Source organism: Balearica regulorum, chromosome 2 (genome assembly GCF_011004875.1).
Source record: "Balearica regulorum gibbericeps isolate bBalReg1 chromosome 2, bBalReg1.pri, whole genome shotgun sequence".
Lineage (NCBI taxonomy): Eukaryota > Metazoa > Chordata > Aves > Gruiformes > Gruidae > Balearica > Balearica regulorum.
In genome coordinates this window covers 116,807,881-116,952,059 of record NC_046185.1, presented here as the reverse complement: position 1 = coordinate 116,952,059, position 144,179 = coordinate 116,807,881, and the positions used below count along the sequence as shown (strand labels likewise).

The 144,179-nt window shown below is 40.9% G+C and overlaps 1 protein-coding gene and 2 long non-coding RNA genes across 6 annotated transcripts; 1 reads left to right on the top strand and 2 right to left on the bottom strand.

Moving 5' to 3' along the window:
- The first annotated feature begins 33,417 nt into the window (after positions 1–33,417).
- On the top strand, positions 33,418–108,754 carry STAC (SH3 and cysteine rich domain). 3 transcript variants are annotated; one of them, XM_075745487.1, is made up of 11 exons: positions 33,418–33,926; positions 57,852–58,128; positions 79,274–79,374; positions 81,595–81,676; positions 83,410–83,525; positions 87,863–87,944; positions 92,149–92,213; positions 93,103–93,191; positions 96,924–96,975; positions 97,105–97,242; positions 99,091–101,249. In XM_075745487.1, exons 1-11 carry the CDS (start codon positions 33,810–33,812, stop codon positions 99,196–99,198), a joined length of 1,227 nt encoding a protein of 408 aa, XP_075601602.1. In that variant the 5' UTR covers positions 33,418–33,809; the 3' UTR covers positions 99,199–101,249. The 3 variants fall into 3 exon arrangements, with proteins under 3 accessions (XP_075601602.1, XP_075601603.1, XP_010297535.1); XM_075745488.1 differs by lacking the exon at positions 99,091–101,249 and adding an exon at positions 102,572–106,173 and having other exon boundaries at positions 33,419–33,926; XM_010299233.2 differs by lacking the exon at positions 99,091–101,249 and adding an exon at positions 106,185–108,754 and having other exon boundaries at positions 33,420–33,926.
- Positions 108,755–114,091: 5,337 nt separating this feature from the next.
- On the bottom strand, positions 114,092–131,483 carry LOC142600510 (uncharacterized). Of its 2 annotated transcripts, none has more exons than XR_012834032.1 (3): positions 131,290–131,483; positions 127,552–127,643; positions 114,092–115,718 (listed from the first exon to the last, which is right to left on the bottom strand). It is a non-coding gene; the product is annotated as an uncharacterized LOC142600510 (long non-coding RNA). The 2 variants fall into 2 exon arrangements; XR_012834033.1 differs by lacking the exon at positions 114,092–115,718 and adding an exon at positions 126,577–127,067.
- Positions 131,484–131,525: 42 nt separating this feature from the next.
- LOC142600509 (uncharacterized) lies at positions 131,526–140,806 on the bottom strand. The gene is made up of 5 exons (XR_012834031.1): positions 140,698–140,806; positions 139,813–139,941; positions 133,005–133,286; positions 132,613–132,811; positions 131,526–131,594 (listed from the first exon to the last, which is right to left on the bottom strand). It is a non-coding gene; the product is annotated as an uncharacterized LOC142600509 (long non-coding RNA).
- Between the last annotated feature and the right edge of the window lie 3,373 nt (positions 140,807–144,179).

Sequence of the window (144,179 nt, the reverse complement as noted above, 5' to 3'; positions counted from 1 at the left end):
TATGGCTTATTCTAGATTGATGGAATGAGCCTGAAATATTTTTGCTTTTCTATAATTGTATGGCATTATTTAAGTAATCTCTGCAGTCTGACTTGTATTTCAGTGTGACAGCTTAATTATCTGATGCATAATAGATGTTTAAATCTATAGACATGTTTAAATATTGAAATCGGTCTCCAGATACTTTTCCCTTTTTCTTTAGTTTCTCGCCACCACTCCCCCTCCCCCTCCTTTTTTTTTTTTTTTTAAATTATTTGAGCCTGTTTCTGTGGCATGACTGAAATCTCCTCTGTCAACAAAACCAAAAGCAACAGAAGAACTGCTGAAAGTGCTGTGAATCTCTATTTGGCTGGAGACTGACCTTGCCACAGAATAGGCCAACTTGCCGACTTCAATACTTCTCTAAAACTGTCCAAAATTTGCATTAAAAACATTTGATGGGGATGGGTCCAGTCTTCCCACCACACCCATCTGTTCATGCTCAACATATTCCAAGTCCAGACATACAGTAAATCAATCCCAAAGGACCTATGCAATCAAACCAGCAAACCGTGGGAGTACCAGGATGACTATTCTGATAATGCCTTGTTCAGACACTGCTTTATGAATACTTTACTTTTTGATTTGTTAGGTTTGGGGTTTTTTTGCATTTTTGGCCACACTTCTTTTTTTCAGCTTGAACTCTAAGATACATTTTAAATGACTAGCCACAATTGCTATGTTTGGGTCATGTATTGGTTTACTCATTAAGAGAAATTACATTTCTTGATTATTTATTAAATAATGTTAATTAAAGTATATTTTCTTGCAGGTGCTAGAATCCACGCTCTTAACCCTTTTCCATTAAATATATCAGTTTCTGCTAGCTTTTTAAGCCACTTTTTCAGTGAGAGATCACAACTTGATGGCAAGCATTGCATGCTGTTCTTTCCTTTACTGAAGCCAATGGAAGGGGCAGTCCCATAGCTGAATGCATAGTCTAGAAATCAGACACAAACTCCACTTTCCAGAAACTGTCTTTGAGATTTTGGACAAGTTGCCTGATGTCATCTTGCTTTTTTCTTACCCCAAGGTTAAAAAAAAAAAAAAAAAAAAGCTAGTGAGGGCTTTAGTTACCTACTTTCATTTTTCTGAAGTGCAATTTTAAGGCATGGGTATTTATAAGGAGCGATATTTCTGATGACTTGGGTGCCTAGCTGGAGACCGTTGGGTTTGGAAAAGCTGAATGATCAAGCTCTTTATAAGTGTTGCAGATTAAGCATGTAAAATGGCTCATTTTTTTCCCAACATATATTGAGGTAGTTCTGTGGAGGCTATGAAAGAGTAATTGCAAAGTATTGTTATTTACATACTTAGGCTGGCTTTGTACAGACAATTTGTATTATATCCATGCTCATATATGGCTTATATTACCTTTAATAAAAGGACACATCCTTAGGATGTAGAAATGGAAACCCATATATTATGCTTAATACACATATTTTAGAGTCATTATGTTATATAATGAAATTGCATAGCATAAAAGACCACATGCAGGGAAGTGATTTCTCAAGAGTATTTTCGCAAAACAGCATTGGTTTAATGTGGGGTATGGAGGAGATATGATACCATACACTAGAAACTCTCTGTACAGTGTTTTACTTAGTCCCCTAGCAATTCTAGCTTTGGAATCCTGTCTCCTAAATGCCCTATCTTAATTAGATTGTACTTTTGGTAATTAGTTTTCCTAATGCAATATAGTCAGTCCTCTCTGAAATTTTCTTTTGATGCCTAGGGACACATTATGTCAAAACCTGATGAATGGTATAAGCTTATGTATGTAAAAAATTATTCGTAGTCAAGCTTACTCCTCTATACCAACATAATGAAGAAAGGAAGGACCAGAACTATAATTTTTTGACATCCCCAGCAGGAAACCCAACTTGCTGTTCTTCCATTATAAGATTAATGTCTTGCGATACTATGAACCATAGGCACTTGCCCACAGCCACTGAGTGTGGCAAGTGTTTTCCATTTCCATCTTTCATTTATTCTGGTGGATCATCAATATCTATGTTCAGGAAGTAAACATCAGACATGAGCAGTGATCACCAAATAGCAGCTGGAGTAGAAAATAGCATCAAATTTTAAAGATTTTTTTTTTTTTTACACCCAAAAATTGTAGCTTTGACCTAATTAATTTTTCAAATGTGTTTCTTTTCCTGAACTGCTTAGAAAAGCAAAAGGGGATTAGAATATTTTTGTTTGATGCTTCTTTCAGTGAAACAATCAGCTTTCTTTGATGAAACCTCGGGTTTGTTTTTTTTTAATTTCTTTGCACACTAGGGAACTTTCTGTACCCCCTAAAAGTCTGGAGAAGTCTACCTAAAGCAGAACTGAAGTGCTAAGTCCATCCCTATGTTAAATTGCTTTGTTAAATTATTTCAGTTGCAGCTTCTTTTACTATACTCCTTGAGTATTTATCTAACTTGAAAGCACTACACATTTACAAATGTTTCAGCAGTTCCAATTAAAATTCTCAAAGTTTGATTCCTTTGACATTACACAATACTTTGAGGTAGCTTATTACAGTATATTTTCTCATGACCATGAATTAAAAAAAAAAAATTTAGAAATTCATGTTCTTCTGGATCTCCATCCAGACAGAGCATCCATCCCATGAGAGGCATCTCCCATAGTACTGCCGTCCCTTGAGTTAGATGGATGGCTGCAAGGGGCATTACACAGGGACAGTCTGAGGGTTGGTGCACTTGGCGTCAAAGGCAGACAGAGATGCTGTGGTCCTCAGCTGCTTTTTCCACTCACCTGTGCTGATGCAGATTTTGGAGGCCACAATGTAAACCGGATTAAAAATAGGTTTCCAGTACAGTTGTTGTCATATTCTCGATCAGCCCAGTGATCCAGATTAGAGCATGATCTCCTGGAAGATGGCACGGGAGGCGAAGGACAGGAACAGGCAGGTGCTGGAGCGTCATATCATTTTTGCTATAGAAGGAAGAGTACTGTATAACCTTACCCTGAAAAAAATACAGTTCTAGGGAATGTTCTAGGGAATGCAATACATGGGGAAAAAAAAATCAGACCCTGAACTAAGTTTTCTGAAGTCTATGCTGTGATATGAAGGACATTATATTGAAATGTTTTATCAAACTGATATGTGGTTAATGCTTTTGGATGAACTGGATAAATGGAGATATTCTGGGTTGAACAGACACAAACTACAATAGCTCCTATTCTTCATGCAAAATCAGTTTTTTGTCGTTGGAAAACTTTTGATCCTCCCAACCCCCCCAAAAATCTACCCTTTCCATCAAGAAGTTGTTCCAATTGAAAATTCCCCACTGGTTCTAATTAAGTAATCTAAATATAAAATATAATGGACACATTAAATGAAGTGTTTAATGTTTGTGGAGCCTTTGCCAGATCCAGAAAGCGTGCTCCATTTTAAGTGCAGAGATAGTACTACAACTCCTAATACCCCTAAAATGGGAATGAACTAAAATGAACTCATTACAACATTGTTTATGGAAGGCAGAAAAGAACAAACCGCAAGTATGTTAGTCAAAATGTTTTGTCTTGTTAATTTAAAGCACACCAAAGGGTTAGAAGACAGAAAATGGTCATCTGGTAACCTAGAGTTAAAATGCCACCAGGTTGAACTTTCAGCTCTGGGAAGTGACTCCCACAGCTTATCTGCACGTTTCCAGCCTCAGCTTGTCTCCTATGCAAACCCAGGGCAAACACTTCCCTTGGCATCCTCTCCATGCTGTATGTGGATGTACGCTGAGGATTTTAAGGCCGTCTTCCTCATCTTCATAGCGTGCAACACAGTTGCTCAAGGCAGTAAACACTGTCCATGCGGGTATTTTAAGAGGGCATTTTTATCATGGGTGATGTTCTTCCGTGTATTTTTCATTCATTATCTCCTGTTTAGGGATGTTTTCTCTTACAGATTTCAAAGGCAAGGAAGCCTGGGAATGGGATGTTTAGTCTGTGAAGCTGACAAGAGGACTAACTAACTGCATTCAAGTAGCCAATACAGTTATTAAGCACAATTCTACTGTGTTCTACTGTGTTTAAAGATTGTTACACAACATGCAACAAACCCCCTGCTATACTTTTCACCTTCATTCTGTAGGAGAAAATATGGATTTGGCAGAGCTCCATTGCAACTTGAGTCCAGCTGATCCTTTTTGCTGTTTGTACTGTTAACAAAGGGGTGACCATTCTGCATTGCAAGAATTCTCCTCTCTCGCATCAAGACCAAACTTCAGTTTAGGAGCTCTCTACCTGCGTACAAAAATGAGGAGGTTTCCTTGGGGAACCTTTAGATTCCTTAAGCAACAAATAAGTGCTAAAAGAACCCAAACTGAGCTCCATACCAAAGATAAAGCCCACTATTTTCACTTTAACCCTTGACTGGAAATATTGATGGTTAACAGAACTAATATTGATTGTTAACAGAACTAATCAAATCTTTGGCATTTATGCCATTTTAGGCTTGGGGGAAGAAAGAGCCTTTCTCTTATTTCCTAGGTCTTTCAGATTTGCTCAAAAACTCAGAAAAAATGATGATCGGCTTAGCCTCTTAAATTAATAGAGGCTCTGAGAGGAACACTTTGATGTAAAGCAATTCAGCCCTCTTTCTACCAACACTGTGATCTCTTTAATTACAGCCACAGTATGTTTTATAAATATTTGTTTACAGCTTCCTGCATGAAAGCACAGGGAAAATATGGAAAGAAATTTATATAATTACAGTTTAATGATCTGCATTTTAATTGAGATTTTACCAAATAATTTTATAGGAAGTCAGGAATGCTCCAATAATGCTGATGTATGGTTAGGCACTTGGGGTTTGAATTCTCCTTCTTTGTTATATTAGCACCTATAAGGGCATGAAGACAGTGGCATTAAAATACTTTGATAGGATTATTTTTTCTCACTCATATTCGCCATGTTCTAGAAAAAACATGTCTTATGTCTGGCTGCTTCTGATCAAAGTGCATTACACAGTGTTTTGAAGAAGGACTTTAATTAGACTTGATAATGAGGTCTTATACATACTTGCAAAACACTTAGCTGTGCTGCTGCTACTTTCTGAGATGCCCTCTAATTCTTCTCTGAAGACAAAACCACACTTTCGTTGTTTTGCATTTGCCCAGTCCTCCCGTTTCTGCCCTGTTTTCCCAACTAATTCTTACTTGACAGATATTGTCATTTACCCGAATAGGGATTTAAGAGTGAGGTAGTAGAGGTTGCTGCCAGAACTGCTTCTAGGATATCTTTTTGCATAATTTATGATAGCATGAACAGTTGCCATGTTGGCTAAGCGAGCAGGAATTGAACCAAGATCTCTAATGGCCTGTGATACTACTATTTCATCCTTATTTGGAGCTGTAACAGACTCCTCTCCCCTGTCACTTTGGTCCAGAGGACAAATGTACCCTCAATAATGCTGAAGTTAATGCTTTCCCCATTAAATAGTGTCAGAGACCAATTTTCCAGAGCATTTTGCTGCATTCATTTCCTAGGACAACAAAGTGTTGATGATCGTAAAGTCTGGCTACCAATCTCCTCCCCTTCACTTATCCCTGGTAACTTTGATACCATTAACAAATCTTAACCAAACTTGCCAGAAGCATGGAACTTCTGTGTGTGACAACAAGCTGGGTAGGAGAGGGAGGCCCAAGCTTGCGTCACTCTGGGAGAGGTGGTGACTTTGCTCTATGTTAGCCACACTTATGGAGGTTACCACAGTTCAGATGGAAGTTAGGTGAGGTTTTGACCACACCAGTCCGTGTTCTGCTGCTTTTATTATAACTCTTTTTTGTATGTGTCCATATACCACATCAAACACCGAGAAAAATACCACATGAATGCAGCTCACTGTTTTCAAAGTGGTCCTCTGTAGTAATTTTTGTTTCCCTACTGCTGTGTTCATGGGGCCATGGTTATCGACTTAAACATACTTCTTTGTGATTTTTTTTGGTGCCAAATGCTAAGGCCCACTTAACAATTGCTAAAAACACGTTTTGTGATTTCTCAATTACTACAGGTGCTGGGTTTTGTTTTTTGGGGTTTTTTTTTTTAGTATAATAACAGTAAATCAGAATTTTCTTGGCAAGTGTACCAAATAAAAATGCAGCTCTTTCCACCTTCAAGGATAAAACCATTTGAATATATCCCTCTGGATATGGTCTTTTTTCCAGATGTGCAGAGGGTTTGCTACCCTTTTGGATTTAAAAGATCACAACTGGGCACAAGACCCACTGGGAACAGATTGAAAATTGTGTTTGAATTTGGTTCTTGTAGAGATAAGATTGTAATGTTGTAACTTTTTATGTGCCACTTTTAGTTTTCCTGGAAAACTTTTCCTCTAAAGTATCTCGCTTCCACTGTCCAGCCTTGTCTTTTGTGAGCTCTCATCCATTTAAAACAGTAATCTCAGCCTACAGAGCCATAAACAGGAAATTAGAGTATTTTCCTTTCTGAGCATTGAGATTTGCAATGTGTGAATACCAGAGCTCTACCAAACCTCTCCCAAATCACAGAAGACTCTTTATTTGAGTGGAGACTTAAGTTGCCAGCATGTGCCTTTCCCATTAAATATTAGACTTGGAAGAATCACCTGTGTCACATAAAGTATATGATGAGCAGAAAGCTTATGCTCATTTCTCTGCAGGTATTTTTGTAGCTGTGTGTGTATGTAAAAATAGGTTATGTACATAAATTATGCATAGAAGTGATTCCATAAATAACCTTCTCACTTGGTTAAGAAAGATTCTTCACGCAATACACACATCTCTTTCTTTTGGATCCATATTTTGGATATTATCCTATACCTGATTTTACTGGGTATCTTTCAGGTTAAATATATTTTTTGGTTCGTTATCTTTCGTTGTGCTTTACCTTTTTTGTAAGATTAGTTTTGTCTCCCAAGCACAATGTATAGCTATCTTGAGGTAGATTGTAGGTGAGGGTCTCTGGCTTTCACTTCTTGTGATTACCTTTTTTTTCCTGTCTTCAGATAATGTCATCTGTGCTTTATTATATGTTAAGCAGCCAGCCTGATGAAAAACATACAATCACCACATAAACTGGTACTTAAAAACAGGAAATCAATGTTGTACCTAATTATCTGTACTCTCATTTAACCCTATCTAATATTCTGTTAGGTTTTGATCCAAGCTTCCAGCAAGTGTGTATGCACTCCAGGAAACAATTAGAAGAGAGTAATACTGCATTCTTTTCCACAATGAAAATATAATCTCATCACTGCAAAATAGTATTGCTTCCTATTGGTATTCCATCTTGGCTGATAAAAAGAATGCTCAGTTGTATTAGATAAAATTGAATATGTCATGAAGGGTCTAAAGTTCACTACCATAGAAAGACATTTTGCAAAGAACAGGCTAGTCTATAATATATATTTTTTGCCTTTCTTTATATCAGCCTACTGGTAGGAAAAAAGATAATGGAGTAGAAGCAATGTCACCGTGGTATCCTAAAGATAATTCATATCATATCAAATTTAGATATAACAATTTGACCTGTTCTTCCTGTACTGAAATCAGCAGCAAAGTTTCCAATGGGAAAGCTGAGTCAATTACTACAAGCCATAATTCTTAGGAAAAAAAGAGAGCTCAGACTATGACATTGTCCCATGACTAAATATAGGGGAAAACTAAGCCTTTCTGTCTTATTTGTACTATTGCAGAGTTGTGAAATCCTTAGAGGATGAAAGGACAGATCTGAGTGTGAAAGCGCGTGATGTTTTCTGAGCGAAGGATGTTAGTTTTATGAATCTAAATATAGAGGGTGGACAGACTGCATAACAGTCACAAACTCCTAAACTCAGTGTGAGAGAATTATAATTACTAGGAGTGTAAAACTGCTGTTTATGTGATGTCAAGAGAGTCCTGACCCATACCAGAAAGAAAGGAACTAGCATATTCAGAGTCTTGGTATTCACGGATGGGAGCTCCTAACGTAGGCAGAAGGATGAATTGTGAGAATGGATTTCTTGCATAGAAAGGCAGATATGCATAGAAAATGAGATGATGAGAATACACAACTTTTTGAGGACTCAGGATTCAAAGGATTAGCTGCAGAAACTGAATGTCAACAAACACCACTCCACTCCAAGATTGTCTTCATGCAGAAAACCAAATGGTATTCCAGAGCCTGTTAGACTTTTTCTCTGACTTTTCTCCTTGACGCACATTTCCTGATACCAGGAAGCATACAGTAAATTCATCTTATTCTTCTCTTCCTGTTCTTCAGAGCAAGAATTCATCTTCATGAAGTTTTGTTCTTTTAAGCTGCCTCGTTCATCTCCTTGGATATTACTGGCTTCACACTGAATGTTAAAGTAAAGCTCAGCCTGGTTGCTTGAGAGAGTTTTGTGGGGAGGCATTGACCTTTTGATTGTGAAGATTGCACAGCAGCCAGTGAAGAAGCTAGATGTACTGTAACTTTGCACAACTTCTTGCCCAGGGAAAACTACACAGATAGCCATAAAATCAGAAGTGTGAGAAACTCCCTTTTGGTCTAGGGGGAGGGCACTTCCTTCACATGCTAGTGATCTTCCCTTTTGTGCTGCCAACTGCTATTTCTCTTCTATTGACAAGAGAGAGAAACCAGGACTTCTCCTACACTTATTGTTGCCCCCATTCATTTGTTCACACTGTGGGGAATTGGGTGGGAAGCTCTTGTTCCTCCGATGGAGTGTAGAATTTGTCTGCCTGGGGCTGAATGCGGTGATGTTGCATTGAACATACCCCACTGCACTGATCCATTGCATTCAGGGAGGGCTGTTGAATCATATGCCTTTGATATAAAAGTTTTATTCCCTCTCTACTGCTAGGGGGGTTTTTCCAGCTCCAACAGCGTGGATTGCTAGTGGGTTTGGTGTGAATTGCTAGTTAGGGAACAGTTAGAATTATTTACCTAGAGGGAAACTCATTTAAAAATCCTTCCAAACCAAAAAGCTTTGTTTGTCTGTTCTCTAGCCCTTTTTTTTTTTTTTTTTTTTTTTTTTTTTTTGTCATAAAATACAAAAATAATGATGAAAAGCTAAAGGGGAAATGTTGAGTTGGTGAAGAAAATAATTTGATGGCCATAGTGAGTCATAGTACTGCTTTGCTTACCATCTTTTCCAGTTTCTTATTGGACATACACACAAGAATGTTTTCTCAGACAGGCTTACAGCAGAGCTGCAGGTTCGCCTGCTTATGATCCCTCAGCCTGTTATCTCCTCTGCCTTTGTATAGCGTCCTCAGGACGCTATTGCAAAGGTTGGATGTTTTGGCCGTCTCCAAAAATAATCCCTTTTGAATGTCCCTGAGATCTTAAATGAATCATTTCAGTATCTGAATCACCGAGATGTGCTACCGGGGAAAACAATAGCCCGAATCAGTCTTAGTTAAATTTATGACTAAAAAGCTATAAACCCAAGGCTTGAAGAAACAGGAATCTAATTTGGTGAAATACTCCTAAACCCAAGATGGAGAGTTAGGACATCTGCTTCTGAGCGGCTTCTTGTCAGCTGCATAAGCCGTTGTCTGTGGTGGTGAACTGCAAAGCTGTTCTGTGCTGCTCTTAGCTGATGCAAGACTTCAGCCTTCTCTTCCACCCGCTGTTTAGCAGGGCAAAGATGGGACACTCGTATCTCCTGGGAAGCATTCGGATCTTGTTGAATTCCCACCAGATGCAAGCAGTAGCAACACTGATGGCCATGACTTGGATGTGTATTGCAGGCATGGTCTAACGTGGCATCACCTGCTAGCATTGTCTGGTATAGCTGCAGCATATACTTTGCCCTAATTAAGACAAATGAGAAATTGCATCTCCAAAAGAAGATTCTTTTGCACTAGCTCCATGAGTTGATAACATCAGCCAGAACCTAGGAGTGTGAGTTTTAATGAGATTGTCGATATCTTCAAATGGACAAATACAATAAAATAGCTCTCTTGGCTACAGAAATTGCTACGATTTATGCCAAAGCAGCTCAACAGGCCCCAGGGACATGACAGACCATTTGAATTTCTGCTACACACTACTGTTCTTCAGCTTCATCAGTGAATTGCAGGTAAAGACAGGGAATTGTCATCCGTATTAATTATCAGTTTGTATGTGTTTTTCTCAGGAGAAACATGTTATGGTGTACTTGCAATATAGCACAGAGCCAGGTTATAAAGGGTTTTATATTCCTTTTTATCCCCGCTTCTTTAGATCACAAAAAATTATGCTTACACATTAGTTGTCCATTTTATCTTCCTAATGCTTTTTTATCTTCTCCTAGCCATAGTGGGACTATCTACCCTGTTCCAAACTCTTTTATTAGCCAACTACATTTTTGTACATTGTTACATACAGGTTGTTTTGCAGTCTTTTCCAGCATTGTAATTCTGTAGGAGTGGATTTTTTTCTGTCCCAGTATTCTGCAGATGTTCTTAAAATGCATGTCAGATTTGCCCCTAAATGTCACTTCCACATTTTTTAAAGTGCACAGAATGTTGAGTGTGGGCATTTGTCTGTAAGCATGTTTTATAAATACATTACAATGTGTGGAGAAATGTTTTTTTTTTCTTCTATAATTGCACATTTTTCATATATGGTATGATATTCTAGCCTGAGGACCTGAGGGTCCAGTGTATTAATGCCTGTTAGCGGGTGCTAGTAAACTCTTGGGAATGTGCAATCAGAAAAGACCAAGCTTTTAATACACTTCATATAAATATGTGGTTACTGAAATACATATGATTTAGTTGAATGTGCAATTACTACTTGATTGAATGACATATCTGATGGTATTCTTTAAGTAAATGCTAAGAAATCTGGAAAATAAACCTATGAAATGAGGGTAGGATAGCTGAACTAGTTTTGATGAAATTGGATGTAATGTCAGATGTAGGCAAAAGTTTTCAGCCACATTGTTTATTAGCTGAAAAATCAATTTCTGCATGACCTAAACAATCTCCCAGTGGGGAACTAAGTTCAGAAGAAAATTTCCTTTGGGAAAGTTGAGGACCTTATCGTAACATTCCCTTTTCTATTTCATGCAGCATTTTCAAAGTGAAAACATTTTCTCTTTTCAAATCCACATTTTAGATTATGATAAACAAAATTAAAATTTAGGAAAGAGATAACCCATGCCAACAGAAAAGTGCAGCTTTAAATTCTAAAAAAGTGTTTTTGCTTTTTTTAATCTAGTGAGAAGTTTGAGGACGAAATATTACAGTTCAGAGAACTTCATCCAAATTGGGTTTTGTTTGTTGCTGGCTGGTTTACGGTCTCAGTCACTAACCCCAAATAATCAATTATTTCTGCAGTTACATCTTTCCAAGTGCTATGCTGAAAAATAGCTTAAAAGTTTTGAGACTTTCATTAATTATTCCTACAGCTATGGACTTTTGTCTTCATACAGAACTTGTAAAATAGCAGAAGAAAAGCTGACTGTCTTGCTTTTATGTCTGGGACTAGAAGGATGAGTCTAAGAAACACATGACGTGACCTATTTTACTAGCCACAGAGAACTTGTCAAAGTTGGTCAAAAAAAAAAAAAAAAAAAAGCTGCAAGACCTTCAGAGAAGTATTCAAATGGCCTCATCCTGCTATAACTGATTCCTGAGCTTCCCACGTTTTGAGAGCCTGCTAACTTTTGATGAACTTACTTCATTTAAGCAAAAATAACCTCTTCCCCTCCACCTCTCCCAAAAGGAATCAACCATAGGGAAGAATATAAACTGTTAGCATTTATTTTTTTGTTCAGGAGTTCAAATTAATTCTTCCATGTGCTTTATCGCATTCCTCATGAAAAGAAATGCCATTTTAGAAAAGTGTTCTTGATTCTGAAGTGATATAGAATTTTTTGTAGTAGCAAGTCTGTTTCTGTAATCTTCTTTTTGTGCTTTTGTCCTAGTAAATACACTGTTTGGGCTACCTTAATAAAGAGTAAGAAAAAAAAATTGATAACAAGAATTCATTGTACAATTTCCTTGTCAATCTAGCTAGCTTAAAAAAAAAAAAGAATAAAAAACCCAACATGCATTCATGCTAGCACAGAACCATTAGAAGAGCTTATCTGAGATCTTGCTGTTTATCCTTCTGGCTGTGAATCTGTAGAAGTGAAAAGCATTTTGACATTTCATGGTAGTGGCTATGTTTACATAGTCCTGTAAAGACATCCCCAGCAGCAAATTCATGGCCAAATGTCTCAACTCTTTTCCTGCTGTGAAATTCTGGCAACTGTCATGCAAACACATCACCTGACATGCTGGGAGTCCACAGAGGATCTTCTAAGTGCACCTTGCCCCTGTTGTGCTGACAATAGAGGCTGGAATGAACAGGATGGCTGATTCTTGCTCAGAAAGGCCACTACTCCTCCTTCCCAGGGCTGAGCAGTCCTGGAGCGCTGTACTGACCATGCCCCTTGAGAAACCTTGGGCCTCACCACCCTTTGCTTTACTGGGCAACCCACAGGGCTGTGGCAACACCAGGCTTTCTGCTAGAGCTATGCCTTTTGCAGGTGCCTTTCCTACAGCCCTACCACAGGAGAAACATGTCCCATCCACATGTGTCACCTGAACTTGCCTTGCAGGTATTGTCCATGGGTGGTGACCTACCCTAAAAACCTCACCACTTGCAAAGGCAACTGGCACACCTCTGAAGGCCTTTTTTTTTCTACGCAGGTTGCCTTTGCACAGAGGCCAAGTTTGCTTGGGGATCAAAATCTCAGTATACGATCCCAGGCTGGCATTGGCCATCCCCCTGTGCCTTTTTGCAGATGTGCTTGTGCACTTTATATTATCTTGGGCCTATTCAGCTTCTTTGCAGGGCCATGACTGCTGCCATCTCAGCCTTGCCTCTCTCTCTTCTCATCCTCATGAGCAGATACCAATCCAGACAGTCTTATTAGTTTCAACTGGGTACCAGTTTTGCTTCTGACAAAGAGCTATACAAAGGTTTTGTGCTTTTTTGTCTTATGGTCTTCCCTGACACACACTGGTTCCTCTTTCCCTAAACCTGCCCATGCTCATCTGCTCCACTTCTCTGAGCTGCTACCAGCTTCTGCTGGCAAACTTACAGCTTTGTCACCTTCCTCATAAACACAGTTTCAGGAAAATCTCCTTCTACCTAATGGAGGTTGAAGTCAAGTGAGGGGATTGAATCATACCTATAGACACTCTCAAGAAGCAGGGAAACAGACATTTGTTAGAAATCCAGTTTTCTACCCCAACTTTTTTTTGTTTGTCCTATTTTTGATTTAATGAAATATTAATTAGTTTTAAAAGTGCCTGTATCTCTTGCCTGTTCTAGTCAGTGGTTCTTAGACCATTTGTCTTTGGGAATCTACTCTGAGCAAAATTTAGGTGGCTTTCACATTCTGGGACAGATTTTCCAAACTGATTTAACTCACAGTAAGCATTTAAGCACCAAGCTAAGAGGCCAGATTTTCAGAAGAGCTCAGGAAGTTGGATTGTGTAGATGCTTAAAATTCCACCACGACTGCTACAGCAGGAAAATGTTGAGAGTTGTATAGTTTTCAAAACAAGCACACAAACAAAAAATAAGTTATTTGTCTTAGTAAGAGAAGAGATAATCTGAAAAATCCTCCTATATTTGCAGACACTAATTCCTGGAAATGGTACTGTAAATACTCTTGGACTGATTGTCCAATATACTTGATGAAAACCCAGTTCTTCCTATTGCTAATAGAGAATCACAAGAGTCCTGTGTATTCTGGTGGCAGAGAATGTTTATATGACTTTATTGCCAAGTTTTCTATATTTTATTTTCCAGAATTTAAATCTAACTTGTTTTGCAATCCAAAACAATCTTCAGGTCAGTTCATTTTCACTTCTAGTTTAATTGGAGGGCAGTGTATCTGGCTTGTTTTGTTTGTTTGATGAGGTTTTCAATTCCTTGAAGTTACAGTGATTTGTGATGTCTTTTACTTGGAAGTACTTAAAGGCACAGTCAGCATGGAAGCTTTTTCTCAGGCCTTGTTATTCTTGTGTGAAGCTATCGTGTTCATAAAGGAGTCAGTGCCTATTATAATGAGCAACAATCAATACTGTTGTGTAGCAAAATCACCTTCTTCCTCTTCCTGTCTTTTTATTTTGTCTTCAAAGTACCCTTCTCTCTCCAAATATTCTGCTTGAGCTGAACAGTTGCTGGTGCTCAGTGAACACAAAAATAGTGAGGTTGGCCTACAAGGTAGGCTGGATCTCTAATTCGTCACTGGGAGGGCAAAGCTTTAGCGTATGCCATCCCCAAGGTAAGAGATTAGATTTGCACTTGGGACCACAGGCCAGAAGGGTTCTGTCAGTGGGCTACAAGGTTAAGGAAAGGCTGTGCAAGTGTTCATGCTGGATGGAAATGATGACTCACTTCTTTCCAAGCATGATGCACCACAGTCTAATGTTGTTGTGGAGGGTTTTCTGTGAGTCCCCTTGATCTTGGATTTCCTTTATAGACTCAACTCACCTACTGCACATGCATCATTACATGGGCATGATGCCAGCCCTAAAATAAAAATTAACAGAGTGGCTTTTCAACTCCAGTTACAGAAAAGGAAGGTTGCAGTTTTGTTTGAGGAAATGGATTGTTTCCATAAAGTGGGTAGCATTAAGAAAAAGTCTCCATTGAGCCCCTAAAATGTCCCGTATGCAGCTGGGAAGGAATGAGGGCTGGGGAAAGAGGGAATGGGGAGGAAGTGTAGAAAATTGACCCAGAAGATTATAAGACCATAACTGAGTACCGTTTTAGTCCCTTTTTGATAATTTAAAGAGAGAATTTTGAAATCCCTCACTCCTTTCCCTTTCTGCCTTTCCCTCTTTCCCCTTAACAAGAATCAGTTCTCACGTGCCCTGTTAGAGACTTTGTTCTGTTTCTTTGTAGTCTCTGGCACATTCAGGATCCTTGCCTTCAGTTCTTATAGCTGGTATTAACAGCCATTTTTCAGGAAACTTTCTGTACAGACATCCTCACAGAAATGCTCTAAGTCGTCTGCTATTCAGGAGAGAATTATCAAGCAGTGAGAACAGCACAGCAGGCAAGCATTTCAAAATGGAGTCAAAGCTGTAGTGAAACATTTGCCTCAAGCTAAAATAAGCCAGGTAGACTAGAACTAAAGCAATCGCATGGTGCAGACACATGCTGAGTAGATGTAGCATTGCTATTTTATCATAAAATCTTCCACAGTTCATTGTGTAACATAAAAAAGGCATCAGCTACTCAGCACTATCATTCTTTACTCTCATGGCAGATTAGCACCGTGTTCTGGCCCAGGGCTCCCCAGGTATCATCCATGTACACATACATCTAAAGTCACTCAGAGTGAACCCAATGCATGCTGGATTTATCAGACATACTGTCCATATGGAAGTTGATTCTACAGTGAATCGATCTGTGTTTCTATCTGGGACTGTAATTTAGTCTATTAGATGGACTATTAGTCTATTTACAGTTGTGGTGGGGCAAGTCTGTCCCACCCAGAGTGTCCAGGCTCTGTAGATGTGTGACATACACGTGGCTGATGCCTGTAGAAGGGCTGTCCAGAGCTCTGGATTTTGGGTAGTCCACTCAGACTTCATGCTCCAAGGGAAAGTCTGTGTATGTTGAAATCCCAGAGGAGTAGCTAAACGCCTTATCTCTTCCTGAACAAAATGTTTGAGGGACAAGAAGTTATGCCAGAAAAATTCAAACTCATGGTAACTTTATCATGGGAGAAATTGATTCATCATTTAATATACCCATATTCTTTATATTCACTATCTTTCTGATTTCAGAAGGATTTTAAAAGTTGGGTGGGTTTTTTATTTTTAAATTCTGTTGCCTTCATTATCTCCCCTATATAGTTTTTTTTTAACCAAAACTATTACTATAGGAATTTTGGCCAGCAGGGCAGTGCGGGTGAGAGATGCTGAGCTTTGGCTGAAATAAATAAGAGGACTTTCCATAGTGGCAGGGATCCTGGCATGCTTGTGCAGCTCCACTTAGGAGCCTGTGAGCTGGATGGTGGCTTTTAAGCCAGAGTCCTGGTGTCTAGCTCCTTGCAGGCAGTGGGAGTGCAATCTATTTCTCTCTGTTATAACTGTTCTCCTTGTCCTGTGTGGGTGGTGGAAAGGGAAGAAAGCCCTGTCACCTCTTCAGACTTCCTTAAGCATCCTGCTTCCCTCTCATGAGAGCAAGAGTGAATGAATAGTTTCTGAATGACCTAAAAAATAAGGATTGCTCTTGTTGGCTGACCCCCTCACCTGGCTGCTTGCAGGGAGGAAAAGTCTGCAACTGAGAGATGTCAGATGGGTAGCTAAGGTTGTTTTTCTCTTTTTAGTTGGCAGTGTAGAGACATAATAGTACTTGAGCATATATGTTTCTGGATGGTCTTTAAAACCATCATCACCAGATCACCAGTTAGCCCTAGAGAGAAAGACTTGTACCCTTATACTGTACTGTACACATACATCCCTTAATTGTGCAGCAAAGGAGGAACAAGTATGTATAAATACTTACTTTTACCACCTTTAACACTCCTGACCATGTATAAGGAGATGTTAGCATTTGAGAGCAACTGAACTTGTTCTGGTCATACTCTAAATAGATGAGAGTAGTAGTTTTTTCTGAGATTCCCATTCTTAAATGTTACAGGAGTACTTGAAATGACTCAAAGTTCAGTGTAAGTGTTATGTGCTGGCTGCCCTATGTTGATATTACTGTGGCATATTTTCCAAAGTAAATAATTAGCACATGGGAAGAGGTTATTTTGTTAATAAACAGCATACAGTGCCAGTTCATCCAATATAAACCTATTGTATCTGTCTAGACAGCACATATACTACATAGGGCCACGGCCTCATAAATTCTAGTAATCTGGCCAGGGTAAGGGTGGTTGCTAAGTGGCTGGAAACCTGGAACCGTGCAGGAAGAGATGATTCAATAGTTGTGCTACTCCCTCAAATTCGCCAGTGATCCAAAGTAGCTGTAGGGGATACTCTGCCTCTGGATATGCTGCCAGATTAATAACATTTAAAACAAAGGCCCTGATGAACAACAGGCATAACATAGTCTTATATACTTTGCCATGAGAGCAGACTTTTCTGTCCATCCTAGTGAGGCTAATTGTATTAATGTCCATCTCAAGTTCTCCTTCCAGGAAAACTGAACATGATGCAGTATAACTGCCTGTGTAAATTGGAGCAGACCTACTGTTGTCACGCAGGAAAGGGCAGTTTAATTCAATAGAGAATGCAGCGCAGCATCCTTAGAGAAAGTTTTCTAGCAAACTCTGTAGTACAGGTGGACTTGGCTGAACTGTGGATCTCTAACCCTCCACTGACCTCCCTGAGAGGAGGTAAAGATCTGGCTTTTCATACAGGTGTCATTGAGAGGAGGAGCTGGAGACTGGAGCCCACCTGCCTGGCGTGCCACCAGGTAAGTTCACTCTGTGAGCGCAAGGAGGGAGACCTGATTATCGAGAGTAGGGTGATGAGTCCTTTTAAATCAATTCACAGGCAACATTAACAGACATGTTTCAGCCCCTGAACTTCTCACGACTTAATGATGACAGGAACAAAAGTGCCAGCAAATTTGGAGAGCGCCCAGAGACACGCGTTTTGAGTTGGCTTTTGCTCAAACGTGAGACATGAGGAGGGAGGGAGTAATGGCAGTGAGGTTCAAAAGAAATACATAAATTAAGATGGCTCCTTTCCTAATAGGACCAGTGGGGGTCAGTTTCATTTTTCTTGAAGACACAGCTTTCTAAAATCTGTGACACTCTCTTAGGCTGTGGCTTACTTAGGGCTGTTTCTTTTTCCTTCCATCCGTCATGCAGTCATCAGATGAAAGCATAGTTGCTGCAAGCTTGAAAGTGAAGCTTCCCTTACCTTAAAAGTACTATTTCTCACTCCCCGTTGTCGTGTTTTGAATCACTGTGACAAGCAAAGCTGCTAACCTTAGCTCTCCTCCTCCTAATTAGGCAACAGTATTAAAACTTTTTATTAATGCCACCCCTCCTGGGTGGTTGCAGATACATGTACTTTCAGAGAGTAATTGCTTTCTGGCCCTCATTTTAATTGGAGTCAGCGGGGCGTCTGTGGAATTCCACTGCCTTCATCTCCCACCGGCTTATTGTGCCTGTGACACAAATTTAGAAACAGGAAACTACTTTCAGATCTGCATCTGAAAGAATGTGTAAGGGGATAAAACCCACAACATTGCTAAGATGCAAGAGGAAGGTCTTTCACTTTGGTTCCTTCTTTCACTGGGAGGAGGGAAAAAAAAGGGGGGGGGGAAAGCTTTCCAGCATTTGTGTTTTCTGGCTTTTGTCTAATGTGGTGTAGCTTACAACTAGGTTAACTAGAAGGAGGTTAAAGACTGTTTGAGTCTAAGCTTAAATGTTAGTTAAGGTTATGGCTATTTTTCAGAAACAACCCTCGATTTTCTGGGTCCTTGGTGTCTCAAAGTGTGTAGGGAGAGATAACATGGCACAAGGGAAATGCAATACACAATGCAGTGTATTATTATGTATTAATATGTATATATTAATTGAATATTAAAGGAACTGCTCCTCCCAATTCAGATTTTGTCTTCAGAAAAATGTTTTAATTTTATTGAACATGCATATTTTATTGGAAATGGACCGTTTTGAGGAGCAGAAAGAAACCCTTTGCCAGAAGAAAACATTTCTGTCAAAAGAAACTCCAACAAACCAACAGGTTTGAAGGACAATATCTGTCACAAAATAGAGTTGGGGTTTTTATGCTTAGATAGAATATAAGTTTTTAAGATATGTGCTTTAGCTAGATATTTCAAATGAAATGAGTAGTAGTGAAATGGTAACAGTGTTGTTATTATCAGTCTTCAGAGTTAATATATGCTAAGGTGGATGAAGTAATTCATATCCATCCAAGCTATTGTTTCAGACAGTGCAGACACTTCTACTCTGTATAGTGCTCCAATTAATGTTTTCTAATTTATAGTCATAATCATAAGGACTAGAAACTATAATTATTCAAAAAAGTGTGCAGATATGACAGCATAAAAAGCAATTCTGTCTCATTTCAACATTTTAAAATAAGTTTTGTTCAATTTTTTTTTTATATTAAAGCAGAAATAACTTCATAAAACTGCAGGAATATAATTACCTTCTTTGGAGGTTTTTTTTTTTTTCTTCCCAACATCTCACAGTTTTGACAGTTTTCAGTTAATTCTGCTAGAACTTATATCCATTCTTCATTCTACTTTTTTCTTCTTTCTCAGTAAGCCTAGCTACTGGAGCACAGTTTCATGACAACCTAAAAATTCCACAGTGCCACAGATACACCAGGGTCTGCACCTGAGTGTCATTCAGTGGTAATTGCAGTGCTAACGTTTTGCTTCTTGTCTCTGATAAAAGGCTGATTACTGTTGCCAGCTCTATGCACAGTTGGGTGTTTCTAGAGAGGACAGTAGTTCCTCATCATGTCTGTCTAATTAGGCTGATGATTGGTTCACAGCACTGAGCCAACCTGATTGAGAGGTGTGCTTGGCTCAGTGTCCTTATTTCTAACTGCTTTTGCCTTGTGTTAAATGAACCTTTGCTGAAGCTCTTTGTGAGCTGTTCTTCCAGCTAGAAGCAAACATGCATGGCCAATGTAATGCTGAAGAAGTAAAACCTGTCCTGCTGGTGTGCTGTGAGTAAGCTGTGCCATGAATACATTGAGGTCTTAGTTTTAAGTTGTGGTTGTGTTGAAAGAAAAAATGGCTGGGGGGGTTGCAGATTAAGGATTTGGAAGGACCTTCACAGAACAGTGATCTATATGTGGAGATTAGTGCAGGTTGATTAATCTGGTTTTCCATTTCAAGGTAGCTTGGCCATCCCAGACTGAAAGCAATCTGCATTATAGAAGGTATAAGCAAAAGACCTGAGAGGACTGTGCTTGTTTCAGAGGCTGTGAGGCTATAGCAGATGTAGTTTTGGGCCCCATTTCTTGCAGCCCTTTCATAATTCAGTGATCCCATTCAATACTTCTCTAGGGACTGAGATGTTTGCTTAGGACCATTGACCTCAGAAATGCAGGTGCCAGTGTTGCATGAGAAACACATTTTGTAGTAGCAGCAGCATGAAAACGTATGAGGAGGGTATGCTTGGTAAGTTACACTGGACCTAGGGTTGTGCCTGGAACAAGCTGTCTGACTTCTGGGCTAAAAATTCAAGAGGGAGCAGGGGAGAGAAGGAGGCTGCGTGGTGTGAAGCAGAATTGAGATGTTTGTTGCTTAAATCTCAAACTTTGAGAGGTTTAGATTCGTGAGATTTATAGTGGTGGCCCAGGAGCTAATTATCTGCTGGCTGTAATTCTTGTAATCAAAACAATTATTGCAGCACACCATGCCCATAAAAGCATTTGCAGCATTCATATATATATATATATAAAAAAAATTGGATTTTGAACTCTCTCCTAAATGAGGGATTGCCCTACTTGCAAAGAAAATGTTTCTCTTGCATTACAGCCTTTAAAATACCCATTGGCTTTGACAAGCCATCACAGGAATGCTGTGATAACATTGAATTTAATATGGGCAAATGTTCTTTTTTTTGTTGACCCTCAAAAGGAAAATGGCTGCAAGCGTCTGGAAACCTAAAACTATCAGATGCTGTACTGGGTTAAAGTTCTGTTACAGTTAAGTCACAGTTAACGTCAAGTGCATCAAAATTCGCAGAAATCACGTTCCTATAAAACAGATGAACCACCTGACAGATTTACATCAAAATCACAGAGACATTTTTCAGTTTCATTTGATTGCATGTGAGAGTGTTTCATAATCTGATATTCTGCTGTGCAAATTTAGAGTGCTGCCATTAGCTTTTGAAAGCACTGCAGTGAATTCTACCATCTGTGTATTTGACCCAGGAAAACTAAACCCCAACACCACATTTCTTGTCAAGATCTGAGTTCTTAATATTCTGCTTTTTTACCTTTATTTATTCTTAAAGGATTAAAAAAAAAAATCACATTGTTCCATTTTGGAAGACAAGGAAGCTGATACAGCTGCAGCACTGTGCAACATTTGATCCATTTTCCATTTCAAATATGCATCATTATGTACAGCTGACATCCAAGAAGGATTTTGCATTCAGAATTAAAAGCTCATTTGAGCACAGTATACCCAGTACATTCCCTCCTTTTATAGAAAGACCATTGGTTATGAGCAGTTGCCTAGGAAAAGGCTTACTTCAGACACACAGCAGATAAGAAAGCAAACCGTTTCCACAAGCATACTCCTTCCTCATTTCATGAGCTCACATGGCTTGATGAAGCTCTAATGACTCACAGATTTGAAAGGCTTTGTCCATGACATAAATGATAAACACTGGAGAGATTTGTCTGAAGAGACAAGATAAATTATGCACAATTATTTCAATCAAAGGCCAAGGTAGAACGTGGGTGGGAGAGAGTAGTTTGCACTGGTCTAAGAGTGAGGGAATTAGGAGATACGTTTGATGGTTCAATAAGTAGATATAGGTATTAGCCTTCAGAGTGTATTACCTAATGTCTTCATGCCAACATGACTAAGGCATTACAACTGAAAAGTTTGGCTTAGGAGAGGCTCAACAGTCATTGATAGGATACTTTACGTTGTTGATTTAGAATTTTAAGGAGTAAAAAAAACACTTATTCCTCTTCAGTTTGAATTACAGACCTTCATGCTAGCATCAAGCCAAAATGGCCAATGAGTCTACGGTGGATAGGCATTCATTTCTAATAAATAGGAAGCAGTTATTCCTCTCACCTCCATCTAAGGAGGCAGCTAATCATGATCAAACCCTAGCTTTCTCCTAAACGTGTTCTGAAACCTGCTGCAGTCTGTTCCAGTGTGAACATGGACACACAGGTTTTGTGTAGACAAATCACTATGTGCTCTTTACTTCCCCACTCAGGGAAGAAGGGAAGGTCCTCTGGCCACAGCTCAAAAGGGCTTGCTCACACGCACTCAGAACCTGTCCTCCAAGAAGCTTTACTGTTGATGAGTCTCTGCCAGGCTTGCGATGAGTATTTAATAAAGGCCAAAACACCAGCAGTGCTCTCACTGAGCAGCAATTTGCCTCCTCCACATTGGGGAAACCTAACCAGCTCGTTACAACACTGCCTAAGCTGACAACCGTGCTTATCTACATCTGCCAATAAATCCCAATAGAGATTATAGTGACATGATATTCGCTGAGTAAAAAAATAGTGGGTTCAATTTGTTGGACAGCCCTGACAAACTATTAGATAAGGCCCCCAATATCAAAGCTAGCCTTATGGGGAATATATAAATCATTTACATGTCCAGGACTGATAGTGGAATATGAGTTGATAACTAAGGTGACTAATTAAAGCAGAAAATTCTTGTTTCCTGAATTAACATGTAATACTTGAAGGGAATTAATAGGAATCCCTGAGGCTGAAATAGGGACATGGCTTTTAAACTGTGCTGAAATGCATTGGAATAGTTACACTTCTTTGTGAGACAGACCATACAGAAAAATATAGAAAATAGGAATGTGTGTGCTAAAAACAGGGACTGTCCTTTCTGAGGAGGAATGTCTGACAGCTAAGACAAATTGGTTCAGCTTTGTCGTTTAAAATAGTAACTGATATTTTGTCAAGTTGCTCCCTCATGGGTAGACTCTTACAAAATGAGAGTGATAATTCCATTAATTTGTGTCACTTCTCTGGTCCCAGGTGATGTAGTTAATATAGTTTCTGTAATGTCAAGTTAATACTTATTCCTCCTTTTGGTGCATTCTTCTATAAATTTGCCCTCAGCTTACATTATACCCTCTGGTAGTAGAGAAGTTGAAAGTTGAGAATGGAGACTTTAGGCTTGATCTAAAATAAATTATAAGAGCTATCAAAACGAAACTTCCACATGTGTCTTCAGATGCAACTTAGGTTCTGGCTCACTTGCTTTTCAATGCTACTTCATGATTCTAAAACCATTTGTGTAAATTAATACAGCTCCCTAAATTCAGTTGAGCTATGGCAGTTTAACCTAGCTGAGTACCAACCAACATCAGGCCAACCCAACACCTGGACGTTTCACAGAATTTTCACCCTCCTTCCCTCCTTCCCTCCTTCCTTTTTAAAGAAAAAAAGTGTGAAAAGCGCAGTCCCATAGCATCTTGCCTCGTGACAATGGCAAAGTATTTCAGCAGGAAACCGTGTGGGACAAAGTTGCCAAATGCAAACCTGTTCTTGACTTGGATAATGCTTCCCAAGAGGCCTTGAGAAATAGTCAGTCCTCAGTCCAGGGAACCTCTAAACGGAAGATGGAAAGGAGCCTAGTAATACTGGTCATCAGAAGATCTCTTAACTCAGCTGTTTCATTTCTTGAGTTAGGTGAAACAAGCCAAACATCTATGCAGGGAAAACTTAGGTTTTCAGGAAGGAATTTCACCTAAACTCTAATTTCTGTTATATATATCAATCACAATTGATGAGGTCAAATAGTTAACAGAGCAGTTATTAATATTCTTCATGGCTCTAGGAATTTCTGAGTGGTCTTCTCAGAATGAATACTGATGTAAACATATTTCACAAAGTAATTTTGTATGTTTCCAGGGATGTTTCTGTCATAGTGACTACAAGAAAAAAATAACCAGGGTAAATTGGTACAGTCAGATGGTATAAGAAGCACTGGAAAGAGTTCAGCATTTGGAAGTAATATACCCCAAGATTTTTTTTTTTCTTTTTTTTTGTGCCACTTTGAAGAGGAAAAAAAGTCACAGTTAAAACATAGTCTAAACTGATGCTGATCTCTCAGGCTCACATTGTCATGAGTGAAAACTTCAGGGAAGTTTGGCTGTGTTTTTTTTTTTTTTTCAGTTCTGTGCTCTTTTAGGAATTTTAATTTTTTCTTGGATAATTAGATCTCTGACATTAGACGCATATAATTAACAGGGAAAATGGTTTGCATGCTGACTATAATAGCACTGTCTGATCTGTTTGCCAGATAACTGTTAGGGCCTGTTTTTTCAAAATCATTTTATTCCCAGAGATAGCAGCAGATATGCCTAACTGGAACCACCTGGATTTGTTTGCTGGGATCAAATCCTGGGACCTTTTACTGATTTCAGTGATCCCGGGATTTTGCATGCATCCCTAAAATTTTCCTTTAAGATAATCCTCTTTCAAAATATTTATTCTTTTGATAGTTGAATGTGAATGACTCCCCCTTGTCAATAGAATAATAGGACTGAAACTTCATGTGCAAAACTATTGCTCAGGGAAGATGTTTTTTAGAACTGGAACAGAAGCTTTTACTGTAATTTTCAAAATGTGCCTCTCTAGGTGGGAGGGAGATGTGTTCTCTTTAAACTAAAAATTAGCTTTATCTCTGTCTTTTGTTAACCAAAGTTCAGGACTCTGGGGTCATTCATGTCTTTTGGAAAATTGTCCCCAAGTCTTTTTTAATAGACTATTTACCAGCTGCTAAGCAAACAACACCTAACAATAAAGGACTCGAAAAAAATTGGTTGCTGCTGCTTGTTATCATGCATTTTATGCTACTTACAATTTTTTCCATTTAGATCAGATCAAGTTTTTGTTCAGCAGAATAAAGCTTTCAATCCTGACTTTTTAAGGAGTAAAAATATGGACATGAGCTGAGTGAAGCCAGCACCAGATTACTTTTGTTTCTGAGCATGGGGTCAAGGAGTAATTCTTAGGTACCTAATAATAAAATAATAATAATAATAATAAGAAGAAGAAGAAGAAGAAGAAGAAAAATAGACCTAAAGTGTTTTTGAGCAAAGTGGTGTTAGGATTTTCAGGAAAGTGCTCAACTATGGTCCAACTTTTCTGTCCAGGTCAAAGGAAGGCAGCTTTTACATCTGTGGAAGAAGAGAAAGGTCCATGAAGCATTTTTGAGAAATACCATGCTGATTTGAGCACGGTGTATTTCAGTTCATGAAGAACTGCCTTTTAAGACATTGCAAACATCCTTATAACTCCACTGGGTGCAATGGGATTTAAAAAATATCCCAAAGAAGTCAAAACCTTTACCAACTTTCTCCAGTTAAAGCATATCGTTCACAGCTCTGCATATTCTTTGCTTTTCTATATGGAAGGTAAAAATAGATTTCCTTCACAAAGCTCTCATTAGAGAATCACACAAATAAACAGCAGAAATCTTTTTCTAAATCAGATCATTCTTTACACTACTTCTTTTGATCTATGGGGTTCTTACTGCAGTGATCTTTCCCCTATCTTTCCTGAGCATTACTGCCTATTATTGTCTATCATTCATCATGGCTACAATATATGAAGCCATTACTGTGCTAAATATACAGTGTATATTTATATATGTGTGCATATATATATAACATGTATATATAACGTGTAGAAGAAACATCTTCTACTTTTTTACTTCCATGTTTGTTTAAGCTTTCAGTCCTGAAAATACCATTGTGGGTTTTCTTAATTTTTAAAAATGCTTTTATACTACTTCCTCCAGTTTCTAATAATCAGTGCAGAAAAGCAGAGCTTTGTTTATCATAACAGAATGGGAAGAGGGGTAGCAGAGGGGAAATTTTGGTGATAAAATCTTTGAACACAGCCAAACACAGCAGTAGATTTACAGTGCTGCTGCGATTGAGTAGATGCATATCCAGTTTTTAAGATGATTATTTGTCTGTTTTACTATAGTACCTAAGACCAGACAGAAAGCAAAACTAGCTTCTAGATGCTGTACAAACTCAAAATAAAAGGACAATACCTAGCCTGAAGAGCTCACAATTTATATCTAAACTTTCTGTGTTTGCAGGAGTTCATATCTGAGGGCTGGTCACATCCCTTTGGGAAGACAATCTCATCTGTTGCATTCCAGCTTGATTACCAGTACTTTCCTTTTCATATTTTCTGATGAATCAAAGGGGGTTTTTCTGACTGAAGCTATATCTTCCTAATGTCTGCGTATCTTGAATGTACTGATCAGGTGAACTACCAAGTCTGCTGGATTTCCCTGTGTCTGGGATCCCAGAAGAATGCCCCAGTTTGAAACAATCCATGACATTATGAGATGATGACTATCCCTTCTGCCATAAACCGCTGCTTTTTTCAGTTGTTGGTCTGCTGAATTTACGTATGTCCAACCACCTGTGCTCAGGTCTGTTAGTTCTGCTTTTTGGCTAAATTTAAACATCCCAAATATTTGCACTCCCTAGGAATTTGTAGTAACTTGCTTTTCCTCCAGATTTCACCCATCCTGATGCCCAGTGCTCAGTAGTCTTTTTTTTCCTTATGGTCTAGTAAAAGAGACTAATAAGACACAGAAGTAATATGGACTACAAAATGAAAATGGGATTTTAAAATCATACAGAGATATATTAGCTAAATCATCATTCATGTAACTTTAAATGTCTCAGTTATCAAAATCAGCTTGACCAATTATATGGATAAATCTACGACATACTTCAGAACCCTGATTACTCAAAGTCTGAAACCATAGAGCTCGGTTACTAGGCACTTGAATTTGAGATAACCCATTCCATGGAAACAGCAGGAGAGGTCCAGCTCTTACTGGGTCCAGAGTGTAATCCTTTTCTGCCTGAGCACTTCAGGTACTCTGAGGCATCAGAATGACACTTATAGAGTGCTATTACTGCAGGTGGTATGACTAACAAACATAAGGAAAACTTAAGTGATTTTTTTTTCTGAAATCCAATGAAGAAGCGAAATGGTTATGAACGTGGAAGGTAAAGACACTCAGAATATGGACAATTTTACCCTCATTTTTCTTTTCTTTCTTTTCTTTTCTGACGTTTGCACTTCTAAAAATCTTGACTATCCTTGCTAGGGAAATCGTTTGCTCTTGCAGCTGAGCTTGACCCCTTTGAATAATAAGAGGCAGTGATACATACTTATCAAAAGAAGCAGTGACTCCAGAATGCTCTGTGTTGAGATTTCAAATGGAAGTGATCATATTCTTTCCTACTGCTTTAAGCAACAAAATATAACAATTGTATGCACTGGAGTACTTTAAAAAATGGATGTTATTTCTATGGAGAAGTCTGGTTGGAAAGGTTCTCACCTACAATGCTTAGTGGTTTTCTTGTAGACGTAATAGTGAGATCTGATTTTTTTCTACGTAAATTGACCTGAATCCTTTTAAAAAGGTATTAATTATATTTGATAGGCTCATAGGACAGTGATAGTCTTGTCTTTACCAAGAAGTCAAACTTACCTTCCTATTATCATTTTGCACTGGACTCTAAGACTTTTTATTGCTTTAAATAAAATAACACAAATCATTATAGATAACCTCTTGCAGTGTTTTTAAGGTTTACCTTTATTTTTTGCTGAATTCAAATTTTACTTCTCATTTTTATTTTGAACTGGTAATTATGTAGAGAGATAACAACCCAACTACCATCAATATATTTCAAATTTTGCATCTTACCAAGATTCAAGGAACAAACCCAATATATTTGAGCTGCAAGATACTCACTTTCCCATCAGATTTATAACAAGCTGAACATTTATTTTCTTTATTCTTGTTTGAGAGCTGTAACAGATCATTAGAATAAGTTACATAATTGTGGGCAACCCTCATCATACACACTTCTATTCCAGTTGACACATGCACTAATCTGATAGAGTGGAATGTTAATCTTGATAATTTCTGATATTTCTACAAAGTTTTTCATCCTATAGGGTCTGAAGGCATTTAAAAGCTTTGCTATGCATAACTGAGTTCTACCACACCCTGTAGAAAAGCTCTGCTTTCCTGACAAAGGTCATTAGCACACTGAGAAATCTTTTTTTTTTTTTCTTCCAAAGCAAAATATGATAGCACAACTGTCGCAGGTTTGCACTTGACAGTGAGGTTCATTTTGCATTCAGTGTGCATGTTTGTGCCTAAATATTACAGTGACAGGCCACTGTAACTACCTAAGACAGGAAACACTGTGCATGCACAGCCTTTTAAAAATTGGTGCATAGCCATAAGATATCTGTATGAAAAAAAATGCATATACATATCCTTGTGTTCTCCACCAGCTATGCTGGGAATGTTTGCCAGATCTTATTTTGGATTCTATTTACAGTCTAAGCAAAATGTTGCTCTCAATGCGTTTTCACTGACATTAGTTAAGAAATAGCTCATGATGACGGTATTCAATACCAGAGTGAATGGAGAAAACAGGAACCTGAGACAAATCCAGTAAAGCCCTGCAAGCTGTAATACCCAGCTCATGCCTGGAAAGGCTAACAACTGGACAAAGGAATTTAAGAGACAATTCAGGTCAAGGAAGGTCTAGGAAAGAAAGAGGTGATTGAAAGCTCTTTCCTACCAAAAGCCTTTTAAAAAAAAAAAAAAAGAGCCCAAGATCCATAGTGGTGACCCTGTGGGGGATTCCTCCTACCCCATGCTGGAAAAGGTTGAGGAAAGAGGTAAACAGAGCTGGCTGAGATGGTATGATTATATGAGACCCTTCTGAGTGATACCGAGAGCCATCAGGAAGAGTCTTAATGACTATCTAAGGAAACAGAAGTGAGGTTAAAGCAGAGTCCAAAAAGAGTCAAGAGATTATGTTAATTATCATATCTTTGTTATCTCTTTAAATATTTGGAACATAGATACCCTGAAAGGATTTAGTACGTGGCTAAATGACCATTGCAGCAACTGTTTGAACTGGTTTGGGGCATTCCTGCTACAGTCATATTGGACCAGTCAGTAAATGGCAGGAATTTCTAGGAGCATCTGTGAGTTGCAGGAAATGGTGCTACTGATTCCATGGGCCTCTTCTTTTTATATCCCATTCCTATAAAAAGTGAGAAGGAATCATATTGCCAGCAGAGATGTAAAATCAGGTCGGGACTGTCGCTGGTTATTTAAAGGTATTGCGATGCTTTTTGTAAGGCTGAACATATTACATGCTGTATCTTGGCTAAATTCCATCTTTTATAATTACATCCTCTTCTCCCCTTCTCAAACATTTCTTGCTGTCACAAGAGGATGCAGCATTCTTCTTTCTCCTGGTCTAGATGTCTGGGTAGCAGTGTTTCAATCTCATCATGATCTCTCTGAAAGACAGATTCAAGTTGCCCAAGATGCAGCATGATCTTTGCATCACTCCCTGTGGCATTGCTGTGGATGGACAGAAAGAGGGGTTTGATATTAATACTCAGGCAGAAGTTCCATTTTTCTCCCTGCTTAAGTACAAGCACAAATCTGTTGGTTTGGCTTCCGCCACCATTACGCGTTTGCTACAGTATAATCACTCTCTGGAGCAGTGGGAGGCTTAATACTTTAAGTCTAAAAAGTACTTTGAGATCATTTTAGTCAAGATGAAAATGCCCGTATCCTGTTAGTACTGGGAATGCTTTTAGAGTGCTGACCAGCTTGTGCTTCCAGCTTGATGAGCTGGTGATTGTAGCCCTTAGATGGCATTTTGTTAAGCAGAATCCACAGGGGGGTTGTGACTATGTTAGCTGCTCAGTGAACTGCCAAGATCATACTGAAAGCAAACAAGGGGTGTGTCACTATAAACAAAAAAACCCAGCCACCTGATAGTATTTTAATATTGTTTTCTCTGTGGGTACAATGTTTGCTGTCAAGAAGTCCCCACAAGCCTGTTACTTGGAAACCCAGGCAGATACTTTGCTAGAGCAATGGTCTGGTCTTTGCAGTCTACTACAGCTGTGGGCAATAGTGGATATTTGAGAGGAGAGCCTAGTGAAGATGTCCACCAGTACATCTGGCCAAAGGCACTATGCCAAAAGTAAAATTCCCATTACAAATGGCACTAGAGGGGTATCCCGTTGCCAGTTTCCACAAAGACAAAATTCAATTGACTAAGAAATGAAACTACTGTTTCTCACCTGGAACACTCGCAAATTGGACTGAGAGATTTGGGGAGAGGCTGATCAAGTTTCACTGCAAGTGCCAGAACTACAAGCTTTTTTATGTGTCAAATGGTTTTCTGTGGTGCTCAGTCTGCATGCTCTTGGAAGTTGGACTCTCAGTAGACTGAATTCCTCTTTCCTTTCAGGGCTCTCCTTTGGTGGCAACTGGCCTGATTCCTCACTGCTTCATACATTTCAAGAGAGAGGCGTATGTAGTGATTTAAACAAGTGCCATTTATCAGTAGTGTTGTCTCTATATGCTCCCTTATATTCTCTTTGCTCAGGACTATGAGACTGTCTATGCACCAGACAGTGAATAATGACACCTATAGCTCCCTGTCTTCTTTTTACTTCTTGTTTTTCTCTAGTAAATACATGAGGGTCTAAACAAGAATAGCATCTTTTGATAAGTACTGATTTCATATCTTTCCTTTGGTGAAATCCAGCTCTACTCATGTACCTCTTTTGCAGAAAGGTGCTCAAATATTTCAGAGGAATGTCTGTAGCAGAAAAAGAAGGCAAAAGTACATGGCATGGGCCAAACCCCCTACATCAGCTTAATCTTGCCACCGTGGATCTCTACAGCAGGTAGAACTTGGCAGTACAGCAGTGCGTATGTGTTCCTGATGTCAGGAGCCTCTGGGATGCTCTTATTGTGCCGGCTGCAGCCAGACCTTAGGAAGAACTGCTGGAGCCCTGGCGCAGAGGAGTGCTCTGTATCGCACCGTTACCTTTGTGCGGCCAGAGAGCAGGAGGGAGGGTGGGAGGATGGAGGAGGTGTAGCGCCCATGCAGTCAGCTTCCAACTACCTAGCAGGGGAATGTTTGGTGGTGACTCCAGGCAATGTTAAAGCGCCTTTACACAGTGCAACAACTTCAGCTGGGGGCTGAGAATCAGCTCTCATGTTTTATTCATCCAAATTGCCTTTCCCCACTCCAGAAATCGACACTCATCTCTTCACTAAAGAATCTGTTCAATTTCCTCTTGTTTAGCACTGTGCTGCAGTGCTCACATTTCCACCGAGTACCTTCACTTAGAGACTGATCGGGAGTAATCACAAGTCCAACTTCTCAGGAGTGAAGCGTGGGAGAGAGAGGGAGGTGTAGGTTCATCTAATTTGATCAGTCTGTTTTGTTATACAGAATATTTGATTTTCAATAGCCAGCTTCTGTGGAAGGAAATAAAAATACAAGAAATCCAGCTTCTTTTCCTTTTTGCCTTTTTGGTAAGATTTTAGGTTTGACTCATCTTTCCCAGGCTAATTGTCAAGAATCTGACAGATCAGTCGTGGTTGACAAGTGAGTAATTGGGAGAAGAGAGGGAGTGCAGCAGGTGTCAGTACTAATTTGGTAAAACAAAAAAAAAAAAAAAAAGAGTAGAATGTGGTATGATAGTCACTTACACAGTCATGACGTTACAAGCTTTTCATACAAAATGTGTGCAGGATTTTACAACACTTAGAGCATTAACTATTAACCAGCCACTCCTGGTCCATTTCAAAGGTGGCCTACAAATTCACCAGAAGATGTTTTTGAGCCTCTTAACAGGAAAGACTGGTTCACAACACTGCTGGGGAATTGGACAAAAATTAGTTTCACGATTCTCACCTGTCACATTGCTGGGCACATGGAACAGTCTTTGCAGGGGGCAGACTCCATGTGCTGGCCCTGGCATGGCTGTGCTAGGCTGGACCATCAGGGAAGGATACCACTACCAACCACTGTTGCCCTGCCAAGATCTCCATTGCCCACAGCTGCCCTAATTCTCCCAAACTGTGACTCTGCACAGTTCCCATTCATTGCTAAGAGGCTGATTTTACAGCAAAGCCACAATCTCGCTTGCTGAGTGGAAGAAATGAGCTTTGCACCTGGAGAATTCCTCCGGCTCTGAAGAGAACAGTCTAAGACACTGCTGTATTTTAGAAATCAAACCCTTGGAAATATATTCTTTTACTTACCTGCCAAATCTGCCCCTCTGAGCTCTGTATTTCCTTGCTTCAATCTCAGTTGTCACTGATGCTGCCTCAACAGCAACCAGTGTTCTCTTTTTGATCTCTGTAATGGTGTTAGCAACTACAGGCCAAATAATAGGTTCTACTGACAGACTCCAAAGATGCATTTTTGCTCTGAAGTAGCTGTACAAATAGCATTGCAGCATTTCATGTTTATTGTCTGCTAAAGATTTCTGTATCTTATATGTTCTATTTCAAAGAAATAAAGCTTTTTTCTCCATTTAACTGCCAGTTCTGAAAATTCACTGTGGATTCAAAGAAAAGCTGATTATTTTTTTCCTGGTTTCTGCATAGTTATTAAGAATACAGAGGCTGCAGGGCAATTTCTGCTCTGGCTTTCATCTGTATATCCCTTACTATCTTGGAAAGTTGCCTTCACTTTCATGCATGGACTATTTGAGGTGGAGGGGGCCTGCAAGGTAGCTCCAGGTAGCAGTTGTGTTTCTAAGGGATGGGGCTGGAAGGGAATCTGGTACCTCATCTCAGAGCTATGAGGTAGTGAAGCTCCTCTCTGGCTCAGACCTTCGAAAATCACCTCCAAACACCTCTACCTCCAGTATAGATCAACTAAGCGCCAATTTTCTTCTTCTCACTTTCCAGGATGTAAGTGTTGCTTATTGGAAACATGTTTGGGTTGCTTTTTTCTGTTTTCTTTAAGTGAAAGAGGCATCTCCACCAGCCATATGGAGCGGCTTCCTCTCTGCAAAGCATCTATCTGACGGGGAGTGCATCCATTCAACCTTTCACAATACAGACCTTAATTCAACAGGGAAGAGAGCTGACAGGAACCTTTGCAGCAGATTTAAATCAGAGGCAAATAGTCGAGCAATATAAAGCAATCTGAGCCAGCCAGCAAAGTCATGCTGACCTTCTGCTGGTATTACTGCAGCCCGAAGCGTGACTTCGGGTGCCGCATCCTCGGGAATGACAGCACTGCGCTGGGGGAAGGCACAGGGCCCTTCCCAACAGCTCTGTTGCTGCCGGATGGAGTGGTATCACTATGACAACCTACAGGTATAGGATGTGAGCGGTAGCGGGAGCTTCCAGCTGACCCTGATTGCGTGTGCATGACTCAGAGCTGGGCTTCCCTGCCCGGGAGGGGAGCAGAGAACACGTGGATCCACAGGTGACTCTCCCCAACTCTGTCCTGTCACTTGCTAGCAAGTTTGGGATATAAGGCAAGGTGGGAGCTTTAGAGACATTGGGTAGCTAGGATTTAAAATAATCTTTTCTGGGACAAGGTAAGGGAAGAGTCATTTTTCTCCTCTGTTTCTAGAGTCCTCCTCCAGGAAAAGACTTGAAGAATATAAAGCTGCCCTTCAAACTCTGCCTTCTGCAGCCTGTTAAAAGGTAAAAAACTTCCAAACTGCATACGCGCTGCCTGCCTCTCTGTGTGCATGTGTGTGTGTGCGTGCATGCGCGCGTTACTTTCTTTCACTACTATGACAGCACATGCTCCTCCAAAGCTATTCACAGCATTAGAAATACAACTCCTCCCTCCAGTGCCCCGTGTGTGTGTGCGTGGCTCGGGCTTTCTGCTTCGGCTCACTCCCCTCTGATCACGGGGCTGATGGTCACGACTCTGCTCCACATCTCCGGGCTTCACACAGAGGGGAGGAGGATCAGGGAAAACATAGAAGCAGGCACACAACTGACCTACAGAGCCATCGATAACTTACTCCCCTCGCAGCAGAATTGCATAGCGGAGGGGAGGGAGGAAGGAGGGAGAGGAGAAAGAGGAGGCGGAGGAGGAGAAGGAAAAAAAGAAAATCCAGAGAATTCTAGTCTTGCAAATGTAGTGAAACTGAGTGGTCGGAGTTCATTTGCTCTAGGAGAGCAGAGAAGAAAAAGAACAGTAAATGAAAAAAAGCAAGAAAGGTCTGTAGCTTTTTTCCTGATAGTAGCGGTGTTTTAGAGGTAAAATGATTCCTCCGAGCAGCACGACTGAAGTCAGCGTGGATAGTGTGGAGAAAGAGAATGAAGTGGAGAGCACAGAGCAGCCCCCCTCTCCAGCATCAACTACCAGCCAGGAATCAAAGGTACTCAGAGAATGAGATTTTTTTTTTTTTTTTTTTTTACTGTTTCTTTGTTTTGAAGAGAGATGTGTTGCTTTGATTTTTATTTGGAGCCCTGTGCCAGGATCAGCGGTAGAGTGCTATGAGCCACCTCTGATTGCCATGCCTGCTCTGTCACTCCTACTTCTGAATTCTCCCTGTCACCTGGGCAGCTGAGGAGTGTGAATTGGGAAAATACCTGCCTTTTGACATGTTTGGGTCTGGGGATTTTTGCTTGTGTTTTCCCCTCCTTATTACAGTAAGGGCCTGGGGGAGTAGTGGGGTTCAGGGAGGGGATCGATGTTGATAGGTGGTGTTAGCTATTTTCACACCAAGCGTCAGATCATTTAAAGGGTTTTGTTCACGGTTGGAAAGATCGATTTTTCTCCCAGGTTCAGAGAAGAGAAATTTGCCTGAGGGCTTGGGGTGTTTCACCTGCCTCACCTTCTCTGGCAGACCCATCAGTGAACTTCCACTGTTTAACAAGCCAGCAGTTGAAACAGGATGTAAGTGAAGGTTTTGGCACAATAATCCTTATGTACACCATCCAGAAAAGGATTTTTTCCCCACAGCCTTTTATTTATTTATTTATTTAAAAATGTGGTTCGATTTACCTTACTGAAAACCAACTTCCAGCTCAAATGGCATGCCCTCTGAATTTTTAATTGACTTGCATATGAAAAGTTTTTCTGCCTGCCAGTATGTTACTTGGAAGATAGAGAGGTAAAGGGAGAAAAGTAGTAACCTTACATAATGAATGTTCTTTGCAGCTTACCTGAATAATGTGTTTTTACTGATCCTCTGTTACTTATGATTGATATCATGATCTTCCTGTGAACTTCACAGTGATGCTATGTGCTGTGTAAACATGTAAAAATAGGGAGGTCCTTGTCGCTAGGAGCTTACAGCTGGGTAGAGCCTTAGGAGGTACTGTATGAGCAAAACAGCTACTTGACAGGGAAGGTTTGTGCTGCCCTGAGTTTAATGGCAGTGGCTGCCTGGGTCTAATGTAGGAAGATTGTTACGTTATTCCGCAGTTATAGCTAGGTTTCTGGGGAGTGAGTCGAAATTATCTGTCTGTGTGGGTAGAGTTCTGACGTGGGCTTTGAGGATTTTTTATTTTATTAGATGCTATACTCCAAGGAGGAGAGCTAAGGTATTCCCGATGTAAAACAGCCTCTTTAAAGGAGAAGAGCTCTCCCAGCAGCAATAGCATACACTATTCACTATACACATTCAGCACTACTGGGACACTGCTGCAGTCTTCCTGGTTAATGGGAAATGAAAAGTAAACGGGTTATTGGTTTAACCCCAAGCTCTAAAAGGATCCGGTTGATCAGTACCTAAATCCCCTCCTGAAGACCACTTCTCTGGAATTGCTGAATTGTTATTTGGCCAGTGGGAAGCTTAGCCCCTCAGTGAAGTCCCAAAAGCAACTGGAGACTTCACTGCACTGCCAGCACCAGCTCCTCATGCATGCTGGGCTGTGTGCAGCGCCTGGTGGACTGTGTGCTGCCGGCTATGGTCCTCACTCAGTGCCGAGCAAGTGGTTATGGAGCTTGAGGTGCTGCTCACATGGTTAGGCACTTCATTACGATGGTGCTTGAGGGACTTTCCCGTGGGGTCACACAGCGCTGTGCCCAAGACAAACTGACCAGCGTGAACCCGAAACTGAGAGAAAGTGAAGTGCTGCATGTGGGGTTCCTTCTTGCTGTTTGTGCATCCATGCACTTGCAAGAATGACAACTGGAATTAGGCACATCTGGCCGGAGAACAAATAGGCTACAAATTGCTTTATAATCAAATGTTATTATCATCAATTTTTCCAGTCTTGTGAGCATTTGAAGTGATACATTGGAATAGGCAAAAGCTATGACTGTGCAGTTGATGCCATTACTTGCATACAGATATTTTTAGTAAACATATGATCTGCCGATTTACATTTTAGAACTGCAAATACAATCAGAAAGCATGCTGTATTGTCATTTCAGTAGATGGAGTCAAAAGACCCTTCTGATCACTGGACTAATGAGATAAACTTTCTTTTTTTGGTCCTAGCAAATGGCAGGATGGAAAAATTCTCAGTGATTTCATGAAGATGTTGTTTGTGCTTGTTTGGTTGGGTTTTTCTCTCTTTCTAAGAGAATTGATGTACTTCAAAAGCTAAAGACTTTTGACACAGGCATATGTCAGTGTGTGCCAAGGGCCTGTGTGCAAGGTTTTATCCCACGGTGTCCCCTGCTGAGGGAGCTATCCTGTCTTTCACAGAGGGCTAAGCTTTCTTCAGGTACTCTCTGTTGCATAGGTTAACACGTTCATGTCTGCTGCAGTTACTGCAGAACAGTTTGTGCAGTATCTAATTACTCCACAATGACTTGTTTCTGTGGCAAAACGCTATTATGACTCCAAATATAGGAACAGAAACAACATGGATAATAGCAGCCTTCAAAATGCATTTGAAAACATTTCAGTGGAAAAACAATTTTGAAAAACTAACGTAGAACTAATGTAGCAAGCTTCCAGTCCTGTGTAATCGTAGACAACTGTGGCATAAAGTCCCTTGTAGTACCAAAGTCCAGAAAAAGAGTTTTATCTAGCACGCTCCAGACTGTACTCAGAAGGTGACACGGAGGAGATATTGCAATTCCTAAGTAGTGTGAGTGTGAGAGGCAGAACTTCAAGCTGCTACCAAGTAGCTGAAATTTGGAAGAATGACTCCGATGTCAGTCACACGCCCCTGTTACAGGAAGGCAGCTCACTCTTTAGCAAATGCTGAAGCCTCCCACCACCTTTTCCTATGGATTAGGAGCATATTTACAGGTAAACACACCCAGATACTGAAAGCTGAAAGACTAGACCCTCATGCATACCCTCCTCATCATGAGCACCTTAATACTCGGACTTCAGTACAACTGCTCAGAATGAGGAAATTCAAATTCACTTTTAATTCACCACATTTCCTGGGCTCTGAGTGCAAACTCCCATTTACATGTTCCAAGTATGTGTTTTCCTTACGGCATAGTGTGTATATATATATTCCTATATAACATGACTGTCTTCTGGATTATGTGTCCTCAAGTACTTTACACATAATACCTCCAGTGTACTGTCTCATTAATATAACTTCAAATAGGTGTCCGAAGGCTAAGCAAACACACTGTAACTGAGCCATCCAGTAGCGCTATATATACTGCTACTATGCTAAAAACCCTAGAGCTTGAATGGTTAAGAATGTTGCTAAACTAATAATTAATTTATTAAATTAATTTAATAGCTCTTGAAAACATTTACTTCACACCTAAGTATGACTTGAGTGGATACTTAAAGTTTACTAGGAGAATAACTTTATGAGGGTACCATACAAATACATGTAATTGCTAATTTTATTACATTCATATGTTTGTAGTTATGGCTCCCACCTGTTTGGGTCCTTCACAGCTGGCTTCCAAGAAGGCAAATTATCAGTTTGTGAAAGACTTTTGTAGATTTACAGCTCAGTGATAGAGGAAGTCATTAGCTAATGAATCCTAAGGGAAAATTTCCTCCTGGTGGTAACAACTAAAGACACACTACACACTTACACAGGCACTAACTTAGCAATATAAGCAGAAATCTAGTGGCAGCAATCAGAGATCATATTTCTGATGTCTCTTATGTAAAGGTACCTTGGAATTTAGTAAAGAAAACTAAAATTTGAAGGAATATGTGTCTAAAGAAAAGATTCCTACACCTGACAATATTTCCTTATGTTTTGCATAGTTGGCACATAACTCTGTTAGCTTTATCCTTCTTATATTTAACTGACATTTCTATATGAAGAGATAAGAGCCCATCTGCTAATTTCTTTAGGTGTGAGTCAAGTCATTATCACTGTATTGTGAATAATGGCTGGGGGTATTCACAGACAATAGAGTATATCTCAGAAAATTCTCTTACCATTTTTAAGTTTTAGAGGGGTACTTGATCATCTGTGTTTGAGCTAATGCAGCAGGGTAGCTCAGCACTGCTGATCTTCAAGCTGTTAGTGTTTCATTTCAAGTATGTTAAAGATCTTTCACGCTCTCTCATACACCCCAGAAGGAGTATCAAGCCCTGCCCCTGCCATTGCAGGCAATCTGTCATGTAAAAGTTACTTATTTGTAGATATCAATGGATATCTGTGAAGACCAAATGTTTTTTTCACAGCTTCGCCTATTTCCATCTACTTTTTATAAAGTCCAGCTATAATTGTGATGTACTGCAGTCACGCATCTTTGGTATGATAGCTTCAAAATTTTCCTCTGAACTGCAAATTCCTGGGCCTAACAAATTGTATTTCACAAAATAAATGAGTCTATCCAGTCTGACACATCCATACACTAGCTATCCAGTTGCTGGTATTCAGGGAAATGCAGACCATTATCTTCAAATTCAGGAGATGTAGCACAATTGTTCAAACACTAGTTAACCTCCTGATGTGTAGTACGTAAAAAGAAAGTTGCTGAAAAGTAGCAAGCCAAGAAAAAGATTAAGCACTGACGTTCAAGATGTAGACTTCATTTATATATATCCCCACATCTGTCGAGAAGGTTGAACTTACTTTCTCCCGTCCAGCTCGTCCAATAAAGCAATATTGCTTACGTGAGGTTTCAAAACCAGGTGTTAGTATTAGGTGCTGAACTAACGTAAACAGCTTGAAACTCTTTGGATTTTAATAGGATTGCGTGGGATTTAAATCATGCAGGATTTGTGCTATGCTGTTAAGCAGAGATATTCCCCACTTAAAGAGTTAATACTTTATGAGGGTCCATAGTTGGTTACTCATCAATTAATATTTTAAAAGGGCAGGGAGTGTGGTGTACAGTTAGTGTTTCACCCTCCACACCAGTGATAAATAATCAGTATGTAAACTACTGCTGTAGTCTTCAAAGGAATATTAAGCAGCTTAAAAAAATCCTGTGAAAAGAGAAATAAAAAACAGATCTTCTTAATCTTACCTCCATGCCTCTGTGTAAAATGGTGAGTACATACATGAAGGTAAGACTAAGGGAAAGAAATGAGCTTAAGTATTTTTATGTGTTTTGATAAAGTGTTAGAACAAATTATGTGCAGGAAGATTTCATTAAGATCAGGAAAGTAATACACTATCAATAATTTCTTGAGCAGACTTGTTCTTGTATTTACATTTATTTTGACTTTTCTCTCTTTCTTACTCTTTTTCTGATTAAAACACTCTGGTATTGTTTTCGCTTTGATATACATGTCGGATCAGTTTCTAGGCACATTGAGATATCTAAGGCAAAATAGAAATGTGATCATTCTCTTCTATCCACGCTTTTAACGTTGCCAAAATGAAGAAAATGTCTATTACCTTTCAACAACTAAAGATGACTTGACTGAAATGTGGTGTGGTAAAAAAACTGGATTTACTAAAAAGTGCAAATTTTCACTGAAACAAAACAAGTTTTGTTTTCAAAGCTGGAATGCAGTCCAGTCCTACTGTCTCAGTCTCTTTTGCTGTATTCTTTTTCATAAACTAATCCTGTTGAATTCAGTTTTTACCACTACTTTTAAAAGGCTCTCCCAACACCTGGATGCTCTAAATGGCTAAGGGATACCCTCTGCCCCTTGCCTCCTTCTAATTCCAGTCTAAGTTTATTTCTGGCTAGCTTTTGTGGCACTGTAATTTTGATAATGTTGCTTTAGCTTAAACACCTCTTTTCCATTCTTGGTGCAGGTTTCCCTCATGCAAGAATAGACTTTTATATCTCTTCCCAGACTTTTATTTCTATACCTAAACAAGCCAAGCTGACATAAGATAAACTCTCAGTTCTTCATCTCATTCTCATAGCAGATCCATGCACCTGTTCCAGTTTTCAATAATCTTTCTTGAAAAAGAGTGAGTGAATTTGTGCACGGTATTCTACACAAGATCTTATACAGTATCACTAATGCTTCACTAACTTTCCCAGAAACCATGCTTCTGATGTTTGCATCTGCTAGTCACCCCTTGGTCAACCAGAGGTCGCCATGCCATTTCTCTGTAATTTCCAGTGGATCCAGGATACATTTGTTTGTCCTCATCTAGAGTGGTTTGGATCAGATCTTAGGTACACAAGTTTGCATTTCCACAACTGAACTTCATCACATTTCCATGACTTCATCCTTCAAGCCCCAGGCATCCTCATTTTTGACAATGCCTCCAACCTCATGTTAGAGGGAAATGGCCTTGTGACATGCCTAATCTTTGCATCAAACTCAGTAATAAAAATACAGAGAGCAAGATTGACCCTAGGACTAGGCCGGTGTTGTTCTTTGAAGAACTCCACAAATCACCATCCTTCAACCTAGTACTTCTCCTTTCAACAGTAACCATCTCCCATCGAACTTTCTGTAAAACTTCTTCACTGCATCCCTTCTTTTCAATCTTGGCTGATAGATTCCCTTTTGGTAGAATAATCAATAATTTTAATGAAATCCAAATAGACAGAATCTACCTTCAACCTAAAACATTTTCTTTGTCTAGAAAATTTTTCATCTTATCCAAGACAACTGGTCTAGGAGGATCTACCTTTTTTTTTTCTTTTTCGTTTGTGTCAAGCATTATTGAGGTCAGATAGATATACAAATCTGTACTTGCTGGGGTCACTTTTCCTGCTTCTTGAAACAGACTTCTATTTTACTTGATATCATTTCTGGCTTGATAAAGCTTGTTAAGAAAACTTGTTCCTAGATTTCCAAAGTAAGATTTTGTAATGAAGATTAACTGGTGTCTTTTCTCCCTTTCACCTCAGCAGATACATTGAACTGCTTTTTTAATGTCATACCATCCATTACTGCAACCTCTTTCTTCTTATTCCTATTATTTTGCCCCAGGATCATTGTTCTGGGAAGAAAGTAAGATAAAGTGCTTGCTGAAGTTCTGAGCCAGCCTTTTATTCCATCCTTACTGTACCACAGCCTGTTTCTTTTTTTTTTTTTTCTTTCCCCTATCTGTATTCAATCCATTGACATTTCCTTTTGCAAGGACTCACTCAACTTTTCTCAAGAATTAACATGCTTAGACCTAAGGAACTCTGCTTGAAAGCTCCAGTTTAATTTGCATACTTTTTTTTTCTTTTTCTTTCTCTTGTTCCTCTCCCCACCATTCTTTGTGGACTCTTTGCTTATTTCAGGTTTCCTTTTTGAGGTAAGTATTTTCATGCAGTTTGCCAGGAGCACACGTTCACAGAATCTTTTTATTTCTTTTTGTTTCATATTCCAAGTAGTGTTAACAGATTTACTTTGAAGAAATTCTATGCCTCTTATGCATCCAAGAACATCCAAGTATCTGACCATTTCTGATGAGTCAGTCATCTTTCAATGAAGCATGTCTCTAACCTGATATCTCAAGGCTAGCAAAGGCGAAGGCTGTTCCACAACAACCCATTGGTCATCTGGGTTGATCAGTACTTGCTGAGAGCCATCGCTTGTTAGCAGATACAGTCACCCGCTTACACAGTTGTGCTGCTTTACAGACCACTGCAAAGACCTTCATACCTTCAGACAGACACTAGCTTGAGTCCTCCTGTGTCACACTCCAAAGTGTGATGTGGTCTAAAATATATTCCTAGGGATCTGAGAGTGCTGAAGGCTTGGAATTTCTTCAAGAGAATGTAGCACATCAAAGGCTATCCTCTTGAAATCCAAAACATGGCTTAGAGGTTCATTTTTCCCTTTCACTTTATTTAATTTAAATGGAAGTAAATAATGGTCACCTGTTAGAAAGCTGTAATTCCTTATATGATGAGCATTTCTCCTATTGCCTACATGAGCCGTTGCTGTATACTGTTGGTTGATAGAAGACTGCATATTTGATAAATTTGTGCTCATGTTTGTCAGACAGAGGACTAATCTTTCAGATGTGAGCATGACTTGAATATTCTTAAAACAGTGTTCAGTCCTGCACAACTTCCAGTTGCGCAGGCAAGTGGTCGTTCAATGTTAAATGAACACTGCCTTTTTCAGGCAAGTGAATGCCTGTATTCCAGCTGAAGCATAAGCAAACGTTGCATGTTCATTAGCAAAGAGGACCAGCTGTGAAAATGAGAAATCTATGTGTGAATGACTGAAAAAACTTGACCTTGTTTTCCATTGACGTATGCCTCTGCTGGAGGAATCTCCCTAGATTCAGTAGACCAACTGATACAATATATGGTCCTTGTCAGGGGCTTCAACTCAAGAACCCTGGAAAACATATATACAATGGATGTCTGAAAAGCAGACTTCTTGTGTCTTTGGCATCAGCATTTACATATGACAAATGGCTTGCATATCTTCTTATTTATTTAAAAAAAAAATTGAGTGTCATGTCTGCAGTCTCACATAAATGTGCTAGACACTCAAGTTTTCCCATTGACAGGTCACCATTTCTTAGCTGACCTGTTTTTAACTGATGAGAGTAGTTTGTCAAATTGAAGCGTTACAGTTTAGGGGCTGCAGTGGTGAAACCATAGCATGAATAATTGTGAGAGGTGTTTCCCAGCCGCAGGAGGCTGCAAGTTCAATATGGAATTGCAGACAGAGTCCTTTAAGCAAGTAACAGTGACAACTTGAATGCTTTTCTTTTCTGTAGACATAATATGCTCCATTTCTGAGTGCCATTTAAAAGCTTTATTAAAATGCCACACATGCTCTGCTTCATTAATAAATATCATTTTAGTAGTCTAGTGTTCTGAATAGAAAAGCAAAATGCAGCTGACCTATAGTAACTGATGATTAGGTTTAATTCAGAAAAGAGCAAAATACTATAAACCAATATTCACAAAACTATTAAAATCAGCATTTAGAATATTATTGCTTTCTTAGCTTATTCATTAGACAAAGAAATGTACTCTGTGGAGTCACAGTTCAGGTGAGAGAGCAAAGTCAACCTGACAGATTGTTATAGCAAGTACTGTTGAATATGATCTTAGAGACAGACTTGCATCTCTGTTACCCTAATATTTGACTAAATTTGGTTTTTACAAAGATCTCTCATGCATAGTGAAGGGAGACATCAGCTTTTGTTGGCCAAGAGTCAGATTTCTGGCATGATGCATACAAGTCACTTCCTCAAACATCACATATATAGGTGTACTATTCATTATCAATTTGCCAGCATTTTCCCTGCCAGTTTAAATGCTGTGGTAGTGATTCTCAAAACCAGAATATCTTGGGATTGAACTGAGAGGCTGAAAACCTTGACTCAGCCTCACTTGCCTTTGTGCATACACAAGGTGAGAAATGGCCTTGGACTGAGCATCTCTGTCCTCACAAGGAGACAAAATATACTAGGCAAAATTGAACATGGTAAACTTGGCAGAGTACCACTGACTTCTGTGCAGTTAAATTGAGGATCCACTTGTTAAGACATTCAGGTCCATATGCATTTTTAAAATGCATCAGCTGTTATCAACCAGTATCAATCAACTCAAGGATCTTGCATATACAATTTTTGTTGTACCTCTTAGTGTACTTATTTATATTATTTGTAAGTGCATGTAGCTCATTTCTGTTATGTTCCCACATACTCTTTTAATTCAAATTATCTAATTAAGGAATTATTTACAAATAACCATAAGGTGACTTGTAATGATTGGACAGACATTTCTGGTAATGAACATTCCAGTGAAATTTGTGCTTGTGAAGTGCTTTTGTTTGTTTGTTTGTTTTTTAATGTCAAAACCTCTATTTTTGAGGAAATGTTCAGTTTTCTTGATTGTGTAAACCTTTGTCAGGAAGCTTTCCCTGGGTACAGATGAAATTTCCACTCAAAGGAGGAGGAAAATGCATCCTAGGTTAAATCATACAGCCTCACCTGTAATTAGAGTCCAACTTTAGGCTGTCAAGTTAGTAGTTCAGTCTCCCTATGTTATAAATGGAACACAGACCAAAATTATTTTATCAAAGGTGATTTAGAGGAAAAGCCTGCTTTATGTGCTCTAAATTAGCCTCTCTGAGGGGAAATCTTTTTAAATTGACCATAGTAGGCAGCTACAGCTGAGTTAAAAGCTTGAATTTAAGTAGGGTGAAATCCACAGTGAATCTGTCAGAGCGAGGTCTTGAACCTTGCCTGCAAACAGTGGTCAGTTCTCTGTTCCCCTGGCAGGTTAGTCCATCTGACTTTCCCCTCTTCTGCCCACAGTGCTCTCAAAGACATTTTGAAAGGCTGCAGTTGGTTTTTATGTCAACATGGAACAAAATCATTCAAACTTTGAAAATTTTTGCTAAGTGGAACTGCTGTTTTCCAGCCAGCCCTATAATGGAAAGTTATGCATCTATGACAAAAAGAGAAAAATGTGAGCCTATCCAGGCTTCAAAATGTGAAGTGCTGCTATTAAACTGTAGACACAAGATGAATCGTGTACCAGTTTCATGAAGTATGTGCACACAGGAGTCTTTGGCAGGTTCACAGCAATTAGATCTATCTCCTGTAGTTAGTTGTAATGATAAATGGACTTCATCCTCCTGGCTGTTAAAGATGCAGGCGAACAGTTAACTTTTTTGCTAGCTCACACACACTCTGCCTTTCAATGTTTCTCTCTTTCTTTCCTTTCTGTTCCTATTCTCAACCAAATGCTTTAATCCAGGACCAGCTTCTCCAATACAGTGAGTAAATGCAAGGTCTGTCTTTACCAGAAAAACTTCCAAGAACCAGAAAAAGGTTTCCAAGCTTAGCCAAGTTTAAAGATTCCTGTTAAGAAAATGGATGCTGGTTCTTCTGTTAGGGGAGGGAGCTTTTATAAACTCTGTGGATGCTGGCACTCGTGCCATCAGTACACTTGGAAAAAAGCAAACCCTACAGTTTGCACTTTCACTTATACCCAAGCCATGTTTACTTTATTTACAGAGAAATGCCTTACGTTGCATTTTAGTTTCCTTATATTGACTGTTACTACGTGGTCCGTTCCTTGTCTGTGGATGCCAATTTATCTCTTGATGTAACCTCGTGTATTCTTTATATGTATATGCAGGAAACTATACATAAATTTAAGACCTAGGCAATGAGGTAATAGAAAATATTCCTTATGCAGAAGAAATTAAGGCCTCTTCTTAGTCTCACCTGTCATCTTAGTCTCCTCCTTTTTGGGTAGGTAGTTGAAGACCAATGCAACTCAGGAGATCCCTTTTCAACTGCACTGCCAGTGGAGGGCTTTTTGCTCCTGCCTCCCCAGCAGCTTAGGTTCCCACAGACTTCCCTGGGCTGCAATTCTGTGCTTTGACAGCGTTGGCTTTTTTAGCAGTTCCTGCCCAGTATCCAAGATAAATGCTCTGGACAAATGATTCCTTAGAGATTATCAAAGCTAAAATGAATTCCAGCAGCTGTAATAGACCTACTTGAATCCTGCTAGAATGTAGATAAATTAAGAACATTTCACAAAGTTTCAAAAAATGACAGCCAAGCTTTAAAACAAAAATCTTAACAGTGTGATTTGCCTCTGAGGAAAAGTCTGCTATGACTAGATGCTGGCTATAAGTAGCCACTCAGTCTGGTCAAAAAAAGTCAGACCTTTTTTAAACAAGATGAGAAAGCTAACCTATTTTTGTCTGGCACTATAGGGAACACACTGCAATAAATACAATATTCCTGAAGTAGCAATAGAGGTAACATCATTTGGTCTTTACTACCAGCTGCTGAATTCCAGAAAAAAAATCTCCTTTCCATGAGTTATCATCCCTCCAGTACAGTCGTACTGATAGCCACTACTGCATATAAAAAAAAAAACAACCAAAAAACCACAAAAAACCTGACAGGAGAAAATGGATATAAATCTCAGAAGTTAGCACTGTGCCTGCTCTTCAGTTCAGCAGTAGTCAGTAGCTCTGATTTCTGCTGTAATATGTCACATTACTTATAAGTCAGTGCTACACTGCTGATACCAAGAATTGTACCTACTCTGACAGCAGAATAAACTAGACAAAGTGAGCCACTTCATGGAAATTCCCCTTCTTACACAAGATTCATATTCTTTAAAACTCTCTCTGTCCTAACTTGATTTTCCTTTCCTCTTCCTTGTTCTATTCCCCTGCTCTCCTGCCTGCCTGAATCCCTCACGTAGCCCCGTGCAATATGCTGTTCCTGTTGAAGTCACTGATATTATTTTTGTCAGACAAGGCTTTACAGTTTTACTGGTTCAAGATCCTTTCCAATAAAATAAGTAACTCATTAAATCTGTTGATATCAATACCAACACCTCTTTTCTCTCTCAACACCAAAAATAGGAAGTTTGGATATGCTTCATTTATTAGGTGAGCACGACCTCATGACAGTATTACAAGATTTTTTTTTTTTTTTATGATTAACTGTTTGTGCCCAGACTTTCATTAGCAACAGTTTAACTTTAGAGGATTCTGAGGGTCTTCAGAAGAATCTCAACATTCAGAAAAAAATGTAGATCTTCAGAAAAAGTTACAGTCTTAAATTCTCTACTTTTCTGTTTATGGTATTCTGTATGTAACTATCTTTTTACATGAAGCTAGCCATCTCAGTATAAAAACACATTTTCGCAGTTCAGACAGTCATTTTAATCTTGAAACTTTGATAGAGGTAATTTGAGGAGGAAAGTTGTGCAGTTGGTGGATAAAAATAAAATGTTTTTGTTTTGCAGGGTTGATCTTGAAACAATAGCTGGCTAAAGATGTTCAGCAGCTTGGAGGTTTAGGAAAAAATATAAAAGAAATGGATTAGCCTGAGGCAAAAGGAGTCAAAGATGTATGATAAATCTCATACGTAACAAGTCTTGCCAATTGCCATCTCCAAATATATGTATTTACATTGTCAACTTCTTCAAGCAGTGTTTAGACCTTCAAACGTCTCCATAAAGTGCCAAGTAACTGTATGTCATATGCATGACAATATCATCATCAAGTTAAATAGATTCTTCATGTTGAGAGTCAGCCTATTCTTTATATAGGACACTGAATGCAGTTTTTGCTGGGCGTGACTAATGCGTAATAACAAGAAGACAAAAGATAAACTGAGATGGAAACTTTCTGTACTAGTAACAGGTTCCTTGGAAAGTGGTACTACAGGCATAATTTTCCCCAAAATTATTTGGAAATACTTTTTGAAAATTAGAAAATGACTAGAGTACACGTGTTGAAAGAGATAAATGCATGCCTAAGTTGCACTTTGAGAAGAGCTTTAACAAAAAATGTGCCAGATCTGGACTGGATCTGGAAATAAACAGATCTCTGCCATGGTGGACCATAAGATAACTGTATGCAGAATGAATAACAAGAAAGATGTTATTGAGGTAGGAAAAAAATTTAATTGGCACAACATTTGTTATGTATCTGGTAGCTGCTGTAGGACTTCAGAACTGGAAATACAAGATGAAGGAAACTCGGTGGCTAGCCAGATGAAGCATGGAGAAGCCCAGAGGAATTAACTTGCTTTGCTCAACCTGTGCTGTCAGGTCTTCCCCCAGATCCAGGGTTTCAGGCCAGAGTGGTGCCAGGGCAGCGATGTGGCTCTGCACCAGGGCCATATGGGTCCTGTTGGACTTGTGGTGTCGGAACAGGCAGTGCCATGGTGGCTACACACCCTGGCCTCCAGAGTGGCTGGCAAGAAGCAGTGTTCACAGGATGGGGCAATGTCAGTCTTCAGGAGGGATAAAAAGAAGATGGAAGGCAGCAAATTTGCTACCAGATTGCAAAAAGATGCACAAGAAGGGGAAGGGAACTGTGAAAAAGAAAAACTGGAAGTGAACCAACAAACACTGCTAATATTCTGTAAGGCACGAGTTCCTACCCCATCTCCGTATGAGTAGAGTTTGAAATAGAAAGATGGAAACAAGTATTAAAATTTGGATCTGAATCTCTCTGTGAACAGGCAGCAAACAAGGGAGTGCAGAAACCTGGAGGATCAAATAAGCTGAAATACCTATGTTTAAGGGCTTTTGTTAAGCCAATAGGCCATGTAGCACCCAAATTCTGGCATTGTGTTTCTGGTTCGTTCTTTGATCAGAAAATGAGGTAACATCATCTCAGAGTTAAAGCACAGTAGCTATGTGAGAACTTTGGTCAGAATTAATTCACAGAAAGTATGAATTTGAAACAAGTGTCTAGGAAAGACAAAAGCAGCAAGAAGCATAGGTGTCCTCCTGGTGCTATCTATATTTGCTTGTGGAGGAGCAGGGATTGACAGAGATGGTTTAAAAAAAGAGGGGGGAGTTGAGAGGGGTTGAATAAAGTCAGGCAGATAACAGGATGCCAGATGTGGCCAGGTGTTTATTCATGCTGCATGCAGAAAGTCTTTGTTTTTAATGCACAGTGTAAAACAGTAAAAAAAAAAGTTTCATTTCAAAACAAAACAAAAAGCCCAAAAACCCCAACCCAGCCAAACCCCAAGCCTTTACTCAGGAAACATGCTCGCTGAAGTCAGCGGGAGTTAGCAGTAAGCAAAGACCTTAGGATTTGGCCCAGTGACAATAACTTTGTTGTAGAGCTGAGCACTTACATGTTTTCACTGCAAAGCAATTTTAACAGCATAAGTTTTGAACCCCAGAAGTAGGAGTGGAAACACTGACAGAATATTAACTATAATGACTCCAAGTAGATCTCAGTCTTCCTTTTTGTTTTAAGACACTACAAATGTGATTATATGGTATGTGGGATCTGGTGCTGATGTTAATTTGCCCTCGGTTAGTATCAGCCTCCCTGCCAGATGTATTTCCATATTTGCTTCAAGAGACATACTACCATTTAAAGTATTATAAAACAGCTCTGTTTAAAAAAAAAAAAAAAAAAAGGAAAAATAAGTGGGTAAAATAAATTAGCAGACGCTATTGCTATAGGTAGACCAGCACTTTTTTGCACAACACTGCTTGGGGTTTTTTTAAGGTCCAAGGGGGTTGTATTGAGTTTTAATTTCTCATAGGATCAATAGTGGAAAATAATGATGCACACTTCATAGATGGACAGACATGAGATACAATCTAGGATGATTAATCTTACATTCACAATCACATTCACTGCAGATTATTCATGAGAAGGAAAAGAAGCAAAACTCAGGCCCCATTATTATTATTATTCGTGAGGACTCTCAGCAGGTAGATACCAGTGTAGCTTCCTTTACCTCAGCAGGGCTGCCTGGATTTACATTACTCTGAAATCCAGCCTTTTAATCTCTAGATTTCATTGTGCCCCTTCTACTGCAGCAAAGATCAGTAAATGACTAAATCGGCAGTTACCAAAGGAAATTGCTGTTCCATTTAGAAGCTGAAATGGAAAAGATATATCCAAACAGGGCAGCAAAATGTGGGATTCGCAGAAGGGACCTCGGAGATAACAGTCCAAATTCCTTCTATGTCAAGAGGCAGGAGATAACCACACTGTGCCTCATCCTAATGGGGACAAAGTATGGAGATGACCGGCTGCTTAGCAACCAGATGCATGAGGTGAAACCCAAAGTACAAAATGAGATGTTGTAAACACTTACCTGTCCTGAAAATAAGAGTACAGGGGAATTTAAAAAAAAAATAAATAAATGAAGGACTATTCGTAACCATCTCTTCCTTTCTTCATGAGCTTTCATGTTGGTTTCAGGAGGAAGGACTGGAGACTATTCAATTGCCAGACCGTGAAAGAGAGACAGAAGCCACACAGAGGTTTGCAGTTGGTCATTCCACCAGCCACCGTTCATAACCTGAATTATAAAAGATCTCCCGCAGCTAGTGCCACCCATGTTGGAACAGCTGTTTAGCAGCAGGGAGAATATAATCCTGCATATAAATACTCCTGAGAGGAGCAGCTCTTCTTTTGTGAGGTGAGGCAGGAGAGGAGATCAAAGGGGCAAAACATTTTTCCACCCCAATATAAAACAAGCAACAGGCTTTGGTTATGGCTTAAGTGTTGCTTAGTTTGATTTGTAACATGCTTTGATTTATGCCCATGTTCACAAAGGAGGAAAAATTGACAATTATTGAGTTCAACACAATGAACCCAGCAGATCTTACTTTAGGACTGTTAATCTGATTTTCATAAATTGGATGATAAACTTTGGAAAGCTACAGTAAAGCTTCTCTGAAAGATCTTGTGAGTTGTTAGCTTGAAACGCTGCAAATTTGAGAAAGATTCATTGTTTTTCCTCTCACCTAGAAGCAGGCTGAACACAAACCATAGTTGAGTGATATTACAAGGATTTACCCCAAACTAATCTTGGATCAAACCTGTTAGGAAGTTTGAAGAAATACTAATAGAGACTAGATCTCTCAGGAAGAAAAATGTAATATGCGCTCTTTTCTTTCTAGATTACTGCTTTTAATACAGCTTGATTAAAAGAAAACAGAGGAATACACCAAAATAGGGCTATTCAAAAACATAACAACAAGCATGCTGTTAGATATAAAATTTTAGAGTTTTGGCTAAATAAATAAATTTATTAAATGTGTTGTGGGAGGTGGATTTTACTTAGTTTTTAATAAAAAAGCCGTAACGTTTTCTAGATTTGACGTGCGTACAAGTATCATTATATTTATTTTGCATATGTTTCCTCCTTTTTACAAGCTGTTTTAAACTGTTTAAATGACTGTGAGTCTTTTAAAGTTAATATGAAAATATATTAGGCAGGGAAGGTAATACGAGTTCAGGGTAAGTCATGATTGTAGAATATCTAACACAGTGTTTACTCTTTTTATGCCTTAAGACTAAATAGACTGATGGAGACAAAAAAGGATTTCCCTGAGATTTGATGGCAATTGTTATAGTTAATAAATTGTTTGCGTTTCCTCAATTCTATCATTCCCTGAACTACATTACTCTGTTCTGTCACATCTTCTGCTGAATTTGAGATCTATAAAGGAATTTGGAGCACAAGGGAGACTTTTTCACATTTTCAGGCCTTAAAACTTTCACCACTTTATTTCACGTTTGTCTCACGTATTTGCTAATCCTGGTTCCTTGCAATATCAGAAGACGACGTACCCAAAACTGTAGGATAATTTCAAACCAACTGCAGGAGCAGTTGTTGAGAACTAGATTAAGTTTTCAGCTTGGTTTAAACTAAACCAGAGAGTCATACAGAATGAACAGGTCTGCTAAGCAAACTCACTGTTTGGCTACATGTGCAGACTGTATCTCTTGATAATTTAGAGATCTGCCAATTAGAGATGCAAATGCACAGCTGTCAAGGATGTAGTACATCAGGAGAGGACTGAGAATGTGTGATTCACAGTGGCAGTTGTGGGAGCAGTGACAACTGAGCATCCCTTCAGATTTCATGCTTTCAAACCCTGAGGCTCTCTCAGGGATTTTGCCTGTTATGCTCTGGAATGCCAGTCAGAGCATTTCCTTGTAGTTAGGACTCCGTGTGTGAAACCAAATCACAGGAAGAGCCTTGCCTGAGAAGGTTTGTACCTTAAATGGTTTGAGGATCAGTGAGTGGGTTTCAAAAACAGTATGGGGCAGGGAGGAGAATCTGAGGATGACAATCAGAGCAGCAAGAGCCAACCCCAGAGTAGTGGGAGGTACCCAATAAATCACTAACAATGTAATTGCTAGGTATTATGGAAAATGTCTACCCTTTGACTAGTCCAATACAGTATTCAAGCAGACAGTTTTATTTATTTTTTTTTTTTACAACAATAACAAACATATTTGTTCTAATGCCAGCTTGCAATCTGTTTGTGAAAATACACAAACATAATACGTAGCAGATTCTGCAATAATGAACACACCCTCTTTGTCTGTAGTGGATTAAAAGGATACAGCTTCCAAGAAAGCTGGATAGGGCAGACACAAATACATGATAGGGCCAGATTCTCAGACTTTATAAATCAGCTACAATTCAAGTCAGTTTAGCTAATTCAGTTTGTACTAGTAGAGTGTTTGTACTATTTATTATTTAGAAAGAAGAAGGTAGAAAAGGAATCAGCTTTGCTCAAATTTTATCACAGATGCTTTGCCAATAAACAATACCAACTGCTTAAGTGTTTGAAATATCCTTTTATCTTGTTAATTCTATAAGACATGGTACTTCTCTCATCAGCAGGCAAACACACACATTATTTATGAAATTGCATACTGGCTTTGGGCATATCATAATCTTATTTTTGCTCATTAAAATGCCAAGGCAGTGCATTTTCAAATCAAATCCAGAAAAAACCCACCCTTGTCTGTGCTCAAATCCCTCAATTTTAAGAAGAAAATTATTAGTGTTCATGCTTACAAAAAGTAAGCACTTCTGTTTGAGCTCGTTCCTTGTTTGCTCTTAATCAGGATAGCTAGCTGAAGCCCAGCAATGCCACCAGGCTAGTTTACACTCTGGTAACATCCAGTCCTTCAACAAATCTAGTTAATCTCTGAGGTATGTTCTGAGGGTTGCTAATACAAATTGAATGCTCCTTGATCCAGAAAATGGGCTGTACTCAGTAGACTAGATGCCATTCATCAAGACTTTTGTTATTTCCCTTATTTGAAAGGCTTTTGGTCTGAGTCCCTTTTGGTAATATCCCATGTATCTGACATCTCTAGTGAATCTTCACAATGTCATCTGGGCACTGTGCATTTAAGTCCTTCTTTTATAAAGATGTGAGAGTCAAATAATTTGCAAACTTGCACTGAGAAGCTGAAAGGAAGAAGAAATGATTCCTTATAGAAGGTGGATGTTTATCTCACAGCAGAGTGAAATCTGCTGACAGAGCATTTTCAGTCTGCATAGCTAAACGAAATAGCTACACTTTATAAGAATTGCAGGCTTGATGGCTCATTCCAGCTCTGTTAATACCCTGTATTACTTGTAATCCATCTAATGATATTGTTAACACTAGTGTAAAGAAAGGGCTAGAGAAGAGCAAGCAATATTTTTTTTTTTTTTTATTGCTAGCACAGTAGCTATACAGCCAAAAGCTGATGTCTGAAAATGAGGGCTTGGTTATGTGGTCTGTCAGAAAGGTACAGTTGATAAGCCTGGTTCATTTTTCATTTCTCCTGGTAGATAGTTAAGTGTGGAAATGTATAAAAATAATCTCCCTGTTGGCCCTGCACTGCACAGGAGCCTCTGCTGCTGGCAAGGATGGTTAGCAGTGGCTGAGAAGGGAAAAGACCAAGCATGTTGGAAATTAAGCTGATGTGGGCAGACTCCATGAGGGTTGCTCTGAATGCCAAAGCTGATGGCCCAAGCAAACTAATATAATGTAAGTTCTCCTAGTAACCACCATTCACTCTGAGATCACTAATGAGGGAGCTTCAGGAAGGGGAATGAAGCATTTGTGTATAGGACATGGAGGGAACGAGGCTTTCCCTGAGCTTTACATGGTGAGAAGGTGTGATGAAGTTGTGCTAGAAAAACTGGTGATGGCATAGGGGACACCTGTCTTAGCATTTTAGTTTGATTTGGGAGTGTGATTTCAAAGCAAATCTCCCAGTTATTGCTGTTCACCCCACTTTGGTCCTTGTGGTGCATAGAGCACAGGCTGCATCGCTTAGGGGTATGCTTGTGCTCCAGGTGTGCACCTACTGCACGCCAGGACTAATGGGCTGGGCTGGTTCAGAGTACTCTGTGCCCTGAAATGCATACAGTGTGTATGCTGGGTCCTCAACAGCCCCTGTTTTATTCTCCAGATCCACTCCTACTCAGCCACACTGACTGCTAATGTAGACAAGCTGGAGAGGCAAGGGAAAAAGAGTTTCTAGATATCAGGGAGCAGTTAGGAGCCTGAATAAATTACTCTTTGCAGGGCAGACAATTATCTATTGTAATTGCAAAGCTAGGGATTATGAAACAGCTCAAATCACTGATACCTTTCCAACTTCCACGGGAAGTTCTTAAACCAAAATTGTAGTAAAGAGTTGTGTGCTTCCAGTGCTTAAGTCAAATAAAGGCTTAGTGAGGGCAGGTGCAATTCCCATTCACATCAAATGCAGTGGCACCCAGTTAACACTAGGAATGAATTTCAATAGCTGTCTTTTTGCTGCCTCCTGGTTTCTGGTTATAGCAGCTAAAGAGTTGTAGTGTAGGGGAATTAGGAGCAGAGGAGGTGCTGATAAGCTGTGGTTGATCAGAGCTTCCTGATCCCTTGAAGCTTGAACATTCAGTAACTCAGGGGAAGATGGAGATTGTGCTGGCAGATACTGAAAAAAAAAAAAAAAGGTTAATCAAGCTCTGAGGTTGAGCTATTGCACTTATCTCTACCTTGCCTGTGGAGTTAGTATGTGCAGTCACTGAGAGCCTGTGTGACTGATAAAATGCTTTTAACTAGACACAAACTTTTTTCTCTAACTCTAATTTCAAACCACAGGAACATACTGGATCTGATATCAAGGGTTCATGTTTCTGAAGTGTCAATGTTATGAAGTATCGTGATGCTATCACAAGTCTGGAAATACTCTTGTGCTTGTGGGAATTTTATTTTTATTTAAATAAAAGCTAATTTGTAGCCTTCCTTGCAAAGAAAATGTGAAAGGCTTAAGAGATTTACCTCAAATATGTTTCTTAAAGCCTTTTTGTGCTTGGTTTAGGGGTTTTTTTTCAGTCCCAATTCACGGTTTTTCACTTAAGTGTTGAAGTAAGTATTGAGTACAGAACAACCCTAGTCACAGGTGTTTCCAAAGTTTGGTAGTGTTTCTTCCTGAGATTTAACTTTGGACTCATTCACTCTGCAAAAGTAAATTATAAATAGTAAAATGTGCATATTTTCCTCTCTGTTGAAAGAGCTGATTCCTACCTCAGGTGAATGCTATAGCAGCTCTGTTAGGAGCCAGTGGCATCACAACTGCATTAAATCAGTTTATGGCAGATCAAAATCAGGCATATATTAAATGCCTGTATTTAATACATTTGAAATCTTCTAATAAAAGAATAGAGCTAGGCCATAGCAAACTTCAGAATGAGGAGATGGTGATGATTTAAGTAAGGGAGATGATACTCACTTGACTGCAGCATAATAATCGCTTAAGCTTTTATGGTTTTACAATTTATACTATCTGCACAACAACCCTTGCCGTTGCTCGGGCCAGCTTTTCCTGAGTCAACAATCACATACCAGTACCCTATTTCAAATTGTCTCATGGGTCTAGTATGAGAAAGGAAAGTTGGATCAGATTTTAAAACCTGATGCCAATCTTCTAGTGCCCTGTATACGCACACGTATGCAAGATGGGTGTAAAACACTCTGATCTGAGAGGTACTTTTTAACAGTACTGAGCAAAGTGTATAATTAGCTGTGCAAAATGCTAAACATTGCCTGTGTTCTGCATTTTTGCATAGTCACTTCTGTACGCATATAACCTATTTGGCATATAATAGCTGCAGACTTTCACTGGTGTTTTAGGTATGCAATGCAAGCTAAACATGTAGGTGTCTTCTAGCCTGAATGCAAATGAGTATGAAATCTGCACGTGGGTAACAACAAGCATTCCCACCTTGTCTGGAAATTATTTAACCACATTAACACAGGACAGTGGTCAGGGAATCTCAGAGAGGACGATTAGCTTGTGCAGAGATGTCTGCCAAATCTGTGAATGTAACTTGATCAACTCATTCTTGAATATGTGTCCTGCTCTGAACATTGTGGTTGGAGGTGCACGACGTATGCACAGTTTGCATGCTTACCTTAGTGTGTATGCATATGTTTGAACATGCGTAGTCTGAATGCTGGACTACCCTTTGGAAAACTGTTCACTTTTCTGCCTGGGGGGAGGAAAGGCTGTTGGTACATCCCTTGACTAGCAAATGACCGTGCACAGGAGAATGGGATAAGGATAGTAAATGCAGAGCTCCTTAAAATATACTGCATACATTGTCCAAACTGGCAGGACAGTTGTTTCATGATAAAACAAATACTGTCTTGCACAGCGTAGTCTTCTTTCTGTGGCAGAAGCAGCGTTTGAAATTTAATTAACTTCATGTGGCACTGTAGAAATGGATGGCAAATCAATAATGAATGCCATTTCAGTCACCTTGTGGTGTTGTAATTCTCTGTGTTTTGCTACGCTAATTAGGTCTGACTTCAGTGAGAAGCATTTCAGGAGCAAGGGGGTGAATTATTGCTGAGTTCCTGCCTGTCACTGGGGAGATGAAGTAATTTCAGTACTGAGTAACCTCAGGGATTTCAGGAGCCAGTGACTTAACATCCAAGCAGAAGAGGGAAGATCTCACATTTTGTTGGTGCAGTTGTACAATGAGTTTTGGGCTCCGCTAGTCCATGACTTAGGCTTCAGCTGAAAGAGCTTCAGCAACCAGAAAGTGCTCTTACCTTGTAGTTGGCATTTAATGACTTAATTGCTTTTGTTTACATATGCCCCCAGAGACTGAGAGGTTTTGGCAAACAGGTGAGTATTTCCTTCATTCGGATCTGAGGCTCCTCCCATGAACCCAGAGAGAGTCGTGCATGTGGGATGGGCCCCTGGCTCTCATTCCACCCCACTCCCAAACTCACTGTGGAGAAACAGCTCACGGAGCAGAAAGGGGTTTGCTTCCATGTAGCAAACCCAAACACTGTTAACCAGAGGCAATGGCAGCTCTTTGCCTGTTTTTTGGACTTGGGGAGTATTGTGAAACATGGGGAAGAGAGCTGGAGTGTCTCCCCTCTCCAAAAACCAGCTGTTTGTGTCTGAAGGTGGGAGAGGCTTAACCCCAGGATGCTTTGAGGCTCCTCTCCAACAGTGTGCTTTCAGCTGCGTCATAAGGAAATTGGGTGGATCAGGAATGGAATCTAGAGCAAACAAGTGCTCTGAGGCCACTAAGTCAGTGTGACAGACCAGTGCCATGCTTTTTTGGGAAAGTATGTGAACTCCTTCCCTTTATATTCGTGTGAATTATGATTCCCAATGATCATTCCTTCTAACATAAACAGTTTCTAATATAAACCATTCCTGCTGGTTACCACAGACAGCCTGAGGGGCATGGAAAATTTCAGTTGTTACACCACATTCGCCCAGAGAATTGCATCAATGATCGAAATGATTTTGCAGTAGTTGGAATAATGCTGAGTGAAAGGTGATACAGAGGTATTACACTTCAGAGATAGCGAACAAGAAGTGGACGCAAAGCTGGCTTTGCTTTTGCCCAGGCTCTACTTGTGCGCCATTGGAGTTGACAAACCTGGAAAATTGTGTAGCTGATATCCTGATAGCTTGTGTGCCTCATCTAGCACCTTTCTCAACTTTATATAAAATTTTGGAGGGGGGGAAGGATGAGAAGAGGTCTGATAAGGTACAAGACAGTTTACAGGTAAAGAGTTGGAGTTAATAAATTTAAGTTAATAATGCCTTATTGTGGTGCTTAATAGTCTGACACAATCAATCACACAATACAATATCAATACACAATACAATATACAAGAATATATGTGAATGTGTGTTAACTACTATTAATTAATGCATTAACTATCAATTGGCTAGTAAATTATACTGTTACTGCTCCTTAGCCTTCTTTCCTTTAAAAAATAAAATAAAACAAGAATTTCTCAGTCAAAACTGCCTATAATCTCTGTTTCTGCCATCTTCAAGAAATTTAAGTATATCAAATATATTTACTGAATTCACTCCTCTTGTACTGCCATTTAACAGCTGTTCCTGAAATGGCTTTATAGGCTGCTTAAGGACCATGCAAGGATGAATAATACTCCCAGGCTTGAATACAAAGGATATATTCTCCAGTGCATATTCTCTGCAGTACATCTTTGCTGTCATACCTGAAAGAAAAGGCCAATAGAATCATTTATTAGGGCTATCAAGTTTATTTTCTATCCGAAAGCATATGTAGAATAGTTTATATTCTGATTGAGATCTGTTTTCTTTGCTCTGAAATTGCTGGTTAAATTCTAAAGTCAATTTTATTGTTCAGGTGGTTCAAGGTCTACAAGCGGCTCCCAGGTTCACTTGTCAACAGCAGACCCCAAAACCAGGAGCCTTGCCTTGCTGTTGAAGAGGAAAAGACAGTAATTGTAACTGGCTTATTTGTTGCAGTTGCAGAAACTGAAACGATCACTCTCCTTCAAGACCAAAAGCTTGCGGAGTAAAAGTGCAGACAATTTCTTCCAGAGGACTAATAGCGATGTGAAACTGCAAGTAGACTTGATGCCTGAGGTGAGCACAAGCACTGGGCAGCTCCCCAGCTCAGAGAGCCAGGCGTCCTCCCCCACCAGAGCCCAGCAGCTGCCAGAAAACAACAAGGCTCACATCTTCCAGGAGCACATCTTCAAAAAACCCACCTTCTGCGATGTCTGCAACCACATGATTGTTGGTAAGAAATGATTTTTTAAATCTCTGTGAGCATCTGTGCTAGAACTTGCAGGATGACCTTTCCATAACTTATGTGAGTCCAGATGTCTACTTGAGAATATTCATGCGGAAAGGATCTGGACTTATGTCACATCTGCCACAGGCTAATACAAGTTCTATATTTCTTGACAGATCTCTTGCCTTCTAGACACATACTGTTATCACAAATTACAGGTGAGGGTTTCAGCTAGAGTCAAATTCCTCTCTCGTTGAGGCTATACTGATTACCAAGCACAAACTCTGTTGTATGTTACACTACAAACAGCAGAAATCCGTCTTGCAAATTTGCATCTGCTATCCTTACTCTTTTCCGCAATAGTAATTTTAACTCTCTTGCTTCTTGTGTCTGCCCCTAGTTCCTATTCACTGTGGCAACCATACCTACTTGCTCCAGCTGCCTTACATCTCTCCTAAGTGACAATTGGGCAAGCAGTAGCATCTGCTGGGTGGTAGGCTCTGAGCTGCTTGTGCGTGCATGTCAGCTGGCTAGGACACACGTTTTGGGACAACAGGTCAACAGAACAAGTAGCTGAATTCACACTGCAAACTTTCTTGGGATTCTTCTACCTGATCCCTGCTACTCACAAAACCTCACACGAACTTTATACCTTTGAAAGATCACCTTGTCTTCTCTCTGAAACTGTTCATGGGTATGTAAGTTACTGCCAAGGGCTAACTGACAGACAGACATATTGGACAGAGCTAATAATTTATTATTCTCTTCAGCGTACGGAGAGTAACTCCATACTGAGCCCTGCTTGTAAGGTAATTTTCAATGCAGTGTGAAGGCCTAAAAAGCCAGCCTTCGTGCTGCAGACTATCTATGGGGCTGTGCAAAGAGAGGTCAGGAAAGAAGTGGTGGCAGGTGGCTGGAGGTGTAAAACATGCATGGTCACCATTATGGGAAGCTGCAGGAGTTGCTATTCAGAAGTCTGGTCCTAGAAATTCACATTATTGTGACTAGTTTGTTATGCATATGATTTGGTGTTCTTGTTCCACATAAGGGTGCTCAGTGTCTCCCCCCTTGTGCGGGGAACTTGCATTCTTTGGAAACAGCAGCTGTCTGCAGAACACTGGTGCAAGAGTATCCTGCTTCCATAAATTGAAGAATTAAACACATGAGGCCTGATTTCATCCTCTCACCACCACAGTTCTATTGAATCCAGGGAAAAGGAGTTTTGATCCTAGATTTTTTGTGTTATTTTCCAGTCTTTTAAGATTTTTTCTATTTGAAGTGGTAGAACGAGTCAAAGGGAGAAAGAGTAAAGCATCAATATCAGGGAAGGTCATAGTCCAGAGATTGAAAGGAAGTCTGGAAAATAAGCAGTTGAAATAACTTTATGTATGGAAACAGGCCCAGAACTTGTCTCCTCCTGTAATGTGGATGGACGTTCTATCAAAGCTTAGTTTCACAAATATATACTGCAAATATAAGTCCTTCACATTTCTGGCTGCTTCTCATGAAGTTGTATGGAGATTAGTATCATCACAAATCTGCACAACTCAGCAATACCGTTTCAAAACACTACTGCTCAAGACAGATTATTACTGGCAGCAAACTTTGCAGGGAGTAACTCCAGTTCATAAACACCCATGCCCTTCTCCTTTGCTGGGCAATCTGTGTCCCGCCTGGGATGGGAAAGTCCTGAAGCATAGCTATAAACTTCAAAACATCAGCTTTAACCCCACCTGCCTTCTGAACTTCTAATGTTCTTTTCTATCCTCTGAGGGCTTCCCTTTTCTCTTCTGTATCTGAGCCACTTGAAGCCTTTCATAATTGCTGAAGAAGCTAATGCGACCTATTTTGTCTGGCGGCAGGCTGTCGGGTGAATTTCTCTGACCTCCTCCAGCTCATCTTTGCTAGGATGTATGGCAGAAAAGATGTTAAGAGTTTTACCTTATAACACCTTAGAGTCTAGATGCCCTGATTCTCATAGGCAGACATCTACTCTATTGCTGTAATCCTCTGTCTTTGATCCTTACTGCAGTCATGCCTGGTTTCGCTGTATTGTATTTTAAGCAGCATGGAGATCTGGATGTTACTGTTTGCAGCTCAATTAATCCATATAAGTTGTGCAGCTGTTGGTTATGGGGATGGTGAAGTGAAACGGGCAGCTTTTCAGGAAATTGTGTCAAGCTTGCTCCCAAAGGCAGACTGAAAAAAAATTCACTTCTGTGCAGGGACTCTGAATTTACACTTGCAACATGGAGCCTATTTGTTCTCTCTATTTGCATTTTTCAAAGACAGTGACATTTGAGAGTAATACGTCTATGGCTTTAAATTCCTTATTGATGAGAATAAAGGCAAAGACAGATACATGTTTTGAAGACTGGGGGAAAGAGTCCAGGAAAATCCCGGCTTGACTTTAGATGGTTTCAATTTTGCCACCAAGAATGATTCCAGGTTCACCTTAAATGGCTCTCTGATCTATGAACTAAGCAGCTCTGTTTGGTACAGGGCGGCATGATGAACTGTGCATAGCATGAACGTGCAGTACACACTAGCACGGCAGAATTGGTCTGTAGCTTCCGAGTGAACGGGACGCTTGGAGCAGAGGCAGTAGACTCCCTGTGCTGCTCTTTTCACAGCAAAATTAAAGCAAAAGAACGTGAAACATTATCTTCCTACAAAAAATATGTGCATCATCTCTCCTTGATTGTTAGGCACTATGAGCCAAATGTTGCCTTTGGGATGCAGCACGTGTGCCTGTTTGTTCATTTGACAGAAGTACAGTCATAAGATAAAGGCCAAATACATGTACTTGGTTTCAGAATTCAGAGGAAGATGTTTACTGGGATCAATATAATGCAAACTTACTAATTCAAATGCTTTTTATACATCCCAGAGTGCAGTGCAACATATTCAAAAGAAACTCTGTTTATTGGTTCGATTACAAAAAAGGAAAATCAGTATTAATAGTGTGCTTCATACCTCACATTAAAGAGAGGAGTTGACGTGTTCTTACTAACTGTACTAGACTGGGGCTGAAGTTCCATCTCGGTAAACAGCAGGAAATTTGATATTGAAGCAGTAGTTTTCTGCCAAGTGAAATAAGGGAGAAAATTTCAGATTCAAGGGAGCTCTGAGGAGTGCACAGAGGATCCATTTTACGTTAATGGGGTGTTCTTGAAGCATGAAATACTCCAATACAATTGTCAGTTCTCATACTGAAGTCAACAGTAATAATTCATGTAACTTCAGAGCAAATCAATAGTATGTTGGAGCAGACTCTGTACTCCTTTCTGCTACTCACTGTTCTGCTGCTGTGAGGTCCAGGTGTTGGTTAGTTTAGGACTGAGGTTTCAGGTCCATGGCGGGTTACATGTTTTCCTAAATATATCCACCCATGAACATCCTCTCACAGTATGACTCTTAGAAACCTGGTCATTTGCTGTTCTTACTAGTAGTATTTATTACTATTTTAATATCTAAGATCAGCAAGGGAAAATTTTGAAAATTAAAGTATCTTGTGGAATGTATCACTAGATCATTATTTAAAAGACACTGGTTTGTTTATTTTATATCACTGTGAAATAAGATCAAATCAGAACACCTATCAGTTTGCTTTGTGTTATCTACCACTTGCTGTGTTTAGCAAGAATGGGGTAAGCTTTGGTAATGACCAATAAGGGGAGGAAAAACTGCCTGGCACTGGCAAAGATAGAAACTATTAATGTTGCATCAGATTAGAGTCTTAAACTATGCTGATCAGAAGCAAGTTCTTGCTCTTCTTCAGTCTGTGATGTGTCATCAGTCATCTCTGTGATACTTTACTCTTGAAGAAAACATGATGTCAGTACTCTACCCTTGAAAAACATTGTGTATTTTTAAAGAAACTCCATCTGTAGACTTCTCAACATTTTACTCATTTGCAGTTCATTTCCTGTGCTGACTCACATGGAAAAAATTTTATTTTCCACACATTCCAAGCATATTACATGCAATTAATGCATTTCCATCTAAGTCAAATATAAGTAGTATAGCAAAAAAGCAAGCCACTTTGCTTTTAAAAATAGCTGACTTTAAAGTCAATCCTTTAAAGCTGTGTTTTAAAGAAATAGCTGCTTATTTCTAACAACTTCTTTGTATGTATCTTAGTGTTTCAAAAGTGTACTTAGAAGTTTCATTCCATGCTTACCTTTAATTCTGACACAGAATTTTGACCAACCACCTGTTTTGTTGACATACCTGTTGGAATATCTTTGCCTGGAAAGACGTGTTAGAGGGCCACAAACTTTCAGAAAGAATAAACAGAATTGTGGCCTGCAATGTCAAATATTAGTCAAAACCGGGTCCTTCTGGATCATGCCATCGCTGGCTTAGGTATCTGAGATATATACATTTATAATTGGTCTCAGGGCAATCAAGTTTCTGATTTGGATGCCTATTCTCCAGACCTTTGCAGCTCCGGAGGTAAATAACTCAATACCTGCCTTCTCAGGGAACTAACTAGGTTCCAGTCAGAGAAAACTGTAGAAAACAAACAAGCAAGCAGAAAAGATAAAACCAGTAATAAACCCCTAGCACAGTTTACTTCCAGTCTACAGTGCTTAAGCAGTGAAATTGTGCTGTCCCTTCAGTATTGACTCACACCTACCATCCTCTGCTCTGGTTTAGCCAGTTGTTCTGGAGTTTCAAACAACCAACAAAGTGCCATGAATAATTTGTTCTGGCCACATCTTTTAAAAGCAGCCTGTATTTATTTATTTGCTCTGGCTACTAGAACTTTCAACCAGTTTTATCCCCAAAGCTGTAATGCAACATCCTCCGTAAAGCTAGGCTCGAAGTTGATAAATTGGCCCAGCTTTTCAAATGCAGGAATTAAGGAGAGAGAGAGATCTGGATGGGAGCTATGGTCTCCCAGTTTTGTTAGTCACTACATCTGAACCTCTTCTCTTAGACTATCAGTAACTGCAACTAATAAGTAATGGAAAAACTCTGTAGTTTGAGGAAGTGTTTATATAACTGTAATTTATGTGGATGTTTATTAAATATAGCAAAATTTCACAGGAACTATGACACAGTGCTTTGCCTCCAGTCTGATCAGCTCCCTCATAAAGAATACTCTTGTCTTTTTTTAAGCTTGCTGCCTCACTCCATTAAGTAGGCATTCTGGTTTGATCCAAGCCTGCCTTTATTTAGCATTATCCAGGTAGACAAGGATGCGATAAACAGTCACAGATTGATCACCACTGCTTGGCAGCTAGACAAAGAAGAAGTACTCCTGGGAAGCATGACTGTAACTGAAGCTTTGTTTCCAAAGCTATGGTGGTCTGGAGGACTCCTCCAGAGCTCTTTTTAAAAAAAAAAAAAAAAAAAAAAAGGCATTTTTATTTACTGAGGCATTTCTTGCAGGATAAAGGAAAAAAAATATTATTCATTCAGTGTTCACCCTGCCCTCCACTCTTCCCAGTGTCTGTAGCATCTCCCAGCCTAAATGCCCTTGGAGGAAGAGTTTCATGTTGCCACTGCATCGACATGGGAGTCGTCCCCTGTAGAGAAGGGTAAAGAGCTGCCACTGTGAGGAGATGCCCCTGGAGCAGCTTGTGGAAATGGCTTTGTGTCCACCTCTCCAGTGGGCTTGAGCAGTCACAGCTGAGCCTTCACAGATCTGTTTTCCAGATAATAGACTATTACAGTATAAAATAGGGTTTGTGTGTGTGAGTGTTGTTTATTATTCATGCAAAAGGGCAAAGGGTTTCCCTATGGAAAGATGTTTTCAAAAGCAGCTGAATCCAGTCTTCTACGGTTTTGCTTGTGAGGAAAATGGGCAGTTGTGCAGCCACGTCAGTGACTGGTACTAGGAGCCATCCCATATATTATTAAATGGCCTAAAGTCCCTGTCTCTCCCTCCCCTTTCCCTCCAGTAAATCCACTCCTGGATTTTGGAAACTTAGGTTCTCGCTCCGATTGATGCTGAATGGCTCTGGGCACCTAAATCTTCTAGCGCTTTTGAGAATCAGTGTGAGTGAGAATTACTTCAGTCCTCTCTGACCTGCTGTGCTAGGGTTTAAAACAAAACCATTGTATTTTTTAACACATATCTGCAAAAAACTTATGCAAAATAATAATTTTAACATATTTATTAGCTTGAAATTGAACCTGGCTTATCCTATGATTTCTTTCTTGAATTAATAGTTCTCCATAAGTGTAGACCTTCCCACTTTTGAGAGGATCACTGCAAGAAAAGCTAAACAAAAGCCTTCTGGAAATATGAAGTACTATATCAAACTGTAGAGCATGCAGTTAACTGTTAGTTATAGACTAGTCAGGTATAGAAATGTCATCTGGACTCTGAAAAATTTCCAGAAAGTGGATAATTTGTCTATTAAAATACATAAAGTGGGGATGAACAGATAGAAAGAGGTAGAAACACGTATAGTAGATGCAGTATAGGTATGCTCCATTGGTATGTCTCCCATTTTTAATAAACATGACAAAAAGTATCCAGTTCACACATCCTCACATTTGTAAAGTAGCTACAGAGGGCCACACATTCTCTCTGCATTAAATTAATATTTTTCTTTGGTAATAAAGAGTTAAACATACTTTAAAGCAAATATTGAAAAGCAAATATTTAGTCTGTTTATCCTCTGGGAGGGATTCCTCCTCTGAGATGAGGCAAGAATGTTATCAGTAAATTGGATAATCAGGAACTGCTTAGCTGAGAAAAGAGGGTGGAAATATATTTTAAATTCTAATTTGTCCTTGAACAGCACCAAGCATGTTTCACATTTGTTACTAGATAATTTTCAAGCTCACTGTAATTTTGTGGAAATTGCTATTAATATGAAACAGCAGTTAATCCTCAGTGAAAAGAGACTTTAAAGATGTTGACCAGCATTTGCTGGTCCTAATTATATGGAAAACAATAAAAATTTCTAGCACATCTAAAATCAGTATTTTAACATGATGTTAAGCAATATGATTCTTGACCAAAAACTACATTGAAAAACACCACCCTACTCAGTAGTGGCCATTGCTCTTGAGATCAGCCCCAGCGAAGAACTTAATGGTAAACTTAAGGTTTGTTAAAGATCTAGGAATGAAGCAGAATACAGGATTTCTTTTTTATGTCCTGCTATGTACTTTTCCTGAGCTGATACGGGACATCGGGTGTTTTCAGATAACCAAATTGAATGCATCTTCTTTGAAGCTGACCTTCTAGTAAAAACATTATTTTTCTACTTAGAGTCTTTGTCTACCAGAGTATCACTGTTATGTGGATAATTACATTGCCACATGGCTGACAAAAGCATCATCTAGAAGGGAAATTATTAGGAGCTTCACCTTACTGTGAGTTGCAGAAGCCATAAAATGAGGCAATTAGCAGAAATGCTTTTGCAAGAAATAAAGCATTGCCATCATGCAGGATAAAATGCCTACCCATAGTTGGTTGTTGCTGTCCTTAATATAGAAGGATGTCTCGGAGAGCAAACGATCCTTGTGGCTCACATGGAGCATCGCCTGCTCTTTCTGCTTTGGTAATACGAATGCAAGTAAAAGCAACTTCAGCAATTATCTTCTTTAATCTGCCTAAATTTTAGTTTTCCAAGTATATACAATCTATAACTTTTTTCCTCTTTGACATAAATTTATCTTACATGCTGAAGGATGCTGCACACACATGGATCCTCTCTCTGACTTCTAATTCTGAAGACACGCTCTGCAGTTGAAAATTGTCATTGCATTGTAGTTGCCTTTATAACATGCAGGCAGTGATCTTGAAAATCTTGAAATATTTTGTTTTGACCACTAGATTATTTCCTGCTTAATAGAAGGGTTGGAAATAAGAAAGAAAGAAAGAAAGGAAAAAAGGGAAAAAAAAAAAGGTGGCTATGCCTTCCCCCCTCTCCTCACAATAATTCCACTTTCCCAGCCAAGAGAGGAAATGGCATACAGCTGGTATAATCCCTGAGCCAGTGTGAACTACAACGTCATAGTCAGTATGTTCCTGATTGGCTTACTCAGCAATCACAAAAGAAAGGCTATAGATTTAATGCACAGAAAGATCCCTCCAAATGCAGATTGGGCATCTTGATGAGGGAACTTGTATTTGCAGTGCTAATATTGCCTGTTTTTCTAGCTGCACCTCTCAGAAGTGTAGCAGTCTTTCATATCACAAGATCTGTGGCACATGAAAATCTCCAGACAGACTGGAGACAAACACCGCAAGTGTTTTTTTTCTGAAGCATAGGGAAGAATTTTTAACATTGCTGGTTGCTTACAGAGCTCCATCATCAATGAGCTTGAAATAAGAGGCTGCTATGTGAAGCTTCATTTTGTTCCACCACTTTGTCTTTCTCTGCAAGCCCAAGCACAGCATATTGGCATCATTAGGGAATCATCTGCACGTCTGTTTACAGCTGCAAGGTGAGATGTTGTCTGTCTTGCAGTGTTTGTTACTCCTAGCAAATATGGAGAGGTTACACCAGGGTGCTTGGTCTGTTTGGCTAGATCTAGTCTGTCAACACAGCTGAGTGTGGAAGTCCATTTTCCATTAATAACCTCTGGATGGGTGTTGTGGTTTAACCCCAGCTGGCAACTAAGCACCACACTGCTGCTCACTTGCTCCCCCTCAGCAGGATGGAGGAGAGAATTGGAAGGGTATAGTGAGAAAACTCATGGGCTGAGAAAAAACCAGTTTAATAATTGAAAATAATAATAGTAATAATTAAAGTGAAAATAACAGAGAGAAATAAAACCCAAGAAAGACAAATGATGCAAATGACAACAATTGCTCACCACCAAGTGACCGATGCACAGCGGTTTCCCAAGCAGCAGCCCCCCATCAACCTTCCCCCTAGTTTTATTGTTGAGCATGATGTCGTATGGTATGGAATATCCCTTTGGTCAGTCGGGGTCAGCTGTACCAGCTGTCTCCCCTCCCAACTTCTTGTGCAACCCCAGCTTACTCACTGGTGGGGTGGTGTGAGAAGCCAATAAGGCCTTGGCTCTGCATAAGGACTGCTCACCAATAACTAAAACGTCCCTGTATTATCAACACTGTTTTCAGCCTAAAATGTAGCCCCTTACCAACTACTATGAAGAAAATTAACTCTATCCCAGCCAAAACCAGCACAATAGGACAGCCACTGAGTATGACGGGTCTCACGTGTCACCAGAAGGGACGACACAGAATGGTTTCTCTTGGTGAGCAGCAGATGAGCAATAGCCTCTGATGAGCAGTTGTTTTTCATAACAAGATGATGGCACGCTCAGGCAGACTGAACTGTTAGTGATGTTCTCCAAGGGCAACAAACTCTTTGTTAGCTGAAACAGAGATTTTTCTGAAGAGCAACAGAAAATTCAACACTTAAGACATTGATGGGGTTTGGGTGCATCTCTCACAGGTGCTCTTTCAAAATGCCCCATGTGGAAATTTTGGCTGTTTCTTAACCAAAGAATCAAAAATGATGCTGAGCTCTTGTCAAGGGTGAGACAGCATAAATGCCAGTGTGGAGAGGATCTGGATACCAGACTTACTGAAGAATCTGTGACATTACACGTTTCACCCTACTTATTCTTTCTCACACTTACTCACTCCCTCTGTCCCTCCCTGCCAGCATTTCAATCCCTAGGTCTCCCCTTCCCTGAAGGGAGGTCACTGCTGGCCTGGGAACGTTGGGCAGAAGGTGATGTCGGTCCCTGCTGTGATTCTGCTTGCAGTTACCTATCTCAGGTGCCACTGGACAAGGTCCCTGAGCATCCCCTGGCATTGATGTCCATGGCTTCCTCATCTCCAGGATCTTCCCCCATTTTCCAGACCTCTCCTCAGGCCAGGATCTTCACGTTCTTCTTTCTGGACCCCTTTCTTCTTTCCAAGACCACTTCTTCCTTTCAGGAACCCATCTCTTGGCACCAGATATTTCTGGAAACCAAGCTCCCAGTTCCTTCAGTCTAAATAGTGTATGTGCATAAGAACAGCAAATGATCAGCCTCTTAACTAGTGGATTGATGACCTGTCTGTATTAATTGGAGGATTTGGGATGCGTCACTTTTGTTTTGTCAAAGTGTTATGAAAATTTCCAAGCAGCCTGTACTGGTTGCATCTTGCAAGTAGCAGGCTCCTGTCTGAGAGTTCAGGAGTTCAATTTCACACATTCACCCATGCGCTGGCACACAGTTATCTGCTGCCTGTTTGTGTTCACAATTTCAGCTATTTTTTGGCTATGACAGCTCCTAAATCTCAATATGTGTATTGACCCAGCTCTCTGTTAGAGAGATCCAGCTGTGTGCCAGTGCTTTATGACACAATGATCTGGGTTTTTTTTTTCCTCCCCTCCACTCCAAGTCATGCCTTCAGTGACTTCCCACTACAACTCCTGTTGCACTGGAAATCATTTTGTTAAAAGCAAGGTTATTTGATGGATTTTGCTAGACTGTGGTTATAGGTTATATCATTGTACAGGCCAGACAGTTGTAGCTACCAAGCCTATTGCTGCCCCTGTGGGTTTCTCTGTCTCTAATAGTGGTAACACAATTATGGTCTACGTTTAATTAAGGCTTCTGGACAATAACTACATAGTCATGCTGGTGCAAGCCACGTGTATAGATGAGAAGAGCTATGGCTTGATGTAGCTCAGCTTGTTTCTACTTGAATCAAGGGTGACTTCAGATAATGCAAATACTTTCTAACCATGGACAGTTTATGAGTGATGCATTGAATTATTCCTGTTGATAGACAAAATCTCAGAAAGCAGATTTTTGGTATTTTTGGTTTATTGATTTAAATATTTAGAAATAAAGTAAAATTTCAGTTTAATGTCTGTATTTTTTCACTCCCCAGATTGACTTCCAACAGGTAATACTCTTTTTGCATGGCTGAGCTGCAGAAAATTCTGTGCGATCATTTGACAGAAGTTTTTCTTATTAATTTAAACAGTAATTGATACCATGTAGAAATGTACTTGTTGGTGTGCTTTAGGCCAGCACTGGGTCAAGTACTAAATTCTCTCAGGCTCTAACAGTGAAGGCTGAGATTGCCTCTTTGAGCAGATGACAGTAGTAAATGGAAGTGTTTTACTGCCTAACTTGTGTGATTTCATGGAAATCAGTAGCTTTCTTGAAAAAATAAATTTAAAAAAACTTCCACTTGGGTTGAAAGATTTCATTTGAATGTTTTTCCACATTTACCATTTCATTTTTTGTTTTCAAAACTGCTGTGGAAAAGAAACTGAAACACTTTGTTACAAAATGTGATTGTAAAATTCTGTAAAGAAGCAACACATTGTGACTAAATGTAAAAATAATTTCCTTGAAAACTGATCCCACCAAACTGATATAACTGCCCAGTTACTTATGGTGGTGCCCTGCATCATCTCTAGTCTGAGCAAATCATGCTGTCACACCAGTAGCTTCTGATGAAGTCCTCCTCAGCTTTGTGTGATCCAAGGGAAGAAATGGCTTTGGAGCAGAAGCCTGTATGTGCCCAGATCCTGACCATGCACTAGATTGTAGGTGGAGACACATGCAGTTATCTTCTGTTGCTCCACTTTCCAGCTCCATCACTAGCTATGGTGAAATGGGCAAAAGAGGGAGGGGGAGGAGCCACGGCCATGGTAAGTCACGCGTCAGCATTTCATGTGTGAGGCCCATTGTTGCAGGCACTGCCAGTCAGTCTGTGCTAACAAAGACCAGGAACAACGCCCAGAAGTTGCGCTGATGAGGGAGCATTTTTGCTACAGGAGGAAAGAGCCAAAAATCTCATTATGTTTGAAACAACCAGAAGTCCAGAGAGTAACTGGCTATTTACATATCAGGAGGTTTCTTTAACTAAACCTTTTATAGTCCTAATTGATTGTCCTAATCTTCTGGCACATAGCAGCCTCTCATTTCAAGCCTATTGATGATGGAGCTCTGTAAGCAACAGGCAATATTAAAAATCCATTAGCAGACCAGAGAGGATATTAAATCCCCTTGCTGAAGGCAAACTGTTCTTTTGTTCTGTAACTCTTTTCCCACATTTTCAGCAAGCCTAGAGCCCTGCTTTTCATTTCGCAGCATAGTTTTTGTTCAGACATTGTTTTTCTGTTTTCCAACTCTTCTATAATGGTACAAGGCCCTTGAAAGATCAAGGTTTCAGCATGTACAAGTGTCCCTACAAAATTCAACCGCTTTTTCAAAGTGTCTCAAAATACACACACACAAAAGTCTGTAACTAGATGGCTTTTCATTTCAACACATGTAAGAACACAGGTACAAATAACCTGAGCCTGCCAACATGGAGATCTTGTTTGAAATCTGACTTTCATCATCTTCATCTCAAGAAGAGTTACTGAACACCCTACGTTTACTAATATTACTGAGACCAAGATCAGCCACTGATCTCTGCTTGTCCTCCTTTGGGACACCACACCAGGTTTAATTTCTCCATGTTCTCTTGCCCTGTTCAGCTCTGGTACCATCATCATCTCTGGAGCAGTTCAACATCACCACCCATAGGCAAGTCTATGCCTATCTTCTTTGAGCTATTTTCCTTCTCAGCAAAGCAACCTGGTGCAAAAATCTACAAGCACAGGCTCAGCAGTCTAGAAAATTGTCAAGAAATTTGTCTAGGGAAGTAGGTATTGAGATATCAGTGTAGTTTGTTTAGAGCAAGGAATGTTAGATGTGATTTATTGTGCTTGATTTTTAGAGGACTGGGACTTTTTCTTTCGATAATAGTTAGCTGTTAGTTTATTTATCATGGTGTTCCAACATCTTAATTAACATTTAGATGATAAAAAACCTGAGATGGTATTTTAAGAAGTACGGAGGTGGATATTTCCTTTCAGGGACAGACATTTATAGCAAAGCTGCTGAGTGTGTGAAAAGTGCATTGCAAAAAAACCCTCTTGTGGCCAAATTTTTCAGCATAGGGCAGTGAGTTTCATCCTCTTCTGCTCACCAGACATCATGAATGAGAATCACTTCTGCACCAAAAGCCAGGAAAGGCCTACTTGCATTTTAAGTAAGTCTCATTGTTCCTGAACCACAGAATAAAAGGTCTGACAGCATTGGAAGTTCTTTGTCAAGGAGTTACAGAGTTGATTTGCAAGAGGAATAAAGGCATTTCCTCTTGCTGATATGTATGATTTAAAACCATGAAGTTAGAAAGGACTTTATTTTAGCAGGGATATTTTTCTTCTCTGTAACAGCCTTGAAGAAAAACCTGCCTATTACTGCCTCAGTTTTTTCTCAGTGTGTCGTTTCTAAAGAAAACTATGTCACTAGGAAGTCAGTTCTAATTTTATGCACTGTTTTGTAGCCTGCCTACATGCAAGGCAACTTTTCTTGCTATTTAAACATTGGATATTGTTATGGGGAGATTGGGTGTGGTAGGGACTCAGACCCACACCTCTCAGTGACATATAATGTAATATTTATGAATTTAGCAGGACAGGTACCATAGTTGGATATCAAGTCCTATTGTACAGAACATAAATACACAAGTCCCAGCTTCTCCCCACACACCGTTAGGTTTAGACTGACACAACGTGGACTCAAGGGAACTCCAGCCAGTCAAGGTGCCAGGTCCAGATCTGGTAGCTTGGTCCCAAATGGAAGGGTTCCTTGTCTAGCTCCCACATATTGTTGGACGTCCCTGTACAGTGTGTACCCCCATACCAAGGAGCTACTGATTTAACCTACCCACAGCTCTGCACATTTTGAACTGGCAGATTTAACTGTAAAAAAAAATATATCTACCCAACACCCCCCTCTTGCTAAAGAGTAAAAACTTTGAAGTCAATCCCATGCTGCCGGTTATTCATGAAACATTGCCTAAACAAGATTTTTGCCTAGTTTTCTCTGTGTGTTTTGAACTTTTTCATCCTACATTTCTGTTACTCATTCATAGAGTGCCTTTGCCACAATGTTCAAAGGAGTGTAGACTGTCTAGTCAGGTTAAAAGAGAAGGGTATCTGTAAAGTGCAATTTAATCTCCCTAAAAAAGAAAAATGGATACATTTGAATGATCAAAATGACAATGCCAAGAGCTGCCATAATACATTTATCTGTGGGCCAGTTAGGAACAATACACAGCAGACCACAAAATTATTACATCTTCTTTTTATTGCTTTTTTGAACAATCCATTCAGTCCTGTATTTAGCAGTGGAAAGTGCAATGGGAGGATTGCTAATAATACTGGTAATTTTATGTGAGGTGAACATTTGTGTATCAACGCACCTGGCAACTGTGCATCCATTGACTTGAATTATCAGTCAGGCATCAGATGGCAATGATTTCCGGCGCGTGGCCATCTAGGGTGGCTGGGGAAATCCGAGTTCAGGTTTTCGTCTATAGCTTGCCTGATGACGAGCTGAAGATCTGTGCCTCTGTCCTCTCCACAATTTCAGCTGGGGCAGGCAATGGGGACTGTCATGGTTTTACCCCAGCTGGCAGCTGAGTACCACGCAGCCGCTCGTTCACTCCCTCCCCGTCGGGATGGGGGAGAATTGGAAGAGTTAAAGTGAGAAAACTCGTGGGTTGAGATAAAGACAGTTTAATAGGTAAAGCAAAAGCCGCATGCACAAGCAAAGCAAAGCAAGGAATTCATTCACCACTTCCCATGGGCAGGCAGGTGTTCAGCCATCTCCAGGAAAGCAGGGCTCCGTCATGCGTAATGGTTACTTGGGAAGACAAACACCATTGCGCCGAATGCCGCCGCCCCCCCTCTCTCTTCCCCCAAGCTCCTTATAAACTGAGCATGACATCATATGGTATGGAATATCCCTTTGGTCAGTTTGGGTCACCTGTCCTGTCTGTGTCTCCTCCCAACTTCTTGTCTTACCCCCAGCCATCCTGCTGGCAGGGCGGTGCAAGAAGCAGAAAAGGCCTTGGCCCCATGTAAACACTGCTCGACAATAAGTCCATAGAACAAAAACATCTCTATATTATCAATGCTGTCTCCAGCACAAATCCAAAACGTATCCCCACACTAGCTACTATGAAGAAAAATCAATCCTCTCAGCTGAAACCAGGACAGGGTCCAAGTGTCAATTAAGAAAAAGAAACAGGAGGGTGCCAGGTGTTAGGGCAGAGAAAGGGGGCAATTCCCAAGGTGGCAGGAGGCACCTGAGGAGGCTAAAGGCCAAGGAGAGGTGAGCAAAGGGATGCCCAGCTCATCCTTACAAACCTCATGATTTGGGGAATGAGGTTTAAAATTTTTAACTTTAAAGGTGTGGATGTCCTGTGTAGAAAATGCCATTCTCTGATCTACCCACAGCTCTCAACTGAGGCAGAGCAGGGGAAGGAGGAGGGTGAGCGCTTGTCCGGCAGCAGTGAGCCACAGGGGCAGGAAGTAACCACAGAGGAATTTTTAAAAATAGTTTCCCTTTCAGCATCAGAGCTTTTACGCAAAAACAATTAATTAAAAATGAAGAAGGGGGTGGGAGAGGAGGTTACGCAAAGGCTTAGAAATGACTGCAGGGGCACCAGTGCCATTTCAGGGACTTTTCTTTCTCCTTCTAAGGTGACACACTAAACCCTTCACTGCTACAGTACTGGCCCAGGTTGCTTAAAATTCTCCATTTCCCATAAATTCTGGCATGGAGACAGCTTGCTGGTGACAATTGCAAATGCGCTTGGGGAGAAAGGGGCAAGGCACTCATATTTTTATCTGCCTCCCACAGCAGAAGTTGAAGTTCTATGGAAAATATGTAATTTTAAATGTATTTATTTATGAAAGTTTAAAATCAAAACTGGAATGATAAAAAATAGTGGTTGGATCATAGCTGGATTAGCTGGAAGTGGCAATCTCTCTGTGTCTCTTTCCCTTCTTTCTGTCTTTTATAGACCTGAATTTTTTTATCCTCTTTTTTTTTCTTTTTTTTTTTTTCATTTTTGCGTAAGTGCCTAATATAGTTATCATTATAGTCAGCATAACGTCATGTTGTTACCAACATTTGCAGTTTTCTTTAAAATTTCTCCAGGCCACAGGACTCGTTCTCCCTCCCTAGCTATTAATCTTATGTTGAGTCTTGAAACAACAGGCAAAAAGCATCAGCCAACAGTGTTGCCGCCATAGCTGCGCTGGCCAAGAGGATGATAAAGGTTCCCTTTGCATGTGTGTGACAAACATAATTCTCATTTGCATTCCTTAGGATAAATGTCACTTTCCTGAAATGCAGAGTAGTTACCAAATTACTTTTATAGGAGAGACAGACATAAAGACTTGGAATCAAATTCTGTCCTGTCTCTTCTGTCTCTCTCCCTCCAAATCTTTCCATTCACCTATATTGAGGTGTTCTGCTTCAATTTAGGCTTCCTCCAAAAAAGGCTTAGATTTATAAAAGTGATGCAGTGTGTCCTTTTGGTAGTATTTGAGGACAGATTATGAGAACAGTTCAAGATTCAATCTTCCATGGCTGTTCTGGAAAACCTAACCACTGGTTGGATATTCAAATGGGAGCTGACCCAGTTGTAGAGTATTTCTAGCAAGGCGTTATTAAACATGACCTGCTTCTCAAAACAATGCGTCCTTCCAGCGCCGGGTGTCTGGATGCATTAGCTGGTATCCAAAGAAAGTGACTGTGGCAGAACCTCATTTGTAAATTTATTCAAGAGCTACTCAGGTATCCTGACATGAAATTTCTTCATTTGCTTCCAGTGAAACACTGTTTCTTTTGTCAATTTTGGCTTTTTCATTTTCAAAAGGAATATTGGCCTTTACAGACGCTGAGATAATTAATAGATACACCAATACATAGGACACAGAGGACATAGGGGCAAATGTATGTGTGAGTGGGTTTTTTCCCTATATGAATTTCATGACTACATTGACAGTTATGTTTATGGGCACTACGAGTCAGCTGAACATGTCCAGTACTTTCCATTCTAAACTCCCAGTTTTAGCAGATTGCAATTTTTACCACGTAAACACCAGCATCTGGGCCAAATAGCACTGTATTAGTGATACCTCTGACAGTTTTACCCATTAGTCCCTCAAATGGGAGCCACCCCATCCAAGTTTTAGCAAATATTCTTATATTGCAAGGCGTAAGGAGACAAGGACAGTGATCCCATAGGAAAGCCCATGAGGCTATTAATCACCTTGTATTTGTAATTAGGTTAATATGGTACTCAAGAGATGATGCTTAAGGACACACACTGACCGATGAAAGTAAAAAAGAACTATTGAAAGAGCTGCCCATTCATTGAACACTGTCCACTTTGTTCAGCAAATTAAGCAGTGTGCCTTGAATAAAAATAGTGACAATCACATCCCTAGATTGCAATCTAAAAGTGACTTAGCAGAACCTTTGCTCTGGCATGCTCAGCATTTAACAATTTGATCAAGTAATCTTAGTGAGGGTCTTTGGAGAAGAGGGTGGGAGGGATGATTACTTTTCAAAGGTAGTAACAAAAAGTCTATATCAAAGCTGTTAGTCTATGCTCTCTTTGAACAAAAAACAGAGGAAAAAAGTAGTTAAGGTACTCCAAGTTTAGCTTAATTGCTAATCGTTTAGTTCCTCTATTTCTGATCCACCACAAATTGAAATTATTCCAAGTGGGCTAAGACATTTCAGTGAGTACTTTATACCAGTAGCTTCCAGCTGTGCTTTAAGGTTGGCATGGGGGAATATCTGCTAATGGGAATAAATGGTAGGCTGCAATCAGGCTGTCAGCTATTTAAGGGGGGCAGGAAGCAAACAAGAGAATGATGGTCATGCTTGGAGGTCATCCGAATACGTTTGGCAGAAGTCCCTGAGGAGAGTGGTTTATTATCTCAGACTTCACTACTTCTGCAGAAACACCGCCTTTCCCAGTCACTGCTGCAACCATCTCAAATGTGAACTTACTTACTCTTCTCCTCCCCCATGCCTCAATCTACAGAAAGATTAATCCAGTGGGAATAAGCACACCATAGAGAGGCTTTCGACTTCACACAAGCCCTGGTGCCCTATGGCAAATAAACGAAATGATACAAATACCCCTCAAATAGTCTGCCCCATTGTGGTGGTGGTAGTTGTGTTGTTATTGACATCATTTTTTACTTTCAGTCATTAATACCACTTATTTTCTACTTTTTGATATATGTTCAGACCAAATTCCCAGTTTTCTCCTGCTCTCTGGGGGGAATTTATTGGCAAATAATGTTTCAACACAGTACTATATCCTGTGCCACCATTTTATGCATAATTAAATCCTTCTCTTGCACTGGCATGGTGGTAGAACTCTCACTCTGTACATATTTGTAAGATCCGTGTTCTGCCTGCTTTTTCCCCATTTCAAACTACCAGGCTGCCTTCCAAAACCAGCTCTATTCAGGCAACTGCAAAGTCAACAAGCTTGCTTACATGGGACACCAAAACCTGATGCAACAGGTCAAACCCTGGTCTCATTTACACCTATACTAAATGTGGATCTGTTCTTCTCCATAACATGAGCTGTGGCTGTGCTTCAGTTCTGAATCTCAGGAACTTTTGGATCAGGTACATTGCCAATATGTAATTGGCATCTAATCTCTGGCGTGCAGTTTTGAAATAGCTTAGCCATGACTCTCTGAGGACGTTTGATTTAGTATGATGGAGATCAGAAACTGAAGAAGAACTAATTATCCTGGGGAAAAAAGAAAATGTGTCTTGTAGAAATGCCATTTTCGGAGCTTGAGATATGGTAGTTAAGTGTAAATACAGAATAATGCTTCTTCTTTAAGCCCTTTATTCCTCAGTGGGAAGCAGGGAGATACATGCAAATTATTTCCAAGCTGCCTAGACCCACAGTAAACCAAGTAGTTAGAAATGGCAATGAATTAAAGATTGAAGCCTTTGGTAGTTATAGGTAATTTCATTTTGACTTACAAAGACTTCTTGTAGACTCACGTGTACAACTGAAATACTTTTCCTTTCTTTGAAGCCACGACTAACCTACCCACAGGTAACAAATGGCATTCAGCAATGGAAATAGTGTTGCTCTTTTGTACTTTATTGTCTGCTCATTTTCACATGATCACAGATATCTATTCTGCAGAAGCTGGGGTTTGATTTTTGAAAGTAGCACAGATACTTTGCATTCATTTTGCACATCATTTGGATGTGCAGTTATATTGACAAATGTGTATATTCTGTGATCACGTGGTTATAACATGTAACCACCAATATGTTGTAATGTTACCACTAAAATGGCTGGAAGAGTATAACACAGCCAGCAGAAAGGACTGTGAGACTGACTGCCTTTTTAACTGAATCTCAGGAGTAACCTGGTAAAGCAGGTGAGACTTACAGCAGCGTGAGAGGAGAGTTAGACTGTGTAAGCACTGACACTAAATACGTGTTGTATAGGCAAAGTATGAAGTCATTTTAGTTTTTTTTCATTCCAGCCTATAAATATAATACAAAAAATGTGGAGGAAGTCCTCCTCAGTTTTCTCACTGTGCCAGTTGTTGACCATCAGGAAGGGTGATTCAGCATTTCATGATCAGTAATAAAAGCACAAAGCTGCAGAAATCAATATTGGTTTGAGCATGTGTTATTGAAAAGAAACTACAACCAAAAAAATCATCACAACACAGTAATCCAAGAGAAACCACACAGAAAGAAAAAAAAAGAAAAAAACAACCAAAAAACTCAGGGATGTGTTCTTCTAGTAAATCCTGTGTTTGCTAGGAAAAAAAGACCTCAGGAATGATGCTAGACGTCTGCACATACCTGATCAGTGAGGCACTGTGCATCAGCTCAGCTGAGAGGGGCTGGGCAGGCAGCAAGCACAGAGCAGGCGCTGTCCCCACTCCATGGGAGTCCCCAGGGTGCACCCCACACTCAACCCCATTCACTCCCCATCTCTCCAGCAGTCTCAGCAGGAAGGCGGGGAGGTTGTTGGTTGCCTGTGCTCCAAGAAGCGCACAAGTGAAACATCTGAGTGCAGCTCACCGCAACCACCCCCAGCTCCTCCAACCTGCCTCTATCTGGCTTGAAAGTGGCCACTTCAGGGACCTCTTCCCCTGAGAGCAATCCTGTCAAGGCTTGGGTTTTGTCACCAACTTGATGAATCCTTCCCTCAAGTGCTTCTTTCAGACATAGCATTTCACTGAATGAAGTCAGCAGCATGTACATCGTGTTGACTACTCAAATAACTAAGAGCTACGTGAGTACTTTCAGATGCAGGATCCTTCTGACTAATATTCCTATCACGTCTGACTAATGAGGGCCAGTTAAAATGTCAAGAGTTTTTTTGGGTTTTTTTACTACCTTGTTTCTTACTCACTCTCACAGTAGATGATAATGAACTGACATGTTGTTTACTCATTCCATTTATACAGTCCTGTGGGGATAAAAGAGTTGCTGCAGCTTAACTGCTTGTGCGTAGTTTAGGAACTCTTATGGGTGTATGAATAAGAGTGACTGTTCCTGCCTGGAAGCAGACAGACTTGGCTCTGTCATTTAAGAGTAAGTCCACACTGAAGATAATGCAGAACTACTGTTGCCTGAGTGCAAGAAGTCTGCTTCTGTAAAGCAAAATTTCTCCCGGAGCTCCCATACCTGCAGCACTGAACTTTTTCACTGCCAGTGAAAGAGAGCAAGGTCAAATCGATGGCATCCTCACTGCCCTGCTTAGGGATGCGCAGGAGCTCTTCCTGCACCCTCTGAGCACTGGTCCAGGGAGGTGAGAGCAGCAATGCCTGGGTGTATGGGTGGGCAATGATAAGGGAGCTGGCTTAGATCTCTCACACACCCCTGGAGCTACTTCTCACCCACAAAACCTGGCCCTCCACTGATGGCCTGGCTCACCAGGGCAGCTCCAGAGCCTGAGTGCTCCTTCAGTGATTCCCTCAGCCATGCACAGCTCTTGTGCCAAGCCCTTTCAAAATAGCAAAGAGATTTTGCTTGATGCCCATGAGGCAGAGACATCACTGGTAAGACTATCATACAACAGAGCATAATCCAAAATGTATCTAAAGGCAGCAATAGCCTAGGAAAGAGCCTGGGGGAGAAATGCCTAAAATGGAGTGGCTGTGAAGAAAATGCATGTACAAATGCATATAAAAAAAGTAGGCAAGGCAAAGAATGCTGTCAGTATTTACTCTCCTGCAACTGACCTCCCCATCAGTTCTTTCAGGTCATTTGTTAAATGCATGGAAACTATTGATTTTGTCTAATTAAATCATTTCTGTGCACTTCACAGGGACAAACGCTAAGCACGGGCTGCGCTGTAAGGCTTGTAAGATGAGCATCCACCACAAGTGTGCAGACAGTATTGGACAACAACGTTGCATGGGCAAGCTGGTAAGTGAGCAGCTCAGGGCAGCAAGTGGAGGCACCAGCTTGTGCTAGAGCCACTTTGGGTCCCTGACCCCCTGGCTGGCATTTAGCTGGTGCATTAATGGAACTGACACCAGGTCAGTTTACTGAGGCAGGTAAAGCCCTATTATAAATTTGAGGAATTGCTACTACTCAAAAACCTGAACAGAAATGAAACACAAATCTGGTCTGCTTTCTGGATGTGAAAATACAGTTACATAATCCAAATTCACCTAAATAACAACATTAATTCCCTTGATTTAAACTGTGTTTGCTGTAGTGTAAATCTCTCAAGGAATGCTATAAATGAGTCAAAATATTTCAGTGGAGAGTAACAAATGAGAAATCCTTCGAATTATGTTTTATTGTTTTTTTCCACTGTTGAGGCTTGAAGAAAAACCACAATTCATCTTAAAAAGAAAACCAAAGGCTATTTCACTGTGAGACACTACAGAGTTTGAAGCAGTCTCACAGTAGGAGAGGCTGGGAGGAGACCTGCCCCTGTATGGACACAGCACCTTAGTGCCTGGGTCACCTTCAGAGCAGCAAATTATCGGCAAAGGCAGGACATTGTGTTTGAGACAATTCTAACCCGACTTGATGACTTTTATGGGACTATGGTTCTTTTGATTACTTTTTTGAAAAAGAACTTGGGAAAATGACCATTTGGAATATGAAAACAGAATACATGTATTCATGTTTCATATGTTCTCAGATTTGTTGCAACCTGAAGGCACCTGAGACAAATATGAGCTAAACCTAAAGAGTTCCACTATGTTAAATGATGAAAATTTGCAAGCATTGGCTTCAAAAGGGCTAGAAAACTCACCATTCAGTGGAAAGATGTTTTCTCTCCACGGATATTCGGTGAAAGCTATTGTTGTTTATACACCTGAGGCAAATCTTTATGCATTTAAACCATAATCATAGCCCTAGTGTGTGGCATTCTGGTATAGGAAGTTGGTCTGTGAAGAGCTAAATGACCTCATTGAAAAACCATGGACAAGCCAAATATTAAATCACGTGAACTGTTTCATGTATTTCTTGATTCCAGCCTTAGCTCTTGTGGTCACTATTTTACAGAAGCAGAAAAGTAGAGGCCAAATTTACAGCAGGAAGTCATCCAGCAAAGTCACGGGAGTTTTATGAGCTCATGTTATGTCTGAATCTAGTTTCGGGGCAAACCAAGGCTGGAGAATCTGGAATTTATTCCACTAAGAAACCAAATTTATTAATCCCCTCATTCCTTCTCAACCTATACTGCAGCTCATTAGCAAAAGAACTAGTTGTCTATCGGTTTTTTGATGTATACTGAATATAGAATCAGGAAAATATGCACATCTCCATGAGGCTTTTCCACTTCTCACTGTGACTGGAAGTTCTCACAACCTGCAAAGACTAGAAATCTGAGAGACCATTTGTGAATTTCTAATACCTTGAAGGGCGTTTCCAAAGACTTAGATGTTAGAACCTTCACTTTGGGTACTCAGCCTTTGCCTGAGATATTTGCTAGCTAATATAGGAAATGGAGAGGTAACAGGAAATCTTTAACCTTCAAAGAGTGCTATAGGGCACCACTACTGGCCATATTGTGGTATTCTTTAATAATATAGCTTGTGTTGTTATAGTGCATTTCTCTACAAATGGACACTGAGGGGACATCTGGTGATGACTTGGGGAGTGTTTTGACCTTACAAGACAAAAAAGCAGTGGGAGCTGCAGTCAGTCAGCAGCAAGCCTTAAAAAAAAACTATAGAAAGGCTCTAAATTCTTTGGGTTTCATGAGGGCATATGTGGGAACATGAGGATTTGGCGTTAGGGTGGGTAAAGATAGTCGCATGTCTAGCAAATGCAATACAATGCAAATTCACATTACATAAGAAGAAAGGGAGAGGGAAACTTCCCAGAGCCTCTAATGATTCAGCACTTCTGCTGCAATTAATTAATGCTGCTTTTGTGTAAGATAAAAGGAAAAGGGGAGCTGCAAATGAGCCCCTCCTTCCACATAAATACAGGAAATTGTTTTTTTCCAGGAGAAAAATCAATTAAATCCCTGATCTCAAAACCACACAGTGACTCAACAACAGGAGGCAAACTTCCAGCCTCGCCACACTGTCACGCCATTAACGAAGAGCTGAGGTTATTTCTACTACGTCAACCATGGCAGCAATACACTTCACTTGTTTTTGCTTTCTCTCCCTCCAGCCAAAGGGATTTCGACGGTACTACAGCTCACCACTACTCATTCATGAACAGTTTGGCTGCATCAAAGAAGTGATGCCTATTGGTAGGTTTTGATTGCTTTTCTGTTCAGTCTCCCTTTGGCAGTGCTCTGCAACAGCAGCGGCAGACTTCCAGCCGTGGTATTTACCCTCAGCAGCCTTCCAGCTCCTTTCGGTGACTGGATGCCCTTCTGCCATCTCAGGAAAGGACCACTTCAAAGATACAAAGCTGGAAGAGGAGAGGGTGTGTTTATTGTGCGTTTCACTCAAACCCCCATACATATAACCTCTTAGCAATTACCCTGTTTGTAATAATAACTACCTGAGATCAAGGTGGGAACTTAAGAGAGAAGAAACACTGGAATGTTGAGGTGAAGGTCTGAGCAGGGAAGAACCAGATAAAAGACAGAGAGATCAAAACAACAGGAGGCATTCAAAACACTGGTCTGGCTTTTGAGGAACATTCTTAGGTTGCTGTCCTTTTTCATCCACACTTCTTACTTTCTTCATATTTTTCATTATTGCCTATTTCTACACATTGTCCAAGTATTTAAAAGACCAGATTCTGCTTACTGTAATACAAAATTCCTGAAAAGAAACATTTTGAAATGGAGAAGTTGAGTTGATTCTGGAAAATATTTCTCCCCATCAGTAGTCTGACCAGGCAAGCCTGACAGTACAAAAAATGAAAGCCAAAACTAGGCAGTCAGTTTAAACTGACTTGTCTGAGGAGATTTACTTTGTTGTTTTCAGCAGTTTAAAAAAAAAAAAAAAAAAAAAAAGTGAATTGCATGAATTTCTTCTAAGTTTCTCTTTGTAAAAATCCGGTTGTTTTTGTCAGAAGTAATAGAAACATTTTGAACAAACTCTGGCTAAAAAATGAGGTGTGCTTAGCTCTCATCAAAATTCAAAATCCCATATATTTTCTCAGTATTTTGGCCAAAATTTCCCTCCTTCTAGACAGTGCTCCAAATGTACTGTATTCTACGTGTCTGCTGCCTTGTACCACAAGGGAGGCTGAGGTCTAATAATGCAGTATGTAGAAGAGGATTTGAACTGAATTTGCTCATGCCAATTGAAGGCATCCATTTCTCTGCCATGGAAGATGACTTTTGGGGACAGCTGTGAGGGAGAGTGGGAGTGAGAATTGAACAAATATACGCCAGTGGGGGTGGTGGCCTTTCTAGCTACCCCTAGACTGAGCTGAGCAACCTGGAGCACATTCCCAACAGCAGGTACTTACTCACACCTGCCCTCAGACCCCATATGGACCTGCAGTGGGGATGTCGGTACCTTTCAAGGAAGATCCAGGCCACCCTGTTTATCCACATTAGCCAAGATGATGGCCCACCCACACCATGAGGATGCTCAGGCACAATGCAGGGCTTTTCCCTTCAAGCACCTACTGTTGAGAGCAATCCAAGAGGTCAGTGGTAGGAACAGGCAGCAAACATGGATTAAAGCCTCCTGCTACTTTGCCTTTCTTACCTCAGTGTAGGCAGCATCAGTGGTGATGAAAGAAGGAGGATGGCAGGTCAAGAGAGGCAAGGGCAGGGACCCAAAGAGCCTGTATGAGGGGAGGATGATCTCTATGGGAGCAGAAAGGCAGCAGAAAATTGCCAGCAAAAGCCAATTCCACTAAGTTCATCAAACAATTTTTATCAGGATAGTCACCCAACTTGTGCCTAAGCAAACATGCCAACATGTTGGTAGAGGCGGGTGTTTCTCCAAGTGGAGCAGGAACATGACCAGAAATATCTTCAAGGCACTGATGCATGTTTTGCTCCTTCTGTTGCAGCCTGTGGAAATAAGGTTGACCCTGTGTATGAAACTCTCCGCTTTGGGACTTCCTTAGCCCAGAAAACCAAAAAAGGCAGTTCTGGAAGTGGGTCTGACTCTCCCAACAGAAACTCTGTAAGTATCCAACATCTTTCTTCCATTTTCTTTGTGGAGGAGCAACAGATATTCATTCACAGGAGTTTGTATCAGAGTTCACAAAACTTGTATTTCAAACTGTAAAAAAAAATTAATTTCACTCTCAGCTTCCAAAATGAGACCAGAAAACACATTATTTTTGCAAACTTGTGTTTTAAGTATCTTTTAGATAACTCTTGAGAGAAAGAGAAAAATACAAATTAAATTAATAATCTTTTACTGGATTGGAAAAGGAAATCATATTCTTTTGATTTTGCGTATCTGTGTAAAAGTGGAACAGAGATATTTAAGTGTCATGCTGAAGTAGATGCATCCTGCCTGTTGTTGATGGTGGGCATTTACCCTTCATACAAGTGATAGTGATGGATTGGAGTCCTCAGAGCCTAGATTTAAAAGTACAAGCTCCACAGTACAAGCCCAGTCAAAGTTAAGCCACTGCTACCGCAACAAGGCAATGGACTGGCTTCTCCACCCCTGCCCAGCGTAGACTCAGGAGAGGAGCATCAAAGATTTGGGCTCCTCTCTCCAAAACCAAAAGACAGGCACGGGTGCTCAGCTTGTTGTATTTAGGGAGATTTTCACCTTCATGTTAATCTGTGTCATTCACTCTCTCCTATCATAAAAGTCACTTTCTTCAGGACCATGGCAGAAGAGCTGCAGAAGGAGGTCAAGGGAAACAATAGTTCCCTTAACCCTACCTTTGCTAAATACCTAGTTCATCAATAACAATTACCAATTTCTTCCTTACAGAAATGGTAATTTCAACAGTATTGGGACCCATGAGATCAGAAGCTCACTCATGGTGCTGAAAGAACATTTCATACCCTCTCACCTCTCATAAACAGGCACTTAAGCCTATGCTTGAGGCTCTCTTTTTTTCCAAGACATCTTCCCTACTCCACCTCTGGAAAAAAAAAAAAAAGAAAAAAAGAAAAATCACACCTGAATACACTGCAGGCTAAAGCTGTTGCTCGTGTCTAAAAATCAGACCCACAATATCTGACAACGTCTCCTGCACTCACCTCAGAATAACAATCACCAGGCACAGAGACATAATGAGACTTGGTCTCCAGGCCTCAGAGCAAATACTTACATGTTTAATTTAACATTGTGCTAATGTCTGTTTATGTTTGGTACAACATTTCCCTGGCACTTAAATGTATGCTCACTCACATGGCTGAACTGTAACCTCAGGTGGTATAGGTGGCCTCTAATCAGACATGTCAGATGGGAAAGAAGACAGACAAATTTAAACAAGAACTAAGTGAAATCAGCAAGGGAATTATTAAAGGACATGTCCTCTATCCACCCTTGTTTGTGCCTTAAAATGAATTTGGTAATTTCCATTCTCTTTTAAAACCCAAAGTGACTCTACCACCTGTCGCATTGTGATTACAGTTCTTTCTTTCAATTATTTAATTTACTTTGAAACAGAAGTTCTACAAATGTAATTATTGCTTTCTAAATCAATAAAGCGTTATGTTGAATTATGAATGACAACTCAAGCGTAGAAATCACGAATGCTGTGTCAGCTTGCCCTAGGGAATTGATCATAACTAGGCGGGGTGTGGGTGTAGAACGAGGAACCCAAGTTCATTATGGGAATTTCTCCAGGGCATTAAGGCTGAGAGACAATATAACATGTGTCAGTGTACAAAAAATAGAAACATTAGAGAACTGAAAAAACAGTCATGTGAAACCGTAACTTCTGCCACTGCAAGCCTGTGGATTGAGACAAGGATAAAAACCAGGGGCAGACACAACCCTGATCCAAATGATGAGGCCATGGAGCTTTACAACTGTGATGTGTGACCCAGGAGCAGGCACTGACCAGTGACCAGAGCAGGCATGTGACACGGAGTCCAGGTAAAATTGCACCAGAGCACGTGAGCTAGCAGCACATGTGCAGTTAATAACACATAGGGACTAAGATCTTTCCCCAGTGGTCCTCAGCTGCAAGGCTTATAGCAGCACAGGGGCATTGCGGCTGGGATGTGCCCCAGCCCTGGGAGCTGGGGAGTGCTTCAAGGTTCTGCCTTGTCACCAAATCAGGGACACCAGGGACATGGTGACACCTGGGATCCTACTTCACCTCACAGGTGGTATACAAGCTGTCAAAGGGCTAGCTCTGGGTCAGAGCAGCATAGCTGCTCCTGCTGAAGGTAGTTAAAATCAAAGGCAGCTAGCTTAGCAGCTGTGCCTTGCCTCTACAGCCATGAAGTGTCCAGAACTGCAGTTCATGTCTCTGCACAGAGTAGAGCTAACTGTTTTACTTTGAACTAGCCAGGGTATTTTTAACATGACTGTGCAGTGTGGACACACCCACTGTGATTTTTCAGCCTGGATTCTGCAATTCCCATAAAAGAAAGTGGCCATATGCTCCAAATTTACAACCTACTGCTTCCGTCAAAAATGTGCTTCTGCAACCCACATTTATACAGAAAGTTACTTGAGGTGATGTAAATGTGATTCCAGTACTTGTTAGTATTTTGTGGATCAGGTCCTCTCAAAAGCAGCTTTGTACCTCTATCATTTCTATTAGAGCATTTGTCACATAGCTCTTGACTGAAAAATCATTAAAGGTAATGGAGGTTACTTCAGGAGCTTTTGGATGAGGTATATACTGAAAAGCCGTCACTACATTCTATATGCCATAGTACCCAACAAAATATTAAGCTAATCAACAATTATGAAGCTACTGTATGAAGACTGAGAAATATGCCATAGCAATGAGCTGAAAAATAGCTAGTACTTGCTATTTCAAGAAAGCTAGTCTTTCCCTTCTCCACCCAGCAGCTAGAAATCCCTAGATATGCTCTACACTGACTTTGTGTTAGCATTGCTATTGCAGTGCCTTCTCATCCAGGTGGTGACCCGTTTGTGCCAGCTGTAAGACAAGCATGACTTGCTGCAAAAGTCTGAGTCTAAAAACAAGGCATAACAGAGCGGTAAAGTAGAAGGGTCTTAAAATAGCAAGGGAAACAAGATAACCACAAAATACCTGTGGCTTAAATCTACCTTTAGCCTCTTTGTTCATTAGTATCCTTGGATAGCTAGGAAAGTACTAGATAGAGGAAATTGTCAAAGTACTTTCTAAAAAAAGTTTTGTTGTCAACACTAATAAAAGGAAAAACATATAAAAAGCTATAAAGCAATTCAGATTTTGTGCTCCCTGAACAAAAGCAGGGAATGTTCCTCATTTGGCTTTTCTTCCTGTAATGCAAGCAACGGTCTGTAAAGCAAAGCACAGAGCTATGTGTACAGTACAATTGTAAAGTATCATGGAATAATGAAGTTAAATCCTTCCATGTGTCTTAAAATCCCATTAACAAGAAATAAATAAAGCTTAGGAGGATATAAGGATTTACAGTTTTTCAGATTAGAGGGAGCACCTGACTCAAGTTCAATGTTTGGGTTTTTTATGGTTATCAAAGATGTTTTACCCAAAAGAAGTCAAGTGTGGAGAGTTCAGAAACTGAAGTTCCATAAGGTCAGATTCGGACAGAGTTGTTTGGAGCAGCTCCTGGTTCCTGTCGGGCTATACATGGAGAAGCTGACTACCCAGCCAAGGAATCTGGTGCCTTATGCAGAGTATACTTCTGAGGCTTGAGATTATGTCATCCCACGTTTTCCTACACCCTAGAACTATGGGTCCCTAATCATGATTGACATTAATATAGTACAAATACGAAATCATAGTAATTCTAACAACAACATTTGGGTTTCATTTTTCCCTAACCAATACCAGCTATATGGCTGTTGAAAAAGAAAGTGAGGGCAGATACTTAAAGACTGACTTCATCAACTCCTTCACACTCCAGCTCCTTCTTTCACAGAATGTTAACAGAGTTAAAATCACCCTTACATTACAGTTATTTTACTGAAGAATGTATTCAGGGTAAATAAATTAATAGTTTCAATTAATAGTCAGTCTCCTTGGTAGATAGCTATTTAGTATACCTGCAGGATCTACAAAATCCCCCAAACCCTTTCTATTTTATACAGAGAACTACATTGTTTAACATAATCCTTTGTTTCTTAACTTTCACTTCACTTTATACTGCAGAAATCTTTTGTACTCCAGATTGTAAACTTGATCTGGAGTTCTTTCTGGGTTTTCATTGCTCCCTGTGAAGCAGGTATTTGTTGTGCATCACTAGATACAATGTTTTCTGTAATACCATTAGGCTGACTTGCTCTGCTCTGATAGCACCCAAGTATTGCGTTCCCCGAAGGCTCTTGCGTGGTCTTATATCACCTCATTGCTCCCTTTTTTCTGGCTTATCCCATCTCATTTGCTCTTTCTGTCCCTGCAGACAGCTGACCTGGCAGAAGTTCCTGAGGAAGGCGATAGCTCTGCAGGCACCCTTGACATAAGCAGGAAACGCAGCAACAGCGGTGAGTGCTGCCAGGCCAGGATAGCATCTTCAGATGTATAGCCCTGTGTTCAGCCTATTTCAGATGGGGGTTATTACGGCATGTCCATGTTTTAGCAGCATTCTGGTTTTCAAAGCAGGAGGTGAGTGGGGCATGTAGTTGGTGCAAGAATTTGGGGAATGCTTTTTGCCATTCAGATTAAATCCAAGCCACCAATTTTCTTAATTTGTTGTGTCTATACCTGACACTGGACAAGGTTTAGGTCCATTCCCTATCTCCTATGCTTCATGAACATGACTGTAGACTAATCACTTCACATTCTTCGGTTCCACACTGGCAAAATGGAACAAAAATAATACTTCCTTTCTTTTCCATATGTTTGACTTGTCTACATGTCTCTGTATACCATAACCTCTTTGGGATAGGAAATGAATCATATACTATCTGTATGTCTGTAAAATATCCAACACAATGAATCCTGATTATAATTGCAGCTTCTCAGTACAACTACAATAAGCACCCAGTAATATTAATAGCCCAATTCTTTTGTATGCTTTGCAGTACAAGAGTAATGTTTTTACAGCATTGTTATGACGGGATTTCAAGACCATCATACCAATCGAGAGCTTGGTAACGAAATCTCAGCCACTGAGGGCTGGTGTTTGTGACCCTGTTCTTGAATTCAGTCATGGTGAGGGAAGCAATAAGTACAAAGGGTTTTGGAGTGCTAAGCAAAACTTCAGGCCCAAACTTCTTTCATAGCACCTGAAGGCTGCTTTGATGAATCACTCATGAGATGTACACTACAAAAATAAATCACAGTGAGCATAGCTTTCTTCATAGCACCCCCAGTGCTCCTTACATGCTGCTAGCAATTCATGTAGGTGAAATGCCAGCTTCAGCAGTCCATTCCCATTTTATGCTACCTCCTTATTCCTTTCCTTCCCTCCTGGTCCTATCACCTCTCACTGTGCTCAGTCATTTTCTCCCTCTCATTTTGTGAACATCCCATCTACGTTATCTGCTTTCTCCTGACAATTTTTTTAGGTTTTCTGTCTTGCAAGTGTAAGTTGACCTGACCTGGTTGAAGAATTCAGTCTGCTTCACATTGTTTAATCCTGCCCACCTGAGATTAATTTGGCTCTGTTTGAGTTTTCAGATAACTTTTTATTTCATTGTCGATCACTAGTTTCATTTCTGAAACCTAGAGAAACTTTTTTCTCTGAGATCTGTATTCACTGAATGCACTGAGAGGCATTCAAGGAACTTACTCAAAGAGATTAGCTTAAAAACTCAGCATGTGTCAAATCTCTAAATAACTTCCGCGGCACATTAATGATTCCTTTGATCAGCACTGGCTTTTTTACAATCCATCCTTCAGAGGCCCAGGGTATAAATTATGCATCAGTCACTCCAAAAATTTCCCCTTGGTAGATTTTTAATAAAATGCCTACACTGTTTGCACAAGCTATGGAAATGGTGAAAACCTTTTCAGACTGTAAAAATCCCTGCCCTTTTTTTTTTTTTCTGCAGCTGCTAGGGCAAACAAATATGAAAATAGATGGATTTCTGTTGTGTGGAGATGTGAACTACATACCTCTATGGCCTTCAGATTCAAGCCTCTCCCACTAATATCCAGAGACCATGAGCTAAACAGAGATTAAAAATTTTACAAAGTAAATTCAAAATGTTGTTACAGGGTGATTCAGCACTCCTTTTTCTTCAGTCGTCCACTGCCTCTTTAGCAGGCAGTTCCACATTTATGCCTTGATGAATCAGGTCCATACCAGTTGTGGTTTTCTTTTTTCCATTTAAAAACTATCTTCTGCAAATAAGATTTTAGGAAAATGTACATTTAAGACTCTTTGCTTAAAGGGAAATAGTGGAAAAGACACAGGCTGCAGAAGGGTGAAAGGACCCAGTACATGTGCGGCTGTGTAATTGCTCCTATAGACTCCTATGGCAACAACTTAAAGGGAAGACTCTTTCATTCAGGCCCTGGCACACATACTATGAAGCAAAGCTTCCTAGTTTACAACTGTAAGATGGCATACCTAATTTCCAGCCCTTCAGCCTCCTCTAAGCCAGTTATACTCCTTCACAGCTGTGAATTGCCATCTGTAACAGAAATCCCACAAGCCAAAATGTACTTTAAGTGACATGTGTGAACCCGTTATCAACAAGGATTTGAGCACTTTCTCCTCGAGTCAAATATGGGATGTCCTCCTTGCAAACCCAGGTCGGTGAGCACTTCTCAGCAAACACAAGGATACAGTCCAGCCCCCTCCCCACCTGCTGGGTCTGCTCCACACCTCACGAGGCTGTACACTAGTAACTCAGCTTTATTTTCTGTCGCCTAGCAGAAATTACTCCAAACATGATGCCGAAATACTTCCACTTTGTCTGGTGAATGACTTTCTGCAAGTCCAAAGTGCTTCTGGTTACCCAACTCGTTATTCACCAGAACTTTTTCTATTTGCCTCCCTAACTCCTTTTCCTCTGGACACAAAACACAAAGCATAGTAATTTGAGTAGGACTTAAGCCAAGCCAGATTGTAACAGCAGCACTTTACACTCCTTTAGACAGATGTCAGATATATGTATACCTCTATACTAGAAGATACAGGAAATTAATTATATTTTTAAGTTTTTCCCTCTGCTACTTATGACAGTTTGCAGCGTCAGAGTCCCTCTACAACAAGACTTGGTGAGGAGCAGAGTGAGGCCCCCAGGTCAGCTGCAGTCAGACCACCTGGACGCAACTTAGGGCATTTTCAGGTTAAATGCTGCAGGTATCGCCTCACATGCTGTCTTCACATTCACACATTGGACTTTATGACTACAATATTGTCTTACATTTTATCAGAGAACAGCTGCTTCTGTATGCTCATGGATGCATATCACTTTGTACAAATCTTTCTCATGCATGATGTGGCTGTTGTTTTAGCTATCTTCCTGTGTTACAAGAACACGACGATTTTTTTCAACGTCTACATACAACTCTACTGTCAAGGAACCTTACTATTTCAGTCATAAAACTTCTTCAAAGACGCTTTGGTTGGGTTGTCATTTACAGTGTAGAATAGCCACAGAAATATGCGTTAATGGAAGAAAGGGTGAGCAAGTGAATGAGCAGAGAGGGAAAGAAATCAGCAATTTGGTGTTCCCTGGCACCTTCTTTCCCCTGAACGCATGTAACTATATCACAGAGAAACAAAAAGAAAATGCACTCAATCAATCAGCCTGCTACTTACTACCATTTTGGTGATTTCCAAATTGTTAGAGACTACAAAATCCAGCTTCTGCTCAAAACACCTGCAGAGGTAAATGGTGGGAGAAGATGCTGATAGTTCTAGCTGTTCAAAGACTCCAGCTATTAAAATCACATTCAGACTTTATCCAGAATCAAGAAACATCAGGCAATTCTTAAAATGCGAAGGGGGAATTCAGTCAATGTAATAAATCCACTGTGCTTTTTCTAGGGAGACAACAGAGGACAGGCATCAGTCAGCTCATGCAGCAATTACAATAGAGGGTAACTGATTAGATATCAGGTATGTTAGGTGCTGTGACCATTGCCTTATTCTGTGAGTTTCTGATTTAGTAACTTAGAAGCAAATTTTCACACAGGCCTGTGTCTCGGATAACTCATCCTGATTTGAAAGCAATTCAGGTGCCTCCTGTAAAATCAGAGAGAGAGGCAGCATATCCAGTGCCCCCCAGGCAGGGACTAGTGGAGAGAGAGATCAAAGACAGCTATTAAATATTTAGAGACAGAGGGTCGAAGAGGGGGGAAGAAGGGTTTTTTGTATACAAACTTGCCGCAATATTGCTCATATATGGTCATCAGGTTTTGCAGGTGCTTTTAAATGGAAATATTGCTCATCCTAAACATGAAAATACAGCATTCAGTGTGAGGAAAAGGCTGCTGGACTTCAAATAGTAGTGCAGTTAGGGGATTATTCCCAGTGCTGTACTTGTGTATATGCACCTGGTCAAAATGGTTTCTATGTTACAATTGTAAATTCTTCAGGACAGAGATTGCTTTGTGCCATGTCCAGTGGTATATGTGGTTTTGTTGGGGGTTTAGAAGGGTTCAGGGGAGAGGACAAGGGATTGAAGAAAGTAAGGGGGAAAGGGAGGAGATTATTGAAATAAAGGTGATCCTGTTGAGGTGAAGAGTCTTAAACTACTCCTAAAATGTCATGCGTTTGCTTTATTTCAGTGTTTACATACTCCGAAAATGGCACAGAACACTTTGGAGAAGAACCAAAGAGTATACATTCCCCGGTATGGGCATAAATTTTGTGACAATGCAATGGGAAGGGGAAATCATATAAAAGGCTTGTTTTTATGGATAGCTGAGTACCTTGAGTAGGTCTGCTGGGGCACTATTCTGGAGAAGCATTGATATCTGACTGTCATGTTCTTATAGCATTTCTGGGCCCCTGACCACAGTTGGAAGCAATATACAGGACTGGATGGCTCTTTGGTTTGCCCATTGTGGTCCCTTTTACGTTCTTCGGTTTATTACAAATGGATAGTGTGAACAGAAAAGATCCAGTGTGGAGGCAATGTCATTACATTAGAACTGCAGTAATGTAAAAATCACAGATTTTATTTGGAAAATTATTTGGGGTTTGTTTTAGGTGCTTTTCTTTTCTCTAGATTACCAGTGGAGAAAGGGAGGAGAGAGAGTAGCCAGTCTTCTCTGTGGGAAGCCCAGTGCAAGCAGCTGTTTAAGCTTTTCCCACCCTGTTTTTTTGGACCTGTGCACTGTAGAACTCTACCTCCATCCATAATAAGGACTGTATAATTGACACTTTATATAATGCCTGTAATAGACTGCTGGGCTCATAAGAGTCATACATTAACAGAGAGCAAAATGCATACTCATTTTTAAGATCTCACTCAAAAGACCAACTTGTGCAGATGTCTGCTTGTGTGTTTTGGAAGACTGGCATTTGATCTTGGGGTTCAAAGAATCTTATTTCTAAATAAAGATAGTTACTGCCTTAGTGGCTCACAATGTATCTGGGCCATAGTCCTCCGAGGCAATGAGATGATTCTGGCTCATTTCTTGGAAGATGAGGCCCTGGGTCCTCAGTCCTTAACAAAGTGAAGCAAATTCCTGTACAGGACAGATATTTAAATTTTCTCTTTCTCTTTTTTTTTAAAGGGACCATTTTATAAAAGCACGTTACAAATGAACACCTATGTTGCCTTGTACAAATTTGTACCACAAGAAAATGAAGACTTGGAGATGAGGTAAAGCCCCAAAATGCTTGTTACTTGATTTGACCCATATGAACTGAGGGTCATGTGGCTAAATGTGATTTCAGGGGAGGGAGGGTTCGTTCTGACATTTGTACTAAACATTTTGTATAGGGGTATCCACTTGCAGATGCAAAGATAATTTCATAGATAAAAAGCTGGTGACCAACTTTTTTGGCAAGGACACAATAGATAAAATGTTTCAAAAACATTTATGTCACTTTAGAAGTAAGGTGGCTTTCAGCTAGAGAATACTCAGTTTTGAGTTGCTTTATTTTTTCAACCAGAAGTTTTCAGCTAGGAATTCCTTACCAACTCTCATGCTAACACTGAACATTTTACCAGCCCTGTTTGATTTTCCCTCACATTCAGGTTATGTTTGAGAAAAGAGAACAATGTCCAGCTTCTGGATGGCAGTGTTTTCATACGAGAAAGATGCATTCTGAGCTTTGCAAAATAACCTTGTTAATTACAATTTTGAACACTTCCTTCCTCAGTTGTGTATCAGTTTCTAGCACTACAAGGTCTAATCCAAGCCCACTGAAGTGAAAGGACATTTTCTCTTTTAGTGAAATTAGTTTGACTCATGCTACTCACATTTTGCATGGTCTTGCTAGAGCTCTTGTTGTGAAATGTGTCAGCTCTCTTCAGTGCATCCCCTGTATCAAAAAGCCATGCACATGCCACAGAATTTAGGGAATTGCCAGAGAAATGCCCTTCTTGCCAGCATCTCCTTCACTGAAAGCCTTTTTTCCTGTTCCCAGCTGTGCCTTCTCATTGCTCTGGAGCTAATGGGTGGGATGTAAGGCAGAAATTACAAACTTCTCTATCATTCTGCTTTCCTGGCATTTCCTGATCATTATTTTAGGAATGTTAACTCTTTAGGAAATAACCATAGGGTATGGTGACCTCTAGTGCAACTTGCCACCTATTCTGCTTGAGGGATTCCACTTTGTATCCTGATCCTTTAAGGGGTGTATTCCAGCTTGCACATTTGTTCCATGAAGAGGAACACTGCTCAGACAAACCTGCGCTGAACTACCACCCTCATCAACACATAGCAATCCAGAAAACAAGTCATTCTCCAAATTTCTCCTGTCCCTCCTTACTTTTTCCTTTCCCTAGGGGAAAAAGTAACCTGTGGTCTGCAACCTGGACTGTCATGACTAACAAACAGGCTTTTTCCAGAAATACCAACCAGGTTTTAGACTAGTGTTACTCAGCTACAGCAGCATTGTTTGTCCCATGGGCAGAAATTCAGTAATACATGGGTTAACACTGTTTCCTAAGGAATGCCAAATGGCTAGTAATGTCATTTGGTCACTGCAGAGCCAGGCAGGATTCAGCTCAGTTGCATGAATTTTCATTTAACGTAGTTGAGTTGCTGGACATGGGTTCAGCATAGCAATGTTGTCAAGACTTACAAGCACTGTCCTGGGAACCCAAGTCAGGGACCAGACAGACACTGATCCAACTGATATAATGAAGGCAAGCAGCAGGGAAAGGAGCTGAGCTGAGAAGAGGAGTTGAGGGAGATTTCTGGAGATCTCGGCTCACCTCTGAGGGTCTGCTATGCTGCACTTGCAATTCAGCAGCAATTAGTACTTGCCACAACACTGATTTCTTCCTCAGCAGCAAGAGCAGCCAGTCAGGTTTTCCAAATCTCTGGCATAAGTAAAACATGATGTTCCAGTAATATGCTTATTCTAAGAAGTGGCCTTATTTTACAGTAAGTAAAGAGTCCTGGAGACAAGCAACCCCAGGTTTCAGACACTGCAATGAATAGCATAGCACAGCATGGCATGGCATGGCATGGCATGGCATAGCATAGCATAGCAGAGAGTAGAATATTTGGAAGGGGCCTACAATGATAAGTGGTTTCCTGGACACTTTAGGGCTGACGAGCACCTATCTTGCCACCTACTGAAATCTAGAACACTGATGTAGAGCAGACAACTTATCCAGAGTTGTGATTTACAGAAGAAAAAGGTGAGACCTGACAGTGATTTCAACCAGTAGTAAAACACCAAGGAAGATGCCCCCTTTCAGGGCTTAGCAGCCTAAATCTAGGAAGCAAGAGTAATATCAGTCCAGCTGGGACTTCTATTTTGAATCCTTTTTGGAGATTAGCGACATCTGTTTTAGCCCTGTGCGTAAAAAATATCAGAAAGCAAAATCTGCAGGTCTTGCATCTAAAAATCTCAGTGCTAAGACCACTGACATAGAGAAGCTTTAGGTTCAGTTACCATCTTTCTCTGACACCCAAATAAATTTATATTTTCTAAGTTATTTTTCTAGGCTGAAGGGTATTTGGGGGATGGCGCTTTCTAAATCCTTCTTATTGAAAATGTTCATCCTTGCAGTATAAGGGCTCCAAAGGTGGTATTCACTTTGAAGTGGCAGGATGGGCTCCCTCAAAACCTCTTTAAGTGTTTTATATTAAGCAATGACTGGAATAAGGGCCTCAGATGTGCTTTCCCATGGAAGAAATCTTTTACCACTGGGATACGAAGTTGTCTTTTTTCTCTAGCTTCCTTTCTCACCTCAGCAACATTTAATTATTCGAAACACATTGGAACAGCTTCCTGAGGAGGGCTTGAGGAAAATCCTATTGATAGTGCCTTTCTGTGAAAGCTGGAAATCTCTGGTTCGGATTGTGTGGTACTAGGAGGCTAAATGCCTGTTTCTCCAGTTGTCAGCAGCAATGATAACCACTGGGCAAGTGGAACAAAGAGGCACAGCACCACCCCCATCTCCAGCTGCATTCTAGACAGATCCACATCTTCTATGTGTGCTCTAACAGAGCCCGTTAAATTGGACCCGTTATCTATCACATGCTCCAGATGCATATGCAAGCTCTTGTGCTGATACCTCAACTATATAGTGAGCCTAACAGGGTATGCAAAGAAAGCTGAATAATTGGGGGTCAACTGTTAATTTTACTAAGATCAAAGAAATATCTCTTATTAAGCAGACAGAGCTTTCTGAGGTTAATCCGTTTGGAAATGGGCTGCCACTTACTTTCTACAGCGCAGCACTGTTATAATTACATAATAACGTTGATGAAGTGCCACCAATGGGGGGAAGGAGGTCAAATAACTGTTCAACTACCTGCACAAAATTAGCTCAGCACATTTTGCTATTAGCATTTCCAGCCAAATTATTCTCCTAGTTCTGCTTTGGTACTAGTCAGCTGGATGCTGATACTTAGCAATTACAACCCTGCACCACACATTATAAAGGTAAATATGTCCCATTCAAATCAAAAAGACATTCCTGGGCAGAATTATATCCCTGCTGACTAATTGCCTTTGTCAGTTAAATAGAACTATTTTCCTGCTGCCTTCCTTCTGCAATCACAGCTTGAAAACACAGATGATAAAGTGGTGTGTCCCAACAATGTGAAATGTCTTGAAGTAACAAGATAATGCCTGTAACAAATAGGGACTGCGTTTTAAACGGTTTCATATTAAACAGGAAGCAAAAAAATCCAGTTCACAGGTGTTGTCTCAAAATAAAGATCTAGTCCCAATATACAGAGACTCTCTTTCTATGTTACCATGTATGATTTAAGAAAACCTTGCTGCCTCATTGAGTCTACCTGCAGTGAATGCTCAATAAAATGACCAAGGAAGGACCAGCTTCCTATTAGAAGGTAATTGTGGAAGCTGATGCAGCATAACAATTAAGAGTCAGCTTAATTTACTTTTCCTCTTCTAATTACAGGCCAGGGGATATGATCACTCTTCTGGAAGACTCCAATGAAGACTGGTGGAAGGTGTGTGCTAATTATTTCATACCTATCTGTTTTCTTTCCAAAGGGAAAAATATGTTATTTTCAATACTGAAATTGTATTAAAGCTACTAATGTTAATGACCTTCATCTATCAATATGTTTTCTCCACAGGGGAAAATTGATGACAGAACTGGATTTTTTCCTGCTAACTTTGTTCAAAGAGTACAACACGATGAGAAGATTTACAGGTGTATCAGGACATTCATTGGCTGCAAGGAACAGGGACAGATAACTCTGAAAGAGAACCAGGTAGGTTCCCCTGTGCCAGATCCCCACCAGACTTGAGCATCCAGCAGTCTGACCAATGACTGGACGGAATGTTGTGCAAGACGAACACAGGCAGATGCTGTTCACTGCAATTTTACTACAAGATTTATTAATTGTATGGTAGTAGTGTCTAGTAACCAGTTAAGAACAGTGTTGGCCTTGTACAAGCACATAATCCCTGCCTAACGTAGCCTAAATTTTCAGTCTTACAGACATTCACAAAGATACTTTACGTATTATGCACTCTTACTGACTTCAGAGGGACAGCTTGAAGAACACACAGTCTTAGAGGTAGACTTTGCGTGCGTGAAAAATGGTCTGTTTTTCTCCTCACTATTAGAGCTACTCTGACAAAAGACAGTGGCTCCCTACCCAGACCTTACCTTGCCCAAAGATCTAAACACAGCTCATTGTTTTGGCTTCAGCAGGAGCAGAGTTAAGACAGCACCAAACAAACCTGTAAATCGCAAATTTAACTCTTATTCACCAGTTGCAAAGTATCTTTATTCATTAAGTGCTTGTGTCACCACTTACACACCTTCTCTACAGGCTGTAATTTATTCTAAACTAGAACTGCTGCTGTGAGTTAAAGAACACCACGTACAGTGAGGAATCGCAGGGTCCATTCACCCTGGCATATTTTAAGCAGTTCCTTCTACTTTTGTCATTCGGGTGGGTTCACAAGGTGAAAGACATGGCCACCATTATGGGTTGTGTCTCTGATCTGATTTTAAATGTGATTTAAATTTTTACCAGCCATCCAGCTGTCAAGTCTGGTGATTCTGGGGTATAAATGCTTGCTGAGGTAAAGTGAGAGAAGGATAGGGCTTGAAATCTACATTAAGGGACAGTCAGGTTTGTGGCATAAGTTCATTTAAATAGGAGGATGGCTGACTAAGGATGACGCACAGCCTGGGATTTCTGACACCTGGATGAAATAGAAAGCTATATTTTTCTCATTGCATCTTATGAAGCCCAATGTTCTTCCACCTCATCGGGTATTTTCTTTCCTTTGGCAGTTGATATCACGTCGCCAGGAACTGTTTGCCTTACAGTGCCTGTAGCAGTGCCACTGATTTTAATAAAGTAGAGCAGAAGTCAGCATCAGGGTGGGCTTCAGGGCCACAGGTTTTTTCCACACAGAGCTTCTGTAACATTTCACTCCACTGGTGGATAAGGTTAACTTGTACCTTTGCTGCAGCTGCCTTGTAGCATAGCAAAACATACAAGTGCTAACAATTCTTGGGTATACGCAGCTTTTTAAGGAAGGCATAGCAATACAGTAACCTGAATATATTTTAACTGCCTGTCTGCACAGAGTAAATTGGGCAGCCCTGAAGTTGCTAGAAAGAGAGAAGGTGCTTAAATTTTTTTGACCCAGCACCTCTTTTGCTTGTTTATATATGTGTACACAGAGGGGAAAAATATTACCAAAGCAAAATAATGAGAGGTTTTTGCACCCTGTGTGCTCTAGTATAAGCAATGCACAAGGGCAAGGCTTAGGGAAACGGTGGTGTGAGAATATGGCAGGCCACCATGAGGGACCGGTCAAGGTCTGAGTCCCTTCTTGTCAGTGGGCATACCAGAGCCTCTCTGTTAGAGTGGCTGCTGCTGCAAACAGTGTTTCTTGTCTCATTTCTCACAAAACCACAGTTTCCAAGTGGGCAGGTCTGGCAGCTTCATCTAAACACAAGGATTTACTATTGTCCCTATTTCATAATAGGCTCACAAGGGAACTCACCACCAGGAGTTTGTCATTGTCTCCAGTAGGGCAGGAGGTAAAGAAAGGGATGAATGCAACCTGTCTGTCTACTACTTCCTCTTTTTTAGCAAACTTCTTCAGCCCTGTCTCAAACTCATGCAAATGCTGAGGTTGAATGTGAATGCTGTCAGGTCCTCACTCCACATGGAAGAGGCTTCAGAGGAAGAAATAAATAAACATTTGGTGTAAAACATGGAACAGAGATCAGACTGAACAAACACATGAATGCAGAGACATGAGAGGAAAGGAGTTGAGCCAAGAGATCCCACTCCACCTTTGCACAAATTATGCAAAAAGAGGACATTCAAGTAGCTTCAAGGCCATTTTGAGTAATTTCCAGGTGGGACAGTCACAGTGAGGCCCTGGAATCTCATCTGCTTCCGCTATCCCTCCATTCAAAGTTTGAGGCCCCCCATAGTAGCCCCCAGTGAGAACTGGCAGCCTGCACAGCGCCAACACGTAGCAGCAGCATGGGGACAGGAGCACAAAGACTCTTGAACCCAGCCTGCAGGACATCTACCCACCATGGAGATCACTGCCTGCATAGCACAATTTTTTTAAATTTTTTTTTTTTTTTTTTTTTTTAGCAGAACAGCTTTGCCTTCACTGTGGAACAACTCTTATTATAAAAAACATTTTAATTGTTATTGGGAATTTTTTACTCTAAAATTTTATTTCATATTTCCAAAGTCAATTTTTTTCTTCTTTCTTCAGCTGTTTCTCTTATCTTCTGTCCTTTATTTCCCTGTTTTTCCCATGTGAAGCAGAGAGGAGTGCAATAGGGAAGACATAAAAAGAAAAAAAAAACCAAACCCACATCTGAATGGGACTTCTGGGAAAAGTTTGGCAGAGTTCTTTTTTGTTTGTTTGGTTGGTTTGGGGATTTTTTTTGTTCTATTTGAGGATTTCTGTGGGGTGTAACCAGCCATTTTAGCTGTCCAGAGTGCTGTGAGCACAATATATGTTCTACTTGCAAAGCACTAGCTTGTTCCAGATTAGCAAGAAGAGGAGATTATTCATTACTACTAATTCCTGTCAAGTCTCACTTTAGCTAGAAGAACTCATTAACTGGTCTAATAAATTCCTGTGACTATAGTATGGCAAATTGTCTTCATTTTATACAGTTCATTTAGTAGGTCAAATTCTGTAGGGTCTAACAAGAGTCCAGAACCATTCTGACAGTAAAGGCAAGGATGATATGCCAACAGGAAAACTTATCCAGTGATAGTAATATTAATTTTCAGTATATTGCTTGATACCATCCACAGTTTATACTGGAGATTTCTATCCCCTTTGTGCCTTATATGAAAGTTCCCAAGTAGAGAGCCTGTTCTTGTGAGGCAAAAGGCAATATATTCACATCAGCAAAGCCACAGGAATACCTTAAGAAAAGCCCTTTCAGGCAAGCAGAGATATTTTCACAGTTTGAAGCACAGTGGATGAGGACTTTCTCCAGAATCACTTGCCGGTTTCATGCCCTGAGAATAACATTTTCATGCAAACCTTTCCCGTAAAGCTAATACTCAAGGAGAGGACTGGGGGAAAAACAACACAGTTGGCTCACCCATCTTGAGCAATATGCACAAACTAGTCTTCACAAAGGATCCTCTGAAAATTTCGTTATGAAATATGAAACCCAGCCTGGGGGAGAAAAAGTGTACTGCTTCAGAGGCATCAACATCTTGGAGTTTAGGGTTCACTGACAGATTTGTGGGTCCTGAAACAAATTCAGAAGACAACTGAGTACCACAGGGTTCAATCAGGAGTCTGTGGGAGGGAGGCAGACTTAGACCTGACATCAATAAAGCAAGATTATTAACAGGAAAACCAAACCCAGCCAATTTCTGTGGCTTTCCGCTCTTTTAAGCTGTCTCACACACAAGACTGGCTGCATAATTTCCAACTCAGATTGATTGTACCATCACTTGGATATATAAATTTTTCTCCAGCCTGTAACTTCTGCTCTAGCCTACCCAAATTCATTACCACACATTATACAAATACTTCTTTGCATGACTACAGGCTCTGATTTGACCTCTTTTCATAAAAGAAAAAGTCACCATTTTTAACAGATACATCTTATATATCATCAGTGTTTGAAAATCATCTCTTAAAAATGCCTCTAACAGTTTTGGTCATCCTTATTTTCACAGAAGTCATAGAAATCTGTTGTTTGAATGTCTATTTTTATTCCTCGTATAATAGCCTACTTACTTACTTAAATAAAGGAAATATCCTCTTTAAAAAAAACCCTACTCACACCCTTTACTGGCAATCTTTCTGACGTCTGCAGTCACACTAATACAAACCACTTACTTTAGAGTTGGGCTTTTTGCGATTAAATAACACAATTGATTTTAAATTGCACAAGTGATCATGTGCAATAAAAATGACCCCAAACCATGACATTTGTAACAAAAATGGCAATCAGAAACTGTCTGCCTCATCCAAATGTGGACTGTAACTTTACCTAAAGGTCAGTGCTACAGATCCATCTTGCGATGGATCTGTTTCATAAATGTCACTGATGTAAACTAGCCCTTTTACAGAAAGCGTCTCCCAGCCAGCTTCTGTGGTGACTGCAGATCAGCCACTGCTGTTGTGATGGGCACAACCTCCAAACCAGGGCTGTCAGCCTTGCTGTCTCCTTGGCATCACAGCTCAGGGGACAAACTTCCCTCCAACCCCAACACCCAGTCACACAAATTTCAAAAAGAGTAACTTTTAGGCACACGTACATTAGCAGCTATGTGCAGGTCTGATCCAGCAACTCAAAGAGAGTCTGGGAATGGGTTTAGATACATTCATGAGATTAGGTTTAACAAGGCAGGATTGCAGCCCAGGTCTCCAGCCCCAGGGGATGCAACTGGCTTGGGTCGTCTTCTGATTAATCTGGATGCTTTGTTGCTACCTGGCTTTTCACCTGACTGCCTAGGATTTACTTTATGTACCCACATTTTTCACCCTGGGATACTCTAAAAGGAGTTGAACTTCTAAGACCATAGTCATCTGCCTTTGAAAATCAGTTGCATCATGGTACTTTATGCATTTGAACTGAATCACTTAAAAATCAAACTCAGTGCAGAAAGTGATGTTGCAGTTCTTCATATGCCCCCCAGCAATAAATGCTGCATTTCACAGCTAGATTTAAGGGGAAAAGGTTTTTTTCTTTCCAGCTATCTTTCATTGTCATTGACATCAGTCTTGCTGGGCAGGGAAGGGTGTCCCCGTTCATTCAGAGATACTGAGTGGGACACAAGTTTTGCAAGAGTCCAAAACATGGGCACACCCATGCATCCAGTTTAATCCAGGTCATATTTAAAACCCTAAAGAAGTGCCATAGGTAAAACAAGCTGGTGTTCTCCATCCAAACACTAATGAAACAGCTGATATAAAACCTGTCATCATCATTTGCACTATGGCTGAATGGGTATGAAAACTGAACTACTTATCATTTCCTTCCACAAAGCTCACGTAGGCAAGAACTTCAGTGCGCAGGCAGCAGCAGATGTAGAAACTCACAGTGTCCCTGGGCTGTCATTCTTACAGACAAGCGGAAGACTTGAGCTTCAGACCTCTTGACCTGGCACTGTCTGCAGGCTCCAGGACAGCTCTTGAAACTGTGCTGTCCTCACAACCAAATTCCTGTTACGTCAGAACCAGTCTGTGGCTGACAGATGGGTTAAATATACGGGAGAGAGAAGATAAGCAAAAGACAGCTGCAGAAAATTAGAGCAAGTTCAAAGTTGCTCCTGGACAAAGAGAATTTGCCACTTGAGCCCAAACTCAAGGCACAGGACCTAGAAGAACAGGAGAGTATTAATGACCATGCAGATTAAAGGATCATTTCCTAATTGCTCATCTCCCCCATCTGCTTGGGGCTGATTGACAGATAAAAAATCCTCAGGGCAGATGTTGACAAGTTCAGACAACAGTCATGATCTGAACAGTTGTTTGTTTTGGTTTTAGTGGTTTGGGTGGTGGGTTTTTTTAACCAAATGAGATGGAAGAATGGGGAAGTCACTTTATAATATTAGATCCCACTTTCAGCTATTTCTGGAGATCACTTCATGATTGAGAAATGGCTTGAGATGTCGTTTCTTACCTTGTGGCTAACTCCACTACTAACCTCTTGAGCCAAGGTGCAGGAAAAAAAACCCCACCAAACATTTGTCTCCATTTGTGTTGCTGCCAAATTCGCTGGAGAGTGGCTGCTCAGTGGCTCACTTTTACCTTATCAGGCCATCAGCCCTCACCCCAAAATACACCAGCCTGAGTAGCTGCCATTTTAAGCAGTTTCCAATTTGATACAGAAAACCATGATTGATGGTAGCTGTGGCACCTTGTGCCTTCACAGCCGTCATGTTCACTGTCCATCATGAGGGCTAGTCCTCAGCGACAGCTGATTCATCAGGTGGAGTTCAAAACTCTGGATGCTACCATACACTTATCTGGGGTTACTCCTGATTTACACCCACTTAAGAAAGACAAGAGCCAAATCCCAAGCCTCCAACTTGTGGGTGGAAATCCTTGGCAGCACTCACAAAAGAGGATGAGGACAAAAGTGGCCAAAGATGGTGGTGTGTTCCCTCTTTTCTGAAACTCTGGAATTTGGAGCAGCTCCAGGGCTTTGCAAAGCTCCAGCAGCTGCCACAGCCGCAGGGGACCCAAGTCGCACGGGATTAGGAAAGTGTGGCATATTGTGGCCGAGTTCACTCTGCCCCCAACACATCCCCTTCCTTCAGGAGTGGGTAAAAACTCTGCCAGCCAGGGGCCAGCACATGCAAGGCTGTGCATTAGCGTGAGAGAATTTCAGCTGGAAATGGGGGAATTCAGATCAATGTATTAGTATGTAGAGTGAGAGAAGTTCTTACAGAAAGGCCTTGTACACCTCATGCCCGGTGAAGACCTAAAGCTATTGCTGTAGCAGAGCACTCTCACCGATATCAAGGAGCACTCAAACTAGCAGCAGAACCAAAAAAAAAATCTCTATAAAAAAGACCAAATCTGCCATCCTTTTTCACTCCTAGGATAAAGAAAACCAGTGTTCAGAAAGTTCAGTATTTTTCTTTTGTCCACAAATCATTCTGCTGACAGTACAAGACATCAGGGAAAAGCACTCTGGTCTCACAAGGTGTTCTGCACAGCACCAGAGGTTAAGCTAGAAATGCAGCATGGCTACTGAGCAGTGCAGACCTCTGGAGGTTCCTTCTGGAGACCTGACTACTTTGGGGGATTCTTTGGCCCATGCAAAAAGCTAGAGGTCTTGCAGACATCTTTAGTTAGGAGGAAAGCACAGTGGTAGAGTCAAGCTTTCCTTTTAACCAGCCAGGTCTAGTTATGGAGAAGCTGCAAAGGCTCATTTTCCCACACAGCAGCAGGGATCAACCGAGAAGGGGACTCTCAATCACGATGCTGTTTCCCATTCTTGGATACTCTGCCATGCTCAGCTATACTTATCCTGGTGTTTCTCTGTAGGCTTTTTCTCATTGTTGAAGCTTTCATAGTCTTTCTGAGACACAGTCCAACATCTAGCAGTAGTCAGAAACACCTTTCTGTGTACATGTGCTTTACACCTCTCTGCTTCAAATGGTGATGTGACTGGAGAGGGAGCAGTTGCTGTGCTAGGGATTCATGACACAAATGAGCTTGGCTCTTTTGCAGCACTACCTAAACTAAACAGCAATTTCATATCTCTCCCACAGTTCTGTGTGATTTAGCCCAAACAACAATCCCCCCCCCCCCCCTTTTTTTTTTTTAAATTGCATGTCAGCTCTGGTGGTGTGCTCAGTCATTCTGCCCCAGGGATCCAATTCAGCTAGTGTTAAGTGGGTAGCTTAAGTAAGAAAATTAATGAGTCCATTTGCTTTCCAAACCTTTGTTTACAGGTACAGAGATGCACCTAACCAAATATTGGAGGTGGCAAATATGAAGCAGCTTCGCCTCCTTTTTTATGATCTTTCATTTCCCTCTGGCAGCATCAGTGTTGTTAGTAAATTTTATGGATGTAACAACAGAAGGCCAAGCTGGTCCAGAACTCAGATGTGGCATTTAGGTGTCACTATATAATCCATAACAGTCATGCTGAAATGCATTTAGCCAGGAACATTTTCGAGCCATGTTTGTTCATTTCATACCTTCTGAATTATTGTAATTAAACACTGTAAATACCTATCAGACAGAGCCTTTGTGACTGTTAGTCCAGACAGAGGGCTTTAAAGGCCTGGCACTGACATCGTCAGAAATGAGGAGATTGGTTTCAATAGGACCATCAGTTTTATTGCTATATTTTAACCTTGTTGGATTAGTAGGAAATACATAACTCCTTGGCACAGACGTTTGAAAACAATTCTTTATTTTGTGTGGCTCTGTGCTCACGTGCCCAGTCTAAAGTATCTGTGCCACTAGGCCTTCAAATGGCTCAGCCATTACCGAAAGTGTCAGGATGGGCCCTAAAATGGAAATACCTGAGATCACAAAGGTCTTCAGGAAATGCAAACCTTTACCACGATGTAATCCTTGTACTATTGTAAAGACCATATGGTTTCACCGTAATTGCCTCCAACTGGAGTAGGTGTTACGCAAACACACTTACAGAGCTGGGTTCAGATCACATATTTTGGTATCCACAACAGGCACAGGCACCTGTAGGTGCGAGAGCTGAGTAAATGACATAACCCACTGCCCATCTGAGAAGTACTTGGACTCCTTAAACATGCAAAAGAGAATATGCTTGCATTCAGATCAGCTGCTGCAAGTGACCCACCTTGGCATCATGATTACTTTCACCACCAACTGTTGAGGGAGCCAGCTAGCTTATGATCTGCAGTGCCCAATCCTCTCACACACAGACAACTAAATCACAATCATTACAGTAGGCTGAAGTCATAAGTCAAGTTTCAAAATCTTTGATCCACCACAAAGTTCTTTATGATTTTAATGTCTTTCATGTATATGTGGCACTTCAGGGAGGCAGGGGGAAAGGTAACTCTCTAAATATATGAGTTTGAGTTTCTTATCAAAGCAGTGAGAGTCTAAAAGGAATGTTCTACTTACAGAAGTAACTAGCAGGATGTCTAATCCACCTGATAAATAGCCTGGAATAATTTGTTGCTTGATCATGGCAAAGAGTTTATTATTTTCGTACTTTCTTTGCATTCAGATTTGTGTGACTTCTGAAAAGGAACACGACGGCTTTATCAAAGTATACAGCGGGAAGAAGAAAGGCTTTGTCCCCATAGACGTCTTAGAAAACATCTGATTTCAACAGCCCGCTTGCTGCAGTAGGAGCCCTTTGTTGGCAATGCCTGTCTGCCTCATCTCACACTGTGTCAACCCAGATGGGCTGTCTTGCAGATGTTCAGGGAAATAGTGAGAAAACTGCAACTACAAGAAGAAAAAAGACATTTAGACTGCCACAGCAACACTAAGAAATAAGAAAAGTAGAATGTTTGAAAGAAAATATAGTCAGAAACCACTAGGGAAATGAGGGGTCCTTGGATACTAACAGGAATAAGGTAAGGAAAAAAAAAACAAGTCTGGGCTGATTTCTGGTGCAAGATGGCTGTTATGGCCCTGATGGAGACAGACAGCTTGTTTTGAAGGACTAAACTTGCGTTCTGTTCTTGTGTCTTAGAAAACTGTTGGACTGCTTTCTTGTTTGAAGTGTGTATTTAGGGGGGAGGGGGGGAAAAATACCATTCAAACTGTCCTCGTACTACAGTCCAATGCTTGTAGTAAAGAGTGGCTGTGGTTCTACAGTTTTGTCCCCAGTATCAACTGATCAGTTTAACCGTTTAATCCTGGTGTTTAGTCTCATAACAAAGCAGTTTGGAGAGACCACGTGAACGTCAGTCCGAGAAATGCACTGTGCCCTGGAAGTCGGCAGCTTTCTCTTTCTGTGCAATCTTCCCATATGAAAGAGTAGCGAACTTGTGTGTCCTTTGTTTTCTCTGTATACGAACAAAAGCTCTCAGCATATGTCGGGTGTGATGGCTGCTCTCATAGCTCACAAAAAATAGCTGGTCCTCCAATTCACAAGCCTGCTTGGAAACGTCCCTCTGTGTTTCCTGCACCTTTACCTGGTGATACAGAAAATGGGCAAAATGCTGGGAGAGAGCCACAGGCTTGAAACATTTTATATTTTTCTGTGTTTATTGCACTTAAAAGATTTTATATATTAATCCTATTTATAAAAAATAAAACAGTTAACTAACCCCCTGGAAGACTGAAAATGCTAGGAAAGGACAGACTGCACACAGAAGTGGTCTGTAATTATCAAAATCCAGAACTCGTGACAGAAAGGCACTGAGTGTCTTAGCATTGTGTTCACACACCAAAGGCGTCTTCATCATTTGCTAAATAGAAGTTTTGCAGATTCAGCAGTAAATACACTGACATGAAGTCCTCCTTGGCATAAACCACCGTGAGCATCCCATAAATGTTCTTCATCCCAGTGAGACTGTGCAGACAGGTCTGTTTTGTCCATGTAAACTTCCATCTTCAAATATGTTTTGGGCATATGAACCTTTTGGTACCTGGAGAGCAGTCTGTGGGACCTGTGGATCTTGACCAAATTATACAAGTCAGCCAGTGCCAAACCTGTTGTAGAGCAGAGGCCTTATGATGTTGAAAGACAGGGAACCTAATTTCCAAGTATTTAATTGGATGTAATTGCACCAAATACACTTAAACAGCTTAGCATGTATTATGACGTAGAGACTAAGTCCTGTCCCAAAGCGCCCTGCTGAATTCATGCCTTATTTGGCCAGCTTGAGACTGAATGCCAGTCTTTATTGCAGTTAACCCCAAATTGATGTCCTAAATCCTGATACTTCAAGAAGGAATTCACATGCTGCCAAGCTAGTATAGGCCTTTGCAAAGTTGACGCTATTTCCAAAAACAAGCTACCAGTCCTGCTTCCATATGCTAAGGCAGTTGGAATCTGTGTTGCACAGCCCAGGTCTCAATAGCTCGATTTCAATAGCTGATCTTACTCAAAGCCTTATGAAATCCAGTGCAACTCTACACATGACCAGAAATTCACAGAGCAGATCAGTCTTCAACCTCTGAGAGACACATTTGGCAGCTCTTACGTATCACTTCATTGCAGAGGAAGAAGTTGCAGGGGTGTCAGCTGCTGAAATGTGGTCCTTCGTAACATAAATGGTCTATACCAATTATTAATGTCCTCCTGGCTGATCAAAAGTATCTGATTTCATATCTTCTGTGGGAATATCATCAATTTATAAATGGGGTTTTTTTCAGTTTAAACAATGAACATTTGCTCAGCTCATTTTCCTAAGTAACCAATAAACTCAGTGGCAGGACAGAGGATTCTGATAAGCCTTAAAGATCAAGAGGAAAAGCAGTGGAGACATATTAATCCACTCTGCTTTATAAGATTATTTTTTTTATATTCACCCTTCAAAGGAAAAACTCAAGTGTTTGTTAGAATTAAAATATTTGCTACTTTTGATCAGGCATGTCAAGTGGACAAATGAAATTTGTATTAATCTACACATATGTGCTGTTGTTTACATGATTGCATCATACTGTGATTCCCTCCTATTTCAGTCCTCTATGATTTCAATTTATCCCTACTATGTGCATCATACTATTCAAAGAATTATATGAATATTACCTACAACTCACAATGGCCTTTAATCAATGTCAGTTTGATTCCTTTTGATACTGAGCAATAAATAATAAAGTGACTGAGTAAAAACAAAACAGACCTTATGTGGACTGTATTACATCTGAGAAAGCATTGCTTCTGAACCAAAGCTTTCATGGTTATCTTTTCTTTGTGGGTTTTTTTGGTTTGTTTTGGTTTTTTACTGGGCTTTTGCTGCCATTTGATATATAGACGTAATTTATGCCTAATTTAGCAAGAAGTACATACATGAGTCTTACTTTAAGCATGTGATTCATTGGCTATTTGCATGCTTAAAGCTGAAGCACTTTGCTGAATTAAGGTCATTTTCCTCAACTTTATTTTGGATGCCTTACTCTGAATCCAAACAAGTATCCCATCATTTTTTTCCTACCATATGCAATTCACAATAGATACTGCATTAGCAAGCAGTTAAAAGACAGAAGATGGAATGGACTTTATCTGACATACGCTCAGAAAAATTGAATTTTACGAGATAAATGCTGTTCAGATTTAATTTAATATTCTGCATAATAAAGACTATGCGATGGTTGGAAGGAGAATAGAAGTGTATGTTTCTTGGCTTCTTTGCATCAGACCATATAATTTTCAGTTATCCACCTTCAAGAGCATTCACTAAACCCATCAGCAACGGATGTTACTGAGCATTTCCATTTAAGATCTACAGCACTTGCATTTGCCACATTTAGCAAACCATTTCTGAAGTAGTTCTTCTGCAATGTATGTAGCATGTGTAGACTTGGAGCGAAGTTTTGTGGTGGGGCCTTCCTGAACATTTGTTTCTGGCAGATCAGAATGTATTTTAAGCCATTCAACATCTCATCACAGTATAAAACTGTCTACAGAATATTTTCGTAAGTGCTAGGAACAGTTGATCAACATGAGTTGAGGATGAGCTGCGCGAATCATGATCTCCTCCCATACATAAATAACACAATGTCTCAGTTTATTATCATCTTTCTCTACGCTTGGCCATTTTGACTCAGTGGCTTCCTTTGGAGACAGATGCTGCAGTGCACTGTCAGCTGCAGACTCATTGCCCCAGGGGAACTAAGACACTTATTCTTACAAACATTGTGTATCTTTAGCATTGCTTACAGGCCTTATTTTGTAATTATTTGTTGAGATTCAACTGATTAAATATAGCACCCAGCACCATCAGAGGAACCGGCACAGGGCCAGCAGGCAGGGACATTGGAGATTGGGAAGAGCCGTGACCTTCTAAAGAAGCCACTGGAGGTCATGTAGGTTGTCTAAAATGGCACTAGACAGATGTCTTTGGAAAATGAACCAACTCATTTATTTTAAATATGTGCAGACAAGTCTGATTTACTGAGCTTTCAAATTACATCTTTCTTTCCCTAAAGGACACTGAGTAAATGCAGCAAGCCATATCAATCTTGTCGCATTTAAATCCACAGTAAAAAGAATCCTTGAATGCCACAGAGACTGGAGTTCAGCTATTATCTTGGAAAAGGGTAGTCAATGTTATCGTTCCCCCCAAAAATCTATGATGTACTTTGTCTGATCTAACTGTGAATGTCTACAACTAAGCTGGTAAATCAATTTGCTTTCCCCCTTCCCCAGAAGAGTGTAACGTGCACTTCAGTACTATGGTTCATCTGACCGACTGAAGACTTCTGCTTTTGCGTGAGCTAGATTGTGCCTCACAAGTGCCTGTTTCTGCCCGTCGACAACCAAGGGAGCACTGGATAGCTGGGTCAGATGTAGAGCTCCGCAGACATAACATCTGTATCAGGGCAGAAGAATTCCTAGCCCTAATTTCTGGATGTGTAAAAGTGTAACATATATTTCTGTAACAGATACACCTGACTACCTTGCCTCTCTTAATTTTACAGTGCCTCTGAAGTTACTAGTGATGGTTATTATTAGACATGAGAGAAGAGGTACATTTTTCCCCCTTTTTTCTTTCTACAGAATTTCCTTTACTGGCTGGTGGATAAGGGTGGCTTCCTAAATAGAACATTTTGCATTTAAATACAAATATACCTTTAATATCATATGGAACTGATCCTATTAAGGACATTTTAATTTCAAATACTGAGCAGGAAGAATATTAGCATGGCCCTATCCCTGCCTGCAAGAATACTGACTGTCCATAACTTCCGAGAACAACAGTAGCACGCATTTACCATTTGCCTAGGGAGGTAGATTTGTATGATGTGGTTCATTTTCTACTAACATTTCACAGTGTTTCTGCTGGACAACATCCTGAGATGCTATGAACTGCCAGAGTGAATAGCATTGGCTTGGGCAATCAGACCAGAGTGGGTGTTGCTTTGCTGATTCACACATAACAAAAAGCAAAATGCAGACACGTATTTCTATTCACTGGTATCACCAGTGCTCATACAGCAATGAAAATAAGCACAAAAGAACGTGAACAAGTACCAAGTATGTCAGGTTCTGTTTAAAATATAAGGAGCATGGAGTGTGAATGATATTCCCATGCATGTTCCTTCTGCACTTTGCATAGGATCAGACCAACACAAGTGTTTAATTTCATATTTGAGACATTTCATGAAAAATGTAGTCCCAAATTATCATCCAGATAGTGTGCACTACATTTTGTAAAGGAAGGAGAATAAATATTTTTCCCAGTGGGAATATATGTCACCACAATGTTGAGTTTTCCATGGCTAAAAAGAACATCTGAATCTAAGAGGTACATGAGAGTTATTTTTAAAATCATTCTTTATATAGAAAATTGTTATATGTCTGGGGAATGAACACTTGGCAGGATCTCCACAAAAGAGGCCCAGAAAAATCATAATAAAACTGCTTCAGGTCAGCATGTGTGTCCATCTCCTGAATGGCTCAAGGAACTCTACGCAACACCTACCTAAATTAATGTAATTTGTTCTATCAAATAAGCCTAAATTAATTTCATATTTTATTTATGTACTTACAGGCAACACATAAACATATATAGATATGTATCTATATCTTACATTCATTAACATCGACCCAATGGCAAGAGCACATGCCCTTATAAATCTGTCCTGTCTGATTTTTTTCCTTCTCTTAATGTGCTCAGCACCTAGTTAGGATGGTAATTAGCGCCCAGTAAGTACTGAGACAGACAGATATATAACATATAACCCCAGAGTTACAGGCAGTTGAACTGCAAATATGCAATACATTGAGCACAGTCAAGATGCTCGCTGCTCTGAAATGCGTGTCATTCATCAGGCAAAGTTAGGATTGCATGCCGCATACAAATTGGTAGCCTGAAAATACTGTCAGAACAACATGTAAATCATACCTCTTTGACCTGGCTGCCTCACAATAACAAGATATTGAAAATAAAGAATAATTTCTCCTTGGAGACCTGAAGAAGAGGGAGCCAGGAGGCATTCCTATGGGCTTAAAATAATTTTTTTAAAAAAGTGATAGTCAGTCCCACATGCACACCGTGAGAAGGGCGCATAAATTTACCTTCATTAGAATGAAGTAAATCAACATCTGAGTAATTACTATGCTACCAGCGGTTTGCCAGCTGGTAGGGTCAGAGGCTGACACCACAAAACTGAGACTGTGAGACTTGTTTCAGCTTTGCATCACAAAGAGAAAAAAAACAAGACGTAGCTGTGGGTAAAATCCAATTTTTAAAAGAAACAGAGCAGTAGTGGTACTGAAACAAACCCTTACCTTTTCCTCATGGCCCCGTCTCCCTGTGGGGCCGGCCGGGGTGGCCACGGCAGCGGCTCCCACCCCACGCTCTCACCCGAGGGCAGCGCTGAAGGTGCGTGGGCACAATCGCAGAGTAGACCTCTGGGCTGTGCCCGGCATGCCCAGCCCACGCCAGCAGAGCCTCTTTCCAGCTGCTCTTCCTTCCTTCCAGGGATCACGCCAGTTTTGTTGCTGGCTGGCCACTCCTTGCCCTTGCATCTGGCAGGGGAAAATAACCAAAATTATCCCAAGCAAACAGAAGCCAAACAAAGCAGTCAATATGGCAGCAGTCCCCAAAACCTTGGAGTCTGGTTTCCCTGCGCACCTCTGCAGTGTCTAAAACTGCACTGCAGAAAATGGTTGTTCTTTGTGCCTTCCTGCAAGGTGTTGCTCCCCTCTGCTGCTCATGGTCCTTCTCTGGCTGGGCAGGCTGCAGCACCTTTCTCACCAACACACCAGCCATCCTCATTTTACACTCATTGACTGATGAGACACATCCCCACTAGCACTGGGGATGGAGAGGGTCTGCTCTCATGCGATCAAGGATGGAAGAGGAAAAACAGACGCTACTTTATTTTGACCCTTTGGAAGAAGTCTGGGTCTCTAAGGCCCAAGTATTCTGTGAGTCATACTAAACATGGGAGAACAGCTTCTGTTTTCAGCTCATTCACATTATTTATTACTCTGTGTCTCCACATTTTGGCTCAAGAAAAGCAAAGTGAATGCGAATCCCTCCTGCTCTCTCTTTCACTCACTCCACATCCTAGTCAGCTGCAGTCTTTGTGCTCAGTCTTGCAAAGGTCTCCCCTCCCTTGGTTTTCTCCTCCGGCCAAGGGTGATGCTTCCTGTGGATATTAACCAAGGTACAGTGAGAAATTCCCCCCTGCAGGATGGTGGGGCCAGGCTTTTCTATGTTGACGGTGTCACCTGGTCAATAGCAGGTCCTTGCAGACACCCTCGTTCATGTCATGGATGCCAATACCCAAGCAAAAGGAAGGGAGGGAGGGCAATGATCTTCATTAGCATTTTTGTGTTTTGGGCAGGGCCTCAATTCACTTGAATGTGAAACACCTGATCTCCAGCTGGGCAACATCCAGCCCCATTGACGTACCTGTACCACTGACAGGTCTGAAGATGGCCAGGACAGCAGTTGGGTTTGCAATTCATGCCTGTTGCAAGGAAGTATAGGGTCATGTTTGGTTTTTTAAAACCATAGCAGACCATTTAACCAGAAATCACTAGATCCCAGATGGGTACGGGGAAGGTGAATTATTTGATTAGTTGGATTGAGTGTGATCAGGCTCCTAATCACTCACAGTAGACTCACTTGTCATTCTTTCATGCTTGCAGGCAGGCCTGAAGTACATCATCTTACATCAGTAGGCATGGGGTAGACTAAGCTGACGGTACATGTGGTATGTATTACATAGGCACAGCTATCCACATTACTAAGTACTGGCTGCATTGACTAAGCCATTCGAAGCTCAGTCCTGCCAGGAATGAGGTATTGGCTGCACAGGGAAGAAAAGCCCAAGCTATTATAGTGTAAAGAGAAGGTTACCCCATAAAAATAGCACCTAGATCCCATGTGTTCAGTTTCTTGCTTAACCACGGACAAGGTAGTTCATCTAATGGTACTGAGGCTAAAATGAAAGTTATTACTGTGGTGAGACAGTCTAGAAAAGCACACTGGAGCAGATTTTTTTTTTTTTGTATTTATATAGTTTGCAGCATTTTACCATGTAAATAAAATGGTAAATACACAAAAATAGCCCAAGACAAAATTATTAGCATACTCCTACCCATCATCTTATACATGCAGCTTTTAAACCATCTGCTGTATTTTTTCTGCAGAGATGTGTACAGTCCTATGGCCTCTAGAGACTACTGTAATACGAATTATTAGTACAAATGGCAGGCAAATCTGCTTTACTGACATGCTGAAACTAACTCACAGGTGCTTTATGGAAGGAACAGAAAATCAGCTTAACTCCTGTACATAAATCTTCATTGGACAGTAAGACATCTGCTACAGTCTTCCTTAGAAGGGCAAAAGTTCCCACATGCCCAGTCTTGAAAAGACAGTTTTCGTCCTGAAGATTGCAACACCAACACCATTGCTATCCTCCACATTGCTTGCAGGGCTCTGCTCTTGAAAGACCTCAGAGACACCACAAAGAACCTGTGCTGGCCTTCCACACCAATGCCAGAAGTGCAATGGGACATGCAAGCCTGCACATAATGTTCACTGGGACAATCTTTGTTTCCTGCACACTTATATGCATTTTGTGGGGAAAAAAAAAAGAAAAATGAAAAAAAAAAAGTGGCACACTGGTCATATATGTATCTACAATGTGCTTCATGCAGACATAATGAAGTCTTGGTTGCAGACTAAGTCTCAGCTGCTCTGCAGCACTGCTGGTGCACGGGGTGACTGCTAGCTGTGCAGCAAGCACCACGTCCCAATCTGCGTTCAAGCATTATCTGCCCAGTGTTGACCATATTGTTGTCACAGGTCACGGTGCTCTAGCTTGGTTTCTTCAAAATCCCAGTGGCCTTTATGTTGGCTTGTGCGACATTAGTAAGGGTTGTACAAATACTGTCATCTTCTCTGCGTAATGCCCCCTTCCCAACATGCAAACGCCATTAACATAACACATCAGTGGAGAGATCAGATGCTGGAGCAGACACACGGTTCTTCATGTGACAGCACTGTACTCACCCCTTAGACTTCAGTTAAACAAAAACTGAGAAGGAAGGTCCATAATTTCTTGTTTCAAGAGCTCTTCAAGAAGTCTTGCTGCTTCAGTGCCCCAATTAACCCCCTCATAGATTGATCACACTAGGCACATTTAGTGCTAGCAATTAATGAAACAATCTGCATCAGACCAGAGGCATCAAAAAAGCCTCTGGCTTGCAGTGCTGTCTCTTTGAGTGAACACTTCCGTCTGCCAGATCAGTGCAGCAGTGGGTGGTAGAGGTAATAGAAATGGTCATTTTTGCTCTTGTCCCACCTCAGGACTAAGCCAGACCATCCTCAGCCCCAAAGAGTCATTTTTTCAGGCAGGTATCACCAGATAGTGGTCTTTGCATGTTTTAACTTAAAAACCAGAGGGATACCCCTTGGGTCTTCAGAGAAATACCAATTGCATAGCCAGCTTCCAAAGCTGTTGCTCTCTTGTACGTAAGATTTCACCCTCTTTTCAGCAGCATCACTGTGGCTTTGGTCTCAGACCAGTCAAGGAAAGATCTGACAAATAGATGGAGCAGCATCTAATGTAATGTTGTAGCCTCTGAGTCTCTCCACGAAAGATGAAGATTCAGCACCTGCTTAGTGGAAATCCAAACACAGATGGGGTAAGTGCCTTCCTCCCACTGTCTTGGGAGCAAGGGCAGGAAGAGCTGTCAGTGCTAATGAGATATAGAGCAGGTGATGTAATTATCATCTGAGAGCCTGAGCAGGATGAGACAGATGTTGCTTTCAGGGTTCATTGCTTTATTATCGACACCTGCTAACCAGCTTACATGATACCCCCTCTAGCAACACCAGATACAGCCTAATATAAACTGAACTGTTTTGAGTAAAATCAAAACACTCTAGGTGATATCAAAGCCATACCCGAGGCTGCCCTTAAACAGTGGGAGTCCCAGTAAGAATTGAAAATGGGGCTATAAATTACTCTTAAATAAAGTAAATATGTCATTCCCGCTTCCTGAGAATCTGTCTCCAAGCTTGCACATCACTGTAAGTCCCTTCTTCCTAAAACGGGATCATCAGTTTTGACAGAGCTGCAGAGGAGTAGTGACTACTCATCTGTAGGCTGAGGAACAAGCTAGTTAACCATGGGTTTGAGGTTATTGTAGGAAAGAGAACCCATCTGATGTTCACTCAATCAGATTTGGGTGGTGGTGCTGAGGAATGGAGGCAGCTCCCACCACGGTGGGAATGGCACAGGGAGACTTGGGGTACGTAAAAACCATAGTTGTGTGTCAAAACGCAGTCAAGTTCTTGCAATAAGGCCCAACATAGCAGATCATCACTCAAACAGGCAGGATGTGTTTGGGAACTTGGTTTTGCCCGGGGGGGAAGATGAAGGGAAGAGGGAAGACCTTGCAGATCAATTTAAACCCCTGTGGCCCTCATGCAATGGCATAATAACAACTGTATGCCGTGTGATGCTTGGATCTGTGCTCATCCATGCTGCTGAGGGCTGAGAACAAGTGGACAAGGGTGATAAAGATCCATTAAACATTGGACAAGGTGAAGTAAGGCTGTAAAGCGCTTTGAGAATCTTGTACCACTGGAGCCCGAAGTGTTACCACGACACAGACATCTGGCAGCAACTGGTAAATCACTGTAGACTGAATTACATTAACTCCAAGGGTACACATGGATACGTCTAAAATCATACCTATGAAATGTGTTGCTCTTGCTCTTAGGCTTGACTGGATTGTGGGGAGCAACATAAGATCTTACTCCAAGGGAGAGGGTGGTAACGGTGTAAGCAGGCACAGAAGAAATCTATTTTTGCCACCAGACCAACTTGACAAGAGAAAAGGACTTTTTCTTTTCAAGTTGTGTTCATTCATTTAAATACTTTTCCAGGTAATTAACACTGACCAGCAACAGAACTGATGTTCCTTGAAGAAGAGTGAAACATTTATTACCCTTCTCATCTTCCTTCCTGAAATGATTGAGGTGAAAGAAAGGTTAGAAGGAGAGTCTTTTCTGGGTTGTCTTATTTCTCTTTTGTCTTTCACATTGGTTCCAGGAACGGAAAGTCATTAATCACCTATCAAGATGGCAGATAAGAGTTACCTTGGGGTTAGTGAGGATTGGAAAAGATCGTTTAAGCATGGCAATTAATTGAAATGAGTAAGATGGGGACAGACTCTTTATTCAAAAGTAAGTAGCAGGTGATAGGCAACAGATTTGGACTGGTATTAAGAAAAATCGAGTGAGGAATCTTAGCTGACAAAGATGAAAAGTAGAAAATGAGTTATAAGGTAAAAAGAAAAAGCAGCAAATGAATGGAGAAAAAAGTTTATAGTGATAATCCCAGTTTATTTATTGTTTTAAATTATTCAGCTGGAAACCTCTGGCTCTACCTTTCCTCCTAATTATGTTAGCCATGTCAGTACTACACAGACAAAGCAGTGGGAGCCAAACATCAGCCACCTTTGAGGCTCCAGAAGAAGAATGCTTCAGACAGTGATTGCATTATGCATCTCTGTGACAAAGTTTTCTCTCCCAGTTAGACTCCTGGGACACCACAGATATATATCCTGGAATACTGCAGCGGCAGGGTTGCACGAGCTCTCATTATACCTTTTGCTGGTTTTATGCAAGCGTTCCTCTGTGTGAAGGACTCCCCGGGAAGCTCCTGCTGACCACTCACCTCTCCTAGAGCTGGTGCAGACTGGCAGCGTTGTTTTACAGGGGCAGGCAATATCACCAAACACCTTCTGCTTTAATCTCCTTTCTGAAGGAGGTGCCAAAAGCCGATGAAATAGCTTGCTATGAAGAGCCAACACAACACAATAAAACCTGCTCACAACCTAAAAATACCTGAAAGATTCATGAGGCCTTTCCTTTGAAAAGCCCTATGGTCAGAACAACTGGTGATAAAACACTTTTTACTGTGTTCTTTCTGCAGTAAAAAAACCTGTGTTCATAAAAGTCTCTGGGAGATATGATTTGACCAACATACAACCTTTTGTCCACAATGGTTTACTTCTACCTCTTTGTTAAGCTCAATACATTCTCTACTAAAGAAATTTGTTGTCCCATACCCATGCAAAAAATTTCCCAATGGCATATTCAGAGTTGAAATATCATCAAGATAAGCAAAATCTCAAATCAAATGCTTTGGTTTCTACAAATTGCCATTTCTATAAGAAAAGGGCATTAGAAAAAATTTAACACGCCAATGGGTGCTGCTTCTTATATACTTAGACGTTGTAGAGATACAGTAGGGCTACAGGGTGTTGTGGTGTCTATTGGCAGGGTCTGCCGTGCTTCACTGTTCAGCTTATTTGGATTTTTCAGCCAAGGTCTGGTGCAACATGGTGAAAACACACCAGAGAGTAGGCAGAATCCCTGTTTGCCATTGGAGCAGCTATCCAAAAAACCTTTGATCTCGGAGGAAACCCATTGCTAGTATCAGATGGCTAACAAATTGTTACTCTCTAGAAGAAAGCAGGTGTGGTGGGTTGACCCTGGCTGAGGGCCAGGTGCCCACCAGAGCCGCTCTATCACTCCCCTCTTTCATTAGACAGGGGAGAAAAGGTACAATGAAAAAAAAAAAACTTACGGGTCGAGATAAGGACAGGGAGAGATCATTCTCTAATTATCATCACGAGCAAAACAGACCGAACTTAGAGAGGGAATTCATCTTATTTATTACTAAGCAAAACAGAGTAGAGGAATGAGAAATAAAACCAAATCTTAAAAACACCTCCCCCCACCCCTCCCATCTTCCCGGGCTCAACTTCACTCCCGGCTTCAACCTCCGCCCCCCCTCAGCGGCACAGGGGGACGGGGAGTGGGGGTTACGGTCAGTTCAGCACGTGGTGTTTCTGCCGCTTCTTCATCCTCAGGGGGAGGACTCATTGTTCCCCCGCTCCAGCGTGGGGTCCCTCTCACAGGAGACAGTCCTTCATGGCCTTCTCCAACGTGAGTCTCCTCCACAGGGTGCAGACCTTCAGGAACAGACTGCTCCAGCGTGGGTCCCCCACGGGGTCACAAGTCCTGCCAGCAAACCTGCTCTGGCGTGGGCTCCTCTCTCCACGGATCCACAGGTCCTGCCAGAAGCTTGCTCCAGCGCGGGCTTCCCACGGGGCCACAGCCTCCTTCAGGTGTCTCTACCTGCTCCAGCGTGGGGGGGTCCTCCACGGGCTGCAGGTGGAATCGCTACACCCCCTCATCCTCCCTCCATGGGCTGCAGGGGGACAGCCTGCCTGACCATGGTCTTCACCACGGGCTGCAGGGGAATCTTGCTCGGCGCCTGGAGCACCTCCTGCCCCTCCTTCTGCACTGACCTTGGTGTCCACAGAGTTTCTTACATCTTCTCACTCCTCTCTCTGGCTGCAAAAGCGCTCTCTAACTGTTTTTTGTCTTTCTTAAATATGTTATCACAGAGGCGCTGATTGGCTTGGCCTTGGCCAGCGGCGGGCCCTGTGTCTGACAGAGCCAGCTGGCATTGGCTCTGTCAGACACAGGGGAAGCTTCTAGCAGCTTCTCATAGAAGCCACCCCTGTAGCCCCCCCCCCCCCCCCCCCCCCCCGCTACCAAAACCTTGCCACGCAAAACCAACACAGCAGGAAACAGAACTGAAATTGCATTTCAAAGTCGCATGTTCAGAAGTCAAAATTTCTCTCCTGGCTGTTACTGAACCACTCATAGTCTTTAAACTGGGACAGAGGCCAGCAGGACTAAGTTTTCAGCTTCTCTGTGCCCAAAATGTCCATTTCCTAGTGAATACTGACATCCAAATGGCAGAGGTCAGGGCCTCTCAGAAGTTACCCCTTGGAGCAGGCTTTTGTCCTGGAGTGGTGGCTTCCAGATAAATTAGCAGTCTCTCAGTCATAACTCTCCCTTTCATCTTCATATAAAAAAACCCAAAAAACAAACCCAAAACAAAACAAAACAACCCCCCCCCCCCAAAAAACCAAACAAACAAACAAAACCAAACACCAAAAAAACCTGCTTTGAAAAGATACTGACAAAATAAAAAAGCCATTCACCTCCTGGAGCTGAAGATTGATCCCTGTGTCACATGTGTGAAGCATCCAGTTATGACTTTTTGATTCCTGCTGAATAAAAGACCAATTTTAATAAATCTTTGATGTCTTCTAATCAAACTTCAATATTTGGCGCAATAATTTTTTTTTGCATAAATATCCTGTTCAGCTACTAGCTGGAGCACGCAGAGCCAGGTTGCTCTAAAGCATCAATCTTGAGGAAATTGGAGAAGTTCATAACAAGCTCTCAGTCATATTTGCAATGCAAGATTAACACCATTTCTGCATGACTTGGCTCAGTCTAAGTCCTGAAAGACCAATAACACCCAGAGCAGCTGTGATTAAAGTTCACACACTGGGCTGTCATTCAGTGGACATTATACTAATTACAGTCCTGCTGGCTTCAGAGAAGAATTGTTCTGCTGTCTTTTAAGATACCAAGGCTGTTGTAATTGCATGTATACAAAATAAATCTAAAAAAATTCAGAATAAATCTCAAAAAATTAAAGATTCAGGTAGCAACTTCATTAAGATTGGGAACTTGAAACTAGCTCTGCTGCAACAGGGCAGATTTAACTTTCCAAAAATGATGTTTTCTTCAGATATGCTGGCTGGTACAATTCTCTTTGCATGCACTATTACTGCTCAGTGTATGGGGCATGACTCATGATACATCACAACACAGAGTGATAGCTAGAGAAAATTGAGCTTCTGAAAACTGAGATTAAAGGGGAAAAGCCACAGGAATAAATAATACAATAGACAGATAGGGCTGGAGCATACAAATGACATGTCTCAGAATAAGTTTTGGCCTGTCATCTAGCCCCTGGTAGTGGGCTGTGGACACACTTTGCCTTCCTGGCATCCTAAGGGAAGCGTGAGATAATTAAAAGAAGTGAAGCATGAGGCCTTCTGCTATCAAATCCAGCTATGCCGCTAGTTGAGGTTCAGAGACTTGTGTATTTTCCAGCATCCCCTCATTTTTAGTCCTCTGATGAACAGCCCCAGGCCACCAGCCAGCTCTGCCCACCTGCAGCCTGCAAGGTCGGACACCTGCAGCAACTGCCCCGTGACTCCGGTCTCAGCACAGAGACCCATTCCCACCCAGCAAACCCCCTGCTTGGCTTCTGCAGCTCTGCCCTGGCTGCGGTGGGTCCAAGCACAGCCCCACACCTTCCCATGGGAGGAAAGCTGCAGTCTGGCTTTGCCCCATCAGTAGAGACATTTGTGGTACAAGCGTAAATAAGTACTGCACTCCTACCAATTTTTTAGTTATCTTTTTTTTACTTAAAGACTCTGACTTGAAAATTTGTCTTGCAGTTCTTCCTATGAATTTCATATTTGTCAAGTAGTACTTCATGATTTCAAGTGCTGCTTACAACTAATAAAACTCCTGGCAAACTTTGCTTTGGTTTAAGGAAAAGGCTACTTGTTGCTGCCAGTATTTCATACTCCTCCATATCTACAAATGCATGTGCAGAGCACAGTGCATGAGCCGAGCAGAGCACGCTTTACCACCTCTGCTGCTTCCTTTTGGGAACAGAAGAGATGGCAGGTCTGGCAACTGGAAGGAAACCAAAGAGAGGATGGGGAGATATCAGAGAGCAAAGAGAAGGAACAGTCCTCTAAAAATCTCTTGCTGATGTTCGGGCTCTGCAGATAAACACACACACATAAGTTAATTATTGGGCCTTTTTTTTTCCCTCGAATTACTATCTCTCAGTAGTAAGATGCAGAGGCTGATGTTATAAAAGGGTGCATGGTTTTAAATTAAATTAAAAGAATACAATAACTTCATAATGGCTTTTCCAGAACATAGGCATCCTTCCAGCAAGAAGTAATCTGATGTTATTGTAAGAGCTGTTAAGCTTTCACACTCAAATTGCCACAACATTGCAAACTAAATCCATGCAGCTCATGTATTGCTTGTTATTCTTAGCCTTACTAGCCTTGTACTGGGTATGCCACCTGCCCTTTTGTTCTGCCCTGCTTTCCACAGTCAGAGGCAAGCTGCTGAAACACTTCTGAGAAATGCCAGCATACAAGTGCCCAGGAAAGTCATCTTGTGTTGGCCCACCCACACGCCCTCCCACCTGACAGACGTCTTTTGTTAAATCAATACCACAGAAAAGCCAACAGAAAAGATCATGTCTGTCTTTGTGCAAGTGCATATAGCACTTCAGCGTTGATCGCCCTTGAAACAACTGGGAGTAAAGTAACACCGGCAATGGCCTCTATTTTCCTGGAGAAAACAGTGGAATCCCAGAGGAGTAAATGAAATATCTATGCTCCAACCTTGGCTTTAAATGATGGCCTTCGTCCCCAGTGAGTTGAGCTCCAGCGATCCTGGGGGGGTTTTGTATGGGCAAAAAAGTTTAACTGCCAGGAGCTCAGGGCGGGATGGAGGTCAGACTTAAGAGGTCCTAATCTCGCTTCCACAGAAGTCAGCTGAAAGACTCCCATGGAGAATATGATCCTACCTCTCACCAGCTGTGTTTTAGCATTGACAAGAATTAAAGAGTAGGTTAAATAAGATCGAATAAGTACAAATTTTTTCAAAAAAAATGTGATGGAAGAGGGGTAGAAGGAAGGGACAGAGACTGATGCATTTGGGGGAAAAACCTAAAATTTCAAGACCACGAGAGATACATGAATGAAACATAATCATTAATAATTAGAAGTTTTAAGCTGAATGCCTATGTATGTATTCCTTAAAGAAAAAAAATACTATATCCAGTGAAGTGCATATATGTGCGCCTAAGGATGCTACAGCCAGGGTGAGGGTGATGTCATATAGGCTGTTAGCAAAGGAGAATCAGTTTCCAAGTCACATGTGTGTGAGCTGATACATCCTGGGCAAAAGGATGTTAGTCCATCATCATAGCCCTGTCTCTGTCTATGGAGGGAGTCCAGTGCAACGATGTGAAAACAATCCTTTGTTAAACTCTCTCCCTCGTTCTCTGATAACGGATGTAGTTGCTGATATTAAAAACAAGAAAGAAAAGTAGAAACCAATAGAAATTGATATGGAACAAGTTACAATGCACCAAAAAAAATTCTGTATTTTTCCTTCGTGTCTTTAATTTTCTTTTTTTATTTTCTACACATTAAAACTTAGAATTTATGCTGAAGATACCAGGGAAAGCTCTAGGACAGTTAGGAGTGGGAGAGAGGAGTTTTCTGAGTATGTTCAGCACAACAGAAATCATATTAAGAACTGCTAAAGTTGATGCTGAAGTTCCAGTTCAGCACTAGACAAATACAGCTCTAATCTTTTTTGGAAAGTCATGGCAAAAGGTATTCAGAAGGAGGTGAGACACTTGTAAGCCAACCCATTCAAACACGCTGTGCACTGGCACCCACAGATGCAAGTTCTCTCCAAGACAGATGAACAGAGACATTTTTTGCTCTAAGACAGGGAAACCACAGAGTTTCAGATCAGGACAGCCACATCCTGAAACTCACTGAAAAAGATTTAATCTATACAGGTTTCCCACCCAGCACAAAAGAAGCTTCAGCGATGCTGTAGGGATTTAAAAAAAAATAACCTAGGATATATTAAAAAAAAAAAAAAATATGTGGCCTACTGTAAGGGACATCGTGTTACCTGCACAGGCAACACAGATAAGATGAACACCAGCTACAGAACTACTTGCAATTTAGGTGCTGAAAAATAGGATGCTGGAAAAGGCATCAAAAATTTTACCAGATACTTCAAAAATGACTTCCAGTCAGGTAGTTATTCCAAAGCTCTTCAAAAGGATGGTTTCCAAGTAATTTGTTCACCTGCTGTCATCACTTTCAGAGAGCAAGGCCAAGGCCAGTGACAAGTCCTTTAGTCCAAGACAGACATAAAAAACCCACCAAGGACTCCAAGATGAATGAGACAAATTCAGACCAGAAATAAAGCCCATGTTTTGAGGAGCAAGGGTAACTGACCAATTAGACAAGATACGAGAAGAATGGCAGAGTTTGGGTCTGAGACAGAGATGACTTAGAAAATAATCTTCACCCAGCACTGAAGCTACTAGCCTCAAGACAGCAGTAACCCTGCAAGATCAGGAATAACACAGGAAATGTGGGAGACCGTGTAAGGGTGGTGTCTGAACTTAACCTTTCTGAACCATTGTTGAAAATCATTATTATTAACCTGAAATATAAACCGGGAATGAATCACTGAAAGTCTTTGAGAGGCCTTTCATTATAAGTATCCTTGCACTAAGTTATTGAGGGTACTTCAAAGAAACAAAAAGGAGCAATTGTGCTATCCAGGAACAAGGAGTGGAAATGATTTTAAGCCTTAAAAATGGCACTTACTTTTTCAAGAATTGTTGCCCAAGTGTTTGCAGCATTAGCGAGAGTTTTCAATTGTCTAATCATGGTTAATCTTAACCTTGAAACCGGTTATTAGTCAGCCAGCCACTGGGAAGGGGAGGTGAGGAGGGGAAGCTTTTGGTGTCACGCAGATGTCAACGCAAAGCAACCCTAATGAAGCCAGAGGAATCACAGTAATGTAAAACATACATGTAATGCAAAATACATACATATTCTGACTCTGGGGATTGCACCCATGCCAACGTGACTGGCACATGAGCAAACAGCACTGAGAAGCAGCCCTGTGTGCAGCGAGACGCCTGCTCAGCCAGTCCTGTAATTTACAAAGAGCTTCCCCAAAACCCACTCTCCTCGACGGTGAGTGACAGCAAAGCACTTGGAAAAATAGCATGGAAGTGAAGTACCAGAAACTAATCCAATAGCCACTTGTGCTCTCCTGTACCCCGAGGCACCGGTTTTATGGAGGAAAAGACGGTGGGCTTAGGCAGGTTCCCTTGGTGGCCCCCTGCCCTGTGCCCACACCTGGAGGCGTAGCCACCATTTCAGAGACCCAGCTGCTGACCTGGGCAGATGTGGACCTGCAGCTGCAAGGGACAAGGGGAATAGCAGTCACCGTGGGTCAAGTGTATGCACGTGTTTCTGTCACTGCTACTACTACACTGCTATCCCGAATAACCCAAGCAGGAGTGAGACTGACGTTTGGATAGTACCAGTGTATTAACTTTGCAGTTGCATTTTGCAACCCCAAATATCAATGACCAGACAGAAAAGCTGATCTATGCTAACGGAGCTACCACTGATTTAATCTTTTAGTTTAAGGAGATAGGCACAAACAAGTATGACTCTAATTCTTCCAGAGATTGGTTGGAAAAAAATAATTTTGAAGAACCACACCATGAAGTCTCATCCATTTCTTAAAGGTGGACAGACTTGGCAGCCATATGAGTTTATATGGCTCTGGTGTGAGCAGAAGACATGCTGGTGTTTGTCTGCTGGAAATGACACAGGACATTCCTGATCAGTGCTTTGAAAGCAGCTTTTCCCCTCCTCTACATAACCATGCAATCTTTTAACATGATCCTGAGAATTATCCTTTTTCCAGTACCCCATTTGACTTTGTTGCTGATGTCATGGAAAAAAAGCAGTCAGTTGTTTACCAGAGCATTCGATTTGTTATCAGCAGATCTGGCTATGAATAATTATACCACATATTAATACCATAGTAAGCCAGCTAATGGGCTACAGACGCCTAACAAATAACAGGATGAGAGAAGAAAGGGCAGATTGGCAGGAGGTTGTTTGCCTTTGTGAGGGCTGAATTATAGAACTGGCCGGGCTTCAAAACTATGAATCATTAAGAACATGCACACAGCAGTTTTACATCAGTGAGCTCTATTGACTGTAGAGGAGCTAATATTGATCTACTAAACATATGGGAGTGGGGAAGCAGGTCCCACATAGTTAAAAACGTTGTGTTTTAATGTCTGTCCTTTGGATTGTGTTGGTTCCTTGAAACACCCACACATTTCTGACATCATGACCAGACCTTTCTCCAAAGCCTTTGAAATGCTAGCTGTTTCTTTTCAGGTTCACAATGACAGAAATCTTTGAAACGCGACTGAAAAAAGATGATTATGAGTTACTATGCTTATCACACCTTGTATCTCCCTTATCACGTTAACTGAGTTTGCAATACCTGCACTGAGGTCTATGTTCATGGAGATGTTCCTAAATATAAAAAAAACCCAGAATTGACTTGCCTTTCCTTACTAGTTGGGTTTTATCTTAATTTGTGCAAATAGGGCAAAAATACTGCCTCACTGCATAACTGTTGTATGCTATGTTGCAACCCATGACATGAGTGGCAAGGAACCACTGTACAGCACTTTGTTCTTCACTCCTGCAGGGAAGGAGGAGTGAACATTGCAGACCATGAGGCTGTGCTGACCACAGGGAAGGGAATTCAGACTTTGTTTGCTTTTCTACCCATAAATACACTTCATTGTTCATTATAGGAGATAGCACAATTAGCCCATTGACTATTAGAGGCTATTTCATGGGCCAACAACAAAAACACTTAAGCAGAAATTATACTTAGCCTGTTTTATTCATGAGACTCAGAAACCCTGGACTAACATCAACAGACCATAACCATATGGGTTTCCACTGGTGTGTTCTATCACATATTTGCACACAAATGACAAATAAACATTTTGCATGCTGGAATGTAATAGGTAAACACTGAATTTAGGATCTTAACTATAACATATGATTTTTCTTCATGTACTTAGTTAATGCTTCAGGTTGTACATAGAGCTTTATTAAATATTTGCATCTCTAATTGAATCTTAACATTTTCTTGAATGTGATCATAGGACCTCTCAGCACCATGGTTTCCCATCCCCAGTGACCTGTTGCTAACAATGTCTGACTTTATTCTTACAAATATTGCAGTCACTTTCCTGTCACTGTGAGCCATAGCACAGGGCTAAAACAAATGGAAGCTGAACACAGTACTTTCATTCTGACAAGCAAGGGCACATCCACGAGCACTTAACTGTCTTGGCAGCCTCCAGTAATAATAATCATACCTGGACCCTGTTGAAATAGAAAGAATCTCTCTGTGGGATAGGATTACGTGAAATACAAGACATTTTTGAATTTAAATGATGATTTTCCATCTCTCTACCATAAAGAAGTAGTGAGTTTGTGATATGCATCTGTTTCAAGGAAAACTCTGTTTGCAACATGACCTCCACACAATGTGGCCTGTGCACTGGTAAACAAACTAGGCGTGATGGAAATCTACCACTTCAGGTTGGGCTATTGAAAACCAAGAATATGAATGATTTAATTTTCAGCTCTTTACGACGAAGATGAACAAGGCATAGAGCTCTTTAATTTCTCCTGTTAATCCAACCCACCTCATGGAAAACCTGAGCTGTGGCCCTTTGTGACCCTTTTCCTTTGCTTTTATGTAAGAGAAAGAGAGGGAGACCAGAGGAAATTAAAAAAGCAAGGGCGATAAAGTGATGTCTCAAATGACCAAGGCATTGAAAAAAATTCAGAACTGGCAACTCACCTTGAAGTTTCCAAGTCTCCAGTTCCCTGGACCCTTCCAGGGAGCCAAACTTCATACCTTGCTGTGGGGCACAACATTATCGGCCTCTTCTCCTTCAGAAAAAGCACATGTGGTTTAAAGTGATGAGGGACAAATAAATATTTGCTCTAAAATTATTCTTGACATGCAAGATCTCAGGGAAGGACCTATTTAGGGCTGATTGGCTGCCTCCCTTGCACAAACATTTGGTAATTTAAAATTTGATCACTGTAAGTCACTTAGTCACAATCAAACTGTAGGTCAAATTGCATCATTTTCCCTAAAGTGCTTTTGGAAACAAATGAGATCACTGAAAATATAAATTAGTGCAGAATATATTAGATATTTACAATCTATTTATGTGTGGACAATAAATGATTTCACTATAGAGAGAAGAGTGTAAGCTAATGCAAACAGACAGGGAATGGCAGAAGCTTTCATTTAATAACAAGTGTATTTAATATAACTATTTTACTACATACTTCTGAAAGAAACATAGTCTTTCCAACTGCAGTTGACCTGCATCTGCACAAATTAGAAGAAAATCTGGCTTACAGAGCAAGGGATAAAAAAACCAAACAGAAACGTCTATTTCCCTGTAATAAGCTGTGAATACTTGAATCTTAAGGAAACTTGGTGGCTTCTAATAACTGAAAGATATTTATGGTACTTATACAATGATCAGATTCACATCTTTTGCTTTATGATACTTTTTTGATTGTTGTTATTCAAAACCAGTTTCATTAAAAAGCAATCTTTGGTATCGTGTGACTTCATTTCTTTTGCATGAGTCTTCTAACAATTCTAATTATTATTGTAATAACCCCAATACCTATTAACTGCCCTCCCTTTCAATTTCACATTCTTCAGCTCAGACAAAATCATGGTAAACCTTTCATATTGACTCTTTTCAAGCATCATGGCTGTTGGGTTTAAACCACTGCACGGCGTTGTACATCCTCAGTTTATTAGGGCTTGCACTTGCTGGACCTTGAGCAAACTCTATAGAGGAAGCCAAGCAAGTCCAATAGGAAAAGGAAACTTGCTCTGCCTGGGGATGTAAGTTATCTTCTACCACAGTGCTGTCACTTGGCTTGCTGGAAGGGGAGAACTGACGTTCAGGAATGGTGGGCAGAAAACAGAAGAGAGCAGACCTTCTGTTTTGCAGCACAAGGCAACGCAGTCCTTTAATAACCACAGGGTTGGAGAAGACTCATTTTAAAAGGGATACCAGAATTTCATCTGAAAGAAGAACCAAGCATTTGCGTGGTCATGAAGATGTGAAAGAAAACAAGGCAAGGCACTTGCTCTGCCCCATCTAAGCAGATACCATGGATACCATGAGGCCGTCCCATTTTAAGTTTTGTATTTCTCACCATCAGTCAATTTATTCAATGCTGTTTGAAGTAATACAGTCCAGTGAAGTAATATATCTGCACCACTCCTTTTCACACTGATCCTGCACTCTGTTTAGAGCTTGGATTTTGAAGTTTCATATTCGTTCCCTGCCCATAGACCTAATTACCTTGGCTAGATGACAGACCACATTACTCACAGAGTGACACTGGCAAACCCAGTGAATTAGCTGAGGATCACATAACTTCACAATCCCCATTTCAATGAGATGTTAAAGTGAAAACTCTTTTCAGAGTTGTCATTCTCTGGTTCATCTCCACCTTCCAAAACAATTTAGCCCAAGAAGGGGGCTGCAGAATGGAGATTGCTATCACTAAAATCAAATTTGCAAGAGAAAAGGCTATACTGCTAGCTTCTTAATGGGAGGCTTCAGTTACCTACACTGTTTGTTCGGTTCTTTAAATAGCAATAAATATGTGGAATTGGAATAGGGATCTGATCATAGGAACTACACTGAAAACAGGAGCCCATACAGTAAGTATTCATGTGGCATTATTCATAACAGAAGCAGAGATGCTGCTGCTATTTGAATTAATGACCAAGAAAACCTGAAGCTGATCCCCCAAGGAAAAGGATGTACAATGCTGTCTCTCCCCGGCCTCATTTTAAGACTCAAACTGATTCAAACTGTTAATGGGATAAATATTCAGCATTTTTCTTTCCTCTCCCATCTACCTCTCCTATTTTTACCTTGGTAGGCATCATTACCATAATATAGGCTCATTATATTATGCATTGGGCCCAATTTTGAATGCTTAATAACAAATCCTCTCTTGTTCATGTACTGTGGTTGAGCCCAATGGGACTGTTTGTGGGGTGATCATTTAGGTAATTAAGGGTTGTGCTACAAGATGTGGAGCTGACTTAGCAACACGTACCGTGTATTCAATAATTTCCATTAACATATTTATTAACCAAGTCAATATGTCAAGGCATATCATAATCGTTACTATTTCACCGTCTTACAACAAGCAAGGGAGGCAGAAGGGAGGGGGAGAGAATCCCATCCTTTCAATAACCAAAAGGCAGGTCTCAGAAAAATGGAAAGAAGGAAAGAAAGGAAGACACCAGGCAGATGGGACACTGAGGAACATAGATAAAAGGGAATATTAAAAAATTGTATGGATGACGGCAAGAGAGCAGCTATGATGTCCAACAATTTTGCAAAGCATTTAATACCATGTCCAAAATCTTACTGTCAAACTTAGTTCAAATTGCTTTGGACCTGATCAGTGCCACCTGGACAGAAACTTAATCAACCAGCTACGAATTCAGGGTGATGACAGCAAGCAGCAACACAAAGCCAAGAGATGAAACGTATGGTCAGATTCTGCCCAGATCTGGGGTTTTGGGAGTTTGGATACTATGGCAAAGTACCACAGAAGTGAATTTAGGAGACTGACTGAAAAAATTGGATGGCAATTGCTGATTTAGAAGAGGCAAAAGGTCAATGAGGAAAGAGAGCAAATATTACTGGGAATTATACACACTGGTCAGGATGCAAAAGGTTGGGTAAAATTGTCTGGGATGCAAGGAGGACAAACATCTCTGGTACCTCCTGGCCTCCCCTCGAGCAGAGCTACCCACTGCAGCAGTGACTCTGCTGGGTAGAAGAAGGTTTCTCTGATCCTCCTGAATTTGTCTTGTTGCTTTATTTAGGTCTTTGGTGAGGGCTTGGGTTTGCCTTCCTGGTTGCCATTGTGCTTCTGAGGACCCAGGCCCCAGTGTTCACAGCACAGTTTAAATCCGATGCAGCCATGTCGAAATCAACCCAGATTCCTGTCTGCTGGTAGGAGTCAGAGCAACCACTGGCCCACTGTGACCAGGTGTTGAAACCACACGTACAGCTCACGCACCTACAAGCAGACCCAGCTCTAGAGACCTGATCCACCTACATTTGCTCTGTGGTAGATCTAATTAGGCTGAAGCCCAAGAAACAAGAACATCTGTCTCTCCTAAAAGTCACAGCTCCTGGGCCCAGTATACGCCATTCACAAACATCTGGTGCAGGATTTGGACCTGTTGCAATATGCTTACTGGTGGGTATTTTAGCTCTGCTAGTATGACAGCATTATATCTTCTTTAGTTCCATAATTAGAAAAATCAGGGTTCGTGTGCAATAAATTATTTCAGTGTACATTTTAGTAAAATAACCTTTGGAAAGGGTAAATGTTCTGACATCAGGAATGGCAAGGAAACAGGTTTCTTAGCCAGGTTGCCTAATTACCTTCCTGTAGACTCACAGGGAACCACCCCAGATCCAAAAGCTGCACAGTCACTCAGGTGGCACAGGCTCATGCCTACCTCCCCTGGACCAGCACTCCCTGGGGCACCTCTCCGTTGTTCAGGTCAGCCTCACACCTTCCTGCTGCGCCTCAAGGACATGTTTCTTGCCATGTCTGTCGTGCCTTCCCTCTCCATCACCACAGGTCATCAGGATTGGATCAGCATGAGAAAGTTTATCCTCCTCCTCGCCCCAGGTGATGATGGCTGTGGGACGGCGGACGGGATGTCTTGATGAGAGCAGGCACGTGCCCCTTCTCCAGCTTCAGCGACTTCCCATCACACTGGAAGAAGCACTCCTGGCTGGCTCCTTCCACATCTCCCCACTGGAGGGGCGAGGAAAAGAAACAGAGAGAAAGCAGAAATTAATTCCAGCTTGAGTTCAGTGCACTTGCTAAGACTGCTTCCTGCCTGCCAAATAAAAGCACCATGGTAACAGCAACAAGCAAATTAATGAATTAGAAAACACCCATCTTTGCAAATTGTAGCTGTAGCCACAAAGCCCCATACAAGGAAAAACCCATGCAAATTCAGAGGATATGCAACACTGATCTAATACAACTGCGCAGCTCCTTTGCCCAGCCAGAGAAGGGTGCCAAATCACAGCCATATGCAGGGATCTGAAGGACTGATTTCAGATGGGAGATTGGTATTTTGTCCACTCTAATTTTCGCTTTTGTTGCCATTACACTCTTGCCCTTTGGGGGAGAATTTGATCCATTGTTATTCTAACAGTAGGTGAATGTACAGTGAAAATCAGGGGACTGCTCTCCATTCCAAGTCACGCTGCTTTTACAAGTGCCAGCTTCTTGCCCAAATAGCAATAGAAGCAAATTTCAGAAAAATTCTGAATAATCTAAGCCTCGGCTTAGGAAAGCAAGCACAAGTAAAAAGTTTTGATATCTTAGGTATTCATGAGGTGCTTGCTATTTTTTTTTGGAGGGGTTTTTTTGGCCTCCCAGCAGATGAAGGTTTTATTGAAGGATTCAACAAAAGATTAGAAGTCACTTTTTTTTGATCCTGAAGGAGTATCTCCTAAATGTGAAGACGCAAAGGACTAGCAGCAGCCCCATGGCATTTGGAAAAATATAAGAAATGGGCAACCTACTGAACAGCAGAACTGTCCCAAAAGAGGGAGAGATCGTTGATTAATAGCTAAGATTTGTGATAAAGGATGAACAGCTGAGTTTTAGCTTTCTTAAACTGGAGCTGGAGATGGCACATCAAGAGGAAATGCCCGAAAGACAGGCTGAGATTTCATTTGGACACAAGCAGATGGGTCTGGAACAGAGAGATTCATCTGAGGTTTGTCCGTATAAAGACAGTAATTAACTTTGTACTTACAGATGAGTCAGGTACACAACAAAAGAGAAGGAAACCACAGGCAGACCTCTCTACAAGACTCAAAATATGAGCTAATATTTTCCTTTCCTGCTTCCGTGCCCATGTAATAACATGTGTACTTTCGTGTCACTTGCTTCAGTGATTTCTTATTTTAACACAGAAATCAGATTTTCTACAGCCCTAAGCCTTCAGAGGTGTCCTGCAATACGACAACATAGTACTGGAAACAGCACATGTTTTCAGAAAAACAAGATGTATTTCAGTTTTGGGAATCTAAAGGGTTACTGACATATGTACAAACAACAGTGAGTTATGTATTAAATATTGCACCTGAGTAAGAAACATTTTGTATGACACTTTGAGAAGAGAAAAATGAAATCTCACTGGTGTACCTTAGTGACAGACCTGGAGACCAAAGCTACCAATCTTCCATTTTACTGACCAGATCTGCAGTATGATGACTTGAAAGTTGTCTCTAGAGCCTTCCAAGAGGGCATCAGGCTGATTTAGATGACATAGGTAATTTCTTTCAACACAGGACTTGTGGGTGGGATGTAGATGTTCTTTGGCTCCTGCAGACACTCAGGAAATGCTGTGTCCATCACAAGACAGGGTCTGGAGTGCTCTTGTGGTCAGCTCATCTTCACAGAGATACAGCTGCTTCAATGTAGTTCCTAATAGGACATGAAAGATGTGAGATGACCCTTCCTACTAACAGTAGGACACCTTGACTGCTACTTGAGCCAAGACCAACAACCCATTCAGTGATGTTTCAACACCCCACACTTGCCTCACTCACTGGTCAAATCAGTGCTGAAGAAGCCATTCTTAGACAGCTCAGAGATGAAGATTGTCTTTAGGTTGGTGCTTGGAAATGCAGTCCAGTTACAATACCTCTAACAATCTGCCCTCTGCCAGAAGGAGGCACATCCATGCCAACTCTCATCATTTCATTGTAAGCTTCTGGCTGCTTCATGTTTTTGCTTAAACCCCAATATCCACCAACAGGTAGCAGCCCTCAGGTGATTTTGACAGCTGCAGTTCTCAGTAGCTATCAGCTAGTCAGCACCAACTAATATTCTCACTGCTGTTACCCTTCTGCCCAAACCCTTTGGTGCCTCTTCCACCTGCAACATCTTCAGGTAAAGTCAGCGCTGGTGTATGGGTTCAGTGCCCAGACTCCTACACAAACCTGCACAGCACACATGCACCGGCTGTTATCCAGGCAGTACCATGACAGACCTAATGGCTAGGGGGATGCCAACGTTGTATGACGGATAAGGGTATAGGTGTATGGGTGCACCTGTATAGACAGCTTGGAAGGAAGATCCTGTTGCATGTGAATTTTTCAGTGCAGGGTTGTATCTTCTGAATAAACATCAGTTTTACCAGATCCAAATTAAGCATATACTGCTAATTTAGTTTTGCCATTAAGCACATCTTGCAATAATCTTTATTGGGATAAGAAACATTATTAGAGCTCTGTTGGCTGAATATAGCTATTTTCTCTCAAGTACCACAATTTTCTTCAGCTTCTTTGTCTCCTCTTTTCTCTTCAGGTCATTTGATGATTGACAGTTCAATGTACTGCAAGAACATTGGAAGGTAAGAGATTACTGCGTGCTGCAGTCAGAAGGTCCATGCTGCATAAAAATGTATTCTCTTCATTATTACCTATTTGACAAAGATTTAAGAGGGTTTTGCAGCTGAGGGCCATATGTAAAAAGACTACAGATCACTTCTGAAGGACAAATTGCAAAAGATATGCTCACTTACATTAAGGAGTTGATGAAAGCATATCTTTAAGGTGTACCACTGGTGCATAACACATCATGGGAAGGAAATTGGAAATGGCAGGCAGCAGCACAGCTGGCTGAATGTTTTAGGAATTGCATATTCTTCACTGGAAAATGGGGTTTTGTTGAACTAGGAAACAGTAAAATCTCACGTTTGTATGCTTCTCTGTTCATTTTACTATTAGCAAAACAGGAAAGTCATCCATTGCATCTGCAGCTGTGTGAAAATGAAAATCTACTGCTTCTGAGCTGCTACAGAGCACTCCTGGCATCGTAGTTCATTTCCCCATTGCTCTCACTTTCTCTGTGGGTCTTGGGCCCCAGCTGAATCAGACCTCCCTGGAACCCTGTCAGCCTTCCCAGAGACCCCGCTGATACAGTACCCGCCGCATCGTGTCTCCCCAGCAAGGCAAGGGAGAAAACATGGCATCGGAGGCACGGCACATCTCCCACTGGTGCCGGGAGTGAAACATAACCTCCTGCCCTGCTCTTCTTCTCTTTCCTCACCTTCATACCCTGGTGCTGGACCTGAGTGCTTGTCATTCATGTAGTCGTGATCCTGCACGGCACAGCCTGAGAACCAGCGCTTGGCCAGAGAGCAGAGCAGCAGGGAGGAGGACCAGGGAGCTGCAGATCCCATGAGGGTAGTTCAGGCAGATGGAGAAACTAATGACAGCTCGTAATGCGCAAAGCACTCAGAGAGAAAGCCAGCTTTACATTCTTGTGTGTTGATCCAGATTATGGGAACCTACATTAATCTCTTATTTAATAAATGACGGCTCTGAGTACCAGCCTTCAGGAGCCTTGTACGCTTTCCTGGTTCACCTATATAATCCAAAGATGCTGGTGGTGATCTTTGATGACCTGAAAGGTTGAAGAGATGCTAACCCACAATGTTGTAAATCACCTTATAATTTACAGAAAATTAGCTGGCTGGCAAATGCTCAGATAATAGAGGCAACAAAGTGCTACAAACAAGCTTTTGAATTCAGGCTGATCCTGGTGATACACACATCTTTGTCCATGGGCTCCTTTGGAAACTATTCCTGTGTTTAGATAATGAATGCTCTACTAAATCAAACTCGCCTGTGCAGGGAGCTGCGCAAGGGCTGTATTACTTTAGCCCATGCTTGATATGCTTTTAGTGTTTGGTTTTGAATGGCACTGAAAATGTGTGCTTTCATCTTTGCCACTTTGCAACACCAAAACAAAAGTAACTACTATAATCGATGTTATGAATAATTGCAGAAGAAAATAAGCATGTGTCCTGGTTTCAGCTGGGATAGAGTTCATTTTCATCCTAGCAGTGGGTATTGTGCTGTATTTTGGATTTAGGATGAGAATAATGTTGGTAACACGCTGATTTTTTGGTTGTTGCTAGGCAATGTTTACACTAACTCAAGGACTTTTTGGCTTCTCATATTGCCCAGCCTACGAGTAGGCTGGAGGTGCACAAGAAGCTGGGAGGGGACACACCCAGGACAGCTGACCCCAACTGGCCGAAGGGATATTCCATACCATATGATGTCATGCTCAGTACATAACTTGGGGGAAGCTGGCTGGGGGCACGACTGCAGCTCAGGAACTAGCTGGGCATTGGTGGTCTGTGGGGGGTGAGCAATTGTGCTGTACATCACTTGTTTCGTATATTATTTTATCATTTTTTGTATCGATATTATTATTATCTTCCTTTTCTGTCCTACTAAACTGTCTGTATGTCAACCCATGAGTTTTACCTTCTTTTTCCCCCCTGATTCTCTCCCCCATCCCACTGTGGGGGTTGAGTAAACGAACAGCTGTGCAGTCATTTTAGCTGCCTGATGGGTTTAAACCACAACAGCATGCCATTAGGATGTTCCTTCTCTTGCCTAAATGGGAATGATTCCCCTCTGAAAGTAATTCCCATGAACAGTGTTTCCAGCATCTCTCCCTTAGTGACTTGCCGATACCCGCGTAGCACAAGCTCACACATACTTTCTCTGGATGCGCCACTCTCCTCCACCCAAACACTTACTTTCATAAACCTGGTAGGAAATTTTAATCTTTGAGACAGATACACCTCTGTCAGATACAACTGATGTTGGCAAAGAGTTCATAGGTAGGGGGACACATATAATCTGAGGGTGTGATCACAAAGCCTCATTTCCATAGGGAACCAGACTGAAGAGGGCAAACCCTTGGGATAGGAGGCACTTGCAGCCAGGCCGTGATGCCACCCCATCAGGCTATCTACCTGAAGAAGGGAACCTACAAAATATGTAATAAAGGGGCCTAAAAATGGTGATAAGCAGAATGAGCAATGATTCATTTTTTTTGCTTTGGCACATGCAAGGAAATCCACAAACCCTCCTTGCTCACAGCACACCCAGTGCCTGCACCAACAGCAATGTTTCATCCTAGACCTTAGCTAACCAACACATCCCATGGCAGAAAAAGGACAGGTAGATTCACTACCTGATCCCACACGCACAGCTCTCCTCGTTGTCCTGAGTGGCCAGACCCCGTACAGAAGAGGGGCAGTGGAGAGCTGTCAGAGATGACAGCACTTCTCTCCCTCCCCGCTTTGCCGTGCCGATGACCTTTCCCAACCCCAGCTAACAAACTGGAAAGGGAACATCTGCTGGGGGAGCGGTGGTGAGAGGCACGACTGGTGCGGCACAGCTGCCAGGCCACCGATCTGCAGGGAGGAGCGGTGTGATGAGCAAGATGGGCTGTCAGAGGGCAGCTGAGCGGCTGGCACAGGTTTGCGTGTAGGTACCGTCTCGCACACAGATTTGTGCGAGGGTTTGGCTTTGCCTGGGAGCTTGTGCTGTTTTTCAGTTCATCTCTGCCTGAAAAAATAAAAAGAAAGCACCTGAAGAAAGAAAGAGACAAGGAAAGAAAAACATCCCTTGTGCAAAGCAGTCACTGAGTAACTTGGGTGTCCTCATCCTAAGACAGAGGACCCAGTTCAACTCCCTCCCAAGTCACAGGAAAAGCTCTCATTCTCTGATCCCTTTCTCCCTTGCTTAGCAAGGCACAGGTCTACAGCCTGGTTACAAGTATTTCCATTTTGCACAATTCTTAGAAACTTCTTTCTCTTGAAGTCAAGTCAGCAAGAGACAGATGTATTCAGACCTTCTAGAAGCATCATCCCACAGCTCTATGGCCTTAGGACAGGCAAACGTCAACAGGATCCACTAAGCAGGTTTCCATCTTTCTCAAGTTGACTCTGTATTTCTGCCTAAAAATGCAATTCTGTCCTGCCCTTTCCACCTCCCAAATAACTGCAAATAAACAAAAACGGAATGGTTGCTTTCTTGGCAGGAGAGAAAGCACATGGTTTCTGTGAGCCACCAAAACAAATGAAGTTGTCTAAAAAAAATCCTAACGGCTCTAAATTTAGTAAGTGTCAGAGCATTGCTTATGCAGTGCTCAGCTGATGGATGGGATGCTGACAGCAGACCAAACCTCAGTGCCACTCTGAATACCATCTACTAAATAAACTACTCATGCCATCAGCATCAATGGCCAGCTGCATTAATGACAGTACCTTGCCTTGCTTAAATCAGGGCCAAGCTTTAGTCAAGCAGGGGCAAGAAGAGAAATTACAGCCTGAAGGTGCTACAGCGTGGAGCCTGATCCCAAAACAATGGCCTTACAATGCAGTGAAACAGTGCTCAGTAAATCATTGCTCTAAATTAAAATATGATCCTAAGCTAATCTTGACAGGACTATTTCACCCAGGCAAAGGACCACACTAATGTAGCTGTATTTGCTCCATTATCGGAGCATGCAATAAGTGCTGTGTGAAAACAATCTTGTCTTAAACAGGCTTGCGTACTCAATCACTGCAACAGAAGGAAATTTGGAGTTTTCTCTGCACCCACATTACTGTTTCTTCTTTTGTCTTAACCCAGAATTTGGTAGCAGAAAGTAGGAAGATGTTGAATTAAGTCCAGTAAAAGAAATACTGAGATCTACTAATCTTGTATCATTCCTTCTCCACCATTTTTGCTGGATTTTGGGTTCCGTGGAGTGCTGTGGACACATTGGCCTAATGGTTCCTCTGGATGGCTCTAAGAAGTTCCCTGTTCAGCCTTCAAATTAGTCCCCCGAGTTGGTATCCCAAGGGTTTGAGGTGCTTTGCAAGAGAAAAGTACGTCTGACTTTGGGTCTCTGGTAGGAATAAGTGAAATAGAAATGCTATGTATGACCATGCAGACAGGCTGCAAGGGTGAAACAGAAGCTCAGATATTGTTAGAGCAACAACCAATGTCTTGTCTGTGTCACGTACTCTTCTGGTTCTACAGCCCAGTCATCCGAGCGATTTTTGCTATCATTACAAAACTAAAGGGAATCATGTAAAACTTTAGACTTTGCCAGAGAATAAGAATAAAATCAACCAGTGTTAAGACTCCTACTGACAACCTCAACAGAAGGCGGAGAGTAGGAATTCAAGTCAGTCCAGCAGTGAATTAGGATGGATTGGTGGGAAAGCATAGGCAGTTTGCATTACTGCTGACGGTTCCAAAATTCTCAGCACATGTGCTTGACCAAAGATCCATGTCCAGGGCTTTCCTGGATCGCTCCATTCACATATCACAAAAGTGATGAGCTCGAATAAGACAAGACGAGCACCAGAAGATTCACTTAGGAGAGGCGTAAAGAATACAAACATTAGCACAGCAGTGCTCTCCATTGCCTGGATGACAGAAAATACATACTTAGTAAGGGAAGTGGAGTTTTAAAATTATGTCAGAGAGTGTGAATGTCATGTTCTGTTTGTTAGAAGCCTTCAAGTCTCATCAGGAAACAGTTCATTAGAAATTCCTCTGCAGCTAGTACAAAATGTATGCTCCGAATGACTCAAATCTCCTTTAACCTTATTAATAAGCTCAGATATAAGCATAGTGTGCCTCAAGTTGCAGTGGCAGACATTATAATAGTTACTACAGTGCATGTATGAGCTGCTACATGACAGGTATTGTAATGTTAGTAATTAACCAGAGAGCTACTAGTGATGCAATTCAGACAATGCGATAGTTTGGAGTTACTAGGTACTTCTAGAGAGCAATTTTGATAGACCACCACCAAAACAGTATACCGGCTAAAAACACCACTGTAAGTTAAATGGTGGTTATTTTTAACTTTCTTTTTCTTGGTACCAGTATCAGATTCTCCAGTCAGGCTGATTCTCTCACTCAAGTCTTTGACAGTGCAAACCAGATCTTAACCTCCTTGCGTCCAGAGGAAGGATGTGGACAGGGGCTCGTAGCTAGTTAAATAGTCCACGTTCCCAGACACAGAGGTGTTGGCCACATACGCTGTACACCGGGAAGTCTGCTTTGCCAGCTCATCCTTTCATCCTCTTTCAGATGTGAAGGGGAATCCAAGTCTCGCTGCCTAGCCTCCTGATACCTACCTCCACAGAGCAGCTTTACTCCCTTCTTTAGCTCTGCTGTCATCTGCCAGATGCCTCTGCTACATCACCAGTAAGTGCTCTCCGGGACTGCGGTTGGCACAACTGCGAACCTGTGCATCTTTGACCTTCCTCGATAGTGCAGAAGAACAGTTTTCTGTTTCTGATTTGTCCTTGGGCAATAAAAGTAGTGGGGAATAACCTTCATAGGAAGGCATTGATTTAGTATTTCTCCAGATTAACTTCTGCCTTACTACGTTTTTGAGGGTTTTTTTCAGTAAAATGCAGCACAAGGACTCCCACACAGACATCTTCATGCATTAGAGCTTACAAAATCAGATCCTGTTGTCTTTCATTTTATCTTTCCTTTTCAAAGGGAAAAATACAAGCAACAGCTTACTATAGTTAAGGGTAGAAAGGATTGCTATTCCTTGTAAAAAACACTTTTTACACTGCACTCAGGCTTCTTTCTGGTGCAATACCTGTGTTTCCAATGGAGGTTCATCTCATGAGCCACCAGAAGATTAAATGCATACTTACTGCTCAAAGATATGGGTCATAGAGTCAAACATCTCCTTTGCTATAGCTAGTCATTGTCTAACAATCAGGAGCTGTAGGATCAAATTTGAGGCTAACACTTTTCACATACCTGGAACACTCAATGCTTATCTCCTCCCTGTAGACAGACTGCAACGCAACATCAACGTCACAGCCTGAGCAGCTGTTACGTGTTACCAGTCTCCATGCCCCAGAGTTCAATGAGCTCTGCAACAGGCTGACACCTATGCAATGGGGCATCAGATATCCACCTTTTTTTTTTTTTTTCTTGGAAGTGTATTTGTCCTCCATTTCAAATTATCTCTCAAATATGAAGATTGTATATTTTACCTTCATCACTCACGACTAGCTGATTAGATTAATAGAGCAGGGGTACATCAACCATCATACCTGTAACCTCTATGGAGACCGCTGGGTAAATTTTGCTCCTAGATGTAAGAATTACCACACCCAACACTGGAAAATCCAGGAAATAGAATAAAACTGTGAACAGCAGCTACATGACAACTATTTAGACCAAGACATGCAGAGGAAATTGGATAGAGATGAAGCTCCAGGGGACGTTAAATATGGATGAGGTACCTTGAAAGAAAAAAAGACAAGATGATGTGTCACAGTCTTAAAAAATGCACTGGGTTGAAAGATTCACGGCTACAAAAGAGGGCATAGTCCAGTACAATCAGAGACCTGCTGCATTACCTTGTGAAACATAGCTTGACAGTCCTTTGACAGATTTCAGGCAAGACCTATTCATTCTGAAAGGGTGAGGCTAAAAAAGGGAGAAAAAAAAGAAAAAAAAACAACATGGAGAGCTTTTTTTAGAGCTTGCCATTTCAGAATGATGACAGCTAATTATAGCAACTGCTCTCGTTATGGGTGACCTCTGCTCACAGTGAGTGATACCTTGTTACTGGAGCAAGCCAGGAAATGAATTAAATTGCTCAGCCTAAGTCCTCGTTCCTTCAAAGCATAGCAGAATATGGCCCCTACTTAGCTATGCCGTCATTCTGGCCCCCAAATTCCCCCTAGAAAGGACTTACTGCTGTAATGGAAAACACTGCAGCATCTCTGTGTAGGCTATACATGACCTATCTGAGCCTAGAAAGCTACCAAAAAAAACCCCAACCCACCACCTAACAAAAGAGATAATCGACATATCTATTGTCTTATTTCATGTTACTGTCAGGGATATACTCATGGTTGGTTTTCTGCTAATGCTTAAAGGAACATCTGTATTCCTGATTTCTTTTCATCTCCATGAATAAATTCACGTCACAGACGGCTTGGTTAGCTGGCTACACAGGCATCAAAGGAGACGAAACTTTGAAGGAGGTGGGGCAGCAAGACATCACTATGAAAGGTGGGCAAGAGATATTTCTCTAGCATCTTTGCTAAATGGTCATGGGAATAAAATTAAAATAAGTTACCTCTTTTCTGGACAGAGGAGGAAAGTTGTTCTTACCTTTCAGTGAGCTAAGGAATCAGAACCCTTCTGTCACAATGCTGCTTGTGCATTCAAACACTTCATAAGAAAAAAACATCCCTTTAAACCCCAAAATATATTCTTTCTTGGAGAAATGTTAAAAAGGTTATTTAGACCTTTTTTTCTTGGGTTTTAGGTTGTGGAGGGTTCTTTTCCCCATATAGAAATTTTTCATCTATGTTGCAATTTTATTTTTCTACATTCCATTTTGGCCTCCATTATTTTTCCATAAGAATCTCCACTGAGCTCCAGGCTTTACTTTCTTATTCTAAGTCAAATTAATTTAATCACATTGCAGACCTGTAGCTCTTCTTCAATATGGCAAATGAACTATGATAAAGCTAAAGCAATTTGAAGCCCACGCTACTATACACCAAATTACTTTGCTAGCAGAGAAAGGAGTTGAAAGGCTGTACAAATACTGACTTTTTGATTTTTTACAATTCGTGAATTGCTAACAAGCTTTGTGCAACATTCAATATCTGTATTCAGTGATAAAATACTCAAATATGATGGTGCATGAACTTCATAAGTAGTTTCAAAGATTTGATGGAGCACTTCTCACTTAAAAGACTCTGTGTGCAAGCAATGTGAAGAGTTAGAAACTCTACCAATTTGACCAAAAAGGGGAACAAGAATGCTTTTGTATTTATTGTGCTGTACAAAAAAGCAACGTGTCTTCTCTGTTAGAAAGGTTGGGAGTAATATGTTCAGAAAATATTAGCAATGCTATCATCCCAAAAGGTTAAGAGAAGGATTTACTTATCTGCAATGATTTATGGAACTGACAAGACAGTATACAAATGGGGCTAGGAAATGCATGGGCAGAAAATCTTAGAAGGAAATCATTGTGTCAGGGCACTGAGCAGATAGATCCTTTTAGTAATGAAACAAGCGTTCTAATTCATAAATCATGTTTGTCAGGAATAAATAAAAATAGAATCAAAGTTGGTACCTTCTGTCTTTACAACATGCCGAGCAAAAAGGTTCTCTCCCTGGAGCATAAGAGAGAAGGAAGTGTTATTTGTTGATCTACTCCAACAAGGCATGTCTGAGTGATGTTTTCCACCCTTCGTGTGGTGTTTGTGCTGTATATTATCAATATTGGCTGCTGATACCAAGGTCTCAGTTGTCGGCTAAGTGCTCTGCTGTGACTTGGGTTTTAAGCAGCAAATTGTCAATGTCCCTCCAAGAGATGGACACTGCAGTAAAACTTGTCATTTACTTTAATGGCCCAGACGTCAGAGAGAAGTTTTGTCATGGCAGATGAAGCTGTCTGTTAATCCTCCCCCTCCACGCCAAGACCGATGGGATTGCCATGCTTACCCATCTAGCAAAGTTCCCCACATAAATTAGCCCAAGCAATTTTCCAAAGTGTAATAAATAAACATTGACCTCTCACTGATGTTCACCAGATGGCATTACAGATGAGATGTACCCAAGGGCAAATTATTTTGGTTCAGCAAATTTCAACCTTGGGGCAAAAGCATTACTTGACATGATGCAAGAACTGGCCAGAAAACTTCCCAGATACATCCAGGATAACCATGATATGAGTGGCTTCCTCATTACTTACTGTAAGCTATGGCATTGATACAGCTTAGATCTTGGAGCAGTGCTAGAACTTCCCCTGCCATTAAAATAGAGTAGTTGATAAATGACACTGCAAAAGATATCGTCTCTCCTAACTTTCATGACCTAAAACCTAGGCACCTATGTTAAAGCAGTTGTCTGGTCACCCTCCATAGCTGACAGAGTTGTCTCCATATAGCAGTTCATGTCACCTGTCTTAGATATTTATCCCAGAGTGTTCTTCAAAGGTGTCTCCCTTTTACCTTTAAGGATAAAAAGAATCACCCACACTGTTAGAGATGATTTAACATAAAAATGCAACTGTGGGCTTGAGCAACAGATACATTTTGTTTGCCTGAGACTGCTCACACTCTAGAAGTCCTCTTCAAACAAGAAGTGCAAACAACTACGCTGAAGCTATTAAAAGTGAAAGAACAAAGATACTGGGTCAGATCAAAAGTCTAGCTAACATAATTTCCTGAATCTAACAGTGCCCCCAGGAGATGGTAAGGGAGACATAAAAAAACAGGACATAGTTTCATATTTCCCTGATTTGTCTAGCCAGCATCTAGCATCATTTTATCCTTGTGGTGGGTTGACCCTGGCTGGACACCAGGTGCCCACCAAAGCCGCTCTATCACTGCCCTCCTCAGATGGACAGGGGAGACAAAATATAAGAAAAGGCTCCTGGGTCAAGATAAGGACAGGGAGATGTCACTCACCAATTACTGTCATGGGCAAAACCAGACTTGACTTG

Bases quoted from the DNA above. Each gene is read 5' to 3' on its own strand.
- STAC (XM_075745487.1), top strand. From the start codon at position 33,810: ATGATTCCTCCGAGCAGCACGACTGAAGTCAGCGTGGATAGTGTGGAG. The intron at 58,129-79,273 runs GTAAGAAATGAT...TGCACTTCACAG, and splicing joins CTGCAACCACATGATTGTTG to GGACAAACGCTAAGCACGGG. The intron at 96,976-97,104 runs GTGTGTGCTAAT...TTTTCTCCACAG, and splicing joins CCAATGAAGACTGGTGGAAG to GGGAAAATTGATGACAGAAC.